The sequence below is a fragment of the Trichosurus vulpecula genome, chromosome 4 (genome assembly GCF_011100635.1).
Source record: "Trichosurus vulpecula isolate mTriVul1 chromosome 4, mTriVul1.pri, whole genome shotgun sequence".
Taxonomy (NCBI): Eukaryota; Metazoa; Chordata; class Mammalia; order Diprotodontia; family Phalangeridae; genus Trichosurus; species Trichosurus vulpecula.
This window is the reverse complement of record NC_050576.1, coordinates 54,069,239-54,213,417: the sequence shown is the minus strand read 5'-3', so window position 1 is coordinate 54,213,417 and position 144,179 is coordinate 54,069,239. Positions and strand designations below refer to the sequence as shown.

The window sequence follows — 144,179 nt, the reverse complement described above, 5'->3', positions numbered from 1 at the left end:
ATGCTAAGTACCCTAGCATATCCAGGATGGCTGCTAGCACAGGTTCTTAGATCTGCTTTTCTAGGAAAGACTGCTCAAAAAGGGGTTACAATCCTACTCTTAATTACATTCACTAGTTCAGGGGAAGGGTCAGCACCCTGAATGTCAGAGAAAATACAAGCAGAGAAATTAGCAAAAAGACCAATTGACAGGGCTCCTAACTGCCTGAATAGAGCAATATTGCCATACACTTTACATGTACCACTGGATCTAGAGAACCTTTACATCTGAGCTGTTGGAGTGGCTGAACATATGGCTACTCAGAGTCTCGACCAGGGAATCACAAGGTCCTTCTCATAAAGGAACCCCCAAAGCAAAATACCAACTCAGAGTATATACACAGTTCTCAGAGCCAGAAGGCTGAGTCACCTTTGTGACTCAGTGCCTAATTAGAAATTAGCAGAAGGTATGAAAGCCTTTCTACAAGAAAGCCTCTCCTAAGCAAGGTCCCCCCGCCCCCACCAACGGGCTCTGTGACTCATGATGTATCACAGCTGTGAGCTGGGCCAGGGTTCAAAGCAGGTCACATAGGCCTATTAATGGATGAGGAAGATTTCCATATCCCATTAACATTACACTGGTGCATAATATTCTTGAAGAGCTTGCCCTTGTCTGAGGGACCCAAGTGGAGAATTCTGTAGTGCTTGGTCCTGTATTAACACTCTCCCGAACCCTTGCCCAACATTAGGACTGTAGTGGGGAAAGGCTGATTAGCTCAGAACTATCACTTTTTCTAACTTAAGTTTTGAGAACCTATAGAAAATTGGTAGACTGAGAGACAGTTCACCAGACATGGGTTTCTAAGCTACCAATCAAAGGCAGAGAAATATCCCCCAAACTGGTCACTGAACTGGAGTACTGACTAAAGACTATTAGCTCTATTAAAGCTATTGACCCCATCACCCCAACCACCTATCTAAAGCAATTGCTGTGTTCCCAAGCACCCCAGTGTATTCAAGAATCTGGAAGTCAAAGCTTGGGTGAAGCGTATACATTCCTATCAAGTAACTTTGCCAATAAACAATTTTGGTCAACTGTATGGCGAGTGTGGATTGCTTTCTTGGCTCATAATCCACACTTTGAGGGGAAAAAAACAATCCTATTGCACTGACCCAAGAGACACAATTTGCTTTCTGCTGACAGGCCAGCACTGTTACTTCCAGAAGAATGGAGAAAGATAGACATATTTAGAAGAGGAATTAGACTTGTTTTCTTTGTCACTGAGGAAATAAATAGGAAGGAAGACTCACGTTCCAGTTCCTCCTATGGTACATACCAACTGATGGTTGACAAATCACTTAATCTTTCATTGCCTCAGACCAGAGGTGGAGAACCTGCAGCCTTGAAGTCACATGTGGCCCTCTAGATCCCCAAGTGCAGCTTTTTGACTGAATCCAAACTTCACAGAACAAACTTGTTCTGACACATGTGGCCTTGAGGCCACAGGTTCCCTATCCCTGCCCCAGACAGGGTATTTCTGAGGGGCAATGGGTTTTTCTGCAAGCTCAAGCTTAAGCTGTAAGCTGTAAGTTCAAGCCCCTACTCTGGTGTGTTCTCTCCAATATGCATTACCAGTTACAGTTAGTAATTGACCCAGTGATAAGTGCCCTCACAATCAATATAACCAGTTAACACCAATTAGTTTTTACAAAAAGATATTTACTATGATGATATAGGAAGAACAGAAATACAAAGCACTTCCCTCCAGGGATATACTCTCCATCTCTTCCACCTCAGTCCCTGGTAAGAGTGGATTCAAATTAAAGCAATTGTGACAAGGCTCCCCCTGCCCCCACCAAGTTCATTTCTGAGTGTGCCATGGCCACTGGATGAGGGACTCCTTGCTTACAGGGCACAGTGTCATCTCTCAGTCCAATTCATTGTTAGGTTAGATCCCGTAAATTGTTGGTACCTCACCTCACCCAGCTGCCAGCAAACTATAATATGAATCTTATAAAATATTGCAAGACAATGTATCAAAGGAAGGAATAGAAACAGGAGGCAGCTCCATCCCAAACAGAGGCTGGCACCCTGGTTTCCTGGTGGCTATGAGTGAGAGAGGCCCTGAGGCCTCTACCCCAGCCAAAGGTTTACCAGAGTTCACCCTCCTCAGAACTAATCTGATTAAAAAGAAGAGACAGAAAATCAAATGAACAAAATGAATGAGCAAGGTGAGATCACAACAAAATCAGAAGGAATAAATAAGAATAATGAGAGAATATTATGAAGTTATATTCTACAAAAATGGAGAACATAAAAAAGAGGGATATCTTCAAAACTATAAAATATTCAATTATCAGAAGCCCAAATAGAGATCTTAAGCAACCCAATCTCAGAAAAGGAAATTAATCTAGCTGTAAAGGAACCACCAAAGAAAAAAACCTCCTCATCCTGATGGATGCACAAGAACTTCTATCAAACTTTTTTTAAAATTTATTTAATATATTTAGTTTTCAGCATTGATTTTCACAAAAGTTTGAATTACAAATTTTTTCCCCATTTCTACCCTCCCCCCACTCCAAGATGGCGTATATTCTGGTTGCCCCATTCCCCAGTCAGCCCTCCCATCTGTCACCCCACTCCCCTCCCATCCCCCTTTCCCTTCTTCTCTTGTAGGGCAAGATAAATTTCTATGCCCCATTGCCTGTGTATCTTATTTCCTAGTTGCATGCAAAAAAATTTTTTTTGTTGTTGTTTTTGAATGTCTGTTTTTAAGACTTTGAGTTCCAAATTCTCTCCCCTCTTCCCCCCCCCCCACCCTCCCTAAGAAGGCAAGCAATTCAACATAGGTCACATGCATATCAATATGTAAAACCCTTCCACAGTACTCATGTTGTGAAAGATTAACTATGTTTTGCTCCTTCCTATCCTATCCCCCTTTATTGAATTTTCTCCCTTGACCTTGACCCTTTTGGAAAGTGTTTGTTTTTGATTACCTCCTCCCCCCGTCTGCCCTCCCTTCTATCATCCTCCCTTTTTTATCTTCTTCCTCCTTCTTTCCTGTGGGGTAAGATACCCAAATGAGTGTGTATGGTATTCCCTCCTCAGGTCAAATCCAATGAGAGCAAGATTTACTCATTCCCCCTCACCTGCCCCCTCTTCCCTTCCTACAGAACCACTTTTTCTTGCCACTTCTTTGCAAGATAATTTACCCCATTCTATCTCTCCCTTTCTCCTTCTCTCAATATGTTCCTCTCTTATCCCTTAAATTGCTTTTATTTTTTTAGATATCATCCCTTCATATTCAACTCGCCCTGTGCCCTTTGCGTGTATATATATATATATATACACATACACACATATATACACATACACATCTACACATATACATGCATAGACACACACATATGTATATATATGTATACACACATATATATATGCATATTCCTTTCAGCTACTATGATATTGAGGTCTCATGGATCATACACATCATCTTTCTATGTAGGAATGTAAAGAAAACAGTTCAACTTTAGTAAGTCCCTTATGATTTCTCTTTCTTGTTTACTTTTTCATGCTTCTCTTGATTGTTGTGTTTGAAAGTCAAATTTTCTGTTCAGCTCTGGTCTTTTCACTGAGAAAGTTTGAAAGTCCTCTATTTTATTGAAAATCTATATTTTGCCTTGGAGCATGATACTCAGTTTTGCTGGCTAGGTGATTCTTGGTTTTAATCCTAGCTCCATTGACCTCTGGAATATCATATTCCAAGCCCTTTGGTCCCTTAATGTGGAAGCTGCCAGATCCTGAGTTATCCTGATTGTTTTTCCACAATATTCAAATTGTTTCTTTCTGGCTGCTTGCAGTATTTTCTCCTTGATCTGGGAGCTCTGGAATTTGGTGACAATGTTCCTAGGAGTTTTCTTTTTTGGATCTATTTGAGGAGGTGATCTGTGGATTCTTTCAATTTCTATTTCACCCTGTGGCTCTAGAATATCAGGGCAGTTGTCCTTGATAATTTCTTGAAAGATGATATCTAGGCTCTCTTTTTGATCATGGCTTTCAGGTAGTCCAATAATTTTTAAATTATCTCTCCTGGATCTATTTTCCAGGTCAGTGGTTTTTCCAATGAGATATTTGACATTGTCTTCCATTTTTTCATTCCTTTGGTTCTGTTTTAGAATATCTTGATTTCTCATAAAGTCACTAGCTTCCACTTGCTCCAATCTCATTTTTAAGGTAGTATTTTCTTCAGGGGTCTTTTGGACCTCCTTTTCCATTTGGCTAATTCTGCCTTTCAAGGCATTCTTCTCTTCATTGGCTTTTTGGAGCTCTTTTGCCATTTGAGTTAGTCTATTTTTTAAAGTGTTGTTTTCTTCAACATTTTTTTCAGTATTTTTTGGGGTCTCCTTTAGCAAGTCATTGACTTGTTTTTCATGGTTTTCTCTCATCATTCTCATTTCTCTTCTCAATTTTTCCTCTACTTCTCTAACTTGCTTTTCCAAATCCTTTTTGAGCTCTTCCATGGCCTGAAACCAGTTCATGTTTTTCTTGGAGGCTTTTGGTGTAGGCTCTATGACTTTGTTGACTTCTTTAGGCTGTATGTTTTGGTCTTCTTTGTCACCAAAGAAAGAATCCAAAGTCTGAGACTGAATCTGGGTGCATTTTTGCTGCCTGGCCATGTTCCCAACCAACTTACTTGACCCTTGAGTTTTTCATCGGGGTATGACTGCTTGTCGAGCAAAGAGTACTTTGTTCCAAGCTTGAGGGGATGCGCCATTGATATCAGAGCTATTTCTATATAGCCAGCTCTGCCACCCCAGCACTCCTCCTTCCTCAAGAACCACCAACCCGGACCTGGCGCAAATCTTCAGCAGGCTCTTCACTCCTGCTCTGATCCGCCACTTAATTCCTCCCACCACGTGGTCCTGGGGCCGGAAGTTACTGCAGCTGTAGTTCTGTTGCTGCACCTCCCCTGCTGCCCCTGGGGTGGTGGCCGAACCACGAACTCTGTTGCCAGCAGCTTTTCCCACTAACCTTCTCTGTTGTCTTTGGTGTTTGTGGATTGAGAAGTCTGGTAGCTGCCACAGCTCACTGATTCAGGGTGCTAGGGCCTGTTCTGCCCGGCTCCTGGTCTGGCTGGTCCTGCTGCCTCCCACGCTGAGCTCCAATCCCCTCCACTCCGTGCACGATAGACCTCATCCAGTGACCATCCAGGCTGTCCTAGGCTGGATCCTTGCTTCCCTCTGGTATTTTGTGGGTTCTGCTATTCTAGAATTTGTTCAGAGCCATTTTTTATATAGGTTTTTGGAGGGACATGGTGGGAAGCTCACGCAAGTCCTTGCTTTCCAGCCGCCATCTTGTCTCCACCCCCGGAAGTCTTCTATCAAACTTTTAAAGAACAATCAATGCCCATACTTCACAAATTATTCTTAAAAATTGAGAAAGAGCTTCAATAATAGAAACATGACACTGTGCTTACTGAATATCTAGTATGCTACATTCATTCTGTATTTATAAAAGTGGAGATCTAATAAGTGCCACAAATACTTGTTGCAGACCAAGCTAACAATTCTTTGAAGGTTTAGTACTTTAATTCTTTGCCTCAGAGGCTTTTGTTTTGACCCTTCTAACATGTGTGAGAGAAGAGGTTATTTTGTTGATTAGTGATTCTCAAATCTTTTGGGCTGATAAGAAAATTGAATTCTAGTAAGTAAATCCCCAGAATATTTTTTTATCATTATATTCTTTTGGAGTTATAGTAGTATGTAGTATACAGATGGTTAGCTTTAAAATGATAACCCAATGTGTGTAGAATATGAGAAGAATTGTTGGTTTTATATTATTTTTCTCATTTCCTTTTCCCCATTCCCTCGCATATGTAGTGTGTCTGTAATGTGCTCTTCAAATGCAGAAAGGGACAAATAGATCAAGTACTGAATTAAATCCATAATTATTATTAAAAAATCAGTTAGATTTCTTTCTTCATTTTCATTTATAGGTAATTCAGATATGTAGAGTAGGTGACTCCTGGCTGCATCCTGACTCCACTGCTCTTCAGAATACCTTATTCCGTTCCTTCCTATATTTTCTGTTTGGGTCCAGAATTGTCTTGAATGTCCTTTCCTTTGTATTTGAAGGTCTTTCTCTTGATCACTTGCAAAACTTGTGTTTCAATTGAATTGTTCATTTAACTATCATTTGTTCTGGAGTGTGCAGCCTTGATTGTTTTCTGAAGGATATCTGGAAATTCTTTGAATTTTTATTTAATTGTCTATGTTCAGAAGTTCTGGGCAGTTGTTAAGATTTTTTGACCTGTCATGTTCTTCTGGGAGACCTATAACTCTTAGGTTGTCGCTGTGCATCCTGTCTTTGAGATGGCTATGTTTTCCTTGCCTAGTGAGCAGATTTTCTTTGAATTTTATTGTTTTTTGCTTCTCTTCTTCTGGATTGTCTTTCACTTCTGTATATTTGCATCTGCAACCTAGTGTTCTCTCATTTGTTTCTTTGGTGAGGCTCCACATTGTAGATTCAAATTTTTCTATTCTGCTCATTATTTTTACTTTGCAGGCTATAAGTTCTGCTCTCATAATTCTCATTTCTCTTTTGAACTACTCAAGAACAGCATGTTGTGGTTCCATCTTCCCATTACAGTCCACAGGTTCCTCTGTCTTATCAAGTGTTCGGTCATTATCTTTTCTTTTGCTGTATTTCTTCATAGATGCCTGAACTTATTAACAGACCTGGAGGTCATAATTCCTTCTATTGTTAATGTTTTCCCTGTCGATTTATCTGCCTGCATTCAAGGTCCTTGAGTTTTCTACTTCTGAAGATCTTTGTTCATTTCAGTCTTCTCCCCTTGTCCCCTTATTTTCCCTTGACTCTGTCAAGGCCCCAAAAAGGGTTCTGCTCCTGAGGGACTGCTGTAACACTGGCTCTCTGTTATAGTTCAAGCAAACCTCTGCAGCTTTGAGACAGGGCACTGGAAAGAGGGAGGGGTGGAGCTGGAGTGTGAGGTTGGGTTTTGTTGCAAGCCCGTGTGTTGGTCCTTGGGCTGACTAGCACAGCCTTGCTTTTGATAGTGGGGGAAGGTTCCTGAGTGAGCTCAAGCTAGGTATCTTCATTTTTTTCTACCTTCTTTTGCATTTTGGGTGTCCTAGTCCATGCAGACAGCTGACATTGCTTTATCTTTGGTGCTTAATGCATATTTTGGAGGGGTTTGAGAGGTCATGGGGATCAAAGAAAATGTCTAATCTTCTGCCTTGTTGTTCAATTTTTCAATGTGGTATGCAGAACAGAATTTAATATTAATAATAATTCAAATGTATCCTACCCAGGGTGGTGGAATGATTATCTTTCTCATCATGGATATTTTTCCTTTTTAAATGCAACCCAAGATTATAGGACACTGTTCCTGGGATCACAGTCTAGTATTTCCTCATCTGTAAAATGAGGGGCTTGAACTAGAGGCCCTCTAAGTTCCCTTTCAAGTCTAGACCTAGGACCCATACCACAGGATTTAATTGTACCAGACTTGCTGGCCACCAAAAACCACACTTCTAGGTACAATTCTCTAACCCTCTACTTGTGAAGTTGAGTTTTTAAATCTAAATAAAGGACTTTCCTTTTTAACTCTATCAAATTTCATATTAGCCATCCTTTTTGAAGGCAATCAGGGTTAAGTAACTTGCCCAGGATCCCACATCCAGTCTGAGATCAAATTTGAATTCAGGTCCTCCTCACTCTGAGTCAGTGCCCTATCCACTCTGCCACCTAGCGGCAGCCCCCATGTTAGCTACCTTTTGAATTCACTCTTCTTTCTCTGCTTTTCTCATGATACCTAGTATAGTATGTTCCATTTCTATATTCTTCAGAGTGCTCTCTTCAGTTCAGGACACTAACAAACCTTCTGTCCTCCATAGACCAAAAAGTGACCTCAATACAACAATGAAAACAACCCCCTCTCTGTCACAAATAAAGGAAGTATTAAAAATTAAAGGTGAATTAATGAAATTGAGTGTAAGAAAACCATTGAATTAATAAAGAAAACTTGCAGTTGGTATTATGAAGAAGTCAATAAAATAGAGAAACCATTGGTTAATATGATTTTAAAAAGAGAGAGAAGAAAACCAAATGACTAGTATCAAAAATGAAATGGGTGACTATACCACTAAAGAAGGTGAAATAAAAGCAATTATAAGGAATTATTTTGTCCAATTATATGCCAGTAAATTTAACCACTTAAGTGAAATAGAGGCATATTTACAAAGATACAGACTGCCCAGAATAGCAAAAGAGGAAATAGAATACCTGAACAGACCTATTTTAGAAAAAGAAATTGAATAGACTATGCATAAGCTTCCTAAGAAAAAAAGTACCAGGACCAGATTTATTTACAAGTGAATTTTATTGAACATTTAAAGACCAACTAATTCCAATATTAAATAAATTATTTGGAATAATAGCAAAGAAGGAGTTCTACAAAACTCCTTTTATGAAATAAACATGATGCTGATGCCTAAAACAGGAAAAGTAAAAAAGAGAAAGAAAATTACAGCTTGATTTCATTAGTGAATATGGATGCAAAATTCCTAAATAAAATACTATCTAACAGATTACAATACATTACAAAGATTATACCTTATGACCAAGTGGGATTCATACCAAGGATGCAAGAATAGTTTAACATGAGGAAAACTATTAACACAATTGATTGTATGAATAATAAAAGTAACAAAAATCATATAATATCAATAGATGCAGAAAAAAAGCATTTAATAAAGTACAACACTCATTTCTATTGAAAACACTTGATAGTATAGGCATAAATAGACTTTTCCTTAAATTGATAAGAAGTATTTGCCTAAAACCATTAGCAAAAATTATATGTTATAGGGATAAGCTAGAAGCCTTCCCAGTAAGAACTGGTATGAAACAAAGATACCGACTATCACCAATATTATTCATTATTGTATTGGAAATCTTAGCAGTAGCAATAAGAGGAGAAAAAGAAATAGAAGGAATCAGAATATGGAATAAGGTAACAAAATTATCCCTTTTTGCAGATGATATAATGATATATTTGGAAAATCCTAAAAACAACTAAAAAGTTAAATGAAGTAACTAATTATTTCAGCAAAATAGTAGGATATCAAATAAACCCACATAAATTATCAGCATTCTTATATATTACCAACAGGATCCTGTAGGAAGAGATAACTAGAGATACTCCATTTAAAATAACTGAAGACAGCGTGAAATACCTGGGAATATACCTACCAAAACAAACCCAAGATCTATATGACCAAAACCATAAAAAACTTTGTATACAAATAAAATCAGGTTTAAATAAAGGAGAAATATTAATATATAATATAATATAATATATATTACATACAATATACATATATACACACATACATACAATATAATAAAAATAATTTTATCAAAATTAATCTATATATTCAATGTCATCCCAATTAAATTACCAAAAAAAGTATTTTGTGTAGCTAGAACAAATAATAAAATTCATTTCAAAGAACAAAAGGTCAGGAATATCAAAGAAACTAATGGAAAAAATGTGAAGGAAAGAGTTTAGCAGTACCAGATCTTGAAATATATTTTAAGGCAATAATTATCAAAACTATCTGGTAATGGCTAAGAAATAGAAAAGTAGATTAGTGGAACAGAGCAGATGTACAATCTACAGCAGCAAATGAATATAGTTAGCCCATGTTTGACAAGTATAAAGGCTTAAGTTTTGGGGATAAGAATTCATTATTTGGCAAAAAAAAAATTGTTGGGAAAGCTGGAAAGCAGTCTGGCAGAAATTGTGTGGAGACCAATATCTTACACCATTTACCAAAATAAGGTCAAAAAGAATACATTACCTAAATATAAACAGATTTTATAAGAAAATTTGAAAAACATGGAACATATTACCTATCAGACTTATGGAGAGGTCAGTAATTTATGAACAAAGAAGAAATAGATTGTTGTGAGATGTAAAATGGATAATTTTGATTACATAAAATTAAAAAAATTTTGTAAAAATAAAACTAATGCAGATAAGATTAGAAGGAAATCAGAAAATGAGGGAGGGGATTTATAGATAGTTTCTCAGATAAAGGTTTCATAGCTTACATATATGGAGAATTTTGTCAATTCTATAAGAATTCAAGTCATTCCACAATTGATAAGTAGTCAAATATGAAAAATATTTTTTCATATTTTTCAAATATGAAAAAGTAGTTTTCCAATAAAGAAACCAAAACACTTTATAGTCATACAAAAAATTCTTTAAATCATTATTGATTAGAGAAATGCAAACTAAAACAACCTTGAGATATCATTTTACACCTATTAAATTGTCTAAAATTATAGAAGGGGAAAATGGCAAATGTTAGAGGGGATGTGGAAAAATTGGGACCTTAATTCATTGTTGGTGGACCTGTGGGCTGATCCAACCATTTTGGAGAGAGATTTGGAATTACGCCCAAGGAGTTTATTAAACTGCCTATACCCTTTGACCCAGCAATACCAGTATTAGTCTGTTTCCCAACATTATTAGGGAAAATGGAAAAGAACCCACATGTTCTAAAATACTTATAGCAGCTCTTTGTGGTGGCAAAGAACTGGATATTGCAGGGATGCCTGTCAATTAGAGAATGGCTGAACAAGTTGTGGCGTATGTTCATGATGGAATATTACTCTGCTGTAAGAAATAACGAGCTCAATGATTTTAGAAAATCATGGAGAGACCTCCACAAAATAGTGAAGAGTGAAGTGAGCAGGACCAAGGGAACATTGTATATACGGTAAAAACAGTATTATTTTAAGAACAACTTTGAGCAACCAAGTCATTCTTATTATTGTAAATATCCAAATTAACCTTAAAAGTCATATGAAGGAAGATAGTATTTGAATCCTGAAAGGATTATTGCTGTAGTGTAAGAAATGATGAGCTGGTTGACTTAGAAAAACATAGAAATGTATTTTACTTATGAAAGAAGATGCTATGCACCTCCAGAGAAATAGATGATAGGAGGAAGTACGCATAGTATGGTCTTACCTATCTGTGTATGAGTGCATATGTGTGTATGTGTGTATGTTTATAGATATTTATGTGTGTACACACATACATTATATACGTACATATGTATATACACACACACACATATATATATATATGCTTAATTGTAGCCTTCTTTGGCGGGGGGGGGGGGAATTAAGCAAAAGGTGCACAACAGAAAAGAAAAGAAAGCAAACAAGGAAGCAAAGAAAAGCTGGGAAACTTTGAAAGCAATGTATTTATCATATAGGTTTTCTTGAAATGGAAATTTATTGTTTTATATTGAATCCTCACTTGTGGTCAGCTATATACATGGCAATCTTTTCATCATATTGTATTTAAGTGTTAAAAAAATTCTCAAAAAAAAATAAATAAAATATATGAAAAAGGAGATAAAATGGAAAATCAGAAATGCAACCAAAACTACAGAGTCAGTCTGACTGTAAAACTAGGAAGGACCCTGGGCATATGAATAAGGGAGAGGAAAGACAAAGTTGCTTATTTATGTCCTCCAATCCAGATAACATAAAAGGCAGTAGCTATAAGAGAGTCCAGCTGAATGACTGGGCAGGCCACACTAGGCCAAGGCCACAGTAACTAGTATAGTTGTTGTTCAGTTGTTTTCCAGTCATGTGGAATGGCAAAGTTGGCTCAGGAAGCAGCTGGTCTCCAGCCTTAGGTCCACCAGGCCCCTCAGCCTGGTGCTTGTGGGAATAAACTGGTTAGGTTCACTGCGGGAAGGATAGAGGTGGTCACGACTCTTAGTGATTCTGATAAGTTGAGTGTCCTGGTACTTCTTCCTCAGGATTATCTGTGTTCTTTAAAAGTGAATAAGACACTGAATTCTCCAACTAGAGAAAATAGAAAGATGAAGAAGAATTGGGGAGTTGGGATATGTAGAGCAGAAGAGATGGAGAAACATTATAGTTTCCACTAAAGGAAGGGGAGAACAGGATAGGGTGTGGGGCGTGGGGAGGGAGCTAAGGCACCACACCTACTTCAGTTCTTCCTATCTCCTCAGGTTGTGGGCTGTGAAGGAAAAGAAAAGTTGTCAAACCCAAGTTGTTGTGGTTTGTCCTTCATTCTCAAAAAGTACCATGATACCAGGAAGACGATGCCATGACTTACAAGCGAATTGGATTTAAGTGAGAGAGGGCTTTGCAAAGTCGCCAGCCTCACTTTCTCCTTTGGAGCCATGTGGGTCCAGTGGGCAGATATAGATTAGGACAACTGGAGATGGCCCAGGACGCACTGGGAGATTTTGGCCTTTTTAAGCTAAGGTCTTTCCAAGTACTCATTTTGATTGAGGCAACTCCCATTCAGTGATTAGGCAGGCCCAAGTGGTGCTACATTAAAGGGTTTATAAAGTACTAGAGATACTGTTGCTGTTGCTGCTGTTTGTATAGATAAGACAAAAGCTAAGAAGGACAACCTAATCTTCTACAATTAAAAAAAAAAGATCCAAGCTTGCCCCCATCCTCAGCCCCTTTCTGTAAGCCAAGAGCAAGGTAGCCAGATTCCTTCCCTGAGCCAGCCCCACCTCCTGGCCCTGCAGCTGCTGCTGGGTCTGCCACACACCTCCACTCCAGAGCCCTGACTCCTTACCCTCCTTAGGAGAACATGTTCATCTTTTAATGACATTGGATTGGAGTCCAGAAGATCTGGATTTGAATCCTGCTTCCACCACTTAGAATCCGCATATAGTGCGGTGGAAGGAAGTCTGAATTTGGAGTCAAAGCAGAGCTCTGCCACCTGTGTGCCTTTCAGCAGGTCTCTTTAATTCTATGGGCCTCAGTTTCCTCATCTGTAAAATGAGGGGGTTGCACTAAATGATCTTTGAGGTCATTTCCATCTCTAAATCTATGATCCTAGGATATTAGGATCTTGGGTGAATCGTATGATCCTTTTGCATCTCAGTTACTTCATCTGTAAAATGGTTAAAATGATGCTTACACTCCTTGACTCACAGAGTTACTGTGAGGATTATATTACTATCTCCCTTCTCCTCACAACAAACCTCACGATGCTCCTGAGAGTCCCATACTAGCCCTAGATACCCCTTACTCCCCTTTCTGAGAAGCGCTGTCCTGAACTCTATATTAGGAAGGCAGAATTTATGATTTCAAAGAGAATCTCATATATGTCTGAAAGGTTCAGAACCGCAGGATATAAGGAATTCTCTAGGCAGAAGGCAGGAGAACTAAAGCATGTATTTACACTCCACAGTAACAGGCCCACAAACCAGCGTCCTCATTTTGATATTTTGATCAAAAGCTTCCAGGCCCAATAAGTCTGCCTCACAAGAGTAACCAGGAGGCCACAGAGAAGCATGATGGTGTAAGGCAAAATCGTGTACATGCTTCCCCTCTACGGTAAGAAGATTACCCACTAGCCTCCAGTCCTCACTCAGCACTCCTCGCTCCATGTGGGTCAGCTCTGCTACTGGCAGCTCAGCTTCGGCTGTAGGCGTCTCTGGCTCCAACCGGAAAAGGAAAAGGAAGCTTCAAGCTGTCCTGTCCCCTCTTATAGAGTTTTTGACATCATCAAGCGCTGCCTGAATGACTAGAGCCAATTGGTTCTTGAGTTGGCCCCTCCCCCTAGCGTAGACTAAGTTAACACCCAACAGGGCGTTGCTCTGGAGTTAACACCTCCCTTCAGCCAGCCCCATGACTCATCACACAGGAAGTTCTCTGCTAGCAGGCCATGAGTCTGTGGACTTCCTGCCCCGGAAGAGGTCACACAGGAAGTTCTCTTCTCCCAGGTGTGGCCCAGAGAGGCTCAATGAGGTAAGCTGAGTCACTCAAAGAAAACAAAGACCACTCTGGCTACACTCCACCCCTCACAATGTTCTAGAATGCACAATCCAATCATAATTTAAATTAAATTATATATCCTAGAACATTGTGATCCAATTACGCAGGAAACTAAAACATATCATTCACAATAAAGCAAAAAATATCATTCAGTGACATTCCCAAATATTGGTTTACGATTCAAATGTGATCCACCCCTAGATCCCAGCAAGATAATCTCTTCAATCAATCATCCCCAAAATAATTATTAATAACTCAAATGTCCACCCCTAGATCTTTGTATCCATTACATAGGATCAATAATATCATAAAAATAAAACAATATAGGAAGGATAACACAAAATAAGTACTCAGAACACTATTATCATTTCCCCCCCGCCTCGAACGACTGGGGCTCAAAATCTTGGGGTAAGGGGTGAAGGTCTTATTTTCCATAGCTTCTTCTTGCTGAAATTGGATGTAGAGGTGTCCCATTCCAGAGGTCAGTTCTTTAGTGAGCTGGCAAGAATTCCAAGAATGCTACGTGCTTAGGCAGTCACTGGAAACTGCAGGGTGCTTAAGCCTGCAGGAGACAGAAGTAGCAACAAGGTTAACCAAAACAAAGAACAAAAAGAGTAGGCAAGTATGGGCTATTATCCTTCAAATAAAATCATCTCCAGTTTGGTTGAAATTTCAGTTATGCAGAGATCCAATATCAGAGCCAAACTCAGATGGGAAATGTTTCTTTTTAAATGGAACACAATGAGGAAACTAAGCCAAGAGGATCCCACCCTAGATGGAGACTAGGATTGTCCTCCCAGGCTTTCCCCAGATGTACAAGGGAAACCAGGAGGATTCCATCCTAGATAGAGACTAGGATTGTCCTCCCAGCCTTTCCCCAGACGTACAAAGGAAACCAGGAGGATCCCATCCTAGATAGAGACTAGGATTGTCCTCCCAGCCTTTCCCCAGATGTACAAGCTTTCATCCATTAATCACACAAAGTCACCTTCCCTCTGAGTGGCTTGTGGCAATTACCAGCATCAGTCATACCTGTGGGGTCCATGAATCTATTCACGGTAAAATATATGGTTCAGGGGTACGATTTGGTAATTATCTTCCCCTGAATAGACAACTGTTACAGTGTTGTCCTTCCCATGGGCTATGACTTCTGCAGCCTTTGGAATATCATCTGGCTTCTGTTTTACCCATACCTTAGGTCCCAACTTTATTATATCAATGGAGCAAGCCCCTTTTGCCCCTCTAGTAGTTATTTTGGGAGGAGGGTCAGTTTTCACAAAGGGTATTTTTTCACAAGGGATAATAATCACTTGAACTATCCTATCATTCCTACCAAATTGTACAGGTTTTTCACCCAAATTCTGGAGTGTCACAACAATTTCTTTTTGATAATTCGAATCTATCACTCCAGCCAATACATGTACTCCTTGAGCTGCTAATCCTGGTTTATGTAATATCCGTCCAAAATGATTCTTGGGGATTCTCATACATACTCCAGTAGGGGTTTTTCTTATCTATTTCCTATTCAACCTAAAATTCTCTATACAATGTAAATCATATCCTGCCAAACCAGATGTTCCTGGACATGGTAAGGGGACATCTTCCCTTACAGTCCAAAATTCAACATTTTGGATCTCACGTGTTTGCTGTTCTCTAATCTGCAAGTTTGGGGTCATCATTCTGGCTAGAGGTGTATTCCCCCCTAAGGGCCTATTATTCAAATTACGTAAGGCAATAGACAAATTATCCTTCCAATGTTGATATGAATTATTAGAGCTTAATTTTCTCAGCTGTTCTTTCAACAATCCATTCATTCTTTCAATCAGCCCAGATGCTTATGGGTAATATGGAATATGATATATCCATTCTATATTATTCAACGCACAATATCTTTTCACTTCTTTGCCCTTGAAATGTGACCCATTGTCACTTTGAATCTGCATTGGGATTCCATAGTATAGACTTACAATATCTAGGGTTTTACAGGTGTTTTTCTGAGTTGTGTCCTTATAAGGACAAGCCACTAGTACACCTGAATAGGTGTCAACACACGTACATACATATTTACATCCTTTATCCTGGGGTAGTGGGCCAATATAATCTATCTGCCAAATTTGGGCTGGAACTTTTCCCCTCACTATTTCTCCAGTTACTATCCTAGGAAGAGTTTGTTCTTTTTCTAATTGACATGTACAACACCCCTCTATTATTTGTTTTAACAACGGATGAGAGATACTGATACCTCGATCCTGTTCCCATCGGTGGGTGGCCTGGACCCCTAAATGGCCGGCGGTCTGGTGGACCCATCTTGCTAAGGCTAGGTCATCAGTTGGAGTTGGAGTAGGGACAATACATTCAGTGGCAATCTTTGCTAGTCGATCTGCATGTGCATTGTACTCATGTTCTGGTGTGGTCAGGGTCGCGTGAGCATCAACATGAAAAACTGACAAAGACATGTCCCATATATTTTCCCACAACTCTTTACCCCAAACTTGCTTGCCATGAATCTTCCAATTCTGATTCCCCATATAGGCATCCAAGTAGCTAATCTATTAGCTACCGCCCACGAGTCAGTAAATGTATGACACTGTCCTCCCTTCTCTGTTCTGATGGCCTGATGCACTGCCATCAGTTCAGCATATTGGCTACTTCCACCTATCCCAGAACTTTCCAGAGTTCGCCTAGTACAGGGGTTATATGTTACGGGCTGAGTTAGAGCTGAGCCCTGCTCTCCTCAGACCTCCAGGCCCAGGGGCCTGCTGAGATAAACTCAGGGCTTTGGGATGTGGGTGGAGCCAGGAGGAGGGGTCTCGCCTTTGTTGCCTCCCTAGAGATTCCAGGTCGGACCTGCCTGACCACGTGGAACTTCCAGCTCTCTGGCAGAGCATGTGGAACTTCCGGCTGCCTGACCACGTGGAGTTTCCGGTCTTTGCCTGGACTGCCTGCCCGCAGGGAGCTTTGGGTAGTGGGGGAGGAGAGTAGGCGGAGTCAGGGCGGTCCTAGGACCCAGGTGTATTAGCTTTACCTGTCTTTCACCCACGTAACCAAAGAGTGTACCTACATCACTAAAGGTATAAATGTGCTGCTTGCTGAAATAATAAACGGACTCATTCACCATCTTGTTCGACTCCCGCCCCGTACATTGTCCGCGAGATCAGGCCCTTTGCTTAGGCAGAGGCCTGGGGCTTGGGGGGAACCCCGAGCGTAGTCACGAGGCTTCGGAAGCCCGTGACAGTTATAGGCTACTGCTTTCCAATGTCACTTCTGTCCTAAATATTTTGCTGTTCCGTCAGTAAGCCAAGCATGTTTCTTCTGTTCTACATTTAGTCCATCATACCCATTATTCCATTTCACTAAGGATGGCACCGTCTGTTGCTTAGATTCAAGGGGTTTTTCATTTCTCTCAGTGCCAATGTTCACCACAGATTCATGTAAAGCAGAAACTCCACTTTTGCCTGCTCTGGACCTATTCTGAATATACCACTTCCATTTGATTATGCTTGCCTCTTGTGCATGTCCAATTCTGTGAGAAGCTGGGGTACTCATTACCCAAGTCATAATTGGAATTCCAGGCCTTAATATCACTTCATGACCCAGAGTTAATTCCTCAGTTTCTACTAAAGCCCAATATGCAGCTAACAGCTGCTTCTCAAAAGGTGTATACTGCGCTCCAGATGAGGGCTGTTTCCTTGACCAAAAGCCTAAAAGTACACTTCAGCTCTGTTGTTTTTGCCACAGACTCCCATTTGCATAGTCATCTTGTACAGTCACTTGTAACTCCACTGGCCCATTTTGCATAGGCCATAAGTCCAGAGCTAATTGTATAGCAGCCTTTGCTTCCTTAAAAGCTCTACTTTGTTCAAGGCCCCAATCAAATTCATATTTCTTTCTGGTGACTTTATACAAGGGTTTTAAAATCTGTCCCAAATGTGGGATGTGGTGTTTCCAATAACCAAATAGCCTTATGAACTTTTGGGCCTCTTTCTTATTAGTAGGGGTGGGAAAATCCTGGATTTTTTGTCAAGCTTGTGGGAGAATTTCTCGCAGTCCTCTATTCCACTGTATCCCCAAGAATTTTACAGTTTGAGCTGGCCCTTGAACCTTTGTGGGGTTGATTTCCCATCCTTTGCTTTTCATATGGTCAATTAATAATGCTAAACTGTCCTCCACTTCTTTTATATTCTTTCCCTGTATCATGATGTCATCTTTGTAATGTGTAAGCTGTACACCAGGTAGCTTTAATTCATCCAAATGCTCAGCTACAATCCTGTGGCAAATAGTTGGGCTATGAATATATCCTTGTGGCAGGCATGTAAATGTATACTGTCGGCCTTGCCAAGTAAAAGCAAACTGGTTCCATTGCTTGGAGTCTATTGGGATTGTAAAGAAGGCATTGGCCAAATCAATAACTGCGTACCAAGTCCCTTCATGTTTTTGTATTCTCTCTATTAAAGTAACCGTGTCTGGAACAGCAGCATACAAGGGAGGAGTCACTTTGTTCAGCTGTCTATAATCTACTGTCATCCTCCATGTCCCATCTGACCTTCAGACTGGCCAGACAGGGTTGTTCCATTGAGTAGTTGTGGGGACTAACACTCCTGCCTCAACACATTCTCTTACAGTGTTGGCAATTTCATCTTGCCCACCTGGCACACGATATTGCCTCAAAGTAATTACTTCAGAAGGTTTGGGCAAAGTGATTGGATCCATCTTGATTTCCCCACTAAGACTGCATTAATGCCTATTTTCCTCACAGCAAATTGGTATTTCCCTTCAGGTAAATTTAAGGTCATACCCTTCAAAATGTCTATTCCAATGATATATTCAGGAATAGGCACAATAACCACACTATATTCTTTCTTGGGAAACTGTCCAATTTTTGTCATCAATTTAACTTGTCTGGCTGATATTTCAGTCCCTCCTAGTCCTGTGATTGTAATAGGAGTTCCATGGCTGAACTTGCCTGGATTCCCATAGATAAGGGTGGCCTCAGCCCCAGTATCTATTAATGCCCTAGTTACCATACTTGACCCATTTTTCCAATATATGGTCAAGTTAATGTGAGATCTGCAATCCAGCTTGCATATTTCCTTAATTTGGGCTGGGGCCTGGCCTGTTTCCTAGTATTCCCTAGCATGTGATTCACTTGGGTATGAAGGTTCAACGTCTGTAGCATTTGCAGGAGCAGTTCTTATTTCCCTATCTCTCCTGTTATCGAGTCCTTTATCTCGGTACATTCTGTGCAATTCATTGGTTGGAATGCCATCTATCATTTCAAAACCTACCCCTGCTCTCAATAGAGCAGTGAACATTTCTTTTCTTGTCACTCCATTTTGGCACCAAGTTTGCTGGCTATTCACCCTTCTCTCTCGAGGAGATCTATCCTTTCCCCAGTCTCCTAAGTCATGTAACTGTGAAATCTTATTTATCACCTCTGTAAGATGGTTCCCTACTTCCCCAAGTAACAGATTCAAAATTAGTTGTTTATAAGCAGGGGGAGCTGTCCTAATTATTAAATTCCTATGAGGGATTCCTATGGGATCATTGTAATATTTGTCTGCAGTTCCTGTCATGATAGCAGTCTTCATTACCTCCTCCTTTAGTCTCGTGACACAATCTTTAAGTGAATACCAGGCAGGGTCTGTGCTCAGTGGGCCACATGGAATCATTAGTATATCTCTTATTGCATCCCACAGCAGCTAACACCAACAGAGTAGTCCTGCTAGCATCATCTCCTCACTGATGATGTTCCCTAAAAGCTTGCTGAATTAGAGGATCATGGCTGATACCTATGAATCTCATACAGTCCCTCTTATCTACTAATATTCCACTGGCCCCTTGATCACTGAGTCTTACCATCCAAGATACCAATGGTTCTCCTACTCTTTGGATGAATCTACTCAAAATATCTGTGACCTTTTGTGGTGAAAAATCTTCCTGAATTTCCCTCGTAACTAAATTGTCACCTCAGGTTTCTGTCCTCCTTTCTACGGGACGAATGCTTGTCTGAGTATTTAACCATCTCCCACTCTCTGTGCAAGGGATGTCCTGAACCCTAGTAGCATTTTCTGTCTCAGCCCCTAACATTGTCTCATTTTCCCCCCACTCGCTTTCCCTGCCACCATGGCAAGGACAAAGCAGGCAGTCAGGCTTGGTCTGGGCTGAGTTGGGATGCACTCTTGGCTTATTTGGCCTCCTGTTGCTCCTAGCCACATTAATAGAAAAGTTCTCATCTGAGTCAGTGGATTCTTGAGCAGCAGTTTGTTCTCCTGCTATCTGAGATTCCCCTTCTTGCTGTGGGGTAGGAGTGCCCCCATCTCTTTCACTTAATCTCAATTTTTCATATACTAGCTGGTAGGCTGATAACACTATCCAGCTTTGCCTAGATAGTGATGCCCCTGACTGAATCCCAACCTCTTGTAAACACCTTTCCAGATCCTTAGGATCTCCTCTCTGTAGCCTTGGTTCCCAGTTTTCACAGGGTCTGGCTTTTTTAGCCAATTCCTTTGCTAAGGAGGAATAAAATGGATCCTCCCACCCTGGGATATTCATCTCTTCCTCTGAAGTTCTTCTGCTTCTGAATAGAGATCTTATACCTAACGATCCCATCCACCTCGTCGCCAAATATATTAGGAAGGCAGAATTTATGATTTCAAAGAGAATCTCATACGTGCCTGAAAGGTTCAGAACCGCAGGATATAAGGAATTCTCTAGGCAGAAGGCAGGAGAACTAAAGCATGTATTTACACTCCACAATAACAAGCCCACAAACCAGCGTCCCCATTTTGATATTTTGATCAAAAGCTTCCAGGCCTAATAAGTCCACCTCACAAGAGTAACCAGGAGGCCACAGAGAAGCGAGATGGTATAAGGCAAAATTGTATACATGCTTCCCCTCTATGGTAAGAAGATTACCCACTGGCCTCCAGTCCTCACTCAGCTCTCCTCGCTCCACGTGGGTCAGCTCTGCTACCGGCAGCTCATCTTCAGCTGTAGGCATCTCTGGCTCCAACCGGAAAAGGAAAAGGAAGCTTCAAGCTGTCCTCTCCCCTCTTATAGAGTTTTTGACATCATCAAGCGCCGCCTGAATGACCAGAGCCGATTGGTTCTTGAGTTGGCCCCTCCCCCTAGCGTAGACTAAGTTAACACCCAATAGGGTATGGCTCTGGAGTTAACACCTCCCCTCAGCCAGCCTCATGACTCATCACACAGGAAGTTCTCTGCTAGCAGGCCATGAGTCTGTGGACTTCCTGCCCCGGAAGAGGTCACACAGGAAGTTCTCTGCTCTCAGGTACGGCCCAGCACGGCTCAATGAGGTAAGCTGAGTCACTCAAAGAAAACAAAGGCCACTCTGGCTACAAACTCCTGGCTCTGTAGGCTTTGCCATGTAATGTCTCCACTTTTCCCCATCTCCAATGTTGTCCTAGCTATGCTACAGAGCTGACCAAGAGAGCTGAGCTTCTGCCCTCCTTACAGCTCTGCTGAGCTCCCACAAGCCTCCTTTTTTTCAGCCTCCAGTCCACCTTGCCATTCCAACTTGGGCAAGGTGTATCTGTGTCCTACCATATACTGGGACAGACAGTGAGAGAGCCACCTGTACTCTCTTGGTGCCTCTGGGAGATTTTCTCCTTGTTCTCTGTGTTTAGGATTGTTTGGGATAGCTAAGGCAGGGCACATGTAAGGCTAGTGAGACAATGGGACAATCATGAACCTCAGGACCAAGCAAAGGGAAAAGGGTTTGATTAAAGGAGAAACAGACACCTCCTTAAAGCTGCCACACACCACTTAATGAGATACTTTCTGAGACAGTGGGAAGTAAACAAGTACAAAGACCTTGGGATTTCTGTACTCCAGATCTTAGGGCAGGAGAGGTGGTAGACCAGGTGAGGAAGCACCAGTCCTCATCTCATGTGGAGAGATGTCTGTGTCCAAGACCCAGCAGTGGCTGAGCCACTACCTCTTCCCACCCCTCCCCAACCCACTGCCAGCAGAGACTAAGGCTCCCACCTTCCCTGAGAGTTCAGCTCCAAATCACTGAGGCCCCTCCATCTAGCCCTCAGGTTATTCAGGGAAATCTGGTTGGAAGCATAGGGAGAAAGAGAAAGGCAGACAAGTGTGGCATAAAGAGTCCAGATTAGAAGTTGGAGGACTACTGTGGTTCTGACTCTGCTCCTTTCTATTTGTGTGACCCTAGAGAAGCTGCTTAACTTTTCTAGGCCCTCATTGTCTCATCTGTAAAGTCAAGAGACTTTGTTAGGTGGCCTAGAAGATCCTTTCCTTCTCTAAATCTGTGATCCTATGTAATTGTAAACTTTGTTTTCCCATTTCTACCACCCCACACACGTTGTGTCTCTCACTAAGGGCACATATCCATCCATCTATATATTCATTCTCTGTCTCTCTCTGTCTGTCTCTCTCTGTCTGTCTCTCTCTCTGTATCTCTGTCTCTCTGTCTCTCCTCCCCCTCCCCCACTCTCTATCTATACGTGTGTGTGTGTGTGTGTGTGTGTGTGTGTGTGTGTACACACATGAATTCCTACTTCCAGTAAGCTATTTCCAGTAACTCACCCCTTGGGTTCTGCTGAGGCCAGAGTGGGGCAGTTTGTTTGATATCTAGTAGATTTGTCTAAATTTAGAGTCGTATAATGAATTGGTTCCAACTGTGTGGGTGTTGGGCCAGGAAATCTTGTTTTCCTCTTGTGAAGAGCGAGCAGAAATAAGGGGGAGTTCAGTGGGAGGAGGGTCAGTGAAATGGGCAGGAGGGGAGGAGATTCTGAGGTAGAAGGATAATGCTCACTTCCTCTTTTAGAAGTAGTGTTTACGTGTCCTTTGGAGTGGACTGTGCTGGGGTTGGTGGGACAGGTTCGTGGTGCTGTTTTCTGAATTTGTGCTGCTTGGAGTCCACTCCTGGCATCCTGTGCCTGCCATGGGGGACTGTGGTTGCTCCAGCCTGTCACCACCACCACCACCTCTGTGCTGTGGTGGGTAGCACTGTTGTGTCTAGGTAAGTGTGAGCTTACTGGAGCAGAAAATGAGAGTACAAAAAACGGCCAATTCCAGTTCAGGCATTGTTTGGGGACCTAACTTGGGAGGAAAGCACCAGTGGGGAAGATGGAAAGAAGGTGGGGGTAGGAGTAAGAAGGGGCTAAACAGAACCAGTTTCTTAACAGGTGGGGACTTAACTTGTGGGGAATTATGCTAAGACTCCCTTTCCCCTTTCACCACAACCTGTTGCCTCTTTAGGCTACATTACAAAATCATATTTGGATAGTACTTTATTCTGAAGTCTTTGCTTCCATGAGAATGAGGAATCCTTATCAGTATTTCTTCCTCATTTTTGAAACTAAGTTCTGCACTGAAATTTATGGATCTATGTTTTGTCTTCTTGTGAAATTTTGTCTTTGGGGGGAAATATTCTTAATTGTGAGTGAAAATGGTCTGTGTCAGGGAAAGATGTTCAGAGGAAGGACAGATTTCTGTCTCTTTTGATTTTCTCTTTCTCTCAGCAAGGAAGGGAAAGGAACACACATTTAATAAGTACCTACTATGTGCCAGGCACTGTGCTAAGCATTTTACAAATATTACATGATTTTGGTATAGATAAGACTCTTTTTTCTGTTTTTAATCTCTTTGAAACATTTGCCCTGGAGTTTCCTGTTTAGTTCTAAGGTTAAGCTCACTCCCTTCTCTCTTCTCCAACATCTTGCTCCTTTCAGTTATTCCCTCCACTCCAAACATCTTTACCCCTTCCCTTCCACTGACTCCTTCTCTTTTGCTTTCAAGCACGTATGGTTTTTATTCATCTTAAAACTAAAAGTAAAACAAAAACTTTATGCTCAACTCTACTTGAACCTCGAGCTTCTCACCTAAAGGCAACTATGTGATACAGTGGATAGAGCAATGGGCTTGGAGTGAAGGGGAACTGAGTTCAAATTTGACTTCAGATTGCATATTTGACCTTAAGAAAATCAATGAACTTTTATCTGTCTCACTTTCTTCATTTGTAAAAGGGGTACATAATAATTCCTACCTCTCCATGACTATTGTGAGAATCAAATGAGATATTTGTAAAACACTTAGGATGGGGCTTGATACATAGTAGGACTGCATAAATGCTTATTCTCTCCTTTTATTTCTTTCCTATTTACTAGGGAACTTCTCAAAGAAGTAGGGTAAATGTGCTGACTCTAATTCTTCACCACCCGTATTCCTTAACATCCAAAATCTGGTTGTAATCCTCAGTATCTTGTGGAAATTGTGACATCATTAACCTGTAGGGTTAGAGATGAGATCTCATTTTTGAATCTCCAATAGTAATAACTATAGTGCCTTACACGCAAGGGTTATGAATAAATACTTGTTAAATGAATGGATTGAAAAGGGATGCTGGGAGTCTCCTTTGAAATGAGATGATGTTGGGCTGAAGTCAAGCCAGGAACATGGCAGTCTCCAGTAGGGCCAGGTAGTCTAACTAAGTTCAAAATCAGCTTGGGTAAATGCTTTTTTCCCTTTAATTTATTTTCTAGCTATTTGATTTGGCTTTTAAAAAACATTTTGTATTTTGTCTTAACATTGTGGTCATTTTCCTCCCTTGTGAGGAAGAAAAGCAATCAAATAAAAACATCTTCTAAGGAAACCTTATCTGCCATGTATATAATATTCTGGCCTTGTAGTCCCCCTCCTCTCCATAGTGGGGGAGGAGATAACTGCAAATCCTTTTTTGATAAATAAGTTAACCTCTTCTCTGGGTCTTAGAATATTTGCAGGATCCCTTGGCCCAGTCTCTTATTAACTGTTCTGCCTTAACTTTCACAATTCTTTTATTATCTTTTGTCCCTTTTCAAACTCCTAGTATCAACAACCTTCCAAGACAAATGTGTAGAACTATCTTCAAATCACCCATGCAACAGACAGATACAGGCAAAATGTTCTATTGTTACTGTCCTAGAAATTTATTTGTTTATTAATTAAAATACTAAAATACATGCAGAGTCCTTATGTGTATAGGGTGAGTAATGGTGCAGCCCTGAGCTTCTAGGAACTCAGCCATGAGAAGGGTGCTAGTTGGGGCTGACTACTTTGCCTGGAACTCACAGACACCTCTATCCTCTGAAGACAAAGGGATACTGGAGGTCAGGGATAAGGAAGAGTCCTCATCCCAAGCTTGACAGAAGTCACTCACTATTGCCTTCAGGAATGGACTAAGAAGGATGAGGACTAGGAGAGGAGGAAGTAGACAGAGATGAATGGGTCACTGCGATGCCAAGACCCCAGTCATTCCACAGGCTGATGAATCAGTCATCCTCAGGTTCTTTATGCCAGCTGGTTAGAGGGAGCCTTGTGTTCTTCTTTGGGCCATTGACCTCTCCCTTAAGTGTGAAGTACAGACCAGTGTCCACTGCAAACAGAATTCCCATCACAAGGTAGAAAGGGATGTAGTACCAGATTTTAGAAGACAAGGAAGTGGATGGAATTGGATCTACATTTGTACAAAAGTAAGATGTAGGAGGAAGAACCATTAGAATCCTGGTGAATCAATGAATCAAGTCAACAAATACCTATCAAGCACTTGCTTCCTAAAGGAGAAAAAAAAGGAAGTAATCTGTCCTTGGGTCTGGGGTTTGGGATGGATACTGTGAAATCTTCAGAGAGAAGATTGCTTGGATGCTTAAGGTGATCTGATGCTAAGGGTCTCAGCCAAGAGCTACCATGAGGGTCTCTCCTAGCTCAGAGAGAGAAAGAGAGAAAGAGAAAGAGGGAGAGAGAAAGAGAGAGAGCAGTAAGAGAGAGAAACTATACCTCCACCATACTCATGCTACACTTAAATTTTGTAATAGTTGACATCAGTTTTATTAATATTAATGCTAGTATTGATTATAATATTATGATCATTACTATACATTCTGAGTCAAATTCCTTGATGTTTCAGCCCCATGTGATATTTTCTTCTTCACCCTATATAATTGAAAGAGCTCCTGCCTGGGCCTGCAGAGTCAAAAGATGAACTCTGATTGGTCTTTCTAGGGATTCAGGAATTCAGGATTTCATCAGAAGGGCCAGACACCTGATCATTTACCCCTGGGAATAAGGAGGTAAGTTGCAAGGATTCATACTAAAGTTGTTGTGCTGGTCCAAATGATTGGCAGTGTGGTTGAATCAGGGAGCATTAGACCTCAGGATTTTAAAAGGTGGAGTGGCTTGTATGGGAAGGAGATGTTATTCCTTTCAATGGAGGAATCCAGAGTTGGGTAATGATGGGAGAGGTATAACTTCTGTTCCTTTGCAGTCACATCTGAATGAATGATGATGCCCCATCTCCCAAGGGGTCCTTTGTGGAACTTAGGTACAAATAAAATAGTCAAGATGGCTAGATACTTTCAGCTTTTGTGCTGGTAGCGAGAAATGCAATTCATGGTGATTTCGTACCCTGAAACTATCATTAACCCTCTCCAGATCCATTCTCCAGAGTCCCCTTTTCTCAAAGTCCAACAACCTTTGCTCTTTCCTGGTTGGGCATATCTCACATTGGACAGTAATTCTCACTGCTTTTGACTTCTCCTTCTTATTTCCTGTGGTCACTGAACAAAAATCTTTGTAATTCATTGAGAGTCATTATAGTTCACTTGATTGATGTAAGAGTTGGAATCATGTTGAAAAAACTTCCTTCCTTTCCATTTTGATACCATGGGACTTTAGAGATGGATTTGTTTTTCCAGCCATTACACCTCAGCACCATGGGCTCCCTTCCATATGAATGAATTTCAAGGACTGGAGTAGCATCCAGTTTTAAAAGATAAACAAAGACCAAAAATCTAGGAGGTCTCAACTCAAAGTGGAGTCTCAAGTCATTCTAGGCTGAGATGAGGAGAGATAGTAAGCTCCCAGGACAAAGAAAAATGTCAGATGGTGAGGTGCCCTCAGTCAATACCATTTACTGGGCACTGTAGGAGGCTATAAAAACAACCTCCTTGCCCTAGGAGACCTCTCAATTTAATAGGGTTATAGTATAGACATATAGACATCCATGTGAAAAAGTCATAGCATGCCAAAAAAACCCCATAGAAATAGAAATAAATGTATGATGCTTTCTATCACCTGACAGAGGGGAAATGGATTCAAGGTGCAGAATGGCACATGCATTTTCAAACATGGAAAATGTATGGATTTGTTTTGCTTCACTACATATCTTTGTTACAAGGATTGTGCTTTTCATTTTTCTTTTTCTCATGATGGGATTTGGAGTGAAAATACATATCAGTAGTGTTGCCAAAAAAAAAGAAGAAAAGAAAGAAAAATCGTTATGGGACCATTTTTTAATGCACAGAAGAGAAGAGAAGACAACGAAGTTCAGAAGGAAACACAAAGAAATAGGATAGCTTTTAAAATAATACACTGAATTTCTTAAATGCTTTTTTATGAAAAAGCAAACTGTATGTAACATAGATATATGCTTTCACATTTAATCTTTTTTATGTTCTATTTTGTATATGAAAATTATTATTTTCAGGGTATTCATTAAATTTAGAATTTTAAAAAAATAAAAGAGGGAAAGGCATTCATGCCAACAAAGCATAAAATCCATCTGTATATTCTGGGGAACAAAACCCAGATTATTTGATGTCAAATTAAATTTTAAAATCAAATCTAACACACATTAGTTAAGCACTTACCATGTGTAAGGCATTGGGGGTACAAAGGCATAAATGAAAGAATTCCTGCCCTCGAGGAGCTTACATTCTACTGGGGGAAAACGACCTGTATATAGATAAGAAAATACAAACTATATACAAAGTAATTGGGGTGAGGGTAGCAGCAACAATTAGGGAAATCAGAAAAGTCCTCCTATAGGAGGTGGCATTTGAGGCCAATCTTGAAGAGAAGGAGGATTCCAAGGGGTGAAAGTAAGAGGAAGAATATTCAAGCATGGGGGACAACTGGTCCAAAATAAGGGAGATTGAGAGCTGGCTGTTATGTATAGGGAATGGCAAGTAGAACACTTTGGCTGGAATAACGCATCCATGAGGAGAAGTAACATTAAATCAGTCTAGAAAGATAATTTGAAGCCAGATATGAAGTGCTTTAAATGCCAAGCAGTGAAGTTTCTATTTTATCCTTATTTTTATAGGTTAACAGGGAACCACTGAAGCTTCTTGAGCTGCAGACTGACATGATCAGACCTATAGTTTTGGGAACATCAGTTTGGCCTCTACGTGGAAGTTGAATTGTAGGGAGCAGAGACTGGAGGCATGGATACCAATTAAGAGGCTGTTACAATAGTATACTAGGTGAGGAGTTAGGAGACTCTGAACTAAGATGGCACAGTGATGTGAGCAGAAAAGGAACAAGTGTGGAGTTAGAATCAGTAAGACTAGAGAACTGGTTGGATTTAGGAGGTGAGAGAGGAGAGTGAAGAGTCTAGGATGACTTCTACTTTGCAATTCCAAGTAAGGCCTTTGACAGAAGTAGGGAAATTAGGAAGAGGGGTGAGTTTAGGGGACAAAATGAATGAGTTCAGTAGAGTTTGAGATGCTTATGCCACATCCAGGTAGACAGGGAGCTGGAGATGTGGAACCAATACCTCAGGAGAGAGTTGAGGGTACAATATGTAGATTTAGGAGAGACATGTGCATAGAATGAACCCATGGGAGCTGATGAGATCCTAGAGATAGAGAGTGCTGAGAAAGAAGAGAAGAAGGTGCAAAATAGAGTCCTTGGATGCACTCAAACATCAGGGTCTCAACAGGGATACTGAAAAAGAGTAGTTAGCAAGGAGGAAGATCACCAAGAAGGAAGAGTATTACAAAAGCCCAGAGGTGGGAAAGTAGCCAGAAGGATGGGGTGGATAATAGTGTGCTGTGCTACAGAGAGGTCAAGAAGGATGACGACTTAGAAAAAGAGAAATCGTAGGTATAAAAGAACATGAGAAGCCATCTAATTCACTCCTATTTTGCAAATGAGAAAATGGGGGTAAAATCTGATCCAGCATGTCCAGAGTTAAATCTGGCCCAGAAGGAGTGAAATCACTTGTCCAAGGCAATAGAGATTGTCAGTTTCCATGGAAGGATGACCTCAGCTTTTCTGACTCTGAAGCCAGAGTTCATCACATGGTACCATGCTAGTTCATTGCATGGTATTATGTTAGATCATTGATTACTTTGGAAAGAATAGTTTCAGTCAAATGCTGGGGCAGAAGTGAAACTGCGAATGTTTGAGAGGTAAATGTGACATAAGAAAGCGTGCACAAAGGTAGGCAGCTTCATCTTTAAAAAAAAAAGATTTGTTTGGTCTCTTTTGTTTTTAACTTTGCCTTGTTTTCTGCCTGTATCTCTTCTACCTTATCTGCAAAGCATCTTTCATAGGAAAGAATTTTCATTTAAAAAAAAAGAAGAGAAAAAAATTCAGTAAAAGCAACCAGTACATCAAAAACATCTCACATCATATGCAATGTTCCATACCCGTGGTTCTTCCCACCTCTGCAAACAAGTGGAGGGAGATGGTGAACATTTTTTTCTAAGATTTTGGCTGTGAAAGAGCAGAGAGATGTGGAATAGCTTGTTAGGGATGGTAGAGTTAAGGGAATTTTTAAAGTTGAAGAGACATCAGCAGAGAGGGAGCTGATGGATAAGGAAATATTTAAAAAAAGTATGGAGAGACATAGAAGGGATGGCCAAAGGCCAAGCTCCCATAAGAGACGGGAGGTGATGGGATCAAGGCCACAGAGTGGTTGGTCTTGGGACCACCTCCAGTGTTCTCTCCATTGAACTGCATTGTCACCTACATAGAGATTTTAATTGAAATCTTGAGAATGGATAATTTCCCATTCATTGAGAATGAAAGAAGAGGAGAAAGAAAAAAATCCTGGGGGATCATCTAAATTTAGGGGTCGGAAAGAGGACGGAGGCCAAAAGAAAGAGGCAGAGACAAAAGGATCAGAAGCAGGAGCAGAACCATAATCATGGCATCTCATGGAAGTTAAAATTAAGGGAAGTTTCAAGCAAGAGGAGGGATGGTCAACACTTCCAAATGCTTTGTAGAAATTGAGAAGGAAGAGGACCCAGAAAATCGGACTGGAATTTACTCACAAGAGTTACTGGAGAACGTTAAGAAAGCAATTTCACTGGATTGTTATGGGCAGACATCAGATTGGAGAGAGTTGAAGTATAAGCGTACTATGTGCTGCAAGGAAAAAAAGATACAAGGAGTATAGATCATTTTTCGGAGAAGTTTGGTAGTAAAAGGAAAGTGATAGGATTGTAGTGAGTGAGTAACAGACTCTAGGGAATGATATTTTAAGGCAAGTAGAACTAGCTTGTTTGTAGATTGAAGACAAAGATCTAATAGAAAGAGATATTAAAGATACAAGAGAAATGATGAGTGAGCGATATCTCAAGAGGAAGCGATTAAGAGCATAAGTGGTAGGGTTAATTTTGGAAAGGAGGCACTGGATTGTTTTCTCTGAGTCAGGTAAAAAGGTTGGTCTGAATAATGAGGGAGGTGGGAGGGAAGCTCAGGTATCCTCCATCTGATGGCCTGGGTCTGCTGTGAAGTTGGCAAGGCAGGGTCATTTGCTTGATCATTCAGCAGGCATTTATTGAATGCCTGCTATTGGTCAGGCACTGTATTAGGCCCAGGGGTAAACAGAGATGAAAATGAAAGACTCACCTTTAAAGGGCTTACTGTCTGTAGAGGAGAAATTTTGCACATACAAATGAGTATAGGCAAGGTATGCTCCCCCTTTTGGATTTGGACAATTTTATTTGTGAAAAGGAGGAAGATGGACAGTTTTGAGAAGACCTGAGAGAAATCAGACTCAGAGAAATATACTTACTGAAGACAAAAATGGCCTCAGTGTGTTATTTTCCAACACCTAGTTTACATATGACTACTTTGAGGTTAAGTAGGAAACCTGCACAACTTAATTTTTTTGTGATTTGGGCTGGGGAAGGGGTGCTCATACCCATATTTTATAAATAAAATCATTGTTTTACTTATTATAATATATCCTAATTATCATATCATATTGTAATAATTATTATGTAATAGATAAAATATTTTTAAGCAGATAAGATTAATTAAGATAAGATTAATATCTGGGAAGTTTATTTGTGTAATCTTTTTTCATTTCTGTTCATGAGCATGGAAGTAGGAGTGGAGTCTGTATGTGGTGAGAATAATTGAGGGTTGAAGCTTGGCTGTGGATGGGCTGGTTAACTGCAAGGCCCCTGCACTCACCTGGGACGACTTCTAGCCTCACAGCATTCAGGATGTGGGGTTCTAGGAGTATGTTATGAGCTATGTATCTGGATGATCTTCTCCCCCATCTTAGGGGGCTCCTTTGATATTCTGGAGTAAGCTCTACAAGAGTCATTGAAAAGCTTTCTTCTTAAAGCTCATCACTTGGGAGCTGTGTTCTCCAAAGGAGGTAAGCATGGAGGGGCTGGACCTCTGGTTAGGACTGCTAAAACTCCCACCCATCTGACCTGATCACCACGTAGTGGGACTTCCATGACTCTCCATGGCTTTTTGCCTCAACTGGAATTATTGAGAGAGATGGTATGGCACAGTGTATAGTGTGCTGGGTTTGGAATAAGAAGACCCTCATTCAGATCCTGCTGCTGTGTTGTCATGGAGATGTCACACCTCTGAGCCTCAATTTCTTACCTTTAAAATAATAATAACAGTCATAATAATGCCTATGGTGTTTTTTTGTGGAGATCAAATGAAACATGTATGAAAAATGGTTCGTAAATGTAAAAATGCTACCTCAGTGTCAATTATTCCTATTATCTGTTTCTAGCATTCCCTTGTCCTCTCCATAAGAACCACATAATCTCAGATCTAGTTGTCTGTCTCTTCCCCTAAAATGCCTTGGTCAAGTCTCCTTACCTTTGACAGTGATAACCACAGTTGCGGATACATGGGAAATATGCCCCATGACCCCTGAACAGGAGTAGGATCCACTGTGAGTATGGTTCACTTGAGAGACAATATAGTTGAAACTCTGAAAATCATACTTTAAGGCTTTGTTATTGTGGTAGTATGTGACTTTATGCAGCGGTTGGCTCCTCCAGCTGTGGCACCTCAGGGTCATAGTGTCACCTTTCAGGAATTCTAATCTCTCAGCTTGGAGAAGCAGCCAATCTGAAAGACAAACACAAAAGCCATTGGCTCAGGACATTTTAGCTTGTCCTAGTGCCTTGGGCCATCTAAGACTTCTGCCACCTCTAAAGACAAAGAAAAGCAGACCCTGACTCTGAACAATGATTCTAGTCACTGAACCTGGCCAGAAGACGTGTAAAATGCCACTTGCTAGAATATGCTCACATGTTGTTATTGTTTATCGTTCATTTTCAAAGAGGACCAATGATATCAAAGGGTAATGCCTTGACTCAGTGGTAAATTGGATTGAAGAGAAGTAGAGTTACACAAAGTCATCAGATTCACTCTCTTCCAGAGTCATTGAAGAGGAGGCAAGACAAAAGTTAGGATGACTGGCAATGGCCCAGGATGAAGTGGATGACCCTGGCATCTTCAGTCTCTGACCAAGCTCTAAGAACTCCACAGTGCCTGCTTCAGCCACCTTCATGTCCCTTGGAGCAGGATGTTCTTATCCACCCATTCCACTGGCAGAAGTCTTCACATACTTGGGGTAGACACCCCACCAATTTGCCAATGGTTTTCTGCATGGTCGGTTATCCTCAACCTCATTAGCCTGTCTGCCAAGACAGGTGACCACCACACAAGCTACCATCTCTTGGAACCACAGAGAGAGAGAGTTGAGTACCAGGTGGGCACCAAAGGTAGATGAGCATCCTAGAAAAGGTTTTGGTAAATCCTCATACCAGAGGTACTAGTCCTCCATGGATAGCCACATACCCCAGCTGCCCACATATAATCCAAAGGGCTTGCCACATATGAGAGCCCAAGAAATAGGGAGGATGTGCAGGTAAGACAAACACTGAGGCAACTTGAGAGGAATTAAAGAACTAGGCAGGGGCCTAAAACACTTTAGCAAAGGTGAGGTCATTTGTAATCTGGAGCCATAACCCTCAGCCTGCAGGGGATGCTACAGCTTGGTGAACTGACCATGGGACTCTGCTGCTCAACCAACTCTGGTGGCTCCCATTGGCTCTAGGAAAAAATGTAAATTCCTTTGTTACTTTTGAAAGGCCTTTACAGCCAACTAGCCTCACTGGACATGACTATTTTCTCCCTTGGATTTGACCAACCACCCAAACTGGCCTTCTCTCTGTTCCTCTCATGCTACCTTCAGCTCCCAATTCCAGGCTTTTCCACTCTCCAGGTCTACACCAAACCCCATGCCCCCATGCCTGGAATGCAGCCCCTCCTCACCTTTCCCTCATAAAGTTCCTCTATTCCTGTAAGATGCAGCTCATGCAAGACGTTCTGCACCAAGCCTTTCCTGGTCCTCTTAATTGTTAGTAGTCTGCCTTATAAAATACCTTGTACATATTTGTACTTATAGATTTTATATGTATGTTGTATGTATAACTTGTGTAATATATATTGCATATATATATGACATAAGTAATATATGTGTGTCTTTATGTACATAAACATTACATGTACTTGTTATCTCCCCGATTAGGATGTAAACTCTTTGTGACCAGGGATTGTTTCATTCTCTACACTAATATTTCCATGTTTAGTACATGTTATGCCTTTCATAAATACTTATTGACTGATTAAATGTTAGTCCCTAGACTCCTGGTCACTTGGGAGGCAGTTCTGGAAATTTCCTGGCAGAAACGAGTAGTGAAAATAGAAAGTCAGTGAGAGAAACGTAGAAGAAGACAAACTTAAACCTATATCTCAGTAAGGGCAATGGTGAAAAGGAGAATTAAAATAACCTGCAGATTTCTCAGGAACTCTCCCATCGATGGCCCTTAACATAAGCTCTGTCAATAAACAGGACATGTCCCTTTCCAGCCTGTATTGTAAGCAGATTTCAGCTCTTCCCCTCCCCCTCCACCCTACCCCAGACTCCTTATCCTTCACTTACCTCTAGAGACCTGTAGTTGCACAGAGTTGCTGAGAGCTGTGTGTTCTGTCCGGCACTGGTATTCCCCACTGTCCTCCTCAAAGACAGTTGGGATGATATAGGAGTCCTGGTGGATGGGGATAGCTGACCCATTGTGGAGCCATTCAATGGAATCCTGTCCAGGAGTCTGGAACCCATCACAAGTCAAAGTCACATTGTCCCCTTGGAGCGCATTGAACCATGCGGGTTCCAGGGTCAGTACTGCCCTTGGGGGACCTGATGGGTAGAGAGGAGAGGGGAATGAAGAAAAGGAGCTTCCAAGGAGGCATTGAATCCCAGATCTGAGGGGAGGACACCAGTGCTAGCCACAGAGAATAGAATAGAGCACACACAGGGAGTGTTTAGAGGACTGCGGAATAGACAAAAAGTCAGAGCTGGGTGAACTATTGGTGGCAGTTTTCTCACACATTGATGCCACACTGAGTCATGAGGCCACAGGGCTTTTTCCAGAAGGATGGAGAGACCCCTATGGATCCACTAGATCCCATCTGATTGGTAGAAACAAAAACAACCACAAACCACAACAAACAAGGAGTCATAGTCTTCTTCTCAAAGAGAACCCATCTCAGGGAAAGGAAGAGTGAATGATATGTAAGTTCAATCTTCAAAATCTAAGGGAACCCCTAAAAATCTCTGGGGTCAGTATGGCTCTGTGGGAAAGAGAGGGATCCATTTACTGAGGAAATCCTCTTCCTGCAGGAGGAGGGAGGGTCACATTTGCCTCCATTCCACGGTCAGGCACACCAGCCCCTACTAGCTGCCAGCCTCTTCAAAGTTTCTAAGTCTGTGCCCCCAATACCTCCTCCTGCAACCCTCTCAGTTGACATAATACGGAGACCCAAGATTTAAGTGTAATAGATACAGACACATTTACAATGCACAATGCATATACTCAACATGGTGTAGACAGCAGCATCCACAGACTGTGAGCTCCTTGAGAGAAGGGATTATTTTTGTATTTCTTTGTGTCCCCAACAATCATTTGTTTCTCTGATGACACAGACACTTAACAAATACTTGACTTGATTTGACATGACCCACACAACACATACACAGACATTTATAGATCACTTGGGGCAGGAGAAAGAATGCAGGCTTTGGATTCAAGGATCTTGGGTTCAAATTTTATCTACTTACTAGTGGTGTGATCTTATGCTACTCAACCTTTCTTCCACTCAGTTTCCTCACATGCAAAATGAGGCAGAATAGATCACCCTTCCCATCTCTGATCCATGACCCATCAACTATGTTGACAACCTAAGAGCAACCACAGACACACAAAGCCCAGAAAAGGCAAGGGGAGTGAGGATGGGAAATAAACATTTATTAAATGCCTGCTGTTTCTCTTTGGAACAGCAGCCCTGAGGGTCTTCCCCTCCCAACTTGTTCTTTTTTTCCTAATTAAATAGGCTATCTCTTGCTTCACTTCTTAGAGCCTCTTCACTGAATGGGTGTTACCTCACTCTAAATGAATACATGAAAAGGCCTTAGCCTCAAAGGTCCAGGGTGTCTCAATGTACCCTGGGTCATCTCCAGTCATCCTGGTGAATATCAGGCCACTGGACCCTGATGGCTCTGGAGGAGAAAGTGAGGCTGGTGACCTTGCACGACCCTCCCTCACTCAAATCAAAGTCAACTGCAAGTCATGTCATCATTTCTCTGATGTTATGGTCTTCTTCAAAAAGCAAGGACAAACACAGCAACAAACACAACTGTGTGCCAAGTACTGTGCTAAGCCTTTCACATTCTCTCATTTGATCCTAAATCATAAGATTTAGATCTGAAAGGAACCCTAGAGATTATCTAGTGAGTCCAACTGGCTCATTTTACAGATGAGAAAACTGAGGCTGGGAGCAGTGTAAGGTTAATGGGAAATAAGATCTTCCCTGCCCATCAATAGGACTCACGTGTAGCCTATTAAGGGAAGCTTGCTTGCTTATAGGAAGGCTTACACATCTTTTGTTAATTTCTAATTAGGCACAGAGCCTAAATAGTATATATTCTGAGAGGTGAGCTTTTGCTTTGGTTGCTCACTTATGTGAAAGATGCTGTGATTGAGTGGCCATATGTTCAGAGCTCCCCAACTCCTCGGAGGTAAAGGCTCTCTTGATTCAGTGGTGGATGTAAAGCTTAGATTCAGGCAGTACAGCACTGTTTGTTTATCTTTATTTCTCTTTGTATTTTTACTATGTAATTAAAGAATCTCTTTGACCCCTTTTAAGTTGCTTTCCTTAGTAAAGTATATCTAAGAACTTGCACTAGCAGTCATCCTGGGTATGCCAGTGTGGTTTCCATTACAAGCAGTTAAATAATGAGGTCAAATGGATAGTAGATAGCAGACTTTTCTTTCCATGGAGCAGGAAGTGAAAAACACACAAGCCCAAGAATATAGAAGAAATGGGGATATACACACAAGAACTGCTCAAACCCAGAAGGGCAGCTAGGTGGGGCAGTGGATAGAGCCCCAGGCCTGCGGTCAGGAAGACCTGAGTTCAAATCATGCCTCAGACACATTAACTGTGTGACCCTGGACAAACCCCATATTCTATTTACCTCAGTTTACCATCTGTAAAATGGAGACATACTAGAGGAGGAGAGTTGGACATGACTGAGCTACCTAAAAACAACAGGCTCCTGAGGAAAAAGGTTGAGTCTCCAGCAATAAAAAGGACAAACTGCCCTGGGTGGAAAGTACTGGGAGAAGAGAGTTACCTCAGTGACAGCTGGTTCAATGCTGGCAGTAAAGTCTCACTCTCCGTTTAATCAGGTGGGTGCAAGGCTCCAGCCAGTATAGAAGCTAATGTCCTGGATGTACTGATATGTCCTATACTGTACTGATATCAACGTTCAGAAAGGGCAGGGCAGAAGGTGCTTAAGAAAAGAAGCCAACAGTGAATATAGAACTTACCATCACTCCTGATGGCTGGAGCTGCAAGAGACCAGAAAGCAGAGATTAGACCAGGACAGGGACCCCAGGGGCCTGGCAGCTGGAACTCCCACTAGCCAGGCTAGGGACCCACAGAGGCCCATTGTGCAGCCTTTCCCCAGTGTTCCTCAGAGCTGCCTGGGATCAGAGTGATTCCAGGGGCACTGGAAGTCCCCTCCCCTCAACCAAATAAGAAAATCACCTACTGCCTGCTCAGGGAAGTCTGAAATGCCACATTGGAATCCTTCCTGGGGCTTCATGTTTTGTTCCTTTTCAAAATGCAAACATCTTCCCACCTCAGTGTCAATGGGTTTATTGAACTAAATCCTTTCTTGAGAGTAGGATTTAATCTAAGATTGCTCAGAAACAGAGAGAAGGACAAAGGAAGGAGAGTCTCTGGGGGACTAGCTGTATCTGGCTGCGCTTTTTCTTCTTTTCTTGTTTTTTATTTGTAATTTCTTTATTTGTAACATTCTTTTCTTAATGTTTGAGTTCCCAATTCTCTCCCTGCTTTCCACCTCTCAGCTACCCGTTGAAAAGGCAAGAAATATGATATCAATTATACATGTGAAATTATGCAAAACTTATTTCCATATTACTGGTTATGCTACTTAAGAACTAGGAAAGGCCATGGGGGCTGCATTAGGATTGGTGAGTAGTCAGGATTTAACCAGGTGGTGCAGTAGATAGAACACTGGGCCTAGGCAGGGAGATGTGAGCTCAGAACTAGACCTCAGACACTTACTAACTGTGTGATCCTAGGCAAGTCTTTTAGCACAGTCTGCCTCAGTTTCCTCATCTGTAAGATGGGGACAATAACAGCACCTACATCACAGGCTTGTTGTGAAGACCAATGAGATAGTCTGTGCAAAGCATTTTACAAACTTTAAAGTGCCATTTAAATGCTAGCTCTAGTTATTAATGCAAAGGCAGAATTGGATCCTTGTCTAAACAGGGGAACAAGGTCAGGGATGTTCAGATGTACAGAGACTGTACAGAGGGAAGGTGCAGGAAAATCAGAACTTTCCCCCCATGTAGACAGAAAGACAGAGCAGGACGCTATGAGAAAAGCATCTCCCCAGCAACGGACTGAAAATGGGAAGACCTGCAGACATCCAAATGTCTTGGACAGGGGAACTGATCTGAAAATCAAGAGACTTGGTCACGTGATCTCAAGAAAGTCCCCCCTTTTTTTTTTTACAAAGTGTTGATGGAACACTTGCTCTGCCATTTACTAACTGTGGGCCCTTGGGGTAGACATTGAGCCCTCCCAAAACCTGAGTCTGATTTATAAAATAGGACAACTAGACTAGATGGCATCTCAGGTCCCTTTAGGCTCTAAAGTTCTGTTCTAGCCTTTGTTCTCCCTCCTTTTCACAGCTACGCACTGCTCATTATCAGGTCTAAGGATTTCTCTTCTTCAGTCCTATTACTGAAATATGTCCAGGGGTCATGGAGTCCACAGGGCCTTGAGTGGAACCAAAAGGTGCCTGGACTTGATAGAGCCTAGGAACACCCAGGAATCTGTCCAGACACAAGTTTGACATTTGGGGGAGTGGAAAGGACTGTCTGCTATCAACCACTGTGGGCAGGCCTGGAGCCTCTAAAGTGCATTTTGGCCTTGGTGGGGTAGGAAATCCACACTCGATATATCTCATTCAAACTTAAATTTTGATCTGGAGATGACTCCCCCAAAAAGAGGAAAGAAAAGGAATTTGCACCAAAATCAGAGGCATGGTGTGGCTTTGGAGTCAGAGGACCTGAGGTCAAATGATGACTCTGCTACCTTTGCAACCTTGGGCAAATCATTCAGCTTGTTTGACCTTAGTTGCTTTTTTCATCTAAAAATGGGGGCAGTAGGTGAGGAATCTAAATGACCACTAAGATTTCTGCCAACTCTGAGTTTTTGGTCCACAGCCACAGCTTAGAGCTTAAAACTGCATTAACATTTTTTGGGGAAGCCCTTTGCACACATCCTACATCACCACCACCTTCCATTCCAGACAATGTCTATATATCTGAAGGAAATAAACACAATTATCTTAATCATTCAAGCCTCACAATCTGTTCTTCCTGAATTACTGAAATTGGGGTTCTCCCTATTCCCCAGGTCCCTGGATAAACACTTCCTTTCCCTCAACAAGGAAAGCCAGCTTTAGACACAGGAGAGGGAGCAAACAACAGCAAAATTTTTGCCATTTGAGCCACATAACAGGGAGAAGCACCTTCAACCGCCTCTCAGCTGAAGCAATTTAATTCCGCTGTGGTTATAAAAATAGAAACATCCTGGAGATGTCTATCTAACACTGAGTTGTTATGAGCCATTTATACCATAGAGAGGGTCAGGTTCTCAAAGAGAAGGCCACAATAGGAGGAAGAAAGAAAAACTATCATGTGCCTGGTCACGAGAAGACACCCGAATAAGAGTTTGCTGTAAGAATCAGCATTGTTGGCATGGGACTGACCAGCAACTTTAACATCTCCGCTCCATGCTAATCCTAAGAACTGATTCTGTTTAGCCCCTTCCCACTCCCTCACCCTTCTTTCTACCTTTCACACTCAGGCTTTCCTCTCAAATTAGACCCCCAAACGATGCCTGAGATAGAATTGGCCCTTTGTTTTTGCACCCCTTCTGCTGCATTAAGCTCAGACTCACCTAGACACGACAGTGCTACACACAGAAGCACAGAGCTGGTGGTAGTGACAGGCTGGGCCACACACAGTCCCCCCATGGCAGGCACAGGATGCCAGGAGTGGACTCCAAGCAGCACAGATTCGGAAAATAGCAGCACACACCGGTCCCACCCACCCCAGCACCGTTCACTTCAGAGGACATAAAATTCTTCTAAAAGAAGGAGTCAGCTTTGGCCTTCCACTAAAAATCTCCTCCCCTCCTGCCTCTTTCACTGAACCTCCTCCCACTGAAATCCCCCTTCATTCTCCTTCCTCCTTCTTTGTCAGTGGATTACAGGGTTTCCTGACTCAACACCCAGATAGATGAAACCAACTGATTACACAACTCTAAATTTAGAGAAAGCTGCTAGAAAACAAAAAACCCTATCCTGGCTTCCATGGAATCCACGCTGCAAGTTTTAGTGGAAGCAGAAGTAAGTGTGTGCGTGTGTGCGTGTGTGTGTGTGTGTGTGTGCACGTGTAGAGAGAATATATGTATGTATGTACATATGTATGTATCCAGGATCATAAATAGAAGAAAATGTAAGGTATTTCATAGGAAAAGCAACTGATCTCAAAAACAGACCAAAGAGAAAAAAAAATTTGACTACTTGACATCATGATCAAAAAAGAGCTGAGTCATCACAATTCAAAAAAAAATTTTAAATGATATCTTGGAACCATAGAGTAAAGTGGAAAAAGAAAGGATCCATTGGTTACCTCCTAAAACAAAGCTCAAAATAGAAACTCTCAGGAATGTTATAGCCAAAATCCACAATGTCAAGGTCAAAGAAAAAATACTGAAAGCAGTCAAAAAGAAAGAATTAAAGTGCCAAAGAATCACAGTCATCGTCACACACTATTTAGAAGCCGTATTCACAATTTAGCAGAGAGCTTAGAATACAATACTCTAAAAGAAAAACGATTATGAGCATTTGGCCAAGAATAACTTACTTAGAAAAACTGAGTGCAGGGCAAAAAATGAATCTTTAATCAACTAGAAGACTTCCAAGCATTCCTGATGGAAAGACTTGAGCTATGTAGACATTTTAAAGTTCAAAAGGAGGAGTTAAGAGAAACAGAAAAAACAATAATGAACAATGATAAAGGACTTAAGAAAGCTAAATTGCTTACATTCTATTATAGGGAGATAATACATGAGATCCCTCTGGATCCTGTCACCATGAAGGACCAAAGAGTCTAATTAAACAGAAGGACTGAGAATGCATCTTAATGATTTTAAAAGAAGAATATGAAGAGAAGGGAAGAGGACTATACTAGAGGAAGAAAAGGAGAGGAAGGTTAGGGAAAATTATCTCACATAATCAAGCTGGGCACGTAGAAGTCTACACAAACTAGGAGGAAGGGGTGGGGGGAAAGGCTGAGCCTTACACTTCACTCTCATCTGAACTGGTCAAAGGATGGGAAGAATATGTACCTACACAGTGGAGTGCAGAAAGACATTTTACTCAACAGGCATCTATGGCAAGGAGGGAAGAGAGAAGGAGGAATTAGGAAAAAAATATCGATTAAGGGAGGGATTAGTCCTAAGCAAAACAAACGCTAAGGATATACCAAAATATTTATAGCTCTTTTCGAGGTGGCAAAGAATGGGAATCATAGAAAGTACTCATTGATTGGGGAATGGCTGAACATGTTGTTTAGAAATGTGATGGAATACTGTTGTGGTATAAAAATGATAAAGGGGCTATTTTCAAAGAAACCTGGGGAAACTTATATAAATTGGTGCAGAGTGAAGTGAATGGAACCCAGAAAACAATTTATGCAATGACAACTAAAACACTCTGCTGAATTTAATCAGATGGAAATTAATAGGACTTAAAAGTAAAATCCTTCAAAAATATTTTCGTAAGTAGAAGATAAGGGAAGCATAAGCAGACAGTGGTTTATCTGAAAAAATACGAAGACATTTGGATGGAGTCAAATTCAAAAGAAGTTAAAAATGTAATATGACATTAAAAAAAGATAAAGTGATTTTAATGTGACATGGGGAGGAATAGAGTCTAGGAAAAGGGGGTAGTAGCCAACTGGACTCCGCCCTGCTCAGAACACATCCAGTTGTATTTTAGCTAGAGATTGTCCAGAGGAGACAACCAGAAGGGTTGTGTGAAGGGTCTTGAGTTTCTGTCAAATAAGAATCACTTCAAGGAAGTGACAATGTTTCTCTTAGAGCAGAAAAGGCTCAAGGGAACATGATCATCCTCTTCAAGTACCAGGAAAGCTGTCATGGAGTCTCTTTGGTCTAGGAAGGGAGAACCAAGAACAATTTCATCTTTGTAACATCTCTCCACTATTCCCCCTTCTCTCCTCTGATGCTGTCACTGCCCTGGTATGGGCCCTCATTTCACTCCTGGACCTTTGCAATATCCTGCTGGTGGATCTGCCTGACTCAGGTATCTCCTCAATCCAACCTGTCCTCTATCTTGCCACCAAAGAGATTTTCCTAAATTGTATGTCTGACCATGTCATCCCCTACTCAATAAACTCCAGTGGCTCCCCATTGACTTCAGCACCAAATGCAAAAGGGCTGCTAGGTGGTGCTGTGGATAAAGCACTGGGCTTGGAATCTGGAAGACCTCTCTACAAGAGTTCAAATCTGGCTATAGGCATTTACTTACCTGTGTGACACTGGGAAAGTCACTTAACCCTCAGTTAACCCTTAAGCCTCAGTTTCCCCCACCATAAAAATGAGCTGCTGAAGGAAATGGCAAAGCACTCCAGTATCTTTGCCAAGAAAACCCCAAAGTGGAGTCACAAAGAGTTGGATACAACAACAAAAATCAAATACAAAAATCCTCTGTTTGGCATTCAAAACTTCATAACTTAGCCCATTCTGCTCTTTCAGTCTTCTCACACCTTGTTCCTTGATATGTGCCCTTTCTTTCCACTGACACTGACCTCCTTGCTGTTCTACAGACAAGACACTGTCTCTGAGCTCTAGGCATTTCTTTCTGACTGTCCCATATGCCTGGGATGCTCTCCCTCTTCATCTCCACCTCCTGGTTTCCCTAGATTTCTTTGAGTCTCAATGAAAATCCCACCTCCTACAGGAAACCTTTCCAACCACTGTTAATTCTACTGCCTCCCCTCTCTTAATTATTTCCTAGTTATCCTGTGTATAGCTTGTGTGTGTATGTATGTATATATATATATATATATACACACACACATATATATGTATTGCTTGTTGTCTCTTCCATTAAATTGGAAGAGCCTATGTTTTGCCTCTTTATATCCCAAGGGCCTACCACAGTACCTGGTAGTAGGTACTTAAATGTTTATTGATTAATGATGGGTAGAATTTACAAAGAAAGCAGACTGAAGCTTGAAGTCAAGAAACATTTCCTAACAACTAGAACTCTCTAAAAGTAAAATGAGATGCCTCTAATGGGATGAGTTCATCCTCATTGGTGGGCTTCAAGCAAATGCTGGGTGAGTACTTGTCAGATGAGTTGTGGTAGAGATTGTTCTTTAGATTTGAGTTTGACTAACTTTCCCCTGAGATTCCTTCTGTGATCCTATAGGTAATGGGGGACTGGCCGTGAGGATCCAGTCCTTATGAGCATGTATAGCCTGTTCTGTCTGGTTCAATCCTCCATGGGGAGGCGGCTTCTGGAAGTGCTTACTAGTGCGGAATAGAGGAGCCCGACTCTCTACGGCAGAGCATTTTTGTTGGTTTACTTCATAATGAGGTTAATGAGTTTGATTAATTCCTAAGTTGGAATTGTGGATGCATACAAAAAGCACTAACTCACCAAAATGGTTTTTCCTTTGTTGTGTTTGAGTAAGGAAAGTAAAATATGATAAACCTCTGAATGAGAAGAGAGACTTTGGGCCTTTCTCTCTTTACACAGGCATCCACCTTGTGGGCCATGAACACATGGACATGCTGTTGCATTTGTCTCTGTTGTACGTACCCTGGTCTTTGGTGAAGGAATATTAGTGATAATATTGACTTGTGAGCTTTGAAAGTTTGGGAGAAGGAGCTGCCAAGAAGTCTTGGAATTGGGAGTCCATTTCAGAGTCTGAGGCAGTTGAGCCCTGTGTATCTTTAGTAAGGATTACTGTGAAAAAACATAGATTGTATTTGAAATATCAAGTATACAACTAGAAAGCAGCTCATATGAAAAAGGCCTGAGGTTTAGTGGACTTCAATTTCCACGTAAGCCCCCAGTGTTCTGTGACAAGACAAGGGTGTGCTGGAGCCAGATCATAGTGTCTCAGGAGAGCTGATTGTTAAATTTCCAGTGTGAGCATCAACACCAAAGAAATCAACAAATGCTACAAATAAAAGTTTGATTTATTGTTTCCTCGATTTTTTAGACTTAAGAAAGCAATGAAGAAAATGTTAATAATAAAGATTAAACTGAAAAATGTGAAATGTGTAAATTTTTTTCAGAGATCTGGTTGTTAAACATTTGCAGGCACACCCTAGAATGGGGGGAAGGAGAAGAGAAAGCTAATTGTACCTGAGGGATAATGTCTAAAAAGAGGAAAGAGTTCTAAAATCTGCTCTGGTCAGATCACACCTTTGAGTACTGTGTTTGGTTCTGTGCACCATATTTTAGGGAGGATATTGACAAGCTGGAAAATGTGCAGAGGAGAACAACCAGCAAAGTGAGGAAACTAAAAAATCATGCCCTGAACGATCAGTTGAAGGAATTGGATTATGTAACCCTATAAAAGAGAAGTGTTGGGGGAGCTTACTAACTGATTTCAAGCATTTGAAGGGTCATCATGTGGAAATGGAGCAAATTTGCTTTTTTGCCCTACAAGACAGAACTTGGAACAGTGAGCAGACTTTGCAAATGATCAAATTTGGGACCTATATATGGGAGGCAGGGGGGGGGGGAGGATTACTATCGATTATCAAATAATATGGGCTGCCTTAGGAGAGAGGGACTTCCCCATCTTGAATCAGAAGCTGGGTTACCCCTGTAGTAGGAGGGCAGAGTTTATAATCTCAAAGAGGATCATAAACATGTCTGGAAGGTTCGGAACCGCCGGATATAAGAAACTCTCAAAGTAGAAGGCAGAAGAATCAAAATATTTATTTAGGCTCCACAGTAACCAACCCATGAACCAGCAGCCCCATTTTGATATGTTGATCAAAAGCTTCCAGGCCCAATAAGTACGCCTTGAAAGAGTAACCAGGAGGCTACAGAGAAGCATGATTGCGTAAAGCAAAATCATGTTTCCCCCTTTATGGTAATAAGATTACCCACTGGCCTGAAGTCTTTGTTCAGCTTCCTCCCGTAGGTCAGCTCTGCTACTGGCAGCTCCTGCCTCAGCTGTGTCTGTGTCTGTGTCTGAAGCTGCAACTGTAACTGTCGATGTAACTGACGATGTAACTGTCGCTGTAACTGTCGCTGTAACTGTCTCTGGCTCCAACCGGAAAAGGAAAGAGAAGAGAATCTTCAAGCTGTCCTCTCCCCTCTTATAGGGTTTTTGACATCATCAAGTTCCGCCCGAATGACCAGGGCCGATTGGTTCCTGAGTTGGCCCCTCCCCTTAGGACCCTGGGAGGTTCACATTCACATGGATCACATTAATAGCTAATGGAGTTTGGGCCTGGGGCTTAGCACCTAGTAAAGCTCACTGAGATAAACTGAGTCACTCAAAGAAAACAAAGGTCATTTTGGTTACAACCCCCTTTCTTAACTTTATAAAATGGGTTCCTGCTCAGCTATGGGTTAGCCTGGATGCCCTCTCAGGTCCCTTTCAGCTTGGAAATTCTATGATTCTATGAACCTTATCTCTCTGACCATTCTTATTCTTTATTCCTTATTCCTATCAGCCTGATTGACACACCCATTATACCAATCCACAACTTTTCCCATGGTGGCTATTCCAAATCTTTTCCATTCTTCTCAAATTACTAATTCCACCTTTCACTCTTAGCAAATGACTACAGATCTCACATTATTGGTAAGATTGAGACAATTTACCATGAGGTTCCTCACCTTCCCTTCTTTTCACCTTGAAATGCCTGCCTTTACCCATCCTCTCTTGCTTTACTTCCATCCTCAAGGAAGAAATCTTTCTCCTCTTTGCTGCCTGATTATGTTTTAATATACACTCAGTCCTTTTCCATTAATATCCTCTCTCTTGCATCATTCACCTCTCATCATCGTTCATCATCTTCACTGGCTTTCTTGCACCATCGATCTTGTCCTTCCCATTGAGTTATAACATGCTTAGCTCTCCTATACCTTTCAAAACCTCTCCTTTATTTTTCACCCCCGCCATGATACCTCGATGTCTTGTTCCTTCTCTTAACCACCAGACTTCTTGAAAGAGCTATCTACACTTAATTCCTCATCATCCATTCACTCTCTTGTAAGATATTTTTCACCTTTCCCTCTCTACTGGCATGTCTTGCTCCAAGGTCACCAATGACCAATCAATCACCTTATCTCAAGACTCATTCTCCTTGATCTTTTTGCAAGATTTACCCATATTCACCATTCCCATCCCAACTTCACATTACTGTCTTTCCTGTTGCCTTTTTGGACATTAATTGTTTTACCTTCATTGAAAAAGTTTCTTTAATAATGTGATCCCTGGATCACACTTGGAGAATCACTGTCCTAACTGAGGCATGTCTGGTTTCTATTCCTCTTCTCCCCCTGCTATCTGAGTAAAACCCTGTGATTACTACATTAGTCCCCACTAGGGAGTGTTTTCTGGTCAGACCACTTCCTCTGACTCTCTAATGTCCCTTAGGGGAATAGACATCAGGGTGGGAAGGATAGAAGTATGGTTATGTGATGAAATGTTAGGGACATAAGGGAGGCTCGCTCTGCCTAGAAACATCTGCCCAGAGAATGGAGGTACATGGGGGGTGGGCTGCTACCCTAGGTAGCCTGGGGTTGCTGGAAAACCTCAAGAGCTTATTAGTATATACTACAAAGAGATGGTAGGAGGCACAGCAAGAGAAGCCAATGAAGACAGTGACAATTTCTAGGTTGTCTTGGGTTGCCCTGAATGTGGCCTCGAAGGCCATAGTATCATCCTTAGGCTCTGAGCAGGGACAGACCCTCTGTTATGATACACTAGGAAGAGAGTAACCCATGCAGTGATTTTGCCCAATGGGAGAAAGATGGTTTTCTCCTCTGACCCTGAATGATGTGTCCCAGTCCACTGGAGCTGCTCTGAGGACTTAGGAAGCTGGCACAAAAGACCCAGCCCAAACAATGATGCTAAAAGTAAGAAGTCATTACTTGGCACATTTTAATTTGCTCAAAGAAAAGTTGGAAGCAGAGAGGAAAAGGCAGGGACAGCAGGAGAAGGATGTTTTTAGGCTGTGGCAGGGGAAGGAAGGGATTCAATAGTGGTCCTCCAAAGAGGTTAATCTTTTTGTCTTGGCATGTACAGCTTCTCCTTTCTGGTCATTCCTTCTAATGATTGTGGGACACTGCCTGGGGCTCCTCCATTAAGACTCTCTCACCTCTCCCCACCCCTCTCATACCCCATCTCCCACCCACCCTCTCACCCCATCCTGCCCACCCATCAGCTCTGGGTATTGGGAGACAATACCTCTAAGACTACAGTAGCCATTGTGTATGTGTACTAGGACAGCAGCCCCCTTACTGGGTCACCGATGAACTAGGCCAGCACCATGGGCTTTATATGGGCAGGGCTCAGGGTAGGTTATTGCTCAGGTTAGTTTTTGAGTTCTGTTGTCACAAGCAGGGAGCTGTAAGGGGATTGCATGAAGGAGGAACATTCCTAGCATAAAAGGTAACAACCATAGAGAATTCCAGAAAAGAGAGACAGAGAGATACAGATAGAGACAGAGAGAGAAGGAGGAAGAGGAAGCAGAGGAGAAGGAAGAGAAGAAGGAGGAGGAGGAGGAGGAGGAAGAGGAGGAGTGGGCCATCTCTAGAGCAGAGACAGCCCTTCAGAAGAAAGAAAAGCTCACGCCCCACAAAATGTTTGGTTTGATTTGGTTCCTACCTGATGACCACAATGAAGAAAGGGGCAAATGTTAGAGGTCAGGCACTGTCCTCTGACATGCTTTATGCAAAGGTCCCTAGCCCACCTCAGATCCTCACTTTGTCCATCTAGAAACCTGGGAAGAATTATCTGTTGCTTCCACAAATGGCCATTTTGGAATCTCTCATCCAACACCTTCTTCACACTTCTGGATGGGGACATAAGAGAGTTTCAACTTTGCAGAACTGAAGCTTATATAGTAATTGCTTAATAAACGCTTTTTCTTTCCATAAGTCAATAAGTATTTATCAAGTGCCTACTATGTGTCAGGAACTATGCTAAGTGCTGGGGATAGAGCACAAGGCAAATGACAATCCCAGTGTTCAAGTAACTCATTCTAATGATTGAGACCACATGCCCACAAGTAGGCACAAACAAGCCATGTTCAAGATTAAATGATTGGATTAATTAATTTAATTAATAAAAATTAATAAACAATTAATTAATTGGAAATAATCAATAGAGGGAAGGCACTAGGATTAAAGGGTATGAAGAAAGGCTTCTTGTAGAGGGGAGGACTTTCTTTGGGACTTGAAGGAAGGGAGGGATGCCAGGAGGCTCTTAGTCAGTCTTAGACAAGTACAGGATACATGTTGCCCTGTGCAGGGTGGACTGTCCATTCCCCATCCAGTAAGAACCCAAGGTCTAGGGCAGGTGTTCAGGTTGGAATGACTTTGAAGTGTAGCAGAATTATGGAAGTGAGGCTGGATTTCTTGGAGCTCCTGGGGGGAACAACTGCCCCAAATTGCTGAGCTGGTGAGAAACAACTCACAGGGTTCAAGATATGGCAGTGAACATGCCAAACAGTGGGCACTGGGTCCCACTGAGAGTTAATGAAGAACCAAAAAGAGAAAAGTCCTGTCCTTATAGATGTAGAAGTCCGGGGTCCAGGCTGTTGCTGTCCTTTGTCACGTATTTTCAACAGAATATCCCTGGTTCCAGATTCAGCACATTCCTCAACTCATGGCCCTTACCTCTTGCCTTACCATTTCTTGGACTTGCTCCTTTCTTGTTCTTTGTCTCCTATCTGCTCCAGATAAGACCTCCAACCCAAGGCACATGGTGCTGGATCAGAATGTCTCCCCTATCCTGAGTGTACTTTATACTCTGATTAGCTTATGCATAATATTCTTGAAGAGTTTATCCTTATCTGAGAGACCCCATTGAAAGACCCCATTGGAGAATTCTGTAATGCTTGGCCCTTTATTAAAACTCTCCTGAATGCTTGCCTAGAATTAGGACTGTAATGGGGAAAGGCTGATTAGCTCAGAACTATCACTTTTTCTAACTCATGTTTTCAGAACATATAAAAAAACTGGTAGCCTGAGAGCTCATCAGACATGGCTTTCTGAGCTATTTATCAAAGGGAGAAGAAAATCCCCCAAGGTCATCACTGAACTGCCACAGCCTATGAGTGCTGTTCACTCCAGTGTATTCAGGAATCTGAAGGCCAAAGCTTGGGCAAAGGATATACATTCTCATCAAGTAACTCTGCCAAGAAACAATTTTGGTCAACTGTATGGCAAGTGTGGATTCCTTTCTTGGCTCAGCATCCCCACATCGAGGGAAAAAAAACCTGCTGGACTGGCCCAAAGGACACAATTTGCTTTCTGCTGACAGCGCAGCACTGTGACTTCCAAAGAATGGAGAAAGACAGACATATGTAGAAGAGGAATTTGGCTTGTTTTATTTGTCACTAGGGGAAAAAAAGTAGGAAGACTCATGTTCAAGTTCCTTTTATGATATATACCAGCTAGTGGTTGACAAATCACTTAATCTTTCATTGTCCCAGACCAGGGTGGAGAATCTTCAGTCTCAACGCCACATGTGGCCCTCTAGGTCCTTAAGTGTAGCTCTTTGACTGAATCTAAACTTCACAGAACAAACTTGTTTTGCCAGATGTGGCCTCAAGGCCAACTGCAGACAGCTGCAAAGTCCAGGAGCTCTCCTACACCCATGAAATCACAAGTCCAGGCCATAAAAACCCATCAACAACCACTAACATGCAAATAAAAAGTAAATGATAAATATATTGTAAATGAATATAAACTATAAACAAATATATTTGAGAGAAGGCCACAAATTTCAAACTACTCACAATTTGGAAAAGAAATTTGTTTTGACCAAATAATTTTATTGACTTGTTTTCTTCTGAATCCTTCTGATTTCTTCTTCTTTTCTTCATTTAAAAAACTGATTCCTTTTTTAAAAATGTAAAAGTAGTTTGTATAATTTTCTGACTTTGCTTTGTTCACTTTGTATGAATTTATATAAGGTTTCTTTGGGGTTTTTTTGGATGTTGTCAATTCTTACAGCACAATAGCATTCCTTTATATGCATACACCTCAATTTATTTAGCCATTTCTTAGTCACTGGATGTATTTGTTGTTTTCAATTGAGGCAGATAAAAATCATTTATGATCCTTTGAAATAAATAATCTTCACTAGGTCCGTATCCCAAAAGAGATAAAAAACAAAAAGGAGAAGGACCTATATGTACAAAAATATTTATAGCAACTCTTTTCTGGGGGTAAAGAATTAGAAATTGAGGGGATGCCCATGAGTTGGGGAATGGCTGAACAAGTTGTGGTATGTAAGTGTGATGGAATATTATTGTACTATAAGAAATGATGAGCAGGATACTCTCAGAGAAACCTGGAAAGACTTGCATGAGTTGATGCAAAGTGAAATGTACTGGGTACAAAGTAACAGCCATATTGTAAGATGATCAGCTACAAATGACTTAGCTCTTCTCCCAATACAACAATCCAAGACAACTCTGAAGGATTAAGGATGAAAAGTGTTATCCATCCCCAAAGAAAGAACTGATGGTGTCTGAATAGATTGAAACATACTTTTTGTTACTTTCTTTGTTTTTCTTTAGGTTTTTTGTCCATGTTTTCTTTCACAACATGACTATTACAGATATGTTTTGCATGACCACACCCATACAACCTATATGAAATTGCTTGCCTTCTCAATGTGGGGGGGAGGAGGGAAGGGAGGAAGGGAGAGAATTTGGGACTCAAAGTTTTAAAAATGTTAAAAATTGTTTTTACATGTAACTGAGGAAAAATTAAATGCTAAATAAGTACAAAAAAGAATTAAATAATCTCGTTCAATGACCTTCTGATCAAAAATATCCACTAAGATATAAAACAAGGAAATAGATGCTTACCAAATGTCTTCACCTGTGTACCTGGCACATAGCAGACACTTACTAAAAGCTTGCTGATTGATTGATTGAGAACAGATATTATTCATAATCTGATTCTGAATGACAGGGATGTGTTGGGTCCACATTCTCATTTTTATTGTTATGATTAAAGCTACATGTCACCACCCACCCACAAAGACCTATCTCAAATTCTCAGCAATACAATGATCCAAGACAATTCCAAAAGACACATGGTGAAGAATGCTATCCACATCCAGACAAAGAACTGATGAAATCTGAATGCAGATCGAAGCCTACTGTTTTCACTTTCTTTATTTTTTTCATTTTTTCTTTCGGTCTATTTTCTTTTCTTTCACATGATGATCAATATGAAAATTCATTTTCTGTGATTGCACGTATATAATCTATGTCAAATTGCTTACCTAAGTCTTGGGGAGGAGGGAGGTGAAAGAGGGAGGAAGGAAATTTGGAACCCAAAATCTTTTTTAAATGAATATTCAAATTTGTCTTTACACATAATTGGGAAAAAATAAATTTAAAAAAGACCATTTCAAGCCCATGATTGTCAATAAAATGCCTTCCTTGACTACTCGAACCTTTAGTGCTCTGATGCTTTTCTGCAATTTTTTTGTATGTAGAATTTTTACTGCTTGTAGGGAGACCTGGCAGGTAAGCAGGACAAAAATATTTAGTATCATCCAACCTTTTTCCATCAGGCAGAACCTGGAGGGGGTTGGTGGAGGGAGAGGTAAGGAACACAAGTGTCATAGTAGGAGTGGAAGGCAGTTTTTCTTATTTGAAGTGGCAGCTCAGTTAGAATCCAAGGCCCTCAAAAGACAATTTTTCCTATGCCTCAGGCCTTCTGTTGGCTGTGGCTTTGTGCTTTGAATCACCAAAAAAAAATCGAGATAGCCCCTGGGACTATGTGCTAAAAAGAACTTTTCATAGGAAAGAGAATAGAACTTCCCTAAGAGACGAGCAGATGGCAGGAGAAAAGAGAAAGCAGCCCAGATCCTGTGAATAGATGGCTGAACACAGGACAGAATTGCCCTGCAGTAAAGTCCGTCCAACCATAGCTTGTTAACATCCTCTGGACCAGCCAGATGATGCCAGCAGCTCTTAGGCAGCAGCCACATCAGAGGCAGGGACGGTTCTGGCACAGACACCATCCTGGAAACATCTCAAAGCAGGAGTTTCTCTAGCTCTGTGTATCATTTGGCCTGTACCTTCACCACATGTGCTTTCCCTGTGTGTCCCCCTCATGACCATAATGCATGATCCATGTGAAATCCCCGTGTGTCTATGGGTAGGGTTTCCTTGTCATTTGTTTTACTTGGCTGTTTAATCAAAAGTCTTTTGCTTTGGAATAATATGAACTTTGGTTGTAAAAAAGTAAAATTGGTGGGTGCTTGTGAACTGTGGATTCCAGGCCAAAACATGACTTGAAACTGGGATACTTTCAGGGAGCCCATAATGAGGGAAGGTTGGGTTATCTACTCCTTTTACCCTTATCTTTATCAATAATGCCCTATAGGGTCAGTCATCTTAAACTCAGGATTGTAGTGGAAAGAGGACAGAAATTATAATCAGAGGGCCTGGGTTGGAATACTAACTATGTTGCTTACTAGCTACATGACCTTAGTGAAGTTGATTCATTTTCCTGGCCCTCAGTTTCTTCATATGAAAAATGGGAACACTGGCTGTCTACTGTGTTCTATAGGGTCTCTTGCAATTCTAAATTTATGATCCAAGCTTCTCAATTTGTATTTTCCCTACAGTGCCTACCTAGACCAATGCTGAGCATAAAGCCAACAGGCAGTAGAGTATAATGATTCTGCCAGGGGAAAACAGGTTTCAGGGCCACGTAGCTACCCTGAGCCAATCCACTGTGCCTTTGCAGTCTCTCTCCCCAAGTCCTGAAAACTTACTTATGGTCCTGGAGCTGGAGAGGTTCCAGCCACAACCACTTACAGCCGCTAGGTGAGAGACGTCTCCTCAGCATTCTGGGGTATTTTGGAAGGGCAATGGGTTTCTCTCTGAAGCTGTAAGCTCAAGCCCCCACTCTGGTGCTCTCTCTCCAGTTACAGTTAGTGTCTCCCTGAGATCATTAATTGACCCAGTGGTAAGTGCCCCCACCATCAATATAACCAACTAACACCAATTAGCTTTTACAAAAAGATAGTTACTATGATGATATAGGAAGAATAGAAATACAAAGTACTTCCGTCCAGGGATATACTCCCCATCTCTTGCATCTCAGTCCCTGGTAAGAGTAAATCCAAATTAAAGCAGTTGTGACAAAGCTTTTCGCCCACCATGTTCATTTCTGAGTGTGCCTTGACTATTGGATGAATGACTCCTTGCTTACAGGGCACAGTGTCAGCTCTCGGTCCAATTCATTGTTAGGTTAGATCCCATAAGTTGTTGTACCTCATCTGACCTGGCTACCAGCAAACTGTAATGTGAATCTTATAAAATATTGCAGGACAATGTACCAAAGGAAGGAATAGAAACAGGAGGCAGCTCCATCCCAAACAGAGGCTGGCTGAGGAAGCCACATGCACTCTGGTTTCCTGGTGGCTATGAGTGAGAGAGGGCCTGAGGCCTGTACCCCAGCCAAAGGCTCGCCAGAGTTCATCCTCCTCAGAACTAATCTGATTAAAAAGAAGAGACAGAAAATCAAAGCAACAAAATAAGTGAGCAAGGTGAGATCACAACAAAATCAGAAGAAATAAATAAGAATAATTGGAGGATATTATGCATTTATATGCTAACAAAACTAAGAACATAAAAAAGAGGAATACCTTCAAAGCTACAAAACACCCAACTATCAGAAGCCCAAATAGAGATCTTAAGTAAATCAATCTCAGAAAAGGAAATTAATCTAGCTGTAAAGGAACAACCAAAGGAAATTAATCTCATCCTGATGGATGCCCAGGAAATTCTATCAAACTTTTAAAGAACAACCAGTGCCCATACTCCACAAATTATTCTTAAAAATTGAGAAAGAAAATCCCCTGCTGGAATTCTTTAAAAGACAAATATAGTCCTAATACACAAATGAGGGAAAGAATAAAACACAGAAAGAAAACTATATGGCAATATAATTAATGAACATTGACTCAAAAATTTTAGACAAACCCCATGAAACAGACTACAGTGATTTGTCCGAGAAATTATTCACTCTGAGCAAATGAGATTAGTATCAAAGATGGAAGGAATGTTCAACATTAAGAAAACATGCCCCCCGCCACCTAGATACAAACATAGCAGACACAGTGAGAGCTGCCTTTTGAAAAGGCTGATGGTTCTAGTTGTTCATTCACTCCTCCCAAACATGTGGCAGGCAAACTGGAACCAGTTAAAGCATCTCCATCCATGCTCATATACATATATATATGTATGTGTGGATGTGAATATACATACAAATATGCATAGACATACATATATTTGGTTCTGTTTATTTCATTCTGCATCCATCCATATATTGAAATGTCTTCTTAATGCTTCTTTGAATTCATCATATTATTTTCATAGCAAAATAAAATGCATTTAGTTCAGCATTCCCTTATTACAGGCCTCTACTTTGTTAATAGGCCCTTGCTCTCACAGAAAGTCTTGCTATGAATATTTTGGTATAGATAAGACCTTTCTTTCTTTTTTTAATCTCTTTGAAACATTTGCCCTGGAATTTCCTGTTCAGTTCTCTTCTCCAACGTCTTGCTCCTTTCAGTTATTCCCTCCACTCCAAACATCTTTAATCCCTTCCCTTTCACTGACTCCTCTTTTGCTTTCAAGCACATATGGCTTTTATACATCTTAAAACTAAAAATAAAACAAAAACTTTATTATGCTCAACTCTACTTGAACCTCGAGCTTCTCACCTAAAGGCAACTATATGGTACAGTGCATAGAGCAGTGGCCTTGGAGTGAAGGGGAACTGAATTCAAATTTGACTTTAGATTGCAAATTCGACCTTAAGAAAATCAATGAACTTTTGTCTGTCTCACTTTCTTCATTTCTAAAAGGGGTAGAAAAATAATTCCTATCTCTCCACGATTGTTGTGAGAATCAAATCATTTAGTACTGTGCTTGATACATAGTAGGCACTTAACAAATGCTTATTCTCTCCTTTTATTTCTTTTCTATTCACTGATGAACTTCTCAAAGGAGTAGGATAAATCTGCTAACTCTACTTCCTCACCATCCATATTCCTTAACATCCTAAAATCTGGTTGTAATCCTTACAGAAATTGTGACATCATCAACCTGTAGGGTTAGGGACGAGGTCTCATTTTTGTATCTTAAAGAGTGATTACTATATTGCCTTACACACAGGGATTGTAAATAAATATTTGTTGAATGAATGGATTGAAAGGGATGCTGGGAGTCTCCTTTGAAAGCAGATGGTGTTGGGGTTGAAGTCAAGCCAGGAACATGGCAGTCTCCAGTAGGGCCAGGCAGTCAAACCAAGTTCAAAATCAGATTGTTTAAATGCTTTTTTCCCTTTAATTTATTTTCTAGCTATTTGATTTGGCTTTTTAAAAAACATTTTATTGATGTATTTTGTCTTAACATGGTAGTCATTTTTCTCCCTTGTGAGGAAGAAAAGCAATGAAATAAAAACATCTTCTAATGAAACCTTATCTGCCATGAATATAATATTCTGGCCTTGTAGTCCTCCTCTCCATAGTGGGGGAGGAGATATCTGCATACTCTTTTTCTGATGAATAAGGTGGCTTCTTCTCTGGGTCTTACAATACTTGCAGGATCCCTTGGCCCAGTCACTTATTCAACTGTTCTGCCTTAATTTTCACAATACTTTTATTATGTTTCATCTCTTTTCAAACTCCCAGTATCAACAACCCTCCAAATGTAGAACTATCTTCAAATCACCCATGCAACAGACAGATACAGGCAAAATGTTCAATTGTTACTGTCCTAGAAATTTATTTGTTTATTAATTAAAATACTAAAATCATTTCATATACCCACAGATTTGATAGAAAGAGACATTAAAGATACAAGAGAAATGATGAGTAATATCTCAAGGGGAAGCAATTGAGAGCACAGGTGACAGGGTTAATTTTGGAAAGGAGGTGCTGGGTCATTTTCTCTGAGTCAGGTAAGAAGAATGGTTTGAATGATGAGGGAGGTAGAAAGAAAGCTCAGGTATCTCCGATCTGATGGTTTGGATCTGCTTTTTCTTTGAAGTTGGCAAGGCAGGGTCATTTGCTTGATCACTCAGCAGGCATTTATTGAATGCCTGCTATGGGTCAGACACTGTATTTGGCACTGGGGTAAACAGAGATAAAAATGAAAGACTCACCTTTAAAGGGCTTACTGTATACAGAGGACATACACATATAAATAAATATATGCAAGGTATGCAAGATTTGTTCCCCTTTTTAGATTTGGACAATTTTATTTGTGCAAGGGACGGACATCCACAGTTTTGAGAAGACCTGAGAGAAATCAGACTCAGAGAAATGTACTTACTAAAGTGTGTTATTTTCCAACACCTAGTTTACGTATGACTATTATGAGGTTAAGTAGAAAACCTGTACAACTAAATTTTTTGGTGACTAGAGTTGGGGGAAGGGGTACTCATACCCATATTATGTATAAATAAAATTATTGTTTTACTCATTATAATATATATCCTAATTATAATATCATATCATTATTTTATATTATAATTACTATGTAATAAAATTATTTTTAAACAGATGAGAACAATAACATCTGAGGTAAGGATGGGGGAAATCAGGAAAGTTTGTTTGTATAATTTTTTTTCATCTCTGTTCATCATCATGGAAGTAGGAGTGGAGTCTGTATATGGTGAGAATAATTCAGGGTTGAAGCTTGGCTGTGAATGGGCTGGTTAACTGCAGGGCCATGGACTCACCTGGGAAGAATTTTAGCCTCACAGAATCACGTATGGGATGTGGGGTTCTAGGAGTACTTTATGAATGATGTATCTGGATGATCTTCTCCCTTTACTTAGGGGGTTCCTTTGATATTCTGGGGTCATATCAAGAGTCATTGAAAAGCTATCTTCTTAAAGCTCATCACTTGGGAGCTGTGGTCTCCATAGTAGGTAAGCATGGAGGAACTAGACTTCTGGTTAGGACTTCTAAAACCCCCACCCATCTGACCTGATTGCCACATAGTGAGACTGCCATGACTCTCCATGGCTCTTTGCCTCAACTGGAATTACTGAGAGAGTGGTATAACAAAGTGTATAGGGTGCTGGGCTTGGAATGAAGAAGACCCTCATTTAGGTCCTGCTGCTGTTGTCATGGAGATGTCACACCTCTCTGAGCCTCAATTTCTTACCTCTAAAATAATAATAACAGTCATAATAATGCCTGTGGTGGTTTTTTGTGGAGATCAGATGAAACATGTATGAAAAATGCTTCATAAACCTAAAAATGCTACCTCAGTGTCGACTATTCCTATTATCTCTTTCTTGCATTCCCTTCGCCTCCCCTTAAGAACCATATAATCTCAGTGCTAGTTGTCTGTCTCTTCCCCTCAAGTGCTTTGGCCAAGTCTCCTTACCTTTGACAGTGATAAACACAGGTGCAGATATATGGGAAGCATGCCCCATGACCCCTATACAGGAGTAGGATCCACTGTGAGTATGATTCACTTGAGAGACAATATAGTTGAAACTCTGAAAATCATACTTTAAGGCTATGTCGTTGTGGTAGTATGTGACTTTTTGCAGTGGTTTGCTCCTCCAGCTGTGGCACCTCAGGATCATAGTGTCACCTTTCATGAATTCTAATCTTTCTGCTTGGAGTAGCAGCCAATCTGAAAGAGAAACACGAAGGCCATTGGCTCAGGATATTTCAGCGCACCCTACAGCCTTGGGCCATTTAATACATCCTGCCATCTCCAAAGACAAAGAAAAGCAGACCCTGACTCTGAACAATGATTCTAATCACTGAACCTGAACTGAGGACATACAGAATTTCACTTTCTAGAATCTGCCCACCTGTTGTTGTTTGTCATTCATTTTCAATGAGGACCAATGACATCAAAGGGTAATGTCTTCACTCATGGATGAATTGGATTTAAGAGAAGTAGAGTTGAACAAAGTTATCAGATTCACTCTCTTCCAGAGTCATCAAAGTCCAGTGACAAGACAAAAGTTAGGATGACTGGCAATGGCCCAGGATGAAGTGGATGACCCTGGCATCTTCAATCTCTGACCAAGCTCTAAACACTCCACAGTGCCTGCTTCGGCCATCTTCATGTCCCTTGGAGCAAAATGTTCTTATCTATCCATTCCACCGGTAGAAGTCTTCACATATGTGAGGTAGACACTCCAGCAATTTGCCAATTTCATGCTTGGTTGGTTACCCTCAACCTCATTAGCCTGTCTGCCAAGAAAGGTGACCACCACACAAGCTACAGACTCTTGGAACCACAGAGAGAGAGTTGAGTGCCAGGTGGACACCAAAGATAGATGATCCCAGAACAGAGCTTGGCAAACCCTTACGCTAGAGGTACTAGTCCTCTCTCAATACCTATACACCTCATCTGCCCTCATATAATCCAAAGGGCTCACCACATATCAGAGCCCAAGAAATGGGGAGAGAAATGGGGAGAATGTGCAGGTAAGACAAGCACTGAGGCAACTTTGGAGGAATCAAAGAACTAGGCAGGTGCCTAAAACATTTTAGAGGATGTGAGGTCATTTGTGCTCTGGAGCCATAACTCTCAGCCTGCAGGGGATGCTTGTATAGCATAGTGAGCTGACCATGGGACTCTACTGCTCAACCAACTCCAGTGGCTCCCATTTGCTCTAGGAAAAATAAATGCAAATTGCTTTGTTAGCTTTGAAAGGCCTTTACAGCCAACCAGCCTCACTGGACATAATTCTTCCCTCCCTTGAATTTGATCACCCAGCCAAACTGACTTTCTTTCTGTTCCTCTCATGCTACCTTCAGCTCCCAACTCCAGGCTTTTCCACTGTCCATGTCTTTTTTTTAGATTTTTTATTTTTAGTTTACAACACTCAGTTCCACAAGTTTTTGAGTTCCAAATTTTCTTCCCCTCCCTCACCTTCCCCTTCCCCCCAAGACAGCATGGAATCTGATATATGTTCTACATTTTATACCTTCGCATTGAACACGTCTATACAATAGTCAAGTTGTAAAGAAGAACCATGATCAATGGAATGAATCACAAGAAAGAAGAAAGAAGACCAAAAAGTAGAGACAGAAAAAAAGAGAGAGCAAATAGTTTGCCTCAATCCACATTCAGACTTGATAGTTCTTTCTCTGGATGTAGATAGTTCTTTCCATCGTGAGTCCTTTGGAGCTGTCTTTGAACCTTGTATTGCTGAGAAGAGCCAAGTCTATCTAAGTTAGTCATCACAGAATCAAGATGTCTGTGGTTGTATACAATGTTCTCCTGTTCTGCTCCTCTCACTCAGCATCATGTCATGTAGTTCTTTCCAGGTTATTATGAAGTCCGTGTCATTTATTACAGCACAATAGTATTCCATTACATTCATATACCACAAGTTGTTTAGCCATTCCCCAATTGATGGGTGTCCACTTGATTTCCAATTCTTTGCTACCACAAAAAGAGCTGCTATGAATATTTTTGTACATACGGGTCCCTTTCCCACTTGTGTGATCTCTTTGGGATATGGCCCTAGAAGTGATATTGCTGGGTCAAAGGGTATGTACATTTTATAGCCCTTTGGGCATAGTTCCAAATTGATCTCTAGAATGACTGGATCTGTTCATAACTTCACCAACAATGTAACAATGTTCCAATTTTTTCACATCCTCTCCAGCATTTATGATTTTCCTGTTTTGTCATGTTTGCCATCTGACAGGAGAGATGTGGTACCTAAGAGTTGTTTTGCTTTGCATTTCCTTAATTAATAGTGATTAAGAGCATTTTTTCATATGCCTATAGATATCTTTAATTTCTTCCTCTGAAAACTGTCTGTTCATATCCTTTGACCATTTCTCAATTGGAGAATGACTTGGATTCCTATAAATTTGGCTCAGTTCCCAGCATATTTTAGATATGAGGCCTTTATCAGAGACATTAGTTGTAAAGATTTTCTCCCAATTTTTTTACTTCCCGCCTTATTTTTGTTGCATTGGCTTTGTTTATACAAAAACGTTTCAATTTAACATAATCAAAATTATCCACTTTCCATTTCATAATGCTCTCTATCTCTTGTTGGGTCATGAATTCTTCCCTTTCCCATAGATCTGACAGGTAAACTATTCCTTGCTCTCCCAAATTGCTTATAGTATCAGCCTTTATTTCTAAATTGTGAACCCATTTTGACTTTATTTTGGTATACAGTATAAGATATTGGTTTATGTCCAGTTTCTGCCATACCATTTTCCAATTTTCCCAATAGTTTTTATGAAATATTAAATTCTTAGCCCAGAAGCTGGATTCTTTGGGTTTATGAAAGAGTAGATTGCTATAGTTGTTGACTACTACATCTTGTTTACCTAACCTATTCCACTGATCCACCACTCTGTTTCTTAGCCAGTACCAAGCAGTTTTGATGACTGCTGCTTTATAGTACAGTTTAATATCTGGTATGGCTAGGCCACCTTCCCTAGCATTTCTTTTCATTAAGGGATATTCTGGACCTCTTTTTCTTCCAGATGATTTTTTTTATTATTTTATCTAGCTCCATAAAATAATTTTTTGGTAGTTCTATTGGTATGGCACAGAATAAGTAAATTAACATAGGTAAAATTGTCATTCTTATTATATTAGCTTGGCCTAACCATGAGCAACTGATGTTTTTCCATTTATTTAGATCTGACTTCATTTCATAATTGTGTTCATACAGATCCTGGGTTTGTCTTGGTAGGTAGGCTCCCTAATATTTTATAGTGTCTACAGTAACTTTAAATGGAATTTCTCTTTCTATTTCTTGCTGTGGGGTTTTGTTAGTAATATATAGGAATGCTGAGGATTTATGTGGGTTTATTTTATATCCTGCAACTTTGCTAAAATTGTTTATTATTTCAAGTAGTTTTTTACTTGATTCTCTAGGATTCTCTAAGTAAATCATCATATCATCTGCAAAGAGTGATAATTACTTTCTTCTTTGCCTATTCTAATTCCTTCAATTTCTTTTTCTTCTCTTATTGCTAAAGCTAATGTTTCTAGTACCAAATTGAATAGTAGGGGTGATAATGGACATCTTTGTTTCACCCCTGATCTTATTGGGAATGCATCTAGCTTATCCCCATTACATATAATGCTTGTTGATGATTTTAGGTAGATGGTACTTATAATTTTGAGGAATACTCCATTTATTCCTATACTTTCTATTGTTTTTAATAGGAATGGATGTTGTATTTTGTCAAAAGCTTTTTCTGCATCTATTGAGATAATCATGTGGTTTCTGCTAGTTTTGTTGCTGATATGATCAATTATGCTGATGGTTTTCCTAATATTGAATTAGCGTTGCATTCCTGGAATAAATCCTACCTGGTCATAGTGTATTATTCTCATGATAAGTTGTTGCAATCTTTTTGCTAACATTTTATTTAAAATTTTTGCATCAATATTCATTAGGGCAATTGGTCTATGGTTTTCTTTCTGTTTTGACTTCGTGGTTTGGGTATTAGTACCATATTTGTGTCATAACAAGAATTTGGTAGGACTCCTTCTTCACCTATTTTCCCAAATAGTCTATAAAGTACAGGAGTTAATTGTTCTTTAAATACTTGATAGAATTCACATGTAAAACCATCTGGCCCTGGAGATATTTTTCTAGGGAGTTCATTGATGGCTTGCTCAATTTCCTTTCCTGAGATGGGGCTATTTAGGTATTTTACTTCATCTGCTGTTAACCTGGGCAATTTATATTTTTGTAAATATTCATCCATTCCCCTAAGGTTGTCAAATTTATGGGCATAGAATTGGACAAAGTAATTCCTAATTATTATTTTAATTTCCTTTTCATTGGAGGTGAATTCATGCTTTTCATTTTGGATACTGATAGTTTGGTTTTCTTTTTTCTTTTTTTTAATATAATTGACCAAAAGTTTATCAATTTTATTGGTTTTTTTTCATAAAACCAGCTCCTAGTTTTATTTATTAGTTCAATAGTTTCCTTGATTTCAGTTTTATTAATCTCTCCTTTGGTTTTTAGTGTTTCTAATTTGGTATTTAATTGGGGATTTTCAATTTGTTCTTTTTCTAGCTTTTTCAGTTGCATGCCCAATTCATTGATCTCTTTTTTCTCTATTTTATTCATGTTAGCATTTAGAGATATAAAACTTCCCCTAAGAATAGCTTTTGCTGTATCCTATAAGTTTTGGTATGTTGTCATTCTCTTGAATGAAGTTATTAATTGTTGCTATGATTGTTCTTTGGCCCACTCATTCTTTAGGATTAGATTATTTAGTCTCCAATTAATTTTTAGTTTATCTTTCCATGGTCCTTTATTACAAATTATTTTTATTGCATTATCACATGAAAAGGATGCATTGGCTATTTCTGCATTTCTGCACTGGATTGTGAGGTTTTTATTCCCTACTACATGGTCAATTTTTGAGTATGTGCCATGTACCACTGAGAAAAAAAGTATATTCCTTTTTATCCCCATTTTGTTTTCTCCAGAGGTCTATCACATCAGCCTTTTCTAGAATTCTATTCATCTCCTTAACTTCTTTCTTGTTTATTTTGAGGTTATATTTATCAAGTTCAGAGAGGGGGATTTTGAGGTTCCCCACTAGTATAGTTTTGCTGACTATTTCTTCCTGTAACTCCCTTAACTTCTCCTCTAAGAATTTCCCTGCTGTACCACTTGGTGCATATATGTTAAGTAATGATATTGCTTCATTGTCTATGGTGACTTTTAGCAGGATATAGTGTCCTTCCTTATCTCTTAATTAGATCTATCTTTGCTTTTGCTTTGTCTGAGATTAGGATTGCAACCCCTGCTTTTTTTACTTTAGCTGAAGTACAATATATTCTACTCCAACCTTTTACCTTTACCCTATGTGTGTCCCCCTGTTTCAAATGTGTTTCTTGTAGACAACATATTCTAAGATTATGTTTTTTAATCCATTCTGCTATCTACCTCCATTTTAAGGGAGAGTTCATCCCATTCACATTCACAGTTATGATTGCTGTGTCTTTTTCTCCATCCTATTTCCGCCACCCCCATTTTGCTTTTATTTCTCCCCTCTCCCTTCTACTCCTCAAAAGAGTTTTGCTTTTGACTGTTGCCTTCCTTGGTTTACCCTCCCTATTGATTCCCCTCCCTTATCTTACCTTTTTCTCCTTGCTACTTTTTCCCTTCCTTTTGACCACCCCCTTTTCTTTCCCGTTTCCCCTCCTACTGCCTGTAGGACAAGTTTGATTTCTATACTTTATCAGAGTATGTTATTCCCTTCTTGAACCAAATCCCATGAGAGTAAAGCTCAAATATTGCTCTTCTCCCTCCCTTCTTTCCCTCTACTATACAATGTTTTTGTGCCTCTTCATGTGATGTAATTTACACTTTTCTACTACCTCCTTACCTCTTCTCCCAGATTCATCCCTTTATTTTCCTTAATTATATCTTTTATCATTATATCAGTTATTTTATACTGACACCCTCAGTCTATGTATACCCTTTCAATTGTCATAACTGTACTTTCTCAAGATATATATATGTATATATATATATATATATATATATCGATAGATATATTTTATATATGTGTGTGTATGTATACATATAACAAATATAAAACAACATCATCCTATATATGGGTATATACAATTGGCCCTTATTGATTAACAAGTTTTTTCCCCTGTTTACCTTTTTATGTTTCTTTTGAGCTTTGTGTTTGAACATCAAATTTTCCATTGAGCTCTGGTCTTTTCATCAGGAAGATCTGGAAGTCTCTTATTTCATGGAATGTCCATATCTTTGCCTGAAAAATTATGCTCAACTTCTCTGGGTAGTTGATCCTTGGTTGTAATTCAAGCTCCTTTGCCTTTCTGAATATCATATTCCAATTCATCCTGCCTTTTAATGTAGAAGTTGCAAGATCCTGCATGATCCTTACTATAGTTCTGCAGTATTTGAATTGTTTCTTTGTGACGGCTTGCAGTATTTTCTCCTTGACCTGATAATTCTGAAATTTGGCTATAATATTTTCAATTTGGGATCTCTTACAGAGGGTGATCGGTGGATTCTTTGGATGATTATTTTGCCCTCTGGTTCTAGGACCTCCATGTAGTTATCCTTGATGATTTCTTGGAAGATACTGTCCAGACTCTTTTTTTCATCGTGGCTTTCTGGTAGACCATTAACTGTTAGATTGTCTCTCTTGGATCTAGTTTTCAGGTTCGTTGTTTTTCCAATCAAATATTTCTCGTTTTCTTCTATTTTTTCATTCTTTAGATTTTTTTTGACTGACTCTTGATGCCTCATAGAGTCATTAGCTTCTACTTGCTCAATTCTAATTTTTAATGAATTGTTGTCTTCATTTTGCTTCTGAGCCTCTTTTCCATTTGGTTGATTTTACTTTTCAGGGTGTCATTTTCTCTAACTAGATTCTGAATCTCCTTAGCCATTTTACCAATTTTACTTTTTATAGATTTGTTTTCATCAGTGAATTTTTTTCCATTTTTCTTTTGCCTCTCTAATTTGGTTTTTAAAATCCTCCTTGAGCTCTTCCAGGAATGCTTTTTGGGCTTGAGACCAGTTCACTCTCCCTTTTGAGGTTTCAGATGTGAGTATAGTGTCAATGCTGTCCTCTTCTGAATTGGTACTTTGATCTTCCCTGTCTCCAAAAAAAAGAATCAATAGTCTTTGGTTTTCTAGATTTCTTCTTCATGTTGGTTAACTTTTTCCTGGCTTTAAAGTGGATTTCTGCTTCTGGGGCTTAGGGAGCTCTGTCCCAGGCTTCTTGTCCTGGGAACTGTGGGCATAGTTACTGGCTTTGTGTGTTATGTCCTCTGCTTTCATGAGGTGTGGGGGAAGAGTGGTCTGGCTGCTGGAAGTCTCCCCTTCCCTTAGGGCTGCAGTACAGTTTTTTTCTATGTTGATGTCTGCCACCTCCCTTGGCTGTGGGAAGGCACATGAGGGATCCCGGTGTTGACAATTGCTGGCTCTGCCCCTCTGAGGCTCAGGAACTCCTGCTGTTCTGCTGAGGTGAGGCCTGCTGGGACACCTCTCTTCCTGCACTAGTCTCCTTCTGACACCAGAAGAAAGGCCCTCTCCCCAACTTCCCAAGCTTAAAGGCTACTGAAGCCCCACTTCTGGCTCCTCTATTTCAGAGTTTCTCTTGAGGGCATATTATCTGGGTTAGGGAGGAATGAGAAGCTGGCCATTGTGGCTCCCGGAAGTTCAAGTAGGTGAGTTTCAAACCTTTAGACTGTTGTCTGCAAGCCTCCAGAATACTTGTTCTCATGGCCTCAGGTGCTGAACTGCTTCCTCCTGTTGCTCTGACAGACTCCAGTCCTGGGCTGGATGGCCTAGGGGCACCACCAGTTTCAAGCACCCAACCTGGATCAGTGGCTGAGTTCCCCAACTGCTTCAGCTTGGTGTGGTCTGGTGCAGTTCCGCATGTTTACAGATCAGTCCTGTCGATCATGTGGACTCTCCTGGCTTGGAGATTTGCCACGCTTAGTCTAGTAGTGGCTTCTAACTCTCTCAAATCTGCTCAGATTCACATTTTTAGAGGTATCTGACAGAACTTGTGCAACAACTCCTGTGAGATGCTGTTTTCATGCCACCATCTTGGTTCTGCCCCCCCATGTTTGCCTTCACTGTTCAAGTCTACACCCCACCCATACCCCTATGCCTGGAACACATCCCCTCCTCACCTCTCCATCATAAAAACCCTCTCTTCCTATAAGATACAGCTCAGGCAAGACCTTCTGCACCAAGCCTTTCCTGGTCCTCTTAATTGTTAGTAGTCTTCCTTCTAAAATACCTTCTATATATTTGTACTTATAAATTTTATATGTATGTTGTATGTATGTAGATATATAATACATGTAATATATATTCCATGTATATATGATATAAGTAATATATGTGTGTATGTGTGTACATAGATATTACATGTAATTGTTATCTCCCCCATTAGAATGTAAAGTCTTTGTGACCAGGGATTGTTTCATTCTCTATACTTATATTTCCAGTGTTTACTATATGACAGGCCTTTAATAAATACTTATTGACTGATTAAATGTAGGTCTCTAGGCCCCTGGTCACTTGGGAGGCAGTTCTGGAAATTTCCTGACAGAAATGAGTAGTGAAAATAGAAAGAGTCAGTGAGAGAAACTTAGAAGAAGATAAGCTAAACTTGTATCACAGGAAGGGCAATGGTGAAAAGGAGAATTAAAATAACTGGAAGATTTCTCAAGAACTCTCCCACCCATTCCCTTTGACATATTAGTTCTGCCAGGATTATGGCCCTTTCCAGCCTGTATTATAAGCAGATTTCTTCCCTTACCACTCCACCATATCGCAGGCTTCTTATCCTTCACTTACCAGTAGAGACCTGTAGTTGCACAGAGTTGCTGAAAGCAGTGTGTTCTGTCCGGCACTGGTATTCCCCACTGTCCTCCAAGTTAATAGCTGGGATGGTAAAGGAGTCCTGGTAGATGGGAAGAGCTAACCCATTGTGGAGCCATTCAATGGAATCCTTTCCAGGAGTCTGGAACCCATGACAAGTCAAAGTCACATTGTCCTCTCGGAGCACATTGAACCATGGAGGTTCCAGGGTCACTACTGCCCTTGCAGGACCTAATGAGGGTAGAAAGGAGAGGAGAATGAAGGAGCCTCCAAGGAGGCATCAAATCCCAGATCTGAGAGGCGGACACCAGTGACAGGTGCAGAGAAGAGAATGGAGCACACACGGGGATTTTAGAGGGTTGTGGAGTGGGCAAAAAGTCAGAGCTGGATCAACTGCTGGTGGCAGTTTTCTCACCCAACGATGTCACACTGAGTCATGAGGCCACAGATCCTTTTCCAGAAGGGTGGACAGCTCCCTAAGGATCCCCTAGGTCCCATCTGATTGGCAAAAACCAACTACAATCACAACAAACAACAAAGAATCATCATCTTCTCAAAGAGAACCCATTTCAGGGAAAGGAAGAGTGAATGATCTGTAAGTTCAATCTTCAAAATCTAGGGGAAACTCATCTCTGGGGTCAGTATTGTGCAGTAGGAATGAGAGGGATCCATTCACAGAGGAAATACTCTTCCTGCAGTAAGAGGGAAGTACACATGTGCCTCCATTCCAAGGTCAGGCACGTCAGCCCCTACTAGCTGCCAGCCTCCTCAAAGGATCTGAATCTCTGCCCCCATACCTCTTCCTCCAGCCTCTTCAACTGACATACACACAGAGACCCAGGATCTAAGCATAATAGATACAGACACATGTACAATGCACAATGCATATACTCAACATGGTGTACACAGCAGCATCCACAGACTGTGAGCTCCTTGAGAGAAGGGATTGTTTTTGCCTTTCTTTGTATCTCCAACAATCATTAGTTTCTGTAATGTCACAGGCACATAATAAATACTTGTTCACTTGATTTAACATGACCCACACAGCATGTACTCAGACATTTAGAGATCACTTAGGGCAGGAGAAAGAATGTGAGCTTTGGATTCAAGGATCTTGGGTTCAAATTCTAGTTTAGCCACTACTAGTTGTGTGACCTTGGGCTACTCAGTTAACCTTAATTGGACCCAGTCTCCTCACCTGCAAAACAATGCAGTTAGACTAGATGACCCATCCCAGCTCTCATCCATGACCCATCAACTATGTTGACAACCTCAGAGGAACCAAAGACACACAAAACCCAGACAAACCATGGGGAGTGGGGATGGGCAACAAGTATTTGTTACTGTGTGCCAAGTACTGTGCTAAGCATTTTACACACATTCTCTCATTTGATCCTAAATCATAAGATTTAGACCTAAAAGTGACCACAGATATTATCTAGTGAGTCCAACTGGCTCATTTTGAAGATGAGAAAACTGAGGCCAAGGGATACAGAAGAAATGGGATATACACACAAGAACTGCTCAAACCCAGAAGGGCAGCTAGGTGAGGCAGTGGACAGAGCCCCAGGACTGAAGTCAGGAAGACCTGAGTTCAAATCCTGCCTCAGGTTCTTACTATGTGACCCTAGGAAAACCTCATAACTCTCTGTTTGCCTCAGTTTCCTCATGTGTAAAATGAGCTGAAGAAGGCAATGGCCAACCGGTCTAATGCCTTTGCCAAGAAAACCCCAAATGAGGTCACAAAGAGTCAGACAACTGAACAATAATTCTCTCAAACACAGAGAAACATGGGGACACACTTAAGCAGACTAGCCTTTTTGGAGGGTACATGCTTCCTGTGACTTTGTATCGGAAAATCAAATGTGTAGAGTAGCTAAGTGGCACACGAGATAGAGCACTTGGGCCTGTTAGCAGGAAGATCTGAGTTCAAAACCAGTCTCAGACACTTACTAGCTGTGTGACAGAGAGGGAGTCACTTCACCCTTATTTGCCTCAGTGCCCCCATCTGTAAAATGGAGACACACTAGAGAAGGAAGAGTCAGACATGACTGAACAGGCTCCTGAGGAAGAGGACTGAGTCTCTAGCAGTGGAAAGGGGAACAAACAGCTTTGGGTAGAAGTTACTGGGAGAAGAGAGTTACCTCAGTGACAAGTGCTTCAGTATCGGCACTAAAGTCTCACTATCCCTTTAATCAGGTGGATGCAAGGCTCCAGTGAGGACAGGAACTACTGTCCCAGATGTACCAATATATTCTATACTGTACTGACATGGATGTTCAGGAAGGGGGGAGGTGCAGGGGGTGCTTAAGAAAAAAGAAGCAACGTTGAATACAGAACTTGCCGTTACTCCTGAGGGCTGGAGCTGCAGGAGACCAGAAAGCAGACATTAGACCAGAACAGGGACCCAGGGGCCAGGCAGCTGGAACTCCCACTAGCCAGGCTAGGGACCCACAGAGGCCTGTTGTGCAGCCTTTCCCCAGTGTTCCTCAGAGCTGCCTGGGATCAGAATGATTCCAGGGACACTGGAAGTCTCCTCCCTTCCACCAGATAAGAAAATCACCTACTGCCTGTTCAGTGAAGTCTGAAATGCCACCATCAGAGACCTTCCTGGGGCTTGAGGTTTTGTTCCCTTTCAAAAGGCAAACATCTTCCCACCTCCATGTCAATGGATTTATTGAATTAAGTCCTTTCTTGAGAGTAGGATTTAATCTAAAAGTGCTCAGGAACAGGGAGAAGGACAAAGGAAGGAGAGTCTCTGGGGGACCAGCTATATCTGGCTGTGCTTTCTTTTTCTTTTTTTTTGTAATTTGTTTATTTTTAATATTCTTTCTTTATTTCAAAGTTTGAGTTCCCAATTCTCTCCCTCCTTTGTACCTCTCAGCTACCCACTGAGAAGGCAAGAAATGTGATATCAATTATACATGTGAAATCATGCAAAACATATTTCCTTATTACTGGCTATGCTTCTTAAGAACTAGGAAAGGCCATGGGGACTGCATTAGGATTAGTGAGTAGTCAGGATTTACCCAGGTGGTTCAGTGGATAGAACACTGGGCCTAGGCAGGGACATGTGAGCTCAGAACTAGACTTCAGACACTTACTAACTGTGTGATCCTGGGCAAGTCTCTTAGTCTGCCTCAGTTTCCTCATTGGTAAGATAGGAGCAATAACAGCACCTACATCACAAGCTTGTTGTGAAGACCAATGAGATAGTCCGTGTAAAGCCCTTTACAAACATTAAAGTGCCATTTAAATGCTAGCTCTTGTTAGTGCAAAGGCAGAATTGGATCCTTGCCTGAGCAGGGGAAAAAGGCTAGGGATGTTTAGCCATTCAGAGACTGTACAGAGGGAACGTGCAGGAAAGTCAGAACTTTCCCTCCTTCTAGACAGAAAGATGGAGCAGGATGCTATGAGAAAAGCATCTCCCCAGCAATGGACTGAAAATGGGAAGAACTGCAGACATCCGAGTGTCTTGGACAGAGGAACTGCTCTGAAAGTCAGGAGACATGGCAGTGTGATCTCAAGTAAGAAAGTCCCTTCATTTACCAAGTGTTTATGGAACACTGGCTCTGCCATTTACCAACTGTGGGAACTTGGGCTAGACACTTAGCCCTCCCAAGGCCTGAGTCTCATCTATAAAATAGGACAAGTAGACTAGATGGCATTTCATGTCTCTTTGGGCCCTAAATTTCTATTCTAGCCTTTGCTCTCCCTTATTTCCACAAGGAGATTCACACTCATATCTCATCTAAACTTAAAATTTGATCTGGAGATGACCCCCCCAAAGAGAAGAAAGAAAAGGAAATTGCCCCAAAATCAGAGGCGTGGTGTGGCTTTGGAGTCAGAGGACCTGAGGTCAAATGATGGCTCTGCTACTTTTTTGACCTTGGGCAAATCATGCAGCTTCTTTGTCCTTAGTTGGTTTTTTTTTTTCATCTGAAAAATGGGGGCAGAATATGAGGAATCTAAGTGACCACTAAGATTTCTTCCAACTCTGAGTCTTTGATCCAGAGTCACAGCTTAGAGCTTAAAACGGCACTAACATGTTTTGGGGACAGTCTGTGTATACCTCCTACCTTGCCACCACCCTCCATTCCAGACAGTGTCTATATATCTGAAAGAAATAAACACAATTCTCCTCGTTCTTCAAGCCTCACAATCTGCTGTTCCTGAATTACTGATATTGGGGTTGTCCCTATTCCCCAGATCACTGGATAAACACTTCCCTTCCCTCAACAAGGAAATTTATGTGTTATTTATTTAAATACTAAAATCATTTCACACTAAAATAATTGATTAAAATACTAAAATCATTTTATACATCTACAGATCTGACAGAAAGGGACATTAAAGATACAAGAGAAATGATGAATGAGTAATATCTCAAGGGGAAGCAACTAAGAGCACAGGTGATGGGGTTAATTTTGCAAAGAAGGCCCTGGATCGTTTTCTCTGAGTCAGGTAAAAAGGTTGGTTTGAATGATGAGGGAGATAGAAGGGAAGCTCAGGTATATCCCATCTGATGGCCTGGGTCTGCTTTTTCTCTGAAGTTGGCAAGGCAGGGTCATTTGCTAGATCACTCAGCAGGCATCTATTGAATGCCTGCTATGAGTCAGGCACTGTATTAGGCACAGGGGTAAACAGAGATAAAAATGAAAGACTCACCTTTAAAGAGCTTACTGTCTGTAGAGGAGAAATTTTGCACATACAAATAAGTATAGGCAAGGTATGCTCCCCCTTTTGGATTTGGATGATTTTATTTGTGAAAAGGAGGAAGATGGACAGTTTTGAGAAGACCTAAGAGAAATCAGACTCATAGAAATGTACTTACTAAAGACGAAAATGGCCTCAGTGTGTTATTTTCCAACACCTAGTTTACATATGACTACTTTGAGGTCAAGTAGGAAACCTGCACAACTTAATTTTTTTGTGATTTGGGCTGGGGAAGGGGTGCTCATACCCATATTTTATAAATAAAATCATTGTTTTACTTATTATAATATATATCCTAATTATCATATCATATTATTATAATTATTATATAATAAAATATTTTTAAGCAGATGAGAACACTAATATCTTGGGTAAGGATGGGGGAAATCAGGAAAGTTTATTGTGTAATTTTTTTCAGTTCTGTTCATCACCATGGAAGTAGGAATGGAGTCTGTATATGGCGAGAATAATTCAGGGTTGAAGCTTGGCTGTGAATGGGCTGCTTAACTGCAGAGCTCTGGACTCACCTGGGAAGACTTCTAGCCTCACAGAATCACATATAGGCTGTGGGGTTCTAGGAGTACTTTATGAGCGATGTATCTGGATGATCTTCTCCCCCATCTTAGGGAATTCCTTTGATATTCTGGGGTCATCTCAAGATTCATTGAAAAGCTATCTTCTGAAAGCTCATCACTTGGGTGCTGTGGTCTCCAAAGGAGGTGAGCATAGAGGAACCAGACTTCTGGTTAGGATTGCTAAAACCCCTGCCCATCTGACCTGATGGCCACATAGTGAGACTGCCATGACTCTCCATGGCTTTTTACCTCAACTGGAATTACTGAGAGAGTGGTATGACATAGTGTACAGGGCGCTTGGCTTGGAATAAGGAAGACCCTCATTCAGGTTCTGCTGCTGTGTTGTCATGGAGATGTCACACCTCTCTGAGCCTCAATTTCTTACCTCTAAAATAATAACAGTTGTAATACCGCCTGTGGTGTTTTTTTTGTGGAGATTAAATGAAACATGTGAAAAATGCTTCATAAACCTAAATATGCTACCTCAGTGTCAATTATTCCTATTATCTCTTTCTATTGTTCCCTTGTCTTCCCCATAAGAACCATATAATCTCAGTCCTAGGTGTCTGACTCTTCCCCTCAAATGCCTTTGCTAAGTCTCCTTACCTTTGACAGTGATAAACACAGGTGCAGATACAAGGGAAACATGCTCCATGACCCCTGTACAGGAGTAGGATCCACTGTGAGCATGATTCACTTGAGAGACAATATAGTCAAAACTCCGAAAACCATACTTTAAGGCTATGTCGTTGTGGTAGTATGTGACTTTGTGCAGTGGTTTGCTCTTCATACTGTGGCACCTCAGGATCATAGTGTCACCTTCTATGAATTCTAATCTTTCTGCTTGGAGTAGCAGCCAATCTGAAACACAAAGACAAAAGCCTGGCTCAGGACATTTCAGCTTCCCCTACAGCCTTGGGTCATTTAAGACAACCTGTCATCTCCAAAGTCAAGGAAAGCAGACCCTGACTCTGAACAATGATTCTAATATCTGAACCAGGACTGAGGACATACATCATTCTACTTCCTAGAATCTGCCCACCTGTTGTTGGCCTCAAAAGGTAATGTCTTCACTCATGGGTGAATTGGATTTAAGAGAAGTAGAGTTGCACAAAGTCATCAGATTCACTCTCTTCCAGAGTCATCAAAGTCCAGTGGAAGACAAAAGGCAGGATGACTGGCAATGGCCCAGGATGAAGTGGATGACCCTGGCATCTTCAATCTCTGACCAAGCTCTAAGAACTCCACAGTGCCTGCTTTGGCCATCTTCATGTCCCTTGGAGCAAGATGTTCTTATCCACCCATTCCACTGGCAGAAGTCTTCATATATATGAGGTAGACACCCCAGAAACCTGCCAATGGGTTCGTGCTTGGTTGGTTACCCTCAACCTCATTAGCCTGTCTGCCAAGACAGGTGACCACCACACAACCTACAGCCTCTTGGAACCACAGAGAGAGAGAGAGTTGTGTGCCAGGTGGACACCAAAGGCAGATGAGCATCCCAGAACAGGGCTTGACAAATCCTCACACCAGAGATGCTAGTCCTCTGAATACCACTCCATCTGCCCACACAAAATCCAAAGGTATCGCCACATATCAGAGCCCAAGAAATGGGAAAAGAAATGGGGAGAATGAGCAGGTAAGACAAGCACTGAGGTAACTTGGGAGGAATTAAAGAACTAGTCAGGGGCATGGAACATTTTAGAGAATGTGAGGTCATTTGTGCTCTGGAGCCATAACTCTCAGCCTGCAGAGGATGCTAGTATAGCATAGTGAGCTGACCATGGGACTCTACTGCTCAACTGACTCCAGTGGCTCACATTGGCTCTAGGGAAAAAATACAAATTCCTTTGTTAGCTTTGAAAGGTCTTTACAGCCAACCAGCCTCACTGGACATGACTCTTTTCTCCCTTGGATTTGACCAGCCAGCCAAAATGATGTTTTCTCTGTTCCTCTCTTGCTACCTTCAGCTCCCAACTCCAGGTTTTTCCACTGTCCAAGTCTACATCCCACCCCCACACCCCCATGACTGGAATTCAACCCCTCCTCACCTCTCCCTCATAAAGACCCTCTCTTCCTATAAGATACAGCTCAGGCAAGACTTTCTGCACCAAGCCTTTTCTGGTCCTCTCAACTGTTAGTAGTCTCTCTTCTAAAAATTCCTTGTATATATTTGTACTTATAAATTTTATATGTATGCTATATTATGTGTGTATATAATGTATATAATATATGTTGCATGTATATGTGATATAAGCAATATATGTGTGTATGTACATAAATATTACATGTACTTATCTCCCCCATTAGGATGTAAACTCTTCGTGACCAGGGATTGTTTCATTCTCCATACTGATATTTCCAGGGTTTATTACATGATAGGCCTTTAATAAATACTTATTGACTGATTAAATGTAGGTCTCTAGGCCCCTGGTCACTTTGGAGGTGGTTCTGGAAATTTCCTGACAGAAATGAGTAGTGAAAATAGAAAGAGTCAGTGAGAGAAACTTAGAAGAAGACAAGCTAAACTCATATCTCAGGGAGGGCGATGTTGAAAAGGAGAATTAAAATAACATACAGACTTGTCAGGAATTCTCCCATCCATCATCCTTGACATTAATTCTGCCTGGATCTGTCCCTTTCTAGCCTGTATTGTAAGATTTCAACTCTTCCCCTCCCTCTCCACCTTATCCCAGGCTCCTTATCCTTCACTTACCAGTAGAGACTTGAAGTTGCACAGAGTTGCTGAGGGCAGTGTGTTCTGTCCGGCACTGGTATTCCCCACTGTCCTTCATGTTGACAGCTGGGATGGTAAAGGATTCCTGGTAGATGGGGAGAGCTAACCCATTGTGGAGCCATTCAATGGAATCCTGTCCAGGAGTCTGGAACCCATGACAAGTCAAAGTCACAACGTCCCCTTGGAGCACATTGAACCATGGAGGTTCCAGGGTCACTACTGCCCTTGCAGGACCTAATGAGGGTAGAAAGGAGAGGAGAATGAAGGAGCCTCCAAGGAGGCATCAAATTCCAAATCTGAGAGGAGGACACCAGTGACAGGCACAGAGAATAGAATAGAGCACACATGGGGGTTTTAGAGGAGTGGACAAAAAGTCAGAGCTGGGTCAACAGCTGGCGGCAGTTTTCTCACACATTGGTGCCACATTGAGTCATGAGGACACAGGGCCTTTTCCAGAAGGGTGGAAAGCTCCCTAAGGATCCCCTAGGTCCCATCTGATTGGTAAAAACCAACCACAACCACAACAAACAACAAACAACAAAGAATCATCATCTTCTCAAAGAGAACCCATTTCAGGGAAAGGAAGAGTGAATGATCTGTAAGTTCAATCTTCAAAATCTAGGGGAAACCCATATCTGGAGTCAGTATTGTGCAGTAGGAAAGAGACAGATTCATTTACTGAGGAAATTCAAAGCATCAGAATCTCTGTCCCCATACCTCCCTCTCCAACCTTCTCAACTTACATACACAGAGAGACCCAGGATCTAAGCATAATGGATACAGACACATGTACAATGCACAATGCACATGGTGTACACAGTAGCACCCACAGACTGTGAGCTCCTTGAGAGAAGGGATTGTTCTTGCCTTTCTTTGCATGCCCAATAATTATTAGTTTCTGTGATGTCACAGACATGTAATAAATACTTGTTCACTTGATTTGACATGACACACACAGCACATACACAGAAATTTATAAATCAGTTGGGGCAGGAGAAAGAATGCTGGCTTTGCATTCAAGGATCTTCGTTCAAATTCTAGTTTAGGCACTACTAGTTGTGTGACCTCGGGCTACTGAGTTAACCTTAATTGGGCTCAGTTTCCTCACTTGCAAAATGAAGCAATTAGACTAGATGACCCATCCCAGCTCTCATCCATGACCCATCAACTACGTTGACAACCTCAGAGCAACCACAGACACACAAAATCCAGACAAGCCATGGGGAGTGTGGATGGGAAACAAGCATTTTTAAGTGCCTACTGTGTGCCAAGTACTGTGCTAAGCATTTTACACATATTATCTCATTTGATCCTAAATCATAAGATTTAGAGCTGAAAGGGACCATAGAGATTATCTAGTATGTCCAACTGGCTCATTTTAAAGATGAGAAAACTGAGGCTTGGAGCAGTGAAATAATGAACTCAGATGGATAGTAGATAGCAGACTTTTCATTCCATGGAGCAGATAGCAAAAATCATGCAAGCCCAGGGATACAGAAGAAATCGGATATACACACAAGACCTGCTCAAGGGCAGCTAGGTGGGTCAGTAGATAGAGCTCCAGGCCTGAAGTCAGGAAGACCTGAGTTCAAATACTGCCTCAGATACTTACTAACTGTGTGATCCTGGGAAAACTTCATAACTTTCTGTTTGCCTCAGTTTCCTCATGTGTAAAATGAGCTGGAGAAGGCAATGGCCAACCAGTCTAATGTCTTTGCCAAGAAAATCCCAAATGAGGTCACAAAGAGTCAGACAGCTGAATAATAATTCTCTCAAACACAGAGAAACATGGGGACACACCTAACCAGAGTAGTCCCCCTTGGAGGCTGTATGCTTCCTGTGACTTTATGACTGAAAAACAAATGTGTAGAGTAGCTAGGTGGCATGCTGGATAAAGTACTGAGCCTGGTAGCAGGAAGATCTGATTTCAAACCCAGGCTCAGATACTTACTAGCTACGAGTCAGTGAGTGAGTCACTTTGCCCTTATTTGCCTCAGTTCCCCATCTGTAAAATGGAGACACACTAGAGATGGAGCGTCAGACATGACTGAACAGGCTCCTGAGGAAGAGGGTTGAGTCTCTAGCAGTAGAAAGGGGAACAAACAGCTTTGGGTAGAAGTTACTAGGAGGAGAAAGTTATCTCAGTGACAGCTGCTTCAGTGCTGGCACTAAAGTCTCACTCTCCCTTTAATCAGTTGGGTGCAAGGCTCCAGCCAGTATAGAAGCTAATGTCCTGGATGTACCAATATGTCCTATACTGTACTGACATGGATGTTCAGGAAGGGAGGCGGTGCAGGGGGTTGTTAAGAAAAAAGAAGCAACATTGAATACAGAACTTACCATCACTCCTGATGGCTGGAGCTGCAAGAGACCAGAAAGCAGAGATTAGACCAGGACAGGGACCCAGGGGTTGGGCAGCTGGAACTCCCATTAGCCAGGCGAGGGACCCATAGAGGCCTGTGTGCAGCCTTTCCCAGTGTTCCTCAGAGCTGCCTGGAATCAGAGTGATTCCAGGGGCACTGGAAGTTCCCTCCCCTCAACCAAATAAGAAAATAACTTACTGCTTGAAATGCCATCAGAGACCTTCCTGGGGCTTAAGGTTTTGTTCCCTTTCAAAAGGCAAACATCTTCCCACCTCCATGTCAATGGGTTTATTGAATTAAGTCCTTTCTTGAGAGTAGGATTTAATCTAAGAGTGCTCAGGAACAGGGAGAAGGACAAAGGAAGGAGATTCTCTGAGGGACTGGTGGTATTTGGCTATGCTTTTTTTTCTTTTTTTTGTTATTTGTAATTCATTTATTTTTAATATTCTTTCTTTATTTCAAAATTTGAGTTCTCTATTCTCTCCCTCCTTTCCAAGAAATGTGATATCAATTATACATGTGAAATCATGCAAAACATATTTCCTTATTACTGGCTATGCTTCTTAAGAACTAGGAAAGGCCATGGGGGCTGCATTAGGATTGGTGACTAGTCACAATTTAACCAGGATTAAAACCAGTGGATAAAACACTGGGCCTAGACAGGAAGATCTGAGCTCAGAACTAGACCTCAGACACTTACTGTGTGATCCTGGGCAAGTCTCTTAATACTGTCTGCCTCAGTTTCCTCATCTGTAAGATGTGGACAATAATAGCACCTACATCACAGGGTTGTTGTGAAGATCAAATGAGTCCATGTAAAACCCTTTTTATCCTTCTTATTTTATTATTTAATATTTTTAGTTTTCAACATTGATTTCCACAAGTTTTTGAGTTACAAATTTCTCCTCATTTCTACCCTCCCCCACTCCAAGATGTCATAAATTCTGATTGTCATGTTTCCCAGTGAGCTCTCCCTTCTGTCACCTCAATTCCTCTCATCCCCTTTCGCCTTACTTTCTTGTAGGGCAAGATGGATTTCTATACCCCATAGCCTATATATTTTATTTCCCAGTAGCATGAAAAAACAACTTTTTTTTGAGTGTCTGCTTTTAGAATTTTGAGTTCCAAATCCTCTCCCCTCTTCCCTCCCACCCACCCTTCCTAAAAAGGCAAGTAATTAAATATAGATCACACATGTATCAATATGCAAAACACTTCCACAATAGTCGTGTTGTGAAAGACTAACTATATTTCCCTCCATCCTATCCTGTCCCCCTTTATTCAATTTTCTCCCTTGACCCTGTCCCTTTTCAGAAGTGTTTGCTTTGATTACCTCCTCCCCCTATCTGCCCTCTCTTCTGTTGTCCCCCCTTTACTTTCCCCTTCTCCCTATTTTCCTGTGGGTTAACATACCCAATTGAGTGTGTACATTATTTCCTCCTCAAGTCAAATCCAATGAGAGCAAGATTCACTCATTCCCCCTCACTTGCTCTCTCTTCCCTTCCAATAGGACTGCTTTTTCTTGCCACTTTTATGTGAGATAATTTACCCCATTCTATCTCTCCATTTCTCTCTCTCTCAATATATTTCTCTCTAACTTCTTAATTTCATGTATTTTAGATATCATCCTTTCATATTCAACTCACCCTGTGCCCTCTGTCTATATGTATATGCACATTCCCTTCAACTACCCTAATATTGAGAAAGACCTCATGAATTACAAACATCATCTTTCCATGTAGGAATGTAAACAAAACAGTTCAACTTTAGTAAGTCCCTTATGATTTCTCTTTCTTGTTTACCTTTTCATGCTTCTCTTGATTCTTGTGTTTGAAAATCAAATTTTCTATTCAGCTCTAATGTTTTCATTGAGAAAGTTTGAAAGTTCTCTATTTTATTGAAAGTCAATATTTTGCCTTGGAGCATTATACTCAGTTTTGCTGATTAGGTAATTCTTGGTTTTAATCCTAGCTCCTTTGACCTCTGGAATATCATGTTCCAAGCCCTTCAACCCCTTAATGCAGGAGCTTCTAGATCTTGTGTTATTCAATTGTGTTTCCACAATACTCAAATTGTTTCCTTCTGGCTGCTTGCAGTATTTTCTCCTTGATCTGGGAGCTCTGGAATTTGGCGACAATATTCCTAGGAGTTTTCTTTTTGGGATCTTTTTCAGGAGGCGATCAGTGGATTCTTTCAATTTCTTTTTACCCTCTGGCTCTAGAATGTCAGGGAAGTTTTCTTGTTAATTTCTTGAAAGATGATGTCTAGGCTCTTTTTTTGATCATGGCTTTCAGGTAGTCCAATAATTTTTAAATTATCTCTCCTGGATCTATTTTCCAGGTCAGTGGTTTTTCCAAGGAGATATTTCACATTGTTTTCTGTTTTTTCATTCCTTTGGTTCTATTTGATAATATCTTGATTTCTCATAAAGTCACTAGCTTCCACTTGCTCCAATCTAATTTTTAAGGTGGTATTTTCTTCAGTGGTCTTTTGGACCTCCTTTTCCATTTGGCTAATTCTGCCTTTCAAAGCATTCTTCTCCTCATTGGCTTTTTGGGGCTCCTTTGACACTCAGGTTAGTCTGTTTTTTAAAGTGTTATTTTCTTCAGGATTTTTTGGGTCTCCTTCAGCAAGTTGTTGACTTGTTTTTCATACTTTTCTCGCATCACTCTCATTTCTCTTCCCAATTTTTCCTCTACTTCTCTTACTTGCTTTTCCAAATCCTTTTTGAGCTCTTCCATGGCCTGAGACCAATTCATATTTTTCTTGGAAGCTTTTGATGTAGGCTCTTTGACTTTGTTGACTTCTGGCTTTATGTTTTGATCTTCTTTGTCACCAATAAAAGATTCTATAGTCTGAGTCTGAGTCCTTTTTCAGTGCCTGGCCATGTTCGCAGTCAACTACTTGACCCTTGAGCTTTTTGTCAGGGTATGACTGCCTTCAGAGTGGCAAGTGCTTTGTCCCAAGCTTTAGGGAGTGTGCTTCTGTTTTCAGAGCTACTTCCACACAGGAAGCTCTTCCACACCCATGCTCTTCCTCCCCCAAGACCTGCCAAGCAGGATTATAACCCAGATCCAAACAGGGCAAAGCAAGAGAGCCCTGCCTCTGTGCCAGCAAAGCGCTCCCTGCACTCCTGCTCTGATCCGCTGCTCGATTCCTCCTACCACATGGCCCAGGGACTTTGGAAGCAGCTAATGGAGCTCTGGAAGCAACCGCACTGCCACCACTGCCACTGCCACCACACCACCTCTGCTGCCCACATGGCTGGGGCCAAACCTGCACACCTCTTTCACCCTGATTCAGCAGTTTTCCCACTAACCTGCTTCATTGTCTTTGGTGTCTGTGGGTTGAGAAGTCTGGCAATTGCCACAGCTCAGTGATTGGTGGCCCTAAGGCCTTCTCTGCCTGACTCCCTGGGGAAGAGCTTAAGTGAGTCTGTGCTTTCCAGCTGCCATCTTGTCTCTACCTCCTATGTAAAGCATTTTACAAACTTTAAAATGCCATTTAAATGCTAGCTCTTGTTAGTGCAAAGGCAGAATTGGATCCTTGCCTGAACAGGGAAACATGGCTAGGGATGTTTAGATGTTCAGGGATTGTACAGAGGGAAGGGGCAGGGAAATCAGAACTTTCCCTCCATATAGACAGAAAGACAGAGCAAGATGCTATGAGAAAAGCATCTCCCCAGCAATTGACTGAAAATGGGAAGAGCTACAGGCAGCCAAGTGTCTTGGACAGAGGAACTGGTCTGAAAGTCAGGAGACATGGCAGACTGATCTCAAGAAATGAAGTCCCTTCATTTACCAAGTGCTTATGGAATATGGGCTCTCCCATTTACCAACTGGACCTTGGGCTAGACATTGAGCCCTCCCAAGGCCTGAGTCTCATCTATAAAATAGGACAACTAGACTAGATGGCATTTCATGTCCCTTTGGGCTCTAAAGTACTATTCTAGCCTTTGCTCTCTCTCCTTTTCAAAACCATGCACTGCTCTTTATCAGGTCTAAGGATTTTTCCTCTTCAGTCCTACTGCTGAAATATGTCCAGGGGTTGTGGAGTCCACAGGGCACTGAGGTGAACCAAAAGGTGCCTGGTCTTGATAGAGCCAGGGAACACCTAAGAATTTGTCCAGATACAGGTATGACATTTGTGGGAGTAAAGGAATGTCTGCCATGACCCACTGTGAGCAGGCCTGGAGCCTCTAGAGTACATTTTGGTCTTGGTGGGGAAGGAGAGGCACACTTAGAATATCTCATCTAAACTTAAAATTTGATCTGGAGATGACTCCCCCAAAAGGAGGAAAAAAGAGGAATTTGCACAAAAATCAGAAGCATGGTGTGGCTTTGGAGTCAGAGGACCTGAGGTCAAAAATGGTCAAAAGGGTCTGCTACCTTTTAAACCTTGGACAAATCATTCATCTTCTTTGGCCTTAGTTTTTTTTTCATCTAAAAGATGGGGGTAGTAGGGGAGGAATCTAAGTGACCACTAAGATTTCTTCCAACTCTGAGTCTTTGATTCAGCTTAAAGCTTAAAAGTATGCCAACATGTTTTGGGGACAGCCTGTGTATACCTCCTACTTCACCAACACCCTCCATTCCAGACGGTGTCTATATACCTGAAGGAAATAAACACAATTCTCCTCATTCTTCAAGCCTCACATTCCTCTGTTCCTGAATTACTGAAATTGGGGTTCTCCCTATTCCCCAGATCCCTGGATAAACACTTCCCTTCCTCAACAAGGAAAGCCAGCTTTAGACACAGGAGAGGGATCAAACAGCAACAAATTTTCATGATTTGAGCTGCACAGGGAGAAGCACCTTCAACCACCTCTTGACTGAAACAATTTGATTCCACTGTGGTTATTAAAATGGAAACATCCTGGAGATGTCTAACACTGAGTCGTTATGAGCCATTTATACTAGAGAGAGAATCAGGTTCTCAAAGAGAAGGCCACAATGGGAGGGAGAATGAAAAACTATCAGGTGCCTGCTCAGGAGAAGACACCCATGCATGGGATGGACCAGCAACTTTAACATCTCCCCTGCATCTTAATCCTAAGAACTGGTTCTGTTTAGCCCCTTCCCACTCCCTCATCCTTCTTTCTACCTTTAACAGTCATGCTTTCCTCTAAAGTTAGGCCCCCAAATGATGCATGAGGTAGAATTGTCTTTGCACCCCCATTTTCTACTCCATTAAGCTCAGACTCACCTAGACACAACAGTGCTACCCACAGAAGCACAGAGCTAGTGGTGGTGATAGGTTGCGGTACCCACGGTCCCCCCATGGCACGCAGGAGATGCCAGCAGTCGACTTCAAAAAGCAAAGATTCAAAAATAGCAGCACACGACTATCCCACCCACCACACCACAGTCCACTTCAGAGGATATAAAATTTTTCTGAAGGAAGGAGTGAGCATTGGCCTTCACTCAGAATCTCCTCCCCTTCTGCCTTTTTCACTGACCTTCCTCCCACTGAAATCCCCTTTCTTTCTCCTTCCTCTCTCTTTGCCAGTGCATTATAGGTTTTCCTGGCTCATCACACACACAGCTGGAACCAACTGATTATACAACTCTAAATTTAGAGAAATCTGCTAGAAAGCAAAAAACTACCCCATCCTGACCTCAGTGAACCCACGCTGAAAGTTTTACTGGAAGTAGAAGTGTATGTGTGTGTGTGTGTGTGTGTGTGTGTGTGTAGAGGGAGAGAGTACACATATATATACATATATATATGTATGTGTGCATATATGTATGTATTCAGGATTGTAAATAGAAGAAAATATAAGGTATTTCATAGAAAAAGCAACAGATCTCAAAAACAGACCAAGGAGAAAAAAAATTTAAGAATCATCTGAATATCATGACCAAAAAAGGAGCTGAGTCATCATAATTCAAAAAAAATTTTAAATAAAACTGCCAAGATGTCTTGTAACTATAGAGTAAAATGGAAAAAGAAAGGATCCATTGGTTACTTCCTAAAACAAAGCTCAAAATGTAAACTCTCAGGAACATTATAGCCAAAATCCATAGTGTCCAGGTCAAAGAAAAAATACTGAAAGAATTAAAGTGACAAGGAATCATGGTCATAATCACACACAATTTAGAAGCCATATGCACAATTTAGCAGAGAGCTTAAAATACTATACTCTAAAAGGAAAAGGATATGGGCCTTTGGTCAAGAAAAACTTAGGCAGAAAAACTGAGTACAGAGGGAAAAAATGAGTCTTTAATCAAAAAGAAGATTTCCAAGCATTCCTGATGGAAAGATTTGAGCTAGGTAGACACTTTAAAGTTTAAAAGCAGGAGTTAGGAGAAACAGAAAAAAATAGCAATGAAGAATGATAAAGGACTTAAAAAGTTTCAATTGATTACATTCTATCATAGGGAGATAATACATGAGATCCCTCTGGATCCTGTCACCATGAAGCGCCAAAGAGTCTAATTAAACAGAAGGACTGAGAATGCTTCTGCCAAGTCTTGATGATTTTAAAAGAAGAATATGAAGAGAAGGGAAGAGGACTATACTAGAGGAAGAAAAGGAGAGGAAAGTTAGGGAAAATTATCGCACATAATCAAGTTGTGCATGTAGAAGTCTACACAAACCAGGTAGGGGGAATGGCTGAACCTCACACTTCACTCTCATCTGGACTGGTTGAAGGATGGAAGAATATGCACACACCTTTTCCCCCAAGATGGCACCGAAGGCTAAGAAGGAAGCTGTTGTCCCCCCCAAGACAGAAGCCAAGTCCAAGGCCTTGAAGGCCAAGAAGGCAGTGTTGAAGGGTGTCCACAGCCACAAAAAGAAGAAGATCCAAACATCCCCCACCTTTCGGCGACCCAAGACACTAAGACTTCGAAGGCAGCCCAAATACCCTCGGACAAGTGCCCCTTGGAGAAACAAGCTGGATCAGTATGCCATCATTAAGTTCCCCTTGACCACTGAGTCTGCTATGAAGAAGATTGAGGACAACAACACCCTAGTCTTCATTGTGGATGTCAAAGCCAAGAAGCATCAGATAAAGCAGGCGGTAAAGAAGCTGTATGACATCGATGTGGCCAAGGTCAACACACTGATCCGGCCTGATGGAGAGAAGAAGGCCTATGTCTGACTTGCTCCAAACTACGATACCTTAGATGTTGCCAACCAAATTGGAACCATCTAAACTGTGTCCAGCTATCCCACTCCACCTACAATAAAAAGTTTTCCAGTATAAAAAAATAGACTATGCACACACACAGTGGAATGCAGAAAGACTTTTTACCTAACAGGGAAGTAGGGTAAAGAAGGAAGGGAGAAGGAGAAACTAGAAAAAAAAATATAGATTAAGGGAAGCATTAGTCCTAAGCAAAACAAACTCTAAGGACATACAAAAATATTTACAGCTCTTTTTGAGGTGGCAAAGAATGGGAATCATAGAAAGTACCCATTGATTGGGGAATGGCTGAACATGTTGTTTAGAAATGTGATGGAATACTATTGTGCTATAAAAAATGATAATAGGGGTATTTTCAAAGAAAGCTGGGGAGACTTAAATGAACTGATGCAGAGTGAAGTGAATGGAACCAAGAAATCAATTTATATAATGATAATTAGAATACTGGACTGATGAAATTTAGAGGACTAAAAGTAAAATCCCTGAGAAATCATTTTTTTGTAAGTAGAAAATAAGAGAAACATTACTAGAAAGTAGTTTATCTGAAAAATGCTGGGACATTTTGATGGAGTCCAAATTCAAAATGAGTAACAAATATAGTACGACATTAAAAAAATAACTCTTTCCTCCAGTCCTTCCACTAAGATGGCGTCCCGTAAAGAAGGTACCAGCTCTGGCTCCACCAGTTCAACTTCTACAACTGACGTGGCCTCTGGCAAAGGAAAAGGTAAAGGGGGCTTGGGAGATTCGGCCATGAAGCAAGTGCAGATTGATGAACTGGTTGTTTTGAAAATAATTAAACATTACCAAGAAGAAGGACAGGGGAATGAAGTTGTCCAGGGAGTTCTTTTGGGTCTGGTGGTGGAAGACAGACTTGAAATTACCAATTGTTTTCCCTTTCCCCAATACACAGAGGATGATATTGATTTTGATGAAGTCCAATATCAGATGGAAATGATGTGCAGTCTTTGTCACATAAATATTGATCATCTTCATGTTGGTTGGTACCAGTGTACATACTATGGCTCTTTTGTCACCTGTGCTCTCCTGGATTCTCACTTCAGTTACCAACATGCAATTGAAGAGTCTGTAGTTCTCATTTCTGATCCCATAAAAACTGCTCAAAGGTCTCTATCATTGAAAGCATACAGGCTGACTCCTAAGCTGATGAAAGTTTGTAAAGAGAAAGATTTTTCTCCCGAAGCATTGAAAAAGGCAAATATCACCTTTGAGCACATGTTTGAAGAAGTGCCGATTATAATTAAAAATTCACATCTGATCAACATACTAATGTGGGAACTAGGAAAGAAATCAGCTGTGGCAGATAAACATGAATTGCTCAGTCTAGCCAGCAGTAATCATCTGGGGAAGAGCCTGCAATTATCAATGGACAGAGTGGATGAAATGAGCCAGGATATTGTTAAATATAACACCTGCATGAGAAACACCAGTAAGTAGCAGCAACAGAAACATCAGTATCAGCCACACTGCCAGCAGGAGAATCTACAGCTCTAGAGCAGAGGAGAACCTCCCCTCCCTGAAGAGGACATGTCCAAACTCTTCAAACCTCCTCAGCCTCCTGCTAGGTTGGACTCACTCCTTATTGCAGGCCAAATTAACACTTACTGCCAAAACATCAAAGAGTTCACTGCGCAGAACTTGGGCAAACTCTTCATGGCTCAGGCTCTCCAAGAATACAAAACTAGAAAGAGGAAACCCTTGACTTCTGGTTTGATAAGTTGTTTCCAGATAAGGTGCTGAAATGTACTCTGAGATCACCTGTGGACAGCTCTTCCAAGAAATAGAATTTTCCTAATGAAAATGACAGTGCTCATTTGATATCATTGACTCACTTTGACAATAAAATTATTCTTATGAAAAAATAAAATTTGTTTTCAATATTCAAAAAAATGTGATTTTATGTGACATTGAGAGGAATAAGAGTCTAGGAAAAGGAGGCTGTATACCACTATACCCTGCCCTGCTCAGAACACATCCAGAGTATTGTATTTTAGGGAGGACATTGACGAGCTAGAGATTGTTCAGAGGAGGCAACCAGAAGGGTTGTATGAAGGGTCTCAAGTTTCCGTCAAATGGGGAAGTGAGAATGCTTCTCTTAGAGTAAAAAAGGCTCAAGGGAACATGATAATCCTCTTCAAGTACCAGAAAAGCTGTCATGGAGTCTCCTTTGTCCAGGAGGGGAGAACCAAGGACGATTTCATCTTTGTAACATCTCTCCACTATTATCTCTTCTCTTCTCTGATACTGTCACTGCCCAGGTGTGGGCCCTCATCTCCTCACTCCTGGACCTTTGCAATATCCTGTTGGTGGATCTGCCTGCCTCAAGTCTCTCCTCAATCCAACTTGTCCTCTATCCTGCCACCAAAGTGATTTTTCTAAATTGTATGTCTGTCCATGTCACCCCCTACTCACCAGACATGGGTTTCTGAGCTACCAATCAAAGGCAGAGATCAAAAGCAAAAGGGGGCAGCTAGGTGGTGCAGTAGATAAAGCATATCTCATCCTCCTTGATCTTCTTGCAAGATTTGACCATATTCACTATTCCCATCCCAACTTCACATTACTATCTTTCCTGTTGCCTTTTTTGACATTAGTTATATTATCTTCATTGAAAAAGTTTTTCAAATAATGTGGTCCCTAGATCACACTTGGAGAATCACTGGCCTAACCTAAGGCATGTTTGGTTTCTGTTCCTCTTTCACCCTGCTGACTATCCGAATAAAACCCTGTAATTGCTACATCAGTCCCCACTAGGGAGTGTTTTCTGGTCAGACCACTTCCTTTGACTCTATAATGTCCCTTAGGGGGAATAGACAACAGGGTGAGAAGGATAGAAGTATAGCTGAATTGTCTACATGGCGAAATGTCAGGGACATAAAGGAAGCTCCCTCTGTCTAGAAACATCTGTCCAGGGAATGTAGGCCTTTGAGTTGGGGGGCTGCTACCCTAGGTAGCCTGGGGTTACTGGAGAACCTTAAGAGCCTGTTAGGATATACTACAAAGAGATGGTAGGAGGCACAGCAAGAGAAGCCAATGAAGACAGTGACAATTTATCAGTTGTCTTGGGCTAGCCCTGAGTCTAACCTCCAAGGCCATAGCATCATCTTTAGGCCCTGAGCAGGGACAGACCCTCTGTTAGTATATACAGTATGATGTATATAAGAGAGGAATCCATGCAGTGACTTTGCCCAATGGGAGAAAGATGGTTTTCTCCTTTGACTCTGAATTATAAGTGTCCCAGTCCACTGGAGCTGCTCTGAGGACTTAGGAAGCTGGCACAAAAGACCCCGGACAAACAGTGATACTAAAAGTAAGAAGTCATTATTTGGCACATTTTAATTTCCTCAAGGGAAAGTTGGAAGCAGAGAGGAAAAGGCAGGGACAGCAGGAAAAGAATGTCTATAGGCTGTGGCAGGGGAAGGAAGGGATTCAATAATGGTCCTCCAAAGAGGTTAATCTTTTTGTCTTGGCATGTAGAGCTTCTCCTCTCTGGTCATTCCTTCCCCTGATTGTGGGACACTGCCAGGGGCTCCTACATTAAGACTCTCTCCCCTCTCCCCACCCACCCTCCCACCCCACCCTGCCCACACATCAGCTCTGGGAGACAACACCTCTAAGACTACAGTAGCCATTGTGTATGTATACTAAGACAGCAGCCCCCTTACTGGGTCACCAGTGAAATAGGCCAGCACCATGGGCTTTATATGGGGAGGCCTCAGGGTAGGTTGTTGCTCGGGTTAGTTTTTGAGTTCTGTTGTCACAAGCAGGGAGCTGTAAGGGGATTGCATGAAGGAGGGACATTCCTAGCATAAAAGGTAACAACCATAGAGAATTCCAGAAAAGAGAGACAGAGACATAGACAGAGATAGAGACAGAGAGAGAAGGAGGAAGAGGAGAAGGAGGAGGAGGAAGATGAGGAGTGGGCCATCTCTAGAGCAGAGACAGCCCTTCAAAAGAAAGAAAAGCTCAGGTACCACAAAATGTTTGGTTTGATTTGGTTCCTTCCTGATGACCACAATGAAGAAAGGGGCAAATGTTAGAGGTCAGGCACTGTCCTCTGACATGCTTTGTGGGAAGGTCCCTAGACCACCTCAGGTCCTCACTTTGTCCATCTAGAAGCCTGGGAAGAATTATCTATTGCTTCCACAAATGGCAACTTTGGAATCTCTGACCCAACACCTTCTTCACACTTCTGGATGGGGACATAAGAGAGTTTTGACTTTGCAGAACTGAAGCTTATATAGTAATTGCTTAATAAAAGCTTTTTCTTTCCATAAGTCATTAAGTATTTATTAAGTGCCTACTATGTGTCAGGAACTGTGCTAGGTGCTGAGGATACAGCAAAGGCAAAAGACAATCCCAGCATTCAAGGAACTCAGTATGATGGTGGAGACCACATGCCCACAAGTAGGCACAAACAAGTTATGTTCAAGATTAATTGATTAGATTGATGAATTGATTAAATTAATAAAAATTAAATAATTAATTAATTGGAAATAATCAACAGAAGGAAGGCACTAGGATTAAAGGGTATGAGGAAAGGCTTCTTGTAGAAGGGAGGACTTTCTCAGAGACTTGAAGAAAGCAAGGGATACCAGAAGGCTCTCAGTCAGTCTTAGACAAGTACAGGATACATGTTGCCCTTTGCGGGGTGGACTGTCCATTCCCCATCCAGTAAGAACCCAAGGTCTAGGGCAGGTGTTCAGGTTGGAATGACTTTGAAGTGTAGCAGAATTATGGAAGTGAGACTGGATTTCTTGGAGCTCCTGGGGGGGAACAACAGCCCCAAATTGCTGAGCTGGTGAGAAACAACTCACAGGGTTCAAGGGATGACAATGAACTTGCCAACCAGTGGGCATTGGGCCCTGCTCAGAGTTAATGCAGAGTAAAAAAGGGAAAAGTCTTGTCCTCATAAATGTAGAAGTCCAGGGGACAGGCCATTGCTGTTCTTCATTACATATTTTTAACAGAATTTTCATGTTTCCAGATTCAGCACATTCCTCAACTCCTGGGCCTTACCTCTTGCCTTACCATTTCTTGGACTTGCTCCCTTTTTGTTCTTTGTCTCCTATCTGCTCCAGATAAGACCTCCACCCCAAGGACATGGTATTCAATTAGAATGTCTCCCCTAACCTGAGTGTACCTTATACTCTGATTAGCTTATGCATAATATTCTCGAAGAGTTTACCTGTATGTGAGAGACCCAATTGGAGAATTCTGTGATGCTCGGTCCTTTATTAAAACTCTCCTGAATGCTTGCCTAGGATTAGGACTGTAATGGGGAAAGACTGATTAGCTTAGAACTACCACTTTTTCTAACTCATGTTTTTAGAATCTACAAAAAGCTGGTAGACTGAGAGATAGCTCACCAGACATGGGTTTCTGAGCTACCAATTAAAGGCAGAGAAAAATCCCCCAAAGTGGCCACTGAACTGCAGTACTGACTAAAAACCATTCGCCCTATTAAAGCTATTGATCCCATCACCCCAGCCACCTACGTAAATCATTTGCTGTTCTCTCCAGTGTGTTCAGGAATCTGAAGGCCAAAGCTTGGGTAAAGTATATACATTCTCATCAAGTCACTCTGCCAATAAACAAGTTTGGTCAACTGTATGGCAAGTGTGGATTCCTTTCTTGGCTCAGTATCCACACTTGGAGGAAAAAAAAACCCTATTGGATTGGCCCAAGGGACACAATTTGCTTTCTGCTGATAGCCCAGCACTGTGACTTCCAGAAGAATGGAAAAAGATAGACATATGTAGAAGAGGAATTAGGCTTGTTTTATTTGTCACTAGGGGAACAAAGCTAGGAATAAAGACCCATGTTCAAGTCCCTTTTATGATACATACCAGGTGATGGTTGACAAATCACTTAATCTTTCATTGCCCCAGACCAGGGTGGAGAACCTGCAGCCTCAAGGTCACATGTGGCCCTCTAGGTCCTCAAGCGAGGCTCTCTGACTGAATCCAAACTTCACAGAACAAACTTGTTCTGCCACATGTGGCCTCAAGGCCACATATTTCCCGCCCCTGCCCCAGACAGTGCTCTCAGATTATAGATTGCAGACAGCTGCAAAGTCCAGGAGCTCTCCTACACCCATGAAATCACAAGTCCAGATCATAAAAACCCATCAACAACTACAAACATTGAAATAAAAAGTAAATGATAAATATATTGTAAATGAATAGAAACTATCAATAAATACATTTGAGAGAAGGCCACAAATTCCAAACTATTCACAATTTGTAAAAGAAATTTGTTTTGACCAAATACTTTTATTGATTTGTTTCCTTCTGAATCCTTCTGATTTCTTCTTCTATTCTTCATTTAAAAATTGGCTTGTTTTTAAAAAAACATAAATGTAGTTTGTATAATTTTCTGACTCTGCTTCGCTCACTTTGCATGAATTTATGCAAGCCTTTTTAAGTTTCTTTGTATTTTTTGGATTTTATCTTTTCTTATGACACAGTAGCAATCCATTACATCCATAGACCTCAATTTATTTAGCTATTTCCTAGTCACTGAATGTATTTGTTGTTTCCAATTGAGGTAGATGAAAATCATTTAAGATCCTTTGAAATAAATAATCTTTGCTAGGTCCGTATCCCAAAAGAGATAAAAAACAAAAAGGAAAAGCACCTTTATGTATAAAAATCTTTATAGCAGCTCTTTTCTGGGGGTAAAGAATTAGAAACTGAGGACACGCCCATCAATTGGGTGATGGCTGAATAAGTTGTGATATGTAAGTATGATGAAATATTAATTGTACCATAAGAAATGATGAGCAAGATGCTCTCAGAAAAACCTGGAAACACTTTAATGGGTTGATGCAAAGTGAAATGTACTGGGTGCAAAGTAACAGCCGTATTGTAAGATGATCAGTTGTAAATGACTTAGCTATTCTCCCAATACAACAATCCAAGACAACTCTGAAGGATTAAGGATGAAAAGTGCTATCCATCCTCAGAGAAAGAACTGATGGTGTCTGAATACAGATTGTAACATGCTTTTTGTTACTTCCTTTGTTTTTCTTGAGGTTTTTTTTGTTCATGTTTTCTTTGACAATATGACTATTACAGATATGTTTTGCATGACCACACACATATAACCTATATGAAATTGTTTGTCTTCTCAATAGGGGGGGAAGGAAGGGAGGAAGGGAGAGAATTTGGAACTCAAAGTTTTAAAAAACAAATGTTTGACATGTAACTGGGGAAAAATTAAATGCTAAATAAATAAAAAAAGAATTAAAAAAGAATTAAATAATCTTGTTCAATGACCTTCTGATCATAAATATCAGTGAGGGTATAAAACAGGGAAATAGATGCTTACCAAATGTCTTCACCTGTGTGCCTGGCCCGTAGCAGACACTTACTAAAAGCTTGTTGACGGATTGGTTGAGAACAGATATTATTCATAATCTAATTCTGAACAACAGGGATGTATTGGGTCCATGCTCTCACTTTTCCTGTTATGATTAAAGCTACATGTAACCACTCACCCATGAAGACCTATCTCAAATTCTCAGCAATACAATGATCCAGGACAATTCCAAAAGATACATGGTGAAGAATGCTATCCACATCCAGAGAAAGAACTAATGGAGTCTGAATGCAAATCAGAGTACTATTTTCACTTTCTTTATTTTTTCATTTTTTTCTTTTGGTCTTTTTTAAATTTCACACTCTGACTAATATGTTTTCTGGGCTTGCACAAATCTATATCAAATTGCTTACCTCAGTCTTAGGGAGAAGGGAGGTGAAAGAGGGAGGGAGAAAATTTAGAACCCAAAATCTTTTTTTAAAATGAATGTTAAAATTTGTTCTTACAAGTAATTGGGGAAAAAATTTAAAAAAAAAAAACCATCTCAAGCCCACAATTGTCAATAAAACACCTTCTTTGACTACTCTAACCTTTAGTGCTCTGATGCTTTCCTACAACATTATTGTATGTAGAATTTGTACTGCTTGTGGGGAGACCTGGCAGTGAAGCAGGACACAAATATCTAGCATCATCCAACCTTTTTCCATCAGGCAGGACCTGAAGGGGGATGGTGGAGGGAGAGGTGGGGAACACAACTGTCATAGTAGGAGTGGAAGGCAGTTTTTCTCCTTTGAAGTGGCAGCTCAATTAAAATCCACACTCTCAAAAGGCAAATTTATCCTAGGCCTCAGACCTTCTGTTGGCTGTGGCTTTGTGGTTTGAATCAACAACAAAAAAAAAATCAAGGTAGCCCCTGGGACTATGTGCTAAAAAGAACTTTTCCTAGGAAAGAGAATAGAACTTCCCTAAGAGACCAGCAGGTGGAAGGAGAAAAGAGAAAGCAGCACAGATGAAGAAGTCCTATGAGTAGATGCCTGAGCACTGGACAGAATTGCCCTGCAGTAAAGTCCATCCAACCATAGCTTGTTAACATCCTCTGGACCAGCCAGATGATGCCGGCAGTTCTTAGGCAGCAGCCACATCAGAGACAGAGAAGGTTCTGGCACAGACACCATCCTGGAAACATCTCAAAGCAGGAGTTTCTCTAGCTCTGTGTATCATTTGGCCATGAATGAGGGTTCCCATGCCTGTACCTGCTCCACATGTGCTTTCCCTGTGTGTCCCCTTCATGACCATAATGTATAATCCATGTGAAATCCTTAAGTGTCTATGGGGAGAGTTTCCTTGTCATTTGTTTTACTTGGCTGTTTAATCAAAAGTCTTTTGCTTTGAAATAATATGAACTTTGGTTGTAAAGAAAGGAAACATTGGTGGGTGCTTGTGAACTGTGGATTCCAGGCCAAAACATGACTTGAAACTGGGATACTTTCGGGGAGCCCGTAATGAGTGAAGGTTGGGTTATCTACCCCTTTTACCCTTATCTTTATCAATAATGCCCTATAGTGTCAGTCATTTTAAACTCAGGATTGTAGTGGAAAGAGAACAGAAATTATAATCAGAGGGCCTGGGTTGAAATACTAACTATGTTGCTTACTAGCTACATGACTTTAGTGAAGTCAATTCACTTTCCTGGCTCTCAGTTTCTTCATATGAAAAATGGGAACACTGGCTGTCTACTGTGTTCTATAGGGTCTCTTGCAATCCTAAATTTATGATCCAAGCTTCTCAATTTGTATTTTCCCTACAGTGCCTACCTAGACCAATGCTGAGCATAAAGCCAACAGGCAGTAGAGTATAATGGTTCTGCCAGGGGAAAACAGGCTTCAGGACCACATCGCTACCCTGAGACAATCCACTGTGCCTCTGCAGTCTCTCTCCCCAAGTCCTGAAAACTTACTTAGGGCCCCAGAGCTGGAGAAGTTCCAGCCACAACCACTTCCAGCCACTAGGTGGGAGACGACCTCCATCTCTCTGTTGGCTGTAAAGGGATTCTCAGGACTTAACTCCAGCTCACATAGGCACTAGCAAGGAGGGTTCCTAGGGAAGGGCTGAGAGACATCTCCTCCTCAGAATTCTGGGGTATTTCTGAGGAGCAATAGATTTTTCTCTGAAGATGTAAGCTCAAGCCCCGACTCTGGTGAATTATCTTCAGTTACAGTTCGTGTCTCCCTGAGATCATTAATTAACCCAGTGATATGTGCCCACACCGTTAATGTAACCAATTAACATCAATTAGCTTTTACAAAAAGATATTTACTATGATGATACTGGAGGAACAGAAATACAAAGCACTTCCTCCAGGGATATACTTCCCATCTCTTCCATCTCTGTCCCTGGTAAGAGGGGATCCAAACTAAAGCAATTGTGACAAAGCTTTTCCCCCACCAAGTAACTGTGCCATGGCCATTGCATGAGTGACTCCTTGTTTACAAGGCACAGTGTTAGCTCTCAGGCCAATTCATTGTTGGGTTAGATGCCATAAGTTGTTGTACCTCATCTGACCTGGCTGCCAGCAAACTGGAATATGAATCTTATAAAATATCTCAAGACAATGTACCAAAGGAAGGAATAGAAACAGGAGGTGGTTCCATTCCAAACAGAGGCTGGCTGAGGAAGCCACAGGCACACTGGTTTCCTGGTACCTGTGAATGAGAGAGGGCCTAAGGCCTCTATCCCTGCCAAAGCTTGCCATCCTCCTTAGAATTAATCTGATTAAAAAGAAGAGACAGAAAATCGAATCAACAAAAACAAATGAGCAAGGCAATATCACAACAAAGTCAGAAGACATAAATAAGAATAATTGGAGGATATTATGCATTTATATGCTAACAAAACTGAGAAAATAAAAAAGAGGAATATCTTCAAAGCTACAAAACACCTAACTATCAGAAGCCCAAATAGAGATCATAAATAAATCAATCTCAGAAAAGGAAATCAATCTAGCTGTAAAGGAACAACCAAAGGAAATTAATCTCATCCTGATGGATGCCCAGGAAATTCTATCATACTTTTAAAGAACAATCAGTGCCACAAGTTCTTTTTAAAAATTGAGAAAGAAAACACCCTGCCAAAATTCTTTAAAAGACAAATATAGTCCTAACCCATAACTGAGGGAAACACAAAATGAAAACTACATGCTGATATAATTAATGAACATTGATCAAAAACTTTAAACAAAACCCTACAAAAGACACTACAGTGATTTGTCCAGGAAATTATTCACTCTGAATAACTAAGACTAATACCAAATGTGGAAGGATGGTTCAACATTAAGAAAATAGTCAACCTAATTGATCACAATAAAAACCAAAACTTCCAAAAGCCACATGATCATTTTAATAGATATAAAAAAAGTCTTTGACAAAGTACAATACAATGTTATGCTAAAAATCCTACAAAATATAGACATAGAAGGACCTTTTGTAATATCATAAAAAGAATCTAACTAAAACCAAAATCAAGTATCATGTGCAATGAGGATGTACTACAAGTTTTTCCAATAAGTTCTGGAATACAAGAAAGGGTAAAAAGGGTAGGTGCTATGAGAATTGTCTTCACATATTTGAAAGGTTATCATGTGAAAGAATGACTAAATGAATTTTGTCAGGCATCAGATGTCAGAATGAGGAGCAGCAAATGGGTGGTAATTTCCCTCATTGCTAGTCCTTGATTTGACCTGGAAACTCAAACATTTTTCTCTATTCTCCTGCTCCCCTCCCTCAATTTCATGAACTCTCCCATGTTGTTATGCAGTCCCACAAAGACATTGATTCATCAGAAGGCAGAGTATCATCAGGTTCTGTCCATAATGCCCCTGACCTGCCTCTTTGCTGTTACCTCCGCCATCTCTGTCTCATTGCTTACATTTAGAAGGAAGTCTCTTAGTGAGATATCTGTTATCATTCTGTTTCCATTGCTGTCCTTGGCTGCTGCATTTATTCAGTCCTCTCACATTTCTGTTCTTTGGGATGTTTAAGAAGCAAATAATCCTTTTGTCCTTTTCTTTCTAAGAATGTTCCAAAAGTCTCTTTTTAAAAAAAAAATCAAACAGATTTGATAGGTAAGTTCAGATCTGTAGAGTAGGTGACCACTAGCTGCACCCTGAGTTCCACTGCTCTTTAGAATACCTTATCCCATTCTTTCCTATATTTTCTGGTTGGGTCCAGGATTCTCTTGAATTTCCTTTCCTTTGTATTTGAAGGTCTTTCTCTGGATCACTTGCAAAACTTGTTTCTCAGTTGAGTTATTCAATTTAACTACCATGTGTTTTGGAGTGTGTAGCCTTGATTGTTTTCTGGAGGATATCTGGAAATTCTTTCAATTCATATTTAATTTTCTATGTTCAGAAGTTCTTGGCAGTTCTCCTCTACTATTTCCTGAATTATGGTTGTTAAGGTTTTTTGACCTATCATGTTCTTCTGGGAGACCTATGACCCTTAGGTTGTCTCTATGCATCCTGTCTTTCAGATGGCTATGTTTTCCTTGCCTAGTGAACAAGTTTTCTTTGAATTTTATTATTTTTTGCTTCTCTTCTGGATTGTCCTTCACTTCTGTATATTTGCATCTCCAACCTATTATTCTCTCTTTTGTTTCTTTGGTGAGGCTCCACATTGTGGATTCAAATTTTTCTATTCTGCTCATTATTTTTGCTGTGCAGGCCATAAATTCTGCCCTCATAATTGTCATTTCTCTTTTGAACCACTCAGCAACAGCATGTTGTGGTTCCGTCTTCCCATTACAGTCCACAGGTTCCTCTGTCTTATCAAGTGTTGGGTCATTTTCCTTTCTTTTGCTATATTTCTTCATAGATGCCTGAACTCATTTACTAGACCTAGGAGCCATAGTTCCTTCAGTTGTTAATGTTTTCCCTGTTGATTTATCTGCCTGCATTCAAGGTCCTTGAGTTTTCTTCTTCTGGATATCTTTGTTCATTTCAGTCTTCTCCCCTTCTGCCCTTATTTTCCCCTGACTCTGTCAAGGCCCCAAGCAGGGTTCTGCTCCTGAGAGGCTGCTGTAAACACTGGCTGACTGTTATAGTCCAAGCAAACCTCTGCAGCCTTGAGACAGGATTTTCATGGCACTGGAAAGAGGGAGGGGTCAGCTGGAGTGTGAGGTTGGGTTTTGTTGCAAGCTCATGTGTTGGTACTTGGGTCGACTTGGGAGAAGGGTCCAGACTGAGTTCAGGGAAGGTATCGGTACATTTTTCCTACCTCCTTTTGTATTTTGGTGTTCTAGACTATCCATACAGCTAATATTGCTTTATGTTTGGTGCTTAAATCATATTTTGGAGGGGTTTTAATCGTATGATCTTTTTGAATCTCAGTTACTTTGTATGTAAAATGGGTTACTGTGAGGATTATATTACTATCTCCCTTCTCACAACAGGTCTCACAGTGCTCCTGGGAGTCCCATACTAGCCTAGATACCCCTTACTCCCCTTCTTGAGAAGCACTATCCTGAACTCCTGATTGTGTAAGCTTTGCCGTGTAATGTTTCCACTTTTCCCCAATTCCAATGTTGTCCTAGCTATGCTATGAAGCTGACCAAGAGAGCTGAGCTTCTGCCCTCCTTGTAGCTCAGCTGAGCTCCCACAAGCCTCCTTTTCTTCAGCCTCCAGTCCACCTTGCCATTCTAACTTGGGCAAGGTGTTTGTGTGTCCCAACATATACTGGGACAGCCAGTGAGAGAGCCACCTGTACTCTCTTGGTTCCTCTGGTAGATTATCTCCTTGTTCCCTGTGTTTAGGGCTGTCTGGGAGGTCTAAAGCAGGGCACATATGAGGCTAGTGAGACAATGGGACAATCATGAACCTCAGGACCAAGGACAAGGGAGAGGGTTTGATTAAAGGAGAAACTGACACCCCCTCAAAGCTGCCACACACCCCTCAATGAGATACTTTCTAAGACAGTGGGAGTGGGAAGTAAACAAATCCAAAGACCTTGGGATTTCTATACTCTAGATCTCAGGCCAGGATTGGTGGTGGACCAGGTGGGGAAGCACCAATCCTCCCCTCATGTGGAGAGATGTCTGTGTCCAAGACCCAACAGTGGCTACCACTACCACTTCCCACCCCTCCCCCATCCCACCGCCAGGAGAGATTGAGGCTCCCACCCTCCCTGAGAGTTCAGCTCCAAATCAGTGAGGCCCCTCCATCCAGCACTCAGGTTATTCACGGAAATCTGGTTGGAAGCATGGGGAGAAAGAGAAAGAGAAAGGCAGTCACGTGTGGTGCAAAGAGGCCAGATTATAAGCTGGAGGACTACTGTAGTTCTGACTCTGCCCCTTTCTATTTGTGTGACCCTAGAGAAAGTGCTTAACGTTTCTAGGCCCCCATTGTCTCATCTGTAAAGTCAGGAGACTTTGTTAGGTGACCCAGAAGATCCCTTCCTGCTCTAAATCTGTGATCCTATGAAATTTCAAACATTACTTTCCCATTTCCACCACCCCACACACATTGTGTCTCTCACTAAGGGTACACATGCATCCATCTAAATATTCATTCTCTCTCTCTCTCTCTCTCTCTCTCTCTCTCTCAATATATATGTATATGTATATATATATACACACATATGTGTATGTATGTATGTATATGTATATGAATGCATACACACACAAACTTCTACTTCCAGTACAACTTACCCCTTGTGTTCCACTGAGGCCAGGGTAGGGAAGTTTGTTTGCTATCTAGTAGATTTCTCTAAATTTAGAGTCGTATAATAAATTGGTTCCAACTGTGTGGGTGTTGGACCAGAAAACCCTGCATTTCTCTTGCAAAGAGGGAGCAGAAATAAGGGGGAGTTCAGTGGGAAGAGGGTCAGCGAAATGGGCAGGAGGGGAGGAGATTCTGAGGTAGAAGGTCAGTGCTCACTTCTCTTTTTACAAGTAGTGCTTATATGTCCTTTGGAGTGGACTGTGCTGGGGTTGGTGGGACAGGTTTGTGCTGCTGTTTTCTGAATCTATGCTGCTTGGAGTTCACTCCTGGCATCCCCTGCCTGCCGTGGGGGACTGTGGTTGCTCCAGCCTGTCACCAACATAAGCTCTGTGCTATGGTGGGTAGCACTGTTGTGTCTAAGTAAGGCTGAGCTTACTAGAGCAGAAAATGGGAGTACAAAGATAAAGGGCCAACTGTTTGGGGACCTAACTTGGGAGGAAAGCACCAGTGGGGAAGACGGAAAGAAGGTGGGGGTGGGAGTGGTAAGAACAAGTTCCTTAACAGGTAGCATCTTAACTTGTGGAGAATCATACTAATACTCCCTTTCCCCTTTCCCCACAACCTGTTGCCTCTTTAGGCTACGTATTACAACATCATATTGGATAGTACTTTATTCAGAAGTCCTTGCTTCCACGAGAATGAAGAATCCTTATCAGGATTCCTTTCTCATTTCTGAAACTAAGTCCTGCACTGAAATTTATGCATGTACGTTTTGTCTTATTGTGAAATTTTGTCTTTGGGGAGAAATATTTTAAATTGTGAGTGAAAATGGTCGGTGTCAGGGAGAGATGTTCAGAGGAAGGACAGATTTTTGTCTCTTTTGATTTTCTCTTTCTCTCAGCAAGGAAGGGAAAGGAGCACACATTTAATAAGTACCTACTATGTGCCAGGCACTGTCCTTAGCATTTTACAAATATTACATGATTTTGGTATAGATAGGACCTTTTTTCGTTTTTAATCCCTTTGAAACATTTGCCCTGGAGTTTCCTGTTCAGTTCTCCTCCTATCTTTTCTAACATCTTGCTCCTTTCTGTTATTTCCTCCACTCCAAAGTTCTTTAATCCCATCCCTTTTACTGACTCCTTCTCTTTTGCTTTCAAGCACATATGGCTTTTATACATATTAAAACTAAAAGTAAAACAAAAACTGTATTATGTTCAACTACTTGAACCTTGAGCTTCTCACCTAAAAGCAAGTATGTGATAGAGTGGATAGGGCAATGGGCTTGGAGTGAAGGGGAACTGAGTTCAAATTTGACTTCAGATTGCATATTTGACCTTAAGAAAATCAATGAACTTTTGTCTGTCTCACTTTCTTCATTTGTAAAAGGGGTACAATAATAATTCCTACCTCTCCACGACTATTGTGAGAATCAAATGAGATATTTGTAAAACACTTAGGATGGGGCTTGATACATAGTAGGACTGCATAAATGCTTATTCTCTCCTTTTATTTCTTTCCTATTTACTAGGGAACTTCTCAAAGGAGTAGGGTAAATCTGCTGACTCTAATTCTTCACCACCCATATTCCTTAATGTCCTAAAATCTGGTTGTAATCCTCAGTATCTTGTGAAAATTGTGACATCATTAACCTGTAGGGTTAGGGATAAGATCTCATTTTTGTTTCTCCAATAGTAATTACTATAGTGCCTTACACACAAGGGTTATGAATAAATATTTGTTAAATGAATGGACTGAAAAGGGATGCTGGGAGTCTCCTTTGAAATGAGATGATGTTGGAGTTGAAGTTAAGCCAGGAACATGGCAGTCTCCAGTAGGGCCAGGTAGTCTAACTAAGTTCAAAATCAGCTTGGGTAAATGTTTTTTTTCCCTTTAATTTATTTTCTAGCTATTTGATTTGGCTTTTTAAAAAACATTTTATTGATGTATTTTGTCTTAACATTGTGGTCATTTTCCTCCCTTGTGAGGAAGAAAAGCAATCAAATAAAAACATCTTCTAAGGAAACCTTATCTGCCATGTATATGATATTCTGGCCTTGTAGTCCCCGTCCTCTCCATAGTGGGGGAGGAGATAACTACACACTCTTTTTCTGATAAATAAGGTAACCTCTTCTCTAGGTCTTAGAATATTTGCAGGATCCCTTGGCCCAATCTTTTATTAACTGTTCTGCCTTAACTTTCACAATTCTTTTATTATCTTTCATCTCTTTTCAAACTCCCAGTATCAACAACCCTCCAAGACAAATATGTAGAACTATCTTCAAATCATCCATGCAACAGACAGATACAGGCAAAATGTTCAATTGTTACTGTCCTAGAAATTTATTTGTTTATTAATTAAAATACTAAAATCATTTCACAGACATACAGAGTCCTTCTGTGTACAGGGTGAGAATCAGTAATGGTGCAGCCCTGAGCTCCTAGGAACTCAGCCATGAGAAGGGTGCTAGTTGGGGCTGACTACTTTGTCTAGAACTCACAGACACCTCTATCCTCTGACGACAAAGAGATACTGGAGGTCAGGGATAAGGAATAGTCCTCGTCTCAAGCTTGACAGAAGTCACTCACTATTGCCTTCAGGAATGGACTAAGAAGGATGAGGACTAGGAGAGGAGGAAGTAGACAGAGATGAATGGGTCTCTGCGATGCCAAGATCCCAGTCATTCCACAGGCTGATGAATCAGTCATCCTCAGGTTCTTTATGCCAGCTGGTTAGAGGGAGCCTTGTGTCCTTCTTTGGGCCATTGACCTCTCCCTTAAGTGTGAAGTACAGACCAGTGTCCACTGCAAACAGAATTCCCATCACAAGGTAGAAAGGGACGTAGTTCCAGATTTTAGAAGACAAAGAAGTGGATGGAATTGGATCTACATTTGTACAAAAGTAAGATGTAGGAGGAAGAACCATTAGAATCCTGGTGAATCAATGAATCAAGTCAACAAATACCTATCAAGCCCTTGCTTCCTAAAGGAGAAAAAAAAGGAAGTAATCTGTCCTTGGGTCTAGGGTTTGGGATGGATACCGTGAAATCTTCAGAGAGAAGATCGCTTGGATGCTTAAGGTGACCTGATGCTAAGGGTCTCAGCCAAGAGGTACCATGAGGGTCTCTTCTTTGCCCAGAGAGAGAAAGAAAGAGAAAGAGGAGAGAGAAAGAGAGAGAACAGTAAGAGAGAGAAGCTACATCTCCACCATATTCATGCTATACTTGAATTTTGTAATAGTTGACATCAGTTTTATTAATATTAATGCTAGTATTGATTATAATACTATGATCATTACTATACATTCTGAGTCAAATTCCGTGATGTTCCAGCCCCAAGTGATATTTTCTTCTTCACCCTATATAATTGAAAGAGCTCCTGTCTGGGCCTGCAGAGTCAAAAGATGAACTCTGATTGGTCTTTCTAGGGATTCAGGAATTCAGGATTTCATCAGAAGGGCCAGACACCTGATCATTTACCCCTGGGAATAAGGAGGTAAGTTGCAAGGATTCATATTAAAGTTGTTGTGCTGGTCCAAATGATTGGCAGTGTGGTTGAATTAGGGAGCATTGGATCTCAGGATTTTAAAAGATGGAGTGGCTTGCATGGGAAGGAGATGTTATTCCTTTCAATGGAGGAATCCAGAGTTGGGTAATGATGGGAGAGGTATAACTTCTGTTCCTTTGCAGTCACATCTAAATGAATGATGATGCCCCATCTCCCAAGAGGTCCTTTGTGGAACTTGGATACAAATAAAATAGTCACCCAAGATGGCTAGATACTTTCAGCCTTTATGCTGGTAGCAAGAAAGGCAGTTCATGGTGATTTCGTACCCTGAAACTATCATTAACCCTCTCCAGATCCATTCTCCAAAGTCCCCTTTTCTCAAAGTCCAACAACCTTTGCTCTTTCCTGGTTGGGCATATCTCACATTGGACAGTAATTCTCCCCACTTTTGACTTCTCCTTCTTATTTCCTGTGGTCACTGAACAAAAATCATTGTAATTCATTGAGAGTCATTATAGTTCACTTGATTGATATAAGAGTTGGAATCACATTGAAAAAACTTCCTTCCTTTCCATTATGATAGCATGGAACTTTAGAGATGGATTTGTTTTTCCAGCCATGACACCTCAGCACCATGGACTCCCTTCCATATGAATGAATTTCAAGGACTGGAATAGCACCCAGTTTTAAAAGATAAACAAAGACAAAGAATCCAGGAGGTCTCAACTCAAAGTGGAGTCTCAAGTCATTCTAGACTGAGATGGGGATAGATGTGATCTGAGTAGAAAAGGAACAAGTGTGGAGTTAGAATCAGTAAGACTAGAGAATTGATTGGATTTAGGAGGTGAGAGAGGAGAGTGAAGAGTCTAGGATGACTTCTACTTTGCAAATCCAAGTAAGGCCCTTGACAGAAGTAGGGCAATTAGGAAAAAGAATAAGTTTAGGGGACGAAATGAGTGAATTCAGTAGAATTTCACATGCTTATGTTACATACAGGTAGAGATGTCCGACAAGTGGTTGTAAATATGGAACCTAGACCTCAGGAGAGAGTTGAGGGTACAATACGTAGTTTTAGGAGAGACTTGTGCATACAATGAACCCATGGGAGCTGATGAGATCTTGGAGATAGAGAATGCTGAGAGAGAAGAGAAGAAGGTGAAGAATAGAGCCCTTGGAAGCACTCAAACATCAGGGGCTCAACATGGATACTGAAAAAAAGTAGTTAGCAAGTAGGAAGATCACCAAGAAGGAAGAGTGTTACAAAAACACAGAGGTGGGAAAGTAGCCAGAAGGATGGGGTGGACAATAGTGTGCAGTGCTATAGAGAGGTCAAGAAGGATGACGACTTAGAAAAACAGAGGTCATAGGTATAAAAGAACATGAGAAACCATCTAATTCAGTCCTATTTTGCAAATGAGAAAATGGGGGTAAAATCGGATCCAACACCTTCAGAGTTAAATCTGGCCCAGAGGGAGTGAAATCACTTGTCCAAGGCAATAGAGATTGTCAACTTCCATGGAAGGATGACCTCAGCTTTTCTGACTCTGAAGCCAGAGTTCATCACATGGTACCATGCTAGTTCATTGCATGGTATTATGTTAGATCACTGATTACTTTGAAAAAAACAGTCTCAGTCAAATGATGGGGCAGAAGTGAAACTGCGAATGTTTGAGAAGTAAATGCGACATGAGAAAGCGTGCACAAAGGTGGGCAGCTTTGTCTTTCAAAAACAAAAAAAGATTTTATTGGTCTCTTTTGTTTTTAACTTTGCCTTGTTTTCTGCCTTTATCCCTTCCACCATATCTGCAAAGCATCTTTCATAACAAAGAATTGTCATTTAAAAAAAAAGGAAGAGAAAAAAATTCAGTAGAAGCAACCAATACATCAAAAACATCTCACATCATATGCAATGTTCCATACCCGTGGATCTTCCCATCTCTGCAAAGAAGTGGAGGGAAATGGTGAACATTTTTTTCTAAGAATTTGGCTGTGAAAGAGCAGAGAGATGTGGAATAGCTTGTTAGGGATGGTAGAGTCAAGGGAATTGTTAAGGTTGAGGAGACATCAGCAGTGAGAGAGCCAATGGCTAAGGAAGTATTAAAAAAGTAGGGAGAGACATAGAAGGGATGGTCAAAGGACAAGCTCCCATAAGAGACAGGAGGTGATGGGATCAAGGGCACAGAGTGGGTGGTCTTGGGACCACCTCCAGTGTTCTCTCCATTGAACTGCATTGTCACCTACATAGAGATTTTAATTGAAGTCTTGAGAATGGATAAGTTCCCATTCATTGAGAATGAAAGAACAGGAGAAAGAAAAAAATCCTGGGGGATCATCTACATTTAGGGGTCGGAAAGAGGACGGAGGCCAAAAGAAAGAGGCAGAGACAAAAGGATCAGAAGCAGGAGCAGAACCATAATCATGGCATCTCATGGAAGTTAAAATTAAGGAAAGTTTCAAGCAAGAGGAGGGATGGTCAACACTTCCAACTGCTTTGTAGAAACTGAGAAGGAAGAGGACCCAGAAAATGGGACTGGATTTTACTCACGAGAGTTACCGGAGAACTTTAAGAAAGCAATTTAACTGGATTGTTATGGGCAGATGTCAGATTGGAGAGAGTTGAAGTATAAGTGTACTATGTGCTGCAAGGAAAAAAAGATACAAGGAGTATAGATCACTTTTCCGAGAAGTTTGGTAGTAAAAGGAAAGTGTTAGGATTGTAGTGAGCGAGTAGCAGACTCTAGGGAATGATATTTTAAGGCAAGCAGAACTAGCTTGCTTGTAGATTGAGGAGAAAGATCTAATAGAAAGAGACGTTAAAGATACAAGAGAAATGATGAGTGAGTGATATCTCAAAAGGAAGAGATTAAGAGCACAGGTGGTAAGGTTAATTTTGGAAAGGAGGCCCTGGATCGTTTTCTCTGAGTCAGGTAAAAAGGTTGGTTTGAATGATGAGGGAGGTAGGAGGGAAGCTCAGGTATCTCCCATCTGTTGGCCTGGGTCTGCTTTTTCTGTGAAGTTGGCAAGGCAGGGTCATTTGCTTGATCACTCAGCAGGCATTTATTGAATGCCTGCTATGGGTCAGGCACTGTATTAGGCCCAGGGGTAAACAGAGATGAAAATGAAAGACTCACCTTTAAAGGGCTTACTGTCTGTAGAGGAGAAATTTTGCACATACAAATAAGTATAGGCAAGGTATGCTCCCCCTTTTGGATTTGGACAATTTTATTTGTGAAAAGGAGGAAGATGGACAGTTTTGAGAAGACCTGAAAGAAATCAGACTCAGAGAAATATACTTACTGAAAACAAAAATGGCCTCAGTGTGTTATTTTCTAACACCTAGTTTACATATGACTATTTTGAGGTTAAGTAGGAAACCTGCACAACTTAATTTTTTTGTGATCAGGGTTGGGGAAGGGGTGCTCATACCCATATTTTGTAAATAAAATCATTGTTTTACTTATTATAATATATATCCTAATTATTATATCATATTATAATAATTATTATGTAATAGAGAAAATATTTTAAGCAGATAAGAACATTCATATCTGGGAAGCTTATTTGTATATTTCTTTTTCATCTCTGTTCATGAGCACGAAAGTAGGAGTGAAGTCTGTATATGGTGAGAATAATCCAGGGTTGAAGCTTGGCAGTGAATGCGCTGGTGGCAAGGCCCCTGCACTCACCTGGGAAGACTTCTAGCCCCACAGAATCATATACAGGATGTGGAGTTCTAGGAGTATGTTATGAGCTATGTATCTGGATGATCTTCTCCCCCATCTTAGGGGGTTCCTTTGATATTCTGGGGTAAGCTCCATAAGAGTCATTGAAAAGCTATCTTCTTAAAGCCCATCACTTGGGAGCTGTGTTCTCCAAAGGAGGTGAACATGGAGGGGCTGGACTTCTGGTTAGGACTGCTAAAACTCCCAGCCATCTGACCTGATTGCCACATAGTGGGACTGCCATGACTCTCCATGGCTCTTTGCCTCAACTGGAAATATTGAGAGAGGTGGTATGGCACAGTGTATAGTGTGCTGGGTTTGGAATAAGGAAGACCCTCATTCAGATCCTGCTGTTGTGTTGTCATGGAGATGTCACACCTCTCTGAGCCTCAATTTCTTACCTTTAAAATAATAATAACAGTCATAATAATGCCTATGGTGTTTTTTTGTGGAGATCAAATGAAACATGTATGAAAAATGGTTCGTAAATGTAAAAATGCTACCTCAGTGTCAATTATTCCTATTATCTGTTTCTAGCATTCCCTTGTCCTCTCCATAAGAACCACATAATCTCAGTCCTAGTTGTCTGTCTCTTCCCCTAAAATGCCTTGGTCAAGTCTCCTTACCTTTGACAGTGATAACCACAGTTGGAGATACATGGAAAATATGCCCCATGACCCCTGAACAGGAGTAGGATCCACTGTGAGTATGGTTCACTTGAGAAACAATATAGTTGAAACTCTGAAAATCATACTTTAAGGCTTTGTCATTGTGGTAGTAAGTGACTTTGTGCAGCGGTTGGCTCCTCCAGCTGTGGCACCTCAGGGTCATAGTGTCACCTTTCAGGAATTCTAATCTCTCAGCTTGGAGTAACAGCCAATCTGAAAGACAAACACAAAGGCCATTGACTCAGGACATTTTAGCTTGTCCTAGTGCCTTGGGCCATCTAAGACTTCTGCCACCTCTAAAGACAAAGAAAAGCAGACCCTGACTCTGAACAATGATTCCAGTCACTGAACCTGGATGGAAGATGTGCAGAATGCCACTTGCTAGAATATGCTCACATGTTGTTATTGTTTATCATTCATTTTCAAAGAGGACCAATGATATCAAAGGGTAATGCCTTGACTCAGTGGTAAATTGGATTGAAGAGAAGTAGTTACACAAAGTCATCAGATTCACTCTCTTCCAGAGTCATTGAAGAGGAGGCAAGAAAAAAGTTAGGATGACTGGCAATGGTCCAGGATGAAGTGGATGACCCTGGCATCTTCAGTCTCTGACCAAGCTCTAAGAACTCCACAGTGCCTGCTTCAGCCACCTTCATGTCCCTTGGAGCAGGATGTTCTTATCCACCCATTCCACTGGCAGAAGTCTTCACATACTTGGGGTAGACACCCCACCAATTTGCAAATGGTTTTGTGCATGGTCGGTTATCCTCAACCTCATTAGCCTGTCTGCCAAGACAGGTGACCACCACACAAGCTACCATCTCTTGGAACCACAGAGAGAGAGAGTTGAGTAGCAGGTGGGCACCAAAGGTGGATGAGCATCCTAGAAAAGGTTTTGGTAAATCCTCATACCAGAGGTACTAGTCCTCCATGGATAGCCACACACCCCAGCTGCCCACATATAATCCAAAGGGCTTGCCACATATGAGAGCCCAAGAAATAGGGAGGATGTGCAGGTAAGACAAACACTGAGGCAACTTGAGAGGAATTAAAGAACTAGGCAGGGGCCTAAAACACTTTAGCAAAGGTGAGGTCATTTGTAATCTGGAGCCATAACCCTCAGCCTGCAGGGGATGCTACAGCTTGGTGAACTGACCATGGGACTCTGCTGCTCAACCAACTCTGGTGGCTCCCATTGGCTCTGGGAAAATATGTAAATTCCTTTGTTAGCTTTGAAAGGCCTTTACAGCCAACTAGCCTCACTGGACATGACTATTTTCTCCCTTGGATTTGACCAACCACCCAAACTGGCCTTCTCTCTGTTCCTCTCATGCTACCTTCAGCTCCCAATTCCAGGCTTTTCCACTGTCATGCCCCCGTGCTGGAATGCAGCCCCTCCTCACCTTTCCCTCATAAAGTTCCTCTATTCCTATAAGATGCAGCTCAGTCAAGATCTTCTGCACCAAGCCTTTCCTGGTCCTCTTAATTGTTAGTAGTCTCCCTTCTAAAATACCTTGTACGTATTTGTACTTATAAATTTTATATGTATGTTGTATATATAATTTATGTAATATATATTGCATGCATATATGATATAAGCAATATGTGTGTGTCTTTATGTACATAAACATTACATGTACTTGTTATCTCCCCCATTAGGATGTAAACTCTTTGTGACCAGGGATTGTTTCATTCTCTATACTTATATTTCCATGTTTAGTACATGGTATGCCTTTCATACTTATTGACCAATTAAATGTTGGTTGCTAGACTCCTGGTCACTTGGGAGGCAGTTCTGGAAATTTCCTGGCAGAAATGAGTAGTGAAAATAGAAAGTCAGTGAGAGAAACTTAGAAGAAGTCAAACTTAAACCTATATCTCAGTAAGGGCAATGGTGAAAAGCAGAATCAAAAAAACCTACAAATTTCTCAGGAACTCTCCCATCCATTCCCCTTAACATAAGCTCTGCCAATAAACAGTACATGCCCCTTTCCAGCCTGTATTGTACTTAGATTTCAACCATTCCCCTCCCCCTCCCCCTTACCCCAGACTCCTTATCCTTCACTTACCTCTAGAGATCTGTAGTTGCACAGAGTTGCTGAGAGCTGTATGTTCTGTCCGGCACTGATATTCCCCACTGTTCTCCATGTTGACAGCAGGGATGAAGTAGGAGTCCTGGTGGATGGGGAGAGGTGAGCCATTGTGGAGCCATTCAATGGAATTCTGTCCAGGGGTCTGGAATCTTCCACAAGTCAAAGTCACATTGTCCCCTTGGAGCACATTGAACCATGGGGGTTCCAAGGTCAGTTCTGCTCTTAAGGGACCTGATGGGTAAAGAGGAGAGGGGAATGAAGAAAAGGAGCTTCCAAGGAGGCATCAAATCCCAGATCTGAAGGGAGGACACCAGTGCCACGCACAGAGAATAGAATAGAGCACACACAGGGGGTCTTTAGAGGGCTGTGGAATAGACAAAAAGTCAGAACTGGGTGAACTACTGGTGACAGTTTTCTCACACATTGATGCCATACTGAGTCATGAGACCACAGGGCTTTTTCCGGAAGGGTGGAGAGCCACTATGGATCCACTGGGTCCCATCTGATTGGTAAAAACAAAAACAACCACAAACCACAACAAACAGCAAGGAGTCATAGTCTTCTTCTCAAAGAGAACCCATCTCAGGGAAAGGAAGAGTGAATGATATGTAAGTTCAATCTTCAAAATCTAGGGGAAACCCTAAAAATCTCTGGGGTCAGTATGGCTCTGTGGGAAGAAGAGGGATCCATTTACTGAGGAAATCCTCTTCCTGCAGGAAGAGGGAGGTACACGTTTGCCTCCATTCCAAGGTCAGGCACACCAGCCCCTACTAGCTTCCAGCCTCCTCAAAGGATCTAAATCTCTGCCCCCCTTATGAGAATCATAGTTAGAAAGCACTCCAAGAAGCACCAGATCCTACCTTCTCCTAAGCAGAAATCTCTGTACCATTCCCAACAAGTGGTCATCCAGCTTTTGTTTGAAGATTTCTGGTATTGGAGAACTTGCACTTTGGTAGCTCTGATTTTTAGGAAGATTTGTGCTTTTGAACATCAAAACCAAATCTTCCTCTTCAAATGCTCCCTCCATTCATTCCCCCTAATTCTGCCTTCTGGAGCCCAGGAAAACAAGTCTACTGCATTTTTGTTTTAAAATATCCTTTTTTTCTCTTTTAGTATGAACCTAATAATTACAACAAAGAAACTTTACAATATACAAAGAACAAATTAAGATTTGATATAAGATCATCAACTTCTGTTTCATAGTTTGTTTTCTAAAAGTTCATGTTAAATTTACCAAAGTAGTAATAAAATTGCCTTGTTCATGTCCCTTTCTGTAAAATAAATAAATAAATAAATAAATCTCCGCCCCCCAATACCTCCTCCTGCATCCCTCTCAGTTGACATAACACAGAGACCCAAGATTTAAGTGTAATAGATACAGACACATGTACAATGCACAATGTATATACTCAACATGGTGTAGACAGCAGCATCCACAGACTGTGAGCTCCTTGAGAGAAGGGATCATTTTTGTATTTCTTTGTGTCCCCAACAATCATTAGTTTCTCTGATGACACAGACACTTAACAAATACTTGACTTGATTTGACATGACCCACACAACACATACACAGACATTTATAGATCACTTGGGGCAGGAGAAAGAATGCAGGCTTTGGATTCAAGGATCTTGGGTTCAAATTTTCTTTTATTCTCTTACTAGTTGTGTGACCTTATGCCACTCAATTAACCTTTCTTCCACTAAGTTTCCTCACATGCAAAATGAGGCAGAATAGATCACCCTTCCCATCTCTGATCCATGACCCATCAACTATGTTGAAAACCTAAGAGCAACCACAGACACACAAAGCCCAGACAAGCCAAGGGGAGTGAGGATGGGAAATAAGCATTTATTAAATGTCTACCGTCTCTCTTTGGAACAGCAGCCCTGAGGGTCTTCCCCTCCCAACTCGGTTTTTTTCCTAATTAAAGGGACCATCTCTTGCTTCACTTCTTAGAGGCCTCTTCACTGAATGGGTGTTACCTCACTCTAAGTGAATACATGAAAAGGCCTTAGCCTCAAAGGTTCAGGGTGTCTCAATGTACCCTGGGTCATCTCCAGTCATCCTGGTGAATATCAGGCCACTGGACCCTGATGGCTCTGGAGGAGAAAGTGAGGCTGGTGACCTTGCACAGCCCTCCCTCACTCAAATCAAAGTCAACTGCAAGTCATGTCATCATTTCTCTGATGTTATGGTCTTCTTCAAAAACCAAGGACAAACACAGCAACAAACACAACTGTGTGCCAAGTACTGTGCTAAGCCTTTCACACACATTCTCTCATTTGATCCTAAATCATAAGATTTAGAGCTGAAAGAGAACATAGAGATTATCTAGTGAGTCCAACTGGCTCATTTTACAGATGAGAAAACTGAGGCTGGGAGCAGTGTAAGGTTAATGGGAAATAAGATCGTCCCTGCCCATCAATAGGCCTCATGCGTAGCCCATTAAGGGAAGCTTGCTTGCTTGTAGGAAGGCTTACACACCTTTTGTTAATTTCTAATTAGGCACAGAGCCTAAAAGGTATATATTCTGAGAGGTGAGCTTTTGCTTTGGTTGCTTGGTTATGCGAAATATGTTGTGATTCCCTGGCCAGGACTCTGAGTGGCCATATGTTCAGAGCTCCCCAACTCCTCGGAGGTAAAAGCTCTCTTGATTCAGTGGTGGATGTAAAGCTTTGATTCAGGCAGTACAGCACTGTTTGTTGGTCTTAATTTCTCTTTGTATTTTTCCTATGTAATTAAAGAAGATCTTTGACCCCTTTTAACTTGCTTTCCTTAGTAAAGTATATCTAAGAACTTGCACTAGCAGCCATCCTGGGTATGCCAGTGTGGTTTCCGTTAGAAGTAGTTAAATAATGAGGTCAAATGGATAGTAGATAGCAGACTTTTCTTTCCATGGAGCAGGAAGTGAAAGACACAGAAGCCCAAGGATACAGAAGAAATGGGGATATACACACAAGAACTGCTCAAACCCAGAAGGGCAGCTAGGTGGGGCAGTGGATAGAGCCCCAGGCCTGAGGTCAGGAAGACCTGAATTCAAATCTTGCCTCAGACACATTAACTGTGTGACCCTGGACAAACCCCATATCCTATTTACCTCAGTTCACCGCCTGTAAAATGGAGACATACTAGAGGAGGAGAGTTGGACATGACTGAGCTACCTAAAAACAACAGGCTCCTGAGGAAAAAGGTTGAGTCTCCAGCAATAAAAAGGACAAACCGCCCTGGCTGTAAAGTACTGGGAGAAGAGAGTTATCTCAGTGACAGCTGGTTCAGTGCTGGCAGTAAAGTCTCACTCTCCCTTTAATCAGGTGGGTGCAAAGCTCCAGTCAGGATAGAAGCTAATGTCCTGGATGTACTGATATGTCCTATACTGTACTGATATCAACGTTCAGAAAGGGCAGGGCAGAGGGTGCTTAAGAAAAGAAGCCAACAGTGAATATAGAACTTACCATCACTCCTGATGGCTGGAGCTGCAAAAGACAAGAAAGCAGAGATTAGACCAGGACAGGGACCCCAGGGGTCTGGCAGCTGGACCTCCCACTAGCCACCCACAGAGGCCCATTGTGCAGCCTTTCCCCAGTATTCCTCACAGCTGCCTGGGATCAGAGTGATTCTAGGGGCCCTCAACCAAATAAGAAAATCACCTAGTGCCTGCTCAGGGAAGTCTGAAACGCCACCATTGGCATGTTTTGTTCGCTTTCAAAATGCAAACATCTCCCCACCTCAGTCAATGGGCTTATTGAACTAAATCCTTTCTTGAGAGTAGGATTTAATCTAAGATTGCTCAGAAACAGGGAGAAGGACAAAGGAAGGAGAGTCTCTGGGGGACTTTCTGTATCTGGCTGCGCTTTTTCTTCTTTTCTTGTTTCTTATTTGTAATTTCCTTATTTGTAACATTCTTTTCTTAACGTTTGAGTTCCCAATGCTCTCCCTGCTTTCCACCTCTCAGCTACTCGTTGAAAAGGCAAGAAATATGATACCAATTATACATGTGACATCATGCAAAACTTATTTCCATATTACTTGTTATGCTTCTTAAGAACTAGGAAAGGCCACGGGGGCTGCATTAGGATTGGTGAGTAGTCACTATTTAACCAGGTGGTACAGTGGATAGAACGCTGGGCCTAGGCAGGGAGATGTGAGCTCAGAACTAGACCTCAGACACTTACTAACTGTGTGATCCTAGGCAAGTCTTTTAGCACAGTCTGCCTCAGTTTCCTCATCTGTAAGATGGGGGCAATAACAGCACCTACATCACAGGCTTGTTGTGAAGACCAATGAGATAGTCTATGTAAAGCACTTTACAAACTTTAAAGTGCCATTTAAATGCTAGCTCTGGTTATTAATGCAAAGGCAGAATTGGATCCTTGTGTGAACATGGGAACAAGGTCAGGGATGTTCAGATGTTCAGAGACTGTACAGAGGGAAGGTGCAGGAAAATCAGAACTTTCCCCCCATGTAGACAGAATGACAGAGCAGGACACTATGAGAAAAGCATCTCCCCAGCAATGGACTGAAAATGGGAAGACCTGCAGACATCCAAATGTCTTGGACAGGGGAACTGATCTGAAAATCAAGAGACTTGGCCACGTGATCTCAAGAAAGTCCCTTTTTTTACCAGGTGTTGATGGAACACTTGCTCTGCCATTTACTAACTGTGGGACCTTGGGCTGGACATTGAGTCCTCCCAAAGCCTGAGTCTCATCTATAAAATAGGACAACTAGACTAGATGGTATCTCAGGTCCCTTTGGGCTCTACAGTTCTATTCTAGCCTTTGCTCTCCCTCCTTTTCACAACCACGCACTGCTCATTATCAGGTCTAAGGATTTCTCTTCTTCAGTCCTATTACTGAAATATGCAGGGGTTATGGAGGCCACAGGACCTTGAGTGGAATCAAAAGGTGCCAGGACTTGATAGAGCCTGGGCACACCCAGGAATCTGTCCAGAGACAAGTATGACATTTGGGGAGTGGAAAGGACTGTCTGCTATCAACCACTGTGGGCAGGCCTGGAGCCTCTAAAGTGCATTTTGGCCTTGGTGGGGTAGGAAATCCACACTCGATATATCTCATCCAAACTTAAAATTTGATCTGGAGATGACTCCCCCAAAAAGAGGAAAGAAAAGGAATTTGCACCAAAATCAGAGGCATGGTGTGGCTTTGGAGTCAGAGGACCTGAGGTCAAATGATGACTCTGCTACCTTTGCAACCTTGGGCAATTCATTCAGCTTCTTTGGTCTTAGTTGCTTTTTTCATCTAAAAATTGGGGCAGTAGGTGAGGAATCTAAGTGACCACTAAGATTTCTGCCAACTCTGAGTCTTTGGTCCAGAGCCACAGCTTAGAGCTTAAAACTGCATTGACATTTTTTGGGGAAGCCCTATGCACACATCCTACCTCACCATTGCCTTCCATTCCAGACAATGTCTATATATCTGAAGGGAATAAACACAATTATCTTAATTATTCAAGCCTCACAATCTGTTCTTCCTGAATTATTGAAATTGGGGTTCTCCCTATTCCCCAGGTCCCTGGATAAACACTTCCTTTCCCTCAACAAGGAAAGCCAGCTTTAGACACAGGAGAGGGAGCAAACAACAGCAAGCTTTTGCCATTTGAGCCACACAACAGGGAGAAGCACCTTTAACCGCCTCTCAGCTGAAGCAATTTGATTCCACTGTGGTTATAAAAATAGAAATATCCTGGAGATGTCTGTCTAACACTGAGTTGTTATGAGCCATTTATACCACAGAGAGGATCAGGTTCTCAAAGAGAAGGCCACAATAGGAGGGAGAAAGAAAAACTCTCAGGTGCCTGGTCAGGAGAAGACACCCAAACAAGAGTTTGCTGTAAGAATCAGCATTGTTGGCATGGGACTGACCAGCAACTTTAACATCTCCCCTCCATCCTAATCCTAAGAACTGATTCTATTTAGCCCCTTCCCACTCCCTCACCGTTCTTTCTACCTTTCACACTCAGGCTTTCCTCTCAAGTTAGACCCCCAAACGATGCCTGAGATGGAATTGGCCCTTTTTTTGCACCCCTTCTGCTGCATTAAGCTCAGACTCACCTAGACATGACAGTGCTGCCCACAGAAGCACAGAGCTGGTGGTAGTGACAGGTTGGGCCACACACAGTCCCCCCATGGCAGGCATGGGATGCTAGGAGTGGACTCTAAGCAGCACAGATTCAGAAAATAGCAGCACACACCGGTCCCACCCACCCCAGAACCGTTCACTTCAGAGGACATAAAATTCTTCTAAAAGAAGGAGTCAGCTTTGGCCTCCCACTAAAAATCTCCTCTGCTCCTGCCTCTTTCACTGAACCCCCTCCCACTGAAGTCCCCCTTTCTCCTTCCTCCTTCTTTGTCAGTGGATTACAGGGTTTCCTGGCTCAGTACCCATGCACATGGAACCAACTGATTACACAACTCTAAATTTAGAGAAAGCTGCTAAAAAACAAAAAACCCTGTCCTGGCCTTCATGGAACCCAAGCTGCAAGTTTTACTGGAAGCAGAAGTAAGTGTGTGCGTGTGTGTGTGTGTGTGTGTGCAGGTAGAGAGAATATATGTATGTATGTACATATGTATGTATTCAGGATCATAAATAGAAGAAAATGTAAGGTATTTCATAGGAAAAGCAACTTATCTCAAAAACAGACCAAAGAGAAAAAAAAAATTAAGAATCATTTGACTACTTGACATCATGACCAAAAAAGAGTTGAGTCATCATAATTCAAAAAAAATTTTAAATGATATCTTGGAACCATAGAGTGAAGTGGAAAAAGAAAGGATCCATTGGTTACCTCCTAAAACAAAGCTCAAAATAGAAACTCTCAGGAACGTTATAGCCAAAATCCACAGTGTCCAGGTCAAAAAAAAATACTGAAAGCAGTCAGAAAGAAAGAATTAAAGTGCCAAAGAATCACAGTCATCGTCACACACAATTTAGAAGCCATATTCACAATTTAGCAGAGAGCTTAGAATACAATACTCTAAAAGAAAAACGATTATGAGCATTTGGCCAAGAATACCTTACTCAGAAAAACTGAGTGCAGGGGAAAAATGAATCTTTAATCAACTAGAAGACTTCCAAGCATTCCTGATGGAAAGATTTGAGCTATGTAGACATTTTAAAGTTCAAAAGCAGGAGTTAAGAGAAACAGAAAAAAACAGTAATCAACAATGATAAAGGACTTAAGAAAGCTAAATTGCTTACATTCTATTATAGGGAGATAATACATGAGATCCCTCTGGATCCTGTCACCATGAAGGACCAAAGAGTCTAATTAAACAGAAGGACTGAGAATGCATCTTAATGATTTTAAAAGAAGAATATGAAGAGGAGGGAAGAGGACTATACTAGAGGAAGAAAAGGAGAGGAAGGTTAGGGAAAATTATCTCACATAATCAAGCTGGGCATGTAGAAGCCTACACAAACTAGGAGGAAGGGGTAGGGGGAAAGGCTGAACCTTACGCTTCACTCTCATCTGAACTGGTCAAAGGATGGGAAGAATATGTACCTACACAGTGGAGTGCAGAAAGACATTTTACTCAACAGGCATCTATGGCAAGGAGGGAAGAGAGAAGGAGGAATTAGAAAAAATATCGATTAAGGGAGAGATTAGTCCCAAGCAAAACAAACGCTAAGGATATACAAAAATATTTATAGCTCTTTTCGAAGTGGCAAAGAATGGGAATCATAGAAAGTACTCATTGATTGGGGAATGGCTGAACATGTTGTTTAGAAATGTTATGGAATACTGTTGTGGTATAAAAATAATAAAGGGGCTATTTTCAAAGAAACCTGGGGAGACATATAAATTGGTGCAGAGTGAAATGAATGGAACCCAGAAAACAATTTATGCAATGACAACTAAAACACTCTGCTGAATTTAATTAGATGGAAATTAATAGGACTTAAAAGTAAAATCCTTCAAAAATATTTTTTGTAAGTAGAAAATAAGGGAAGCATAAGCAGACAGTAGATTATCTGAAAAATACGAAGACATTTGGATGGAGTCAAATTCAAAGGAAGTTGAAAAATGTAATATGACATTAAAAAAAGATAAAGTGATTTTTATGTGACATGGAGAGGAATAGAGTCTAGGAAAAGGGGGTAGTAGCCAACTGGACTCCGCCCTGCTCAGAACACATCCCGTTGTATTTTAGCTAGAGATTGTCCAGAGGAGACAACCAGAAGATTGTGTGAAGGGTCTTGAGTTTCTGTCAAATGAGAAACACTTGAAGGAAGTGACAATGTTTCTCTTAGAGCAGAAAAGGCTCAAGGGAACATGATCATCCTCTTCAAGTACCAGGAAAGCTGTCATGGAGTCTCTTTGGTCTAGGAAGGGAGAACCAAGAACAATTTCATCTTTGTAACATCTCTCCACTATTCCCCCTTCTCTCCTCTGATACTGTCACTGCCCTGGTATGGGCCCTCATTTCACTCCTGGACCTTTGCAATATCCTGCTGGTGGATCTGCCTGACTCAAGTATCTCCTCAATCCAACCTGTCCTCTATCTTGCCACCAAAGAGATTTTCCTAAATTGTATGTCTGACCATGTCACCCCCTACTCAATAAACTCCAGTGGCTCCCCATTGACTTCAGCACCAAATGCAAAAGGGCTGCTAGGTGGTGCTGTGGATAAAGCACTGGGCTTGGAATCTGGAAGACCTCTCTACAAGAGTTCAAATCTGGCTATGGGCGTTTACTTACCTGTGTACTTACCTTACTTACCTCTGGGCAAGTCACTTAACTGTCAGTTAACCCTTAAGCCTCGGTTTCCCCCACCATAAAAATGAGCTGCTGAAGGAAAGGGCAAAGCACTCCAGTATCTTTGCCAAGAAAACCCCAAAGTGGAGTCACAAAGAATTGGATACAACAACAAAAATCAAATACAAAAATCCTCTGTTTGGCATTCAAAACTTCATAACTTAGCCCATTCTGCTTTTTCAGTCTTCTCACACCTTGTTCCTTGATATGTGCCCTTTTTTCCACTTACACTGACCTCCTTGCTGTTCTACAGACAAGACACTATCTCTGAGCTCTAGGCATTTCTTTCTGACTGTCCCATATGCCTGGGATGCTCTCCCTCTTCATCTCCACCTCCTGGTTTCCCTAGATTCCTTTGAGTCTCAATAAAAATCCCACCTCCTACAGGAAACCTTTCCAACCACTGTTAATTCTACTGCCTCCCCTCTCTTAATTATTTCCTAGTTATCCTGTGTATAACTTGAGTGTGTATGTATGTGTGTATATATATATATATATGTATATACACACACACACACACACACACACACACACACACACACACACATATATATATATATGTTGCTTGTTGTCTCTTCCATTAGATTGGAAGAGTCTATGTTTTGCCTCTTTATATCTCAAGGGCTTACCACAGTACCTGGTAGTAGGTACTTAAATGTTTATTGATTAATGATGGGTAGAATTTACAAAGAAAGCAGACTGAAGCTTGAAGTCAAGAAACATTTCCTAACAACTAGAACTCTCTAAAAATAAAATGAAATGCCTCTAATGGGATGAGTTCATCCTCATTGGTGGGCTTCAAGCAAATGCTGGGTGAGTACTTGTCAGATGAGTTGTGGTAGAGATTGTTCTTTAGATTTGAGTTTGACTAACTTTCCCCTGAGATTCCTTCTGTGATCCTATAGGTAATGGGGGACTGGCAGTGAGGATCCAGTCCTTATGAGCATGTATAGCCTGTTTTGTCTGGTTCAATCCTCCATGGGGAGGCTGTTTCTGGAAGTGCTCGATATTGTGGAATAGAGGAGCCCAACTCTCTACGGCAGAGTACATTAAAGTATTTGCTGCATATTTTTGTTGGTTTACTTCATAATGAGGTTAATGAGTTTGATTAATCCTAAGTTGGAACTGTGGATGCATACAAAAAGCACTAACTCACCAAAATGGTCTTTCCTTGGTTGTGTTTGAGTAAGGAAAGTAAAATACAATAAACCTCTGAATGAGGAGAGAGGCTTTTGGCCTTTCTCTCTCTACCCAGGCATCCACCTTGTGGGCCATGAACACATGGGCATGCTGTTGCATTTGTCTCTGTTGTACGTACCCTGGTCTTTGGTGAAGGAATATTAGAGACTTGTGAGCTTTGAAAGTTTGGGAGAAGGAGCTGCCAAGAGGTCTGGGAATTGGAGTCCATTTCAGAGTCTGAGGCAGCTGAGCCCTGTGTATCTGTAATAAGGATTACTGTGAATAAACATAGATTGTATTTGAAATATCAAGTATAAAGATGGCGGCTGGTAACCAAGGACTAGAGTGAACTCCGTTACCGAGTCCCTCCAAAAACCTATAAAAAATGGCTCTGAACCAATTCTAGAATGGCAGAACCCACAGAACAGCAGAGGGAAGCAGGGCTCCAGCCCAGGACAGCCTGAATGGTCTCTGGGTGAGGTCTATTCCGCACGGAGCTGGGAGCTGGGAGCTGGGAACGGAGTGGAGCAGAGCCCAGCCTGAGCGGCGTGGACCATCCAGACCAGAAGCAGGGCGGAGGGGGCCCTAGCGCCCTGATTCAGTGAACTGCGGCAGTTACCAGACCCCTCGACCCACAAACACCAAAGACTGTGGAGAAGGTTAGTGGGAAAAGCTGCGGGAGTGGAAGGAGTTCCCGGTTCGGCTTCCAGCCCCAGGGGCAGCGGAGGTGGGGCAGCTACAGCTGTTGTTACTTCCGGCTCCAGGCCCACCTGTTGGGAGGAATTAAGTGGCGGATCAGAGAAGGTGTGCACAGCCTGCCGAAGATCTAAGCCCAGTTTGGGTTGGGGGTTCTTGGGGAAGGAGCAGTGCAGGTCTGACAGAGCTGGCACCTCCCCCCCAAACGTGGAACATAGAACTCGTTAGTCTACAAGCAGTCATACCCCACTGAAAAACTCAAGGGTCAAGTTAGTTGGCTGGGAATATGGCCAGGCAGCAAAAACACTCCCAGATTCAGTCTCAGACTTTAGATTCTTTCTTTGGTGACAAAGAAGACCAAAACATACAGCCTAAAGAAGACAACAAAGTCATAGAGCCTACAACCAAAGCCTCCAAGAAAAACATGAACTGGCCCCAGGCCATAGAAGAACTCAAAAAGGATTTGGAAAAGCAAGTTAGAGAAGTAGAGGAAAAATTGGGAAGGGAAATGAGAAGGATGCGAGAAAACCATGAAAAACAAGTCAATGACTTGCTAAAGGAGACCTAAAAAAATACTGAAAAATACGCTGAAGAAAACAACACATTAAAAAACAGACTAACTCAAATGGCAAAAGAGCTCCAAAAATCCAATGATGAGAAGAATGCCTTGAAAGGCAGAATTAGCCAAATGGAAAAGGAGGTCCAAAAGACCACTGAAGAAAATACTACTTTAAAAATTAGATTGGAGCAAGTGGAAGCTAGTGACTTTATGAGAAATCAGGATATTATAAAACAGAACCAAAGGAATGAAAAAATGGAAGACAATGTGAAATATCTCCTTGGAAAAACCACTGACCCAGGAGAGATAATTTAAAAATTATTGGACTACCTGAAAACCATGATCAAAAAAAGAGCCTAGATACCATCTTTCAAGAAATTATCAAGGAGAACTGCCCTGATATTCTAGAGCCACAGGGCAAAATAGAAATTGAAAGAATCCATCGATTGCCTCCTCAAATAGATCCCAAACAGAAATCTCCTAGGAATATTGTTGCCACATTCCAGAGCTCCCAGATCAAGGAGAAAATACTGCAAGCAGCCAGAAAGACACAATTTGAGTATTGTGGAAACCCAATCAGAATAATCCAAGATCTGGCAGCTTCTACATTAAGAGATCGAAGGGCTTGGAATGCGATATTCCGAAGGTCAATGGAGCTAGGATTAAAACCTAGAATCACCTACCCAGCAAAACTGAGTATCATGTTCCAAGGCAAAATATGGATTTTCAATAAAATAGAGGACTTTCAAACTTTCTCAGTGAAAAGACCAGAACTGAATAGAAAATTTGACTTTCAAACACAAGAATCAAGAGACGCATGAAAAGGTAATCAAGAAACGGAAATTGCAAGGGACTTACTAAAGTTGAACTGTTTTGTTTACATTCCTACATGGAAAGATGATGTGTATGATTCATGAGACCTCAGTATTAGGGTAGTTGAAGGGAATATGCATATATTTATGTATATGTTTATGTATATATATAAGTGAATGTGTATGTATGTATATATCTATGTGTATGTGTATGTATGTATGTGTATATGTATGTATATATATGTGTTTATGTGTATGTGTATATATGTGTATATATATATGTATGTATATGTAAAAGAGGAGAGAGCAGACACAGGATGAGTTGAAGATGAAGGGAAGATATCTAAAAGAAATAAAATCAAATTAAGGGATGAGAGAGCAACATACTGAGAGAGGGAGATAGGGAGAGATAGAATGGGGTGGATTATCTCGCATAAAGGTGGCAAGAGGAAGCAGTTCTGTGGGAGGAGGGGAGAGGGCAGTTGAGGGGGGAATGAGTGAACCTTGCTCTCATCAGAATTGGCCTGAGAGGGAATACCATACATACTCAGTTGGGTATCTTACCCCACAGGAAAGAAGAGGGAGCAAGATAAAAAAAAAATAAAAGGGGGGATGATGGAGGGGAGGGCAGATGGGGGTGGGGGTAATCAAAACAAACACTTTGGAAAGGGGACAGGGTCAAGGGAGAAAATTCAATAAAGCGGGATGGGTTGAAAAGGAGCAAAATGTAGTTAGCCTTTCACAACATGAGTATTATGGAAGGGTTATACATAATGATACATGTGTGGCCTAGGTTGAATTGCTCGACTTCTTAGGGAGGGTGGGTGGGAAGGGAAGAGGGGAGAGAATTTGGAACTCAAAGTTTTGAAATCAGATGTTCAAAAAAAAAAAGTTATTGCATGCAACTAAAAAATAAGATACACAGGCAATGGGGTGTAGAAATTTATCTTGCCCTACAAGAAAGGAAGGGAAAAGGGGATGAGAGGGGAGGGGGGTTATAGAGGGGAGGGCTGACTGGGGAACAGGGCAACCAGAATATAAGCCATCTTGGAGTGGGGGGGAGGGTAGAAATGGGGAGAAAATTTGTAATTCAAACTGTTGTGAAAATCAATGCTGAAAACCAAATATGTTAAATAAATAAATTTAAATTAAAAAAAATATATCTAGTATACAACTAGAAAGCAGCTCATGTGAAAAAGGCCTGAAGTTTAGTGGACTTCAATTTCCATGTAAGCCCCCAGTGTTCTGTGACAAGGCAGGGATGTGCTGGAGCCAGATCATACTGTCTCAGGAGAGCGGATTGTTAAATTTCCAGCGTGAGCATCAACACCAAAGAAATTGACAAATGCTACAAATAAAAGTTTGATTTATTGTTTCCTTGATTTTCTAGACTTAAGAAAGCGATGAAGAAAATGTTAATAATAAAGATTAAACTGAAAAATGTGAAATGTGTAAATTTTTTTTTCAGAGATCTGGTTGTTAAACATTTGCAGGCACACCCTAGAATGGGGGGAAGGAGAAGAGAAAGCTAATTGTACCTGAGGGATAATGTCTAAAAAGAGGAAAGAGTTCTAAAATCTGCTCTGGTCAGATCATACCTTTGAGTACTGTGTTTGGTTCTGTGCACCATATTTTAGGGAGGATGTTGACAAGCTGGAAAATGTGCAGAGGAGAACAACCAGTAAAGTGAGGAAACTAAAAAATCATGCTCCAAACGATCATTTGAAGGAATTGGATTCTTTAAGCCTATAAATGAGGAGGTTTGGGGGAGCTTACTAACTGACTTCAAGTATTTGAAGGGTCATCATGTGGAAACAGAATAAATTTGATTTTTTATACCCCATAAGACAGAGCTTGGGTAGGACTCACAAAGCAGCAAATTTGGGACGTATAGAAGAGAGGGAATCATTATCAGTTAGTACTATACCAAAGTAATATGCGCTGCCTTAGGAGGGAGGAACTTCCCCATCACTGGAAATCTTTAAGCAGAGTCTGGATTACCCCTCTTCTTACTATTATAAAATGGGTTCCTGCTTAGGGATGGGTTAGCTTGGGTGCCCTCTTTAGGTCCCTTTCAGCTCTGAAATTCTATGATTCTATGAACCTTATCTCTCTGACCATTCTTATTCTTTATTCCTTATTCCTATCAGTCTGATTGACACACCCATTATACCAATCCACAATTTTTCCCATGGTGGCTATTCCAAATCTTTTCCATTCTTCTCAAATTACTAATCGCACCTTTCACTCTTAGCAGATGACTACAGATCTCACATTATTGGTAAGATTGAGACAATTTACCATGAGGTCCCTCACCTTCCCTTCTCTTCACCTTAAAATGCCTGTCTTTGCCCATCCTCTCTTGCTTCACTTCCATCCTCAAGGAAGAAATCTTTCTCTTCTTTACTGCCTGTTTATGTTTTAATATACACTCAGTCCTTGTCCATTAATATCCTCTCTCTTGCATCATTCACCTCTCATCAGCATTCATCGTCTTCACTGGCTTTCTTGCACCATCAATCTTGTCTTTCCCATCGAGTCATAACATGCTTAGCTCTCCTACACCTTAAAAAACCTCCCCTTGATTTTTCAACTCCCCCGCCACGATACCTCGATGTCTTGTTCCTTCCCTTAACCACCAGACTTCTTGAAAGAGCTATCTAACCTTAATTCCTCATCATCCATTCAGTCTTTTGTAAGACGTTTTTCACCCTCCTCTTTCTATTGGCATGTCTTGCTCCAAAGTCACCAATGACCAATCAATCACCTTATTTCCAGTCTCATCCTCTTTGATCTTTTTGCAAGATTTAAGCATATTCACCATTCCCATCCCAACTTCACATTACTATCTTTTCCTGTTGGCTTTTTGGACATTAATCATATTGCCTTCAGTGAAAAAGTTTCTTTAATAATGTGGTCCCTGGATCACACTTGGAGAATCACTGTCCTAACTGAGGTATGTTTGGTTTCTGATCCTCTTGTCTCCCTGCTATCTGAGTAAAACCCTGTGATTTCTACATCAGTCCCCACTAGGGAGTGTTTTCTGGTCAGACCACTTCCTCTGACTCTCTAATGTCCCTTAGGGGAATAGACATCAGGGTGAGAAGGATAGAAGTATGGCTATGTGATGAAATGTCAGGGACGTAAGGGTGGCTCCCTCTGCCTAGAAACATCTGCCCAGAGAATGTAGGCATATGGGGGGGTGGGCTGCTACCCTAGGTAGCCTGGGGTTGCTGGAAAACCTCAAGAGCTTATTAGGATATACTACAAAGAGATGGTAGGAGGCACAGCAAGAGAAGCCAATGAAGACAGTGACAATTTCTAGGTTGTCTTGAGCTGCCCTGAATGTGACCTCGAAGGCCATAGCATCATCCTTAGGCTCTGAGCAGGGACAGACCCTCTGTTATGATACACTGGGAAGAGAGTAATCCATGCAGTGATTTTGCCCAATGGGAGAAAGATGGTTTTCTCCTCTGACCCTGAATGATAAGTGCCCCAGTCCACTGGAGCTGCTCTGAAGACTTAGGAAGCTGGCACAAAAGACCCAGCCCAAACAGTGATACTAAAAGTAAGAAGTCATTACTTGGCACATTTTAATTTGCTCAAAAGAAAGCTGGAATCAGAGAAGAAAAGGCAGGGACAGCAGGAAAAGAATGTCTATAGGCTGTGGCAGGGGAAGGAAGGGATTCAATAGTGGTCCTCCAAAGAGGTTAATCTTTTTGTCTTGGCACATAGAGCTTCTCCTCTCTGTTCATTCTTTCCACTGATTGTGGGACACTGCCTGGGGCTCCTCCATTAAGACTCTCTCACCTCTCCCCACGCACCCTCCCACCCCATCCTGCCCACCCATCAGCTCTGGGTATTGGGAGACAACACCTGGAAGACTACAGTAGCCATTGTGTGTGTATACTAGGACAGCAGCCCCCTTACTGGGTCACCAATGAACTAGGCCAGCACCATGGGTTTTATATGGGGAGGGTCAGGGTAGGTTCTTGCTCAGGTTAATTTTTGAGTTCTGTTTTCACAAGCAGGGAGCTGTAAGGGGATTGCATGAAGGAGGGACATTCCTAGCATAAAAGGTAACAACCATAGAGAATTCCAGAAAAGAGAGACAGAGACATAGACAGAGATAGAAACAGAGAGAGAAGGAGGACAAGGAGGTAGAGAAGGAGGTAAAGAAGGAGGAGGAGGAGGAGGAGGAGGAGGAGGAGGCGGAGGAGGAGGAGGTGGAGGAGGAGGAGGAAGAGAAGGAGTGGGCCATCTCTAGAGCAGAGACAGCCCTTCAAAAGAAAGAAGAGCTCAGGCCCCACAAAATGTTTGGTTTGATTTGGTTCCTTCCTGATGCCACAATGAAGGAAGGGGCAAATGTTAGAGGCCAGGCACTGTCCTCTGACATGCTTTACGGGAAGGTCCCTAGACCACCTCAGGTCCTCACTTTGTCCATCTAGAAACCTGGGAAGAATTATCTATTGCTTCCACAAATGTCCATTTTGGAATCTCTGATATAGCACCTTCTTCACACTTCTGGATGGGGACATAAGGGAGTTTCAACTTTGCAGAACTGAAGCTTATACAGTAATTGCTTAATAAATTCTTTTTCTTTCCGTAAGTCAATAAGCATTTATTAAGTTCCTACTATGTGTCAGGAACTGTGCTGCGGATAGAGCACAAGGAAAAGACAATCCCAGTGTTCAAGTACCTCATTCTAATGGTGGAGACCACATGCCCACAAGTAGGCACAAACAAGCTATGTTCAAGATTAATTGATTGGATTAATTAATTTAATGAATTAAAATTAATAAACAATTAATTAATTGGAAATAATCAATAGAGGGAAGGCACTAGGATTAAAGGGTATGAAGAAAGGATTCTTGTAGAGGGGAGGACTTTCTTTGGGACTTGAAGGAAGTGAGGGATGCCAGGAGGCTCTTAGTCAGTCTTAGACAAGTACAGGATACATGTTGCTCTATGTAGGGTGGACTGTTCATTCCCCATCCAATAAGAACCCAAGGTCTAGGGCAGGTGTTCAGGTTGGAATGACTTTGAAGTGTAGCAGAATTATGGAAGTGAGGCTGGATTTCTTGGAGCTCCTGGGGGGAACAACTGCCCCAGATTGCTGAGCTGGTGAGAAACAACTCACAGGGTTCAAGGAATGGCAGTGAACATGCCAACCAGTGGGCACTTGGTCCCACTGAGAGTTAATGAAGAACCAAAAGAGAAAAGTCCTGTCCTTATAGATGTAAAAGTCCAGGGAACAGGCCGTTGCTGTCCTTTGTCACGTATTTTCAACAGAGTATCCCAGGTTCCAGATTCAGCACATTCCTCAACTCATGGGCCTTATCTCTTGCCTTACCATTTCTTGGACTTGCTCCTTTCTTGTTCTTTGTCTCCTATCTGCTCCAGATAAGACCTTTACACCAAGGCACATGGTGCTGGATTAGAATGTCTTCCCTAACCTGAGTGTACTTTATACTCTGATTAGCTTATGAATAATATTCTTGAAGAGTTTACCCTTACCTGAGAGACCCCATTGAGAGACCCCATTGGAGAATTCTGTAATGCTTGGCCCTTTATTAAAACTCTCCTGAATGCTTGCCTAGAATTAGGACTGTAATGGGGAAAGGCTGATTAGTTCACAATTATCACTTTTTCTAACTCATGTTTTTAGAACTTATAAAAAAACTGGTAGCCTGAGAGCTCACCAGACATGGCTTTCTGAGCTATTTATCAAAGGGAGAGAAAAAGGGAGAAGAAAATCCCCCAAAGTCATCACTGAACTGCCCCACCCATCTATGAGTGCTGTTCACTCCAGTGTATTCAGGAATCTGAAGGCCAAAACTTGGGCAAAGGATATACATTCTCATCAAGTAATTCTGCCACGAAACAATTTTGGTCAACTGTATGGCAAGTGTGGATTCCTTTCTTGGCTCAGCATCCCCACATCGAGAGAAAAAAACCTATTGGACTGGCCCAAAGGACACAATTTACTTTCTGCTGACAGCGCAGCACTGTGACTTCCAAAGAATGGAGAAAGATAGACATATGTAGAAGAGGAATTAGGCTTGTTTTATTTGTCATTAGGGGAAAAAAAGTAGGAAGACTCATGTTCCAGTCCCTTTTATGATATATACCAGCTAGTGGTTGACAAATAACTTAATCTTTCATTGTCCCAGACCAGGGTGGAGAATCTTCAGCCTCAAGGCCACACATGGCCCTCTAGGTTCTTAAGTGTAGCTCTTTGACTGAATCTAAACTTCACAGAACAAACTTGTCCTGCCAAATGTGGCCTCAAGGCCAACTGCAGACAGTTGCAAAGTCCAGGAGCTCTCCTACACCCATGAAATCACAAGTCCAGGTCATAAAAACCCATCAACAACCACTAACATGCAAATAAAAAATAAATGATAAATATATTGTAAATGAATATAAACTATAAACAAATATATTTGAGAGAAGGCCACAAATTTCAAACTACTCACAATGTGTAAAAGAAATTTGTTTTGACCAAATAATTTTATTGACTTGTTTCCTTCTGAATCCTTCTGATTTCTTCTTCTATTCTTCATTTAAAAAACTGATTCCTTTTTTAAAAACATAAAAGTAGTTTGTATAATTTTCTGACTTTGCTTTGTTCACTTGGTATGAATTTATACAAGGTTTCTTTGGGGTTTTTTTTAGATGTCAATTCTTACAGCACAATAGCATTCCTTTATATGCATACACATCAATTTATTTAGCCATTTCCTAGTCACTGGATGAATTTGTTGTTTTCAATTGAGGTAGATGAAAATCATTTAAGATCCTTTGAAATAAATAATCTTTACTAGGTCCGTATCCCAAAAGAGATAAAAAACAAAAAGGAGAAGGACCTATATGTACAAAAATATTTGTAGCAGCTCTTTTCTGGGAGTAACGAATTAGAAATTGAGGGGACGCCCATGAGCTGGGGAATGGCTGAACAAGTTGTGGTATGTAAGTGTGATGGAATATTATTGTACTATAAGAAATGATGAGCAGGATACTCTCAGAGAAACGTGGAAAGACTTACATGAGTTGATGCAAAGTGAAATGTACTGGGTACAAAGTAACAGCCATATTGTAAGAAGATCAGCTACAAATGACTTAGCTCTTCTCCCAATACAACCATCCAAGACAACTCTGAAGGATTAAGGATGAAAAGTGTTATCCATCCCCAAAGAAAGAACTGATGGTGTCTGAATTGAGATTGAAACATACTTTTTGTTACTTTCTTTGTTTTTCTTGAGGTTTTTTTGTCCATGTTTTCTTTTGCAACATGACTATTACAGATATGTTTTGCATGACCACACCCATATAATCTATAAGAAATTGCTTGCCTTCTCAATGTGGGGGGGAGGAGGGAAGGGAGGAAGAGAGAGAATTTGAGACTCAAAGTTTTTAAAATGTTAAAAATTGTTTTTACATGTAACTGGGGAAAAATTAAATGCTAAATAAATACAAAAAGAACTAAAAAAGAATTAAATAATCTTGTTCAATGAACTTCTGATACAAAACAGGGAAATAGATGCTTACCAAATGTCTTCACCTGTGTACCTGGCACATAGCAGATGCTTATTAAAAGCTTGTTGATGGATTGATTGAGAGCAGATATTATTCGTGATCTGATTGTGAATGACAGGGATGTGTTGGGTCCACACTCTCATTTTTCTTGTTATGATTAAAGCTACATGTCACCACCCACCCACAAAGACCTATCTCAAATTCCCAGCAATACAATGATCCAAGATAGTTCCAAAAGACACATGGTGAAGAATGCTATCCACATCCAGACAAAGAACTGATGGAGTCTGAAGGCAGATCGAAGCCTGCTGTTTTCACTTTATTTATTTTTTCATTTTTTTTGGTCTGTTTTCTTTTCTTTCACATGATGATTAATATGAAAATTCGTTTGCTGTGATTGCACATATATAATCCATATCAAATTGCTTACCTAAGTCTTAGGGAGGAGGGAGGTGAAAGAGGAAGGGAGGAAATTTGGAACTCAAAATCTTTTTTAAATGAATATTAAAACTTGTCTTTACGCATAATTGGGAAAAAATAAATTAAAAAAAGACCATTTCAAGCCCATGATTGTCAATAAAACGCCTTCCTTGACTACCCCAACCTTTAGTGCTCTGATGCTTTTCTGCAACTTTTTTGTATGTAGAATTTGTACTGCTTGTGGGGAGAGGTGGCAGGGAAGCAGGACACAAATATTTAGTATCATCCAACCTTTTTCCATCAGGCAGGACCTGGAGGGGGATGGTGGAGGGAGAGATAGGGAACACAAGTATCATAGTAGGAGTGGAAGGCAGTTTTTCTTATTCGAGGTGGCAGCTCAGTTAGAATCCAAGGCCCTCAAAACACAATTTTTCCTATGCCTCAGGCCTTCTGTTGGCTGTGGCTTTGTGCTTTGAATCACCAAAAAAAAAAAAAAAAAATCAAGATAGCCCCTGCGACTATGTGCTAAAAAGAACTTTTCCTAGGAAAGAGAATAGAACTTCCCTAAGAGACCAGCAGGTGGCAGGAGAAAAGAGAAAGCAGCCCAGATGAAGAGGTCCTGTGAATAGATGCTGAGCACTGGACAGAATTGCCCTGCAGTAAAGTCCATCCAAACATAGCTTGTTAACATCCTCTAGACCAGCCAGATGATGCCGGCAGTTCTTAGGCAGCAGCCACATCAGAGACAGAGAAGGTTCTGGCACAGACACTATCCTGGAAACATCTCAAAGCAGGAGTTTCTCTAGCTCTGTGTATCATTTGGCCATGAGGGTTTCCATGCCTGTGCCTTCTCCACGTGTGCTTTCCTTGTGTGTCCCCTTCATGACCATAATGCATGATCCACGTGAAATCCCCATGTGTCTATGGGTAGTGTTTCCTTGTCATTTGTTTTATTTGGCTGTTTAATTAAAAGACTTTTGCTTTGAAATAATATGAACTTTGGTTGTAAAGAAAGGAAACATTGGTGGGTACTTGTGAACTGTGGATTCCAGGCCAAAACATGACTTGAAACTGGAATACTTTCGGGGAGCCCGTAATGAGTGAAGGTTGGGTTATCTACTCCTTTTATCCTTATCTGTATCAATAATACCCTATAGTGTCAGTCATCTTAAACTCAGGATTGTAGTGGAAAGAGAACAGAAATTATAATCAGAGGGCCTGGGTTGGAATACTACCTATGTTGCTTACCAGCTACATGACCTTAGTGAAGTCAATTCACTTTCCTGCCTCTCAGTTTCTTCATACGAAAAATGGGAACACTGGCTGTCTACTGTGTTCTATAGGGTCTCTTGCAATTCTAAATTTATGATCCAAGCTTCTCAATTTGTATTTTCCCTACAGTGCCTACCTAGACCAATGCTGAGCATAAAGCCAACAGGCAGTAGAGTATAATGGTTCTGCCAGGGGAAAACATGTTTCAGGGCCACATCGCTACCCTGAGCCAATCCACTGTGCCTCTGTAGACTCTCTCCCCAAGTCCTGAAAACTTACTTAGGGAACCAGAGCTGGAGAAGTTTCAGCCACAACCACTTCCAGCCACTAGGTGGGAGACGACCTCCATCTCTCTGTTGGCTGTAAAGGGATTCTCAGGACTTAACTCCAGCTCACATAGGCACTAGCAAGGAGGGTTCCTAGGGAAGGGCTGAGAGACATCTCCTCCTCAGAGTTCTGGGGTATTTCTGAGGAGCAATAGGTTTTTCTCTGAAGCTGTAAGCTCAAGCCCCGACTCTGGTGAATTATCTTCAGTTACAATTCGTGTCTCCCAGAGATCATTAATTAACCCAGTGATATGTGCCCACACCGTTAATGTAACCAATTAACATCAATTAGCTTTTACAAAAAGATATTTACTATGATGATACTGGAAGAACAGAAATACAAGGCCCTTCCTCCAGCGATATACATCCCATCTCTTCCATCTCTGTCCCTGGTAAGAGGGGATCCAAACTAAAGCAATTGTGACAAAGCTTTTCCCCCACCAAGCGACTGTGCCATGGCCATTGGATGAGTGACTCCTCGCTTACAAGCCACAGTGTCAGCTCTCAGGCCAATCCATTGTTGGGTTAGATCCCATAAGTAGTTGTGCCTCATCTGACCTGGCTACTAGCAAACTGGAATATGAATTTTATAAGATATCTCAAGACAATGTACCAAAGGAAGGAATAGAAACAGGAGGTGGCTCCATTCCAAAAAGAGGCTGGCTGAGGAAGACACAGGCATACTGGTTTCCTGGTAGCTATGAGTGAGAGAGGGCCTAAGGCCTCTATCCCTGCCAAAGCTTGCCATCCTCCTTAGAACTGATCTGATTAAAAAGAAGAGACAGAAAATCAAATCAACAAAAACAAATGAGAAAGGCAATATCACAACAAAATCAAAAGACATAAATAAGAATAATGGGAGGATATTATGCATTTATATGCTAACAAAACTGAGAAAATAAAAAGAGGAATATCTTCAAAGTTACAAAACACCCAACTATCAGAAGCCCAAATAGAGATCTTAAGTAAATCAATCTCAGACAAGAAATTAATCTGGCTGAAAAGGAACAACCAAAGGAAATTAATCTCATCCTGATGGATGCCCAGGAAATTCTATCAAACTTTTAAAGAACAATCAGTGCCACAAGTTCTTTTTAAAAATTGAGAAAGAAAACACCCTGCCAAAATTCTTTAAAAGACAAATATAGTCCTAACCCATAACTGAGGGAATGATAAAACACAAAATGAAAACTACATGCTGACATAATTAATGAACATTGATCAAAAACTTTAAACAAAACCCTACAAAAGACACTACAGTGATTTGTCCAGGAAATTATTCACTCTGAATAACTAAGACTAATACCAAATGTGGAAGGATGGTTCAACATTAAGAAAATAGTCAACCTAATTGATCACAATAAAAATCAAAACTTCCAAAAGCCACATGATCATTTTAATAGATATAAAAAAAGTCTTTGACAAAGTACAATACAATGTTATGCTAAAAATCCTACAAAATATAGACATAGAAGGACCTTTTGTAATATCATAAAAAGAATCTAACTAAAACCAAAATCAAGTATCATGTGCAATGAGGATGTACTACAAGTTTTTCCAATAAGTACTGGAAATACAGGAAAGGACAAAAAGGGGAGGTGCTATGAGAACTGTCTTCAAATATTTGAAAGGCTATCATGTGAAAGAATGACTAAATGTATTTTGTCAGGCATCAGATGTCAGAATGAGGAGCAATAAATGGGTGGTAATTTCCCTCATTACTAGTCCTTGATTTGACTTGGAAACTCAAACATTTCTCTCTATTCTCCTGCTCCCCTCCCTCACTTTCATGAACTCTCCCATGTTGTTATGTAGTCCCACAAAGACGTTAATTCATCAGAAGGCAGAGTATCATCAGGTTCTGTCCATAATGCCCCTGACCTGCCTCTTTGCTGTTACCTCCACCATCTCTGTCTCACTGCTTACATTTAGAAGGAAGTGTCTTAGTCAGATATCTGCTATCATTCTGTTTCGATTGCTGTCCTTGGCTGCTGCATTTATTCGACCTTTCACATTTCTGTTATTTGGGATTTTTAAGAAGCAAATAATCCTTTGGTTCTTCTTTTCTTTCTAAGAATGTTTCAAAAGTCTCTTTTTAAAAAAAATCAAACAGATTTAATAGGTAAGTTCAGATCTGTAGAGTAGGTGACCACTAGCTGCACCCTGAGCTCCACTGCTCTTTAGAATACCTTATTCCATTCTTTCCTATATTTTCTGGTTGGGTCCAGGATTCTCTTGAATTTCCTTTCCTTTGTATTTGAAGGTCTTTCTCTGGATCACTTGCAAAATTTGTTTCTCAGTTGAGTTATTCAATTTAACTACCATGTGTTTTGGAGTGTGTAGCCTTGATTGTTTTCTGGAGGATATCTGGAAATTCTTTCAATTCATATTTAATTTTCTATGTTCAGAAGTTCTTGGCAGTTCTCCTCTACTATTTCCTGAATTATGGTTGTTAAGGTTTTTTGACCTATCATGTTCTTCTGGGAGACCTATGACCCTTAGGTTGTCTCTATGCATCCTGTCTTTCAGATGGCTATGTTTTCCTTGCCTAGTGAACAAGTTTTCTTTGAATTTTATTATTTTTTGCTTCTCTTCTGGATTGTCCTTCACTTCTGTATATTTGCATCTCCAACCTGTTATTCTCTCTTTTCTTTCTTTGGTGAGGCTCCACATTGTGGATTCAAATTTTTCTATTCTGCTCATTATTTTTGCTGTGCAGGCCATAAATTCTGCCCTCATAATTGTCATTTCTCTTTTGAACCACTCAGCAACAGCATGTTGTGGTTCCGTCTTCCCATTACAGTCCACAGGTTCCTCTGTCTTATCAAGTGTTGGGTCATTTTCCTTTCTTTTGCTATATTTCTTCATAGATGCCTGAACTCATTTACTAGACCTAGAAGCCATAGTTCCTTCAGTTGTTAATGTTTTCCCTGTTGATTTATCTGCCTGCATTCAAGGTCCTTGAGTTTTCTTCTTCTGGATATCTTTGTTCATTTCAGTCTTCTCCCCTTCTGCCCTTATTTTCCCCTGACTCTGTCAAGGCCCCAAGCAGAGTTCTGCTCCTGAGGGGCTGCTGTAAACACTGGCTGACTGTTATAGTCCAAGCAAACCTCTGCAGCCTTGAGACAGGGCACTGGAAAGAGGGAGGGGTGGAGCTGGAGTGTGAGGTTGGGTTTTGTTGCAAGCTCATGTATTGGTACTTGGGTCGACTAGCACAGCCTTGCTTTTGGTAGTGGGAGAAGGGTCCAGACTGAGCTCAGGGAAGGTATCGGTACATTTTTCCTATCTCCTTTTGTATTTTGGTGTCCTAGACTATCCATACAGCTAATATTGCTTTACGTTTGGTGCTTAAATCATATTTTGGAGGGGTTTTAATCGTATGATCCTTTTGAATCTCAGTTACTTTGTATGTAAAATGGTGAAAATAATGCTTATGCACCTTAACTCACAGGGTTACTGTGAGGATTATATTACTATCTCCCTTCTCACAACAGGTCTCACAGTGCTCCTGAGAGTCCCATGCTAGCCTAGATATCCCTTACTCCCCTTCTCGAGAAGCACTATCCTGAACTCCTGGTTGTGTAGGCTTTGCCATGTAATGTTTCCACTTTTCCCCAATTCCAATGTTGTCCTAGCTATGCTATGAAGCTGACCAAGAGAGCTGAGCTTCTGCCCTCCTTGTAGCTCAGCTGAGCTCCCACAAGCCTCCTTTTCTTCAGCCTCCAGTCCACCTTGCCATTCTAACTTGGGCAAGGTGTATGTGTGTCCCAACATATACTGGGACAGCCAGTGAGAGAGCCACCTATACTCTCTTGGTTCCTCTGATATATTATCTCCTTGTTCCCTGTGTTTAGGGCTGTCTGGGAGGTCTAAAGTAGGTCACATATGAGGCTAGTGAGACAATGGGGCAGTCATGAACCTCAGGACCAAGGACAGGGGAAAGGGTTTGATTAAAGGAGAAACTGACACCCCCTCAAAGCTGCCACCCCCTCAAAGCTGCCACACACCCCTCAATGAGATACTTTCTGAGACAGTGGGAGTGGGAAGTAAACAAATCCAAAGACCTTGGGATTTCTATACTCTAGATCTCAGGCCAGGATTGGTGGTGGACCAGGTGGGGAAGCACCAATCCTCCCCTCATGTGGAGAGATGTCTGTGTCCAAGACCCAACAGTGGTTACCACTACCACTTCCCACCCCTCCCCCATCCCACCGCCAGGAGAGATTGAGACTCCCACCCTCCCTGAGAGTTCAGCTCCAAATCAGTGAGGCCCCTCCATCCAGCACTCAGGTTATTCAGGGAAATCTGGTTGGAAGCATGGGGAGAAAAAGAAAGAAAAAGGCAGTCAAGTGTGGTGCAAAGAGGCCAGATTATAAGCTGGAGGACTACTGTAGTTCTGACTCCGTCCTTTCTATTTGTGTGACCCTAGAGAAAGTGCTTAACCTTTCTAGGCCCCCATTGCCTCATCTGTAAAGTCAGGAGACTTTGTTAGGTGACCCAGAAGATCCCTTCCTGCTCTAAATCTGTGATCCTATGAAATTTCAAACATTACTTTTCCATTTCCACCACCCCACACACATTGTGTCTCTCACTAAGGGTACACATGCATCCATCTATATATTCATTCTCTCTCTCTCTCTCAATAAATATATATATTTATATATATATACACACATGTGTATGTATGTATGTATATGTATATGTATGCATACACACACGGACTTCTACTTCCAGTACAACTTACCCCTTGTGTTCCACTGAGGCCAGGGTAGGGCAGTTTGTTTGCTATCTAGTAGATTTCTCTAAATTTAGAGTCATAAAATAAATTGGTTCCAACTGTGTGGGTGTTGGGCCAGAAAACCCTGGATTTCTCTTGCAAAGAGGGAGCAGAAATAAGGGGGAGTTCAGTGGGAGGAGAGTCAGTGAAATGGGCAGGAGGGGAGGAGATTCTGAGGTAGAAGGTCAGTGCTCACTTCTCTTTTTACAAGTAGTTGCTTACATGTCCTTTGGAGTGGACTGTGCTGGGGTTGGTGGGACAGGTTTGTGCTGCTGTTTTCTGAGTTTGTGCTGCTTGGAGTCCACTCCTGGCATCCTGTGCCTGCCATGGGGGACTGTGGTTGCTCCAGCCTGTTACCAACATAAGCTCTGTGCTGTGGTGGGTAGCACTGTTGTGTCTAAGTAAGGCTGAGCTTACTAGAGCAGAAAATGGGAGTGCAGAGATAAAGGGCCAATTCTAGCTCAGACATCATTTGGGGACCTAACTTGGGAGGAAAGCACCAGTGGGGAAGATGGAAAGAAGCGGGGGGGTGGGGGGGGGGGTGGGGTGGGGTGGGGGAGGAGTGGTAAGAACAAGTTCCCTAACAGGTAGCATCTTAACTTGTGGGGAATCATACTAATACTCCCTTCCCCCCTTTCGCCACAACCTGTTGCCTCTTTAGGCTATATATTACAACATCATATTTTGATAGTACTTTATTCAGAAGTCTTTGCTTCCACGAGAATGAGGAATCCTTATCAGTGTTTCTTTCTCATTTCTGAAACTAAGTCCTGCACTGAAATTTATGCAAGTATGTTTTGTCTTATTGTGACATTTTGTCTTTGGGGAGAAATATTTTAAATCGTGAGTGAAAATGGTCTGTGTCAGGGAGAAATGTTCAGAGGAAGGACAGATTTTTGTCTCTTTTGATTTTCTTTCTCTCAGTAAGGAAGGGAAAGGAACACACATTTAATAAGTACCCACTAGGTGCCAGGCACTGTGCTAAGCATTTTACAAATATTACATGATTTTAGTATAGGTAGGACCTTACTTTTTGTTTATAACCTCTTTGAAACATTTCCCCTGGCGCTTCCTGTTCAATTCTAAGGTTAAGCTCACTCCATTCTCTCTTCTGCAACATCTTGCTCCTTTCAGTTATTCCCTCCACTCCAAACATCTTTAATCCCTTCCCCTTCACTGACTCCTTCTCTTTTGCTTTCAAGTACATATGGCTTTTATTCATCTTAAAACTAAAAGTAAAACAAAACCTTTATTATGCTCAACTACTTGAACCTGGAGCTTCTCACCTAAAGGCAACTATGTGATACAGTGGACAGAGCAATGGGCTTGGAGTGAAGGGGAACTGAGTTCAAATTTGACTTCACATTGCATATTTGACCTTAAGAAAATCAATGAACTTTTGTCTGTCTCACTTTCTTCATTTGTAAAAGGGGTACAATAATAATTCCTACCTCTCCACGACTGTTGTGGGAATCAAATGAGATATTTGTAAACACTTAGGATGGGGCTTGATACATAGTAAGACTTCATAAATGCTTATTCTCTCCTTTTATTTCTTTCCTATTTGCTAGGGAACTTCTCAAAGGAGTAGGGTAGATCTGCTGACTCTAATTCTTCACCACCCATATTCCTTAACATCCTAAAATCTGGTTGTGATCCTCGGTATCTTGTGAAAATTGTGACATCATTAACCTGTAGGGTTAGGGATAAGATCTCATTTTTGTTTCTCCAATAGTAATTACTATAGTGCCTTACACACAAGGGTTATGAATAAATATTTGTTAAATGAATGGATTGAAAGGGGATGCTGGGAGTCTCCCTTGAAATGATATGGTATTGGGCTTGAAGTCAAGCCAGGAACATGGCAGTCTCCAGTAGGGCCAGGCAGTCTAACTAAGTTCAAAATCAGATTGTTTAAATGCTTTTTTCCCTTTAATTTATTTTCTAGCTATTTGATTTGGCTTTTAAAAAACATTTTATTGATGTATTTTGTCTTAACATTGTGGTCATTTTCCTCCCTTGTGAGGAAGAAAAGCAATCAAATAAAAATATCTTCTAAGGAAACCTTATATACCATGTATACAATATTCTGGCCTTGTAGTCCCCCTCCTCTCCATAGTGGGGGAGGAGATAACTACACACTCTTTTTCTGATAAATAAGGTAACCTCTTCTCTGGGTCTTAGAATATTTGCAGGATCCCTTGGTCCAGTCTCTTATTAACTGTTCTGCCTTAACTTTCACAATTCTTTTATTATCTTTTGTCCCTTTTCAAACTCCCAGTATCAACAACCCTCCAAGACAAATGTGTAGAACTATCTTCAAATCGCCCATGCAACAGACATATACAGGCAAAATGTTCAATTGTTACTGTCCTAGAAATTTATTTGTTTATTAATAAAAATACTAAAATCATTTCACAGACATACAGAGTCCTTCTGCGTACAGGGTGAGAATCAGTAATGGTGCAGCCCTGAGCTCCTAGGAACTCAGCCATGAGAAGGGTACTAGCTGGAGCTGACTACTTTGCCTGGAGCTCACAGACACCTCTATCCTCTGATGACAAAGAGATACTGGAGGTCAGGGATAAGGAATAGTCCTCATCTCAAGCTTGACAGAAGTCACTCACTATTGCCTTCAGGAATGGACTAAGAAGGTTGAGGACTAGGAGAGGAGGAGGTAGACAGAGATGAATGGGTCACTGCGATGCCAAGACCCCAGTCATTCCACAGGCTGATGAATCAGTCATCCTCAGTTTCTTTATGCCATCTGGTGAGAGGGAGCCTTGTGTTCTTCTTTGGGCCATTGACCTCTCCCTTAAGTGTGAAGTACAGACCAGTGTCCACTGCAAACAGAATTCCCATCACAAGGTAGAAAGGGATGTAGAACCAGATTTTAGAAGATGAGGCAGTGGGTACAGTTGGATCTACATTTGTACAAAAGTAAGATGTAGGAGAAAGAACCATTAGAATCCTGGTGAATCAGCAAATACCTATCAAGCACTTGCTTCCTAAAGGAGAAAGAAAGAAAAGGAAGTCATCTGTCCTTGGTTCTGGGGTTTAGGATGGATACTGTGAGACCCTCAGAGGGAAGATTGCTTGGATCCCTAAGGTGACCCAATGCTAAGAGTCTCAGTCAAGAGGTATTATGAGGGTCTCTCCTAGCCTAGAGAAAGAAAGAGGGGTGGAGAGAGAGAGAGGGAGGAGACACACACATGCACACACACACACACACACACACAGAGAGAGAGAGAGAGAGAGAGAGAGAGAGAGAGAGAGAGACACTGAGTCATAGAGAGACAGAGAGACAGACACAGAGATTGAGGGAAAGAGAGAGAGAGAGAGAATGAGTCAGAGAGAGACAGAGAGACAGAGACAGAGACAGAGAGAGACAGAAACAAAGAGAGAGAAAACAGTAACAGTGAGGTGCTACACCTACCTCATACCCATGATACAGTTGAATTATGTAATATTTGACATAATTATTATTATTTTTCCATTATTGATAATAATACTATTATTATTACTAAAATTTCTGAGTCAAATTCCTTGATGTTCCAGCCCCATGTGATATTTTCTTCTTCACCCTATATAATTGAAAGAGCTCCTGCCTGGGCCTGAAGACTCAAAAGATGAACTCTGATTTCTAGGGATTCAGGAATTCAGGATTTCATCAGAAGGGCCAGACAGCTGATGATTTACCCTTGGGAATAAGGAGGTAAGTTGCAAGGTTTCATACTAAGGTTGTTGTGCTGGTCCAGATGATTGGCAGTGTGGTTGAATCAGGGAGCATTGGACCTCAGGATTCTAAAAGATGGACTGGCTTGCATGGGAAGGAAAAGTTATTCCTTTCAGTGGAGGAATCCAGAGTAGGGGAATGATGGGAGAGGTATAACTTCTGTTCCTTTGCAGTGACATCTGAATGAATGATGATGCCCCATCTCCCAAGGGGTCCTTTGTGGAACTTAGGTACAAATAAAATAGTCACCCAAGACAGCTAGATACTTTCAGCCTTTGTGCTGGTAGCAAGAAAGGCAATTCATGGTGATTTAGTACTCTGAAACTATCATTAGCCCTCTTAAGATGTATCACCCAAAGTCCCCTTTTTTTAAAGCCTAACAGCCTTCTCTCTTTCCTGCTTGGGTATGTCTCACATTGGACAGTAATTCTCCCCATTTTTGACTTCTCCTTCTTACTTCCTGTAGTCACTGAACACAAATCATCACAGTTCATTTATAGTCATTATCGTTCACTTGATTGATGGAAAAGTCGGAATCATGTTGAAAAATCTTCCTTCCTCTCCATTTTGATAGCATGGGACTTTAGAAATGGATTTGTTTTTCCAGCCATGACACCTCAGCACCATGGGCTCCCTTCCATATGAACCAATTTCAAGGACTGGAGTAGCAGCCAATTTTAAAAGATAAACACATACCAAGAATCCAGGAGGTCTCAACTCAAAGTGGAGTCTCAAGTCATTCTAGACTGAGATGGAGAGAGACAGTAAGCTCCCAGGACAAAGAAAAATGTCAGATGGTGAGGTGCCCTCAGTCAATAGCATTGACTGGGCACTGTAGGAGGCTATAAAAACAACTTCCTTATGCCTGGAGACCTCTCAATTTAATAGGGTTATAGTACAGACATATAGACATCCATGTGAAAAAGTCATAGCATGCCAAAAAAACCAAAGAAATAGAAATAAATGCATGATGCTTTTTATCTCCTGACAGAGAGGAAATGGATTCAAGGTGCAGAATGAAACATGAATTTTCAAACACGGCAAATGTGTGGATTCATTATCTTTGTTACAAGGATTCTGCTTTTCTTTTTTTCTATTTTTCATGGTGGAATATGGGGAGAAAAATACATATCGGTAGTGTTGCCAAAAAAAGAAGAAAAGAAAGAAAAATGGTTATGGAAGCATTTTTAATGGACAGAAGAGAACAGAATGAAGTTCAGAAGGAAACACAAAGAAATAGGCTAGCTTTTAAAATAACACATTAAATTTTTACATACTTTTAAAAGGGCAAACTGTACATAACATAGATGTATGCTTTCACATTTAATCTTTTTATGTTCCACTTTATATATGAAGATGATTATTTTGTGGGTATTCATTAAGTTCAGAATTTTAAAAAATAAAAGACAGAAATGCATTCATGCAAACAAAACATGAAATCTATCTGTACATTCTGGGGAACAAAATCCAGGATCTTTGATGTCAAATTAAATTTTAAAATTCAATCTAACAGACATTAGTTAAGTGCTTACCATGTGCAAGGCACTGAGGATACAAAGGCATAAATGAAACAATCCCTGGTCCTTAAGGAGCTTACATTCTACTGGGGAAAACAACGTATATATAGATAACAAAATACAAACTATATACAAAGTAATTGGGGTGAGGGGATCAGCAACGATTAGGGAAATCAGAAAAGTCCTCCTATAGGAGGCGGCATTTGAGGCCAATCTTGAAGACAGGGAGGAATCCAAAGGGCAAAAATAAGAGGAATGTTTCAGGCATGGGGGACAACTGGTCCAAAATCATGGAGGTGAGAGCTGGCTGTTATGTATAGGGAATGGCAAGTAGACCACTTTGGCTGGAATACAGCGTCCATGAGGAGAAATAACATTAAATCAGTCTAGAAAGATAATTTGAAGTCAGATATGAAGGGCTTTAAATGCCAAGCAGGGAAGTTTCTATTTTATCATCATTTTTATGCATTAACAGGGAACCATCAAAGCTACTTGAGCTATGGACTGACATGGTCAGACCTATGGTTTTAGGAACATCAGTTTGGCCTCTATGTGGAAGGTGTATTGGAGAGAGAGAGAGAGAGACTGGAGGCATGGATACCAGTTAGGAGGCTATTGCAATAGTATAATAGGTAAGGAGTTAGGAGACTCTGAACTAAGATGGCACAGTGATGTGAGCAGAAAAGGAACAAGTGTGGAGTTAGAATCAGTAAGACTAGAGAGCTGGTTGGATTTAGGAGGCAAGAGACGAGAATGAAGAGTCTAGTATGACTTCTACTTTGCAAGTCCAAGTAAGGCCTTTGACAGAAGTAGGGAAATTACAAAGAAGGATGTGTTTAGGGGACAAAACGAGTGAATTCAGTAGAGTTTGAGATGCTTATGCCACATCCAGGTAGAGATGTCTAACAGGCAGCTGGAGATGTGGAATCTAGAGCTCAGGAGACAGTTGAGGGTACAATGTGTAGATTTAGAAGACATGTGCATAGAATGAACCCATGGGAGCTTATGAGGTCTTGGAGATAGAGAATGCTGAGAGAGAAGAGAAGAAGGTGCAGAATAGAGCCCTTGGATGCACTCAAACATCAGGGGCTCAACAGGGATACTGAAAAAGAGTAGTTATCAAGGAGGAAGATCACCAAGAAGTCAGAGCATTACAAAAACCCAGAAGGGAGAAAGTAGCCAGAAGGATGGGGTGGACAATAGTGTGCGGTGCTATAGAGAGGTCAAGAAGGATGAGGACTTAGAAGAGCAGAGATCATAGGTATAAAAGAACCTGAGAAGCCATCTAATCCAATCCTATTTTTTGAATGAGAAAATTGAGTTCCAGAGGGGGTTAAATCACTTGCCCAAGTCAATGGAGATTGTCAACTTCCTTGGAAGGATGAGCTCAATTTTTCTGACTCTGAAGCTGGGGTTCATCACATGGTACCATGCTAGCTCATTACATGATACCATGCTAGATCATCGGTAACTTTGGAAAGAGCAGTATTAGTCAAATGATGGGGCAGAAGTGAAACTGCGAATGTTTGAGAGGTAAATGTGACATGAGAAAGTGTGGACAAAGGCAGACAGCTTTGTCTTTAAAAAACAACAAAAAAAAAGATTTTATTGGTCTCTTTTGTTTTTAACTTTGCCTTGTTTTCTGCCAGTATCCCTTCCACCATATGTGCAAGGAAGACCCACGTTCAGGTACTGCTGCTGTGTTATCATGGAGATGTCACACCTCTCTGAGCCTCAATTTCTTACCTCCAAAATAATAATAACAGTTGTAATAATGCCTGTGGTGTTTGTTGTGGAGATCAAATGAAACATGTATGGAAAATGCTTCATAAACCTGAAAATGTTACCTCAGTGTCAATTATTCTTATTGTCTCTTTCTAGCATCTCCTTGTCCTCCCCATAAGAACCACATAATCTCAGTCCTAGGTGTCTGTGTCTTCCCCTCAAATGCCTTAGTCAAGTCTCCTTACCTTTGACAGTGATAATCACAGTTGCAGATATACGGGGAGTATGCCCCAGGTTCCCTTTACAGTAGTAGGATCCACTGTGAGTATGGTTCACTGGAGAGGCAATATAGTTGAAAGTCTGAGAGTCAAACTTTAAGGCTGTGTTGTCATGGTAGTATGTGACTTTGTGCAAGGGTTGGCTCCTCCAACTGTGGCACCTCAGGATCATAGTGTCACCTTCCATGAATTCTAATCTCTCTGCTTGGAGTAGCAGCCAATCTGAAAGACAAACACAAAGGCCATTGGCTCAGGACATTTCAGCTTCCTCTACAGCCTTGGGCCATTTAAGACTTCTGCCATCTTCAAAGACAAAGAAAAGCAGACCCTGACTCTGAACAATGATCCCAGTCACTGAACCTGGATGGAAGATGTGCAGAATGCCACTTGCTAGAGTCTGCTCACATGTTACTGTTGTTTGTCATTCATTTTCAGAGAGGACCAATGACCTCAAAGGGTAATGTCTTCACTCATGGGTGACTTAGATTTAAGAGAAGTAGAGTTGCACAAAGTCATCAGAATCACTCTCTTCCAGAGTCATCAAAGTCCAGTGACAAGACAAAAGTTAGGATGACTGGCAATGGCCCAGGATGAAGTGGATGACCCTGGCATCTTCAATCTCTGACCAAGCTCTAAAAACTCCACAGTGCCTGCTTCAGCCACCTTCATGTCAGTTGGTGCAAGATGTTCTTACCCACCCATTCTACTGGCAGGAGTCTTCACAGGCTTGGGGTAAACACCCCACCAACTTGCCAATGGGTTTATGCCTGGTTGGTTACCCTCAACCTCATTAGCCTGTCTTCCAAGACAGGTGATCACCACACAAACTACAGCTTCTTGGACCTACAGGGGACCTACAGGTAGATGAGCATCCCAGAACAGGGCTTGGCAAACCCTTATGCTAGAGGTACTAGTCCGCTTTGAATATTTATACACCCCATCTGCCCACATATAATCCAAAGGGCTCACCACATATCAGAGCCCTAGAAATAGGGAAAGAAACAGGGAGAATGTGCAGGTAAGACAGGTAAGACTGAGGTAACGAGAGGAATTAAAGAACTAGGATGGGGCACAAAACATTTTAGAGAATGTGAGCTTGTTTCTAATCTGGATCCATAACCCTCAGCCTGCAAGGGATGCTAGTACAGCAGGATGAGGTGACTATGGGAATCTACTGCTCAACCAACTCTAGTGGCTCCCATTGCCTCTAGGAAAAAAATGCAAATTCCTTTGTTAGCTTTGAAAGGCCTTTACAACCTAGCCAGCCTCAATGGACAAGACTCTACTCAGCCAAACACTAGCCTTCTCTGTGTTCCTCTCATGCCACCTTCAGCTCCCAACTCCAGGCTTTTCCACTGTCCATCTCTACATCTTATCCCCACCCCCTACCCCTATGCCTGGAATGCAGCCCCTCCTCACCTCTTCCCCAAAACACCCTTTCTTCCTATAAGATACAGCTCAGGCAAAACCTTCTGCACCATACCTTTCCTGGTCCTCTCAACTGCAAGCAATCTTCCTTTCAAAATACCTTGTATATATTTGTACTTGTAAATTTTATATGTATGTAGCATGTATGCATGCATGCATGCATAATGCATGTAACATACGTTGCATGTATATGTGATATAAGCAATATATGTATGTACATAAATATTACATGTACTTGTTATCTCCCCCATTAGGATGTAAACTCTTTGTGACCAGGGATTGCTTCATTCTCTATACTTATATTTCCAGTGTTTATTACATGATAGGCCTTTAATAAAAACTTATTGACTGATTAAATGTAGGTCCCTAGGCTCCTGGTCACTTGGGGGGGATTTCTGGAAATTTCCTGCCAGAAATGAATAGTGAAAAGTCAGTGACTAAAACTTAGAAGACAAGCTAAACTCATATCTCAGTAAGGGCAACTGTGAAAAGGAGAATTAAAATAACCTGCAGATTTCTCAGGAACTCTCCCATCCATCCCCCTTGTCATAAGCTCTGCCAATAAACAGGACATGTCTCTTTCCAGGCTGTATTGTAAGCAGATTGCAACCATTCTCCTCCCCCTCCCCCTTACCCCAGACTCCTTATCCTTCACTTACCTCTAGAGACCTGTAGTTGCACAGAGTTGCTGAGAGCTGTGTGTTCTGTCTGACACTGGTATTCCCCACTGTCCTCCACAAAGACAGCTGGGATGATATAGGAGTCTTGGTGGATGGGGATAGCTGACCCATTGTGGCGCCATTCAATAGAATTCTTTCCAGGAGTCTGGAACCCATCACAAGTCAAAGTCACATTGTCCCCTTGGAGCACATTGAACCATGGGGGTTCCAGGGTCAGTACTGCCCTTGGGGGACCTGATGGGTAGAGAGTAGAGGGGAATGAAGAAAAGGAGCTTCCAAGGAGGCATCAAACCCAGATCTGAGGGGAGGACACCAGTGACAGGCACAGAGAATAGAATGGAGCACACAGTGGGTGTTTAGAGGGTGTGGAGTGGACAAAAAGTCAGAGCTGGGTCAACTGCTGGTGGCAGTTTTCTCACACATGGATGCCACACTGAGTCGTGAGGCCACAGGGCTTTTTCCAGGAGGGTGGACAACTCTCTAAGGATACTCTAGGTACCATCAGATTGGTAAAAACAAAAACAACCACAAACCACAACAAACAAAGAGTCATAGTCTTCTTCTCAAAGAGAACCCATCTCAGGGAAAGGAAGAGTGAATGATATGTAAGTTCAATCTCCAA

The 144,179-nt window shown here is 41.3% G+C and overlaps 5 protein-coding genes and 1 pseudogene across 5 annotated transcripts in view; 2 read left to right on the top strand and 4 right to left on the bottom strand.

Moving 5' to 3' along the window:
• Positions 1-24,814: 24,814 nt before the first annotated feature.
• LOC118846725 (low affinity immunoglobulin gamma Fc region receptor III-like) lies at positions 24,815-45,788 on the bottom strand. The gene is made up of 5 exons (XM_036755480.1): positions 45,752-45,788; positions 36,828-36,848; positions 33,881-34,135; positions 31,744-31,998; positions 24,815-25,336 (listed from the first exon to the last, which is right to left on the bottom strand). Exons 1-5 carry the CDS (start codon positions 45,786-45,788, stop codon positions 25,152-25,154), a joined length of 753 nt encoding a protein of 250 aa, XP_036611375.1. The 3' UTR covers positions 24,815-25,151.
• A 9,852-nt stretch (positions 45,789-55,640) lies between these two features.
• On the bottom strand, positions 55,641-82,049 carry LOC118845847 (low affinity immunoglobulin gamma Fc region receptor II-b-like). The gene is made up of 7 exons (XM_036753899.1): positions 81,847-82,049; positions 76,619-76,639; positions 74,258-74,512; positions 72,148-72,402; positions 66,227-66,481; positions 57,280-57,534; positions 55,641-56,010 (listed from the first exon to the last, which is right to left on the bottom strand). Exons 1-7 carry the CDS (start codon positions 81,920-81,922, stop codon positions 55,985-55,987), a joined length of 1,143 nt encoding a protein of 380 aa, XP_036609794.1. The 5' UTR covers positions 81,923-82,049; the 3' UTR covers positions 55,641-55,984.
• A 1,280-nt stretch (positions 82,050-83,329) lies between these two features.
• LOC118845425 (60S ribosomal protein L23a-like) lies at positions 83,330-83,746 on the top strand. Its single transcript, XM_036753332.1, has one exon. The coding sequence runs from the start codon at positions 83,330-83,332 to the stop codon at positions 83,744-83,746; it is 417 nt and encodes a 138-aa protein (XP_036609227.1).
• A 690-nt stretch (positions 83,747-84,436) lies between these two features.
• On the top strand, positions 84,437-85,552 carry LOC118846724 (annotated as a pseudogene).
• Positions 85,553-100,369: 14,817 nt separating this feature from the next.
• On the bottom strand, positions 100,370-113,999 carry LOC118847661 (low affinity immunoglobulin gamma Fc region receptor III-like). Its single transcript, XM_036756225.1, has 5 exons — positions 113,909-113,999; positions 111,291-111,311; positions 107,814-108,068; positions 105,703-105,957; positions 100,370-100,733 (listed from the first exon to the last, which is right to left on the bottom strand). Exons 1-5 carry the CDS (start codon positions 113,991-113,993, stop codon positions 100,549-100,551), a joined length of 801 nt encoding a protein of 266 aa, XP_036612120.1. The 5' UTR covers positions 113,994-113,999; the 3' UTR covers positions 100,370-100,548.
• A 22,887-nt stretch (positions 114,000-136,886) lies between these two features.
• Positions 136,887-144,179, bottom strand: part of LOC118846723 (low affinity immunoglobulin gamma Fc region receptor III-like) — a 7,584-nt gene continuing 291 nt past the window's right edge. The window contains exons 2-4 of the mRNA XM_036755479.1: positions 143,537-143,791; positions 141,417-141,671; positions 136,887-137,117 (exon numbers count right to left, since the gene is read on the bottom strand). Coding sequence (XP_036611374.1) covers positions 136,933-137,117; positions 141,417-141,671; positions 143,537-143,791 — 695 coding nt within the window. The 3' untranslated portion in view covers positions 136,887-136,932. The remainder of the gene's footprint in view (positions 137,118-141,416; positions 141,672-143,536; positions 143,792-144,179) is intronic.

Coding starts and splice junctions, on each gene's coding strand:
- LOC118846725 (XM_036755480.1), bottom strand. CDS start 45,788: ATGGCGGGGGTGAAAAATAAAGGAGAGGTTTTGAAAG. Junction 36,849..45,751: donor TAAAGGAGAGGTTTTGAAAG/GTATAGGAGAGC, acceptor GGTCTCTTGCAG/CTCCAGCCATCAGGAGTGAT. Junction 34,136..36,827: donor TCCAGCCATCAGGAGTGATG/GTAAGTTCTATA, acceptor TCTACCCATCAG/GTCCCCCAAGGGCAGTACTG.
- LOC118845847 (XM_036753899.1), bottom strand. CDS start 81,922: ATGGGGGGACCGTGGGTACCGCAACCTATCACCACCACTAGCTCTGTG. Junction 76,640..81,846: donor GGTAGCACTGTTGTGTCTAG/GTGAGTCTGAGC, acceptor GGTCTCTTGCAG/CTCCAGCCATCAGGAGTGAT. Junction 72,403..74,257: donor GCAACTTCAAGTCTCTACTG/GTAAGTGAAGGA, acceptor TTTGTGTTTCAG/ATTGGCTGCTACTCCAAGCA.
- LOC118845425 (XM_036753332.1), top strand. CDS start 83,330: ATGGCACCGAAGGCTAAGAAGGAAGCTGTTGTCCCCCCCAAGACAGAA.
- LOC118847661 (XM_036756225.1), bottom strand. CDS start 113,993: ATGCCTGCCATGGGGGGACTGTGTGTGGCCCAACCTGTCACTACCACC. Junction 111,312..113,908: donor GGCAGCACTGTCATGTCTAG/GTGAGTCTGAGC, acceptor TGTCTTTTGCAG/CTCCAGCCATCAGGAGTGAT. Junction 100,734..105,702: donor TGTGGTTATCACTGTCAAAG/GTAAGGAGACTT, acceptor GTACAAATGTAG/ATCCAATTCCATCCACTTCT.